This window comes from Staurois parvus, unplaced genomic scaffold, assembly GCF_062004578.1.
Source record: "Staurois parvus isolate SC_StPar_1 unplaced genomic scaffold, SC_StPar_1.0 ptg000122l, whole genome shotgun sequence".
Lineage (NCBI taxonomy): Eukaryota > Metazoa > Chordata > Amphibia > Anura > Ranidae > Staurois > Staurois parvus.
Window position 1 is genome coordinate 6,585,425 of NW_028317918.1, and position 112,260 is coordinate 6,697,684.

General features: G+C 41.7%; 2 protein-coding genes across 4 annotated transcripts; one reads left to right on the top strand and one right to left on the bottom strand.

Annotated features, from left to right (window-relative positions):
* Nucleotides 1–4,520: 4,520 nt before the first annotated feature.
* MFSD8 (major facilitator superfamily domain containing 8) lies at nt 4,521–40,237 on the bottom strand. 2 transcript variants are annotated; one of them, XM_089672191.1, is made up of 13 exons: nt 39,801–40,237; nt 38,695–38,827; nt 34,659–34,744; nt 33,033–33,076; nt 32,323–32,563; nt 31,747–31,860; nt 31,515–31,659; nt 29,753–29,811; nt 26,978–27,083; nt 23,823–23,957; nt 11,578–11,681; nt 11,044–11,279; nt 4,521–9,782 (listed from the first exon to the last, which is right to left on the bottom strand). In XM_089672191.1, exons 2-13 carry the CDS (start codon nt 38,757–38,759, stop codon nt 9,582–9,584), a joined length of 1,536 nt encoding a protein of 511 aa, XP_089528317.1. In that variant the 5' UTR covers nt 38,760–38,827; nt 39,801–40,237; the 3' UTR covers nt 4,521–9,581. The 2 variants fall into 2 exon arrangements, with proteins under 2 accessions (XP_089528317.1, XP_089528318.1); XM_089672192.1 differs by lacking the exon at nt 39,801–40,237 and adding an exon at nt 39,119–39,300.
* Nucleotides 40,235–92,110, top strand: ABHD18 (abhydrolase domain containing 18). 2 transcript variants are annotated; one of them, XM_089672194.1, is made up of 13 exons: nt 40,235–40,357; nt 53,615–53,721; nt 54,993–55,077; nt 55,269–55,369; nt 56,915–56,993; nt 58,088–58,155; nt 59,805–59,822; nt 64,000–64,138; nt 66,570–66,659; nt 71,329–71,430; nt 77,711–78,044; nt 84,120–84,282; nt 91,523–92,110. In XM_089672194.1, exons 2-13 carry the CDS (start codon nt 53,630–53,632, stop codon nt 91,572–91,574), a joined length of 1,323 nt encoding a protein of 440 aa, XP_089528320.1. In that variant the 5' UTR covers nt 40,235–40,357; nt 53,615–53,629; the 3' UTR covers nt 91,575–92,110. The 2 variants fall into 2 exon arrangements, with proteins under 2 accessions (XP_089528320.1, XP_089528319.1); XM_089672193.1 differs by lacking the exon at nt 53,615–53,721 and having other exon boundaries at nt 40,245–40,357; nt 58,088–58,172; nt 59,795–59,822.
* The last annotated feature ends 20,150 nt before the right edge of the window (nt 92,111–112,260 follow it).

Genomic DNA, 112,260 nt, shown 5'->3' on the forward strand with positions numbered 1-112,260 from the left:
CATACCTTATTGGTAAGGTTTCCAGAGGAAAATGTGAAGGCTGCAGTTGCTGACTTCTCACTCAATCTCCAATTTTTGTTACCTGACCCTCTGGCTTCAATACTTTGTTACTTACACAAAATACAAATAAGGAATTCAGGGTCTCTCAGCTTTCTGATCTGCTTAGTACCACCAGGTCTGTGATGCAAAGAGCACTGATTCCAGTGGGGGGGAGGGAGGGGGTGCAGATAAATGGCTAAGTTACTGGAATTTTCAGAAGGAAACTACTAAGGGTAGCATCCATAGTTTTCTCTAAATAAAATTTACTTTAAAAGCTATGATTTATTAAAAAAAAAAAAAAAAAAAATTCTACTTGTTTTAAAATCTGCTGCATAGGAGCAGGTTTTGCTGCAGAGCCTTCCATTGGTAACATGATATAGCTTGCCTGAATTAGGCGCAGGCAGTTCTTAGGGAATCTAGTGTCAGAAAAATGTTGCTAGGACTTTATTATATTCCCTGTATATACTTTTATTTGCTATTTGAGCTACCATTCTTCATAAATAACAATCTGCCTGTGGAGATTGATCAAGCCACTGGCGCCGACTAAGGCGGCTCAAACATTGATGGAATTACTGCTCTGTTGTGCTTGTAAAGCCATTATAGAGGGGGAAAAAAAAAGAAACACCCATGCTTTCGTTTTGAAAGTCACTGGCAAACCAAACCTTGCCCCTGTAAGGCAACATGAGAGCAGGGTCTGCCCAGCACAATTCTATAGAAACTGGACAACCTCCTTAGGTTACCTGCAGACAAATTGATTGACAAGTATGGCTTTGCTCTTCCCCCATATTTACCTGCTTCACTTGGTTAGGAGGGTGTGCCAGGGGACCTTGCTCAGACTAGATGGAGCAATGTGAGTTACTGCCAAGCTTGTGGGATTGCATACTCCCTCTTTATGATGGTGGCACGAGAGAGATGTTTTTATTCCCCTTGTACTCCTCTCCCATCTGGTATGGCTCCTATTCTAGTGTTCTTTTAGAAGCTGAAATGTTTTGTGTACTTCTTTGAGCTATATACCTAGTTGTGGATTGAGCTCTCAGATTGCTGGATTGTATGCATAGTTCTACTATTGCTTAACCACCTCCCGTCCGGCCGTTGTATATAAACGGCTGGATGGTGGCAGTGCAGGGTCGGGTGGCTGTTTATAAATGGCCTCCCCGCCCCCAGCTTGTGCGCGCTCCCTGGGAGCACACAGCACCGCAATCCGGTGCCCGCTGTGTCCTCCAGACACAGTGGAACACCGATCGTCGTATGGGAACTCTGTTAGAGAGCCCGATCATGTGATCACTGATTGGCCAATCAGTGATCACATGCAGAGTAGTAAGCAAGATGTCACTTCTGACATCATTGCTTACTATGTGTGAAATCTGTGAATGATCACAGAGGTCACATGGTACAAGGCTATTCACAACTGCCTTGTACCATGTGACAAGCTGTGACCAATCACAGCTCACACAGTAGTTCTCAATGGCTGCAAGAATGCAGCTAGAGAGAAGGAAAAATGATTGCTTTTACAGCCTTTATGGGTGTAAAAGCAATCAGTGGGGAAAAAAGAAATCTTCATCACCCCCCACAAGTAGTACAATGTCACAATGGTGACACTGTACTGCTAGGGTGACAGTATGTAAAAAAACAAAAACATAAATAATAATGTAAAAAAAATGTTTAAAAATTATAATTTTTGGTTATAAACTAATTTGGGTTTTTTTTACTAAAAAGATAACAGAATATATTTTGGCCAAGATTTATGATGAAATATTATTTATTTGCAAAATTTTATAAGAAAAACACTTTTTTTTTCAACATTTTTGGACTATCATTTACATAGCAAAAAAATTAAAAATCCCAGTGGTGAATAAATACCACCACAATAAAGCTTTATCTGTCTCAAACAAATGCTAAAAATTCATATGGGTACAGTGTTGCATGACCGCGCAATTGTCATTGAAAGTGTGATAGCCCTGAAAGATGAAAATTGGCCTGGACAGGAAGGGGGTAAAAGTGTCCGGACTTGAAGTGGTTAAAAAGAAAAAAAAAAACAGTTGCAAATAACACAAATGTGCATAGACAGTTTTTTTTCTAGACTTGAGTACTGACTGGCTTGGTCTATAACTCATAGTTCAGGCTGAAAACATATAAATGCTAGTCTGAACACTTTAGCAAGAATTTACAAAGTGCATAGGAGCACTATACACAAGGGTACTAACCTCTTTTTCACCTGTTTACGTATATGTGCTGCGGTAAAGGAATTGGGCTTTAATGCCCATGGACTGCTGAGGTTTTCCTGCTAAAGTAATGATTAGGAGCCAGCGGGACTAGCTTCTGATCATGTGACCAGTATGACAACCAATTACAATGGCTACATGATTGAGCAGATGTTCCCAGGCTTAAAGACCCAGTTAAAGGGGGACTGGGTGTGAAGGGGTTAATCATAGCTTGTTAACACTTCTGTGAACAGTATTAGATTTTTTTCAATGTGGGCATCAAGCAGCTTTTTTTTTTAAAGCCTTTAAAATATATTAGGCAGTAGGTTAATTGCACCAGTGCTTACACATACTTTATAAATTTATAAACCCAAAATTATATATTCCTGATATGTGCCTGCTGTACTTGTATGAAAAACTATCCTGGTCTCTTTTTATTGCTTCTGTGTGAAATACATGGTGATCTACTCGTCCCTCTGCTTTCCAATAGAAACTGACCACAGTAAGCAGGAGAACATACAGTGGTCAATTTTCTAGCTGTGCTGAGAACTCTGTGCTCTTCTCCAATGATCAAACTTGTCCTGATGTGTGCCCCCAAAATCACCTCCCCTCGCACAGCCTTTCACTGGGAAGATCAGTGTTCTGCTTTCTCCTCCCCTTACCTTTCATTTCAATTTTAAATTGAATGGGTTGTTTTACAAGGTGAGGGTTTACATACACTGTACTTTTAAATGTCTTCTAAGTTGTTCTGGGGCCCCTGAAACACAGGGTATTCCAATATGGAAATTTAGGCATGTCTTAAGAGATATGGAAAGCTTGCCCACACTGTTCCACACATTTTATTACCATCCTATTATGTTGCCTTTATTTTCATACAGATAGTAGAGAATGTTCACCTGTAGGACCTACCTGGCTGCAAAAGCCTTTTATAAGGAAGAGATGATCAGTCAGATGGTGTTTTTTTTTCCTTCAAGGGAAGCTGGTTATATCTGTACACTTATACCATAGGTATAACTAAGCACATTGGCCTGAAGCAAAAGCACACGAGATAAAGCATTCAGCAGATGTATCATGATAGTCTGTTACAAGCTTTACTGGCCAATCTGCATGGGTGGGAGCAGGCCAACACTCACCATCACAAGGAAGTGCTGGATTTCTTAATAGACCACACTTGTTTTGAGGGCATCGAGTAGATGTTTGAGAACAAGTAGATCAGGAGAGCCAACTTTACTTGCTGCATGCTTTTTCCAAATAAGTGACCCCAAAATTATGGCACAGCCATATAAATTGTATTTTCAAAGGAGCTCAGCAATGGCAACCTCCAAATTCACTACTGGTTTCAATTTATTCAAGTTCTATATAATTATCTGATTCCTATAGTCTCTGAAAGCTCTTGTGTCATTTAAAGAGTTACTAAACCCTGCATTCACTATAGCTGGTCTCCTACAGAACACTGAAATGCAATTATTTTAGTAAATCTAAACACTTTTTCTCATCAGCAGTTAGAGCAGTCTTGCGACTTCTATCAGTGTTCAGCAGTGCACTGGTTAAAGCTTGTAGGAGTTTTCATTCTCCGCTGGCTGTCCTATGAGGCTGCAGGACCCCTGACCCCCTTTCTGGACAGCACTGATTTGCCCTATGCTGATCACTTGCACTCTCCCAAGAAAACAAAAAAAACCCACCTCTATAAATACACACTGAATTGAGCATGTGCAGCTAGCTGCCAAGGCTCTGTCCTATTAGCAGATGGATTGGGGAGAGTAAAAGAAGGGGAGGAACAGAGAAGACAAGATCAAACATCCTTTTTGCACAATGCATAGTATTAACCCCTTAGGTTCCACAGTGAGTATACCAAGCATGCTTTACTGTATATACCCACTGGTTTTACTGTTGTGGGTTTAGTAATACTTTAACACTCCAGCACACCTTAGTCAGTGTTCTGTTACAGAATATGGTTCACTTTTGTTTCTTTAACAGTAGGGAAGCTTTACACATGTAGACAAGTTCTTCTATTTGTGCAGTACTAGCCAATTAATATATGCTCAGCATGTCTTCATAAATTAAACTTACTTTACATTGTTTCTCCACCCGCATAAAAAAAAAAAAAAAAAGGCAAAACAAACAAAAAAAACACCATTTGGCTATTCTATGTTGCAATGAATCTGTATAAACAATTACATTTTTTATTTTATGGTGAGACATTTATCTCACCGTCTATGGTGTTATAAAGAAATATTCATTCTACTTTAACCAACAATAATGTTTCAAAAGACTAGTAAATATGGAAAAAATAATTATCTTCTTTATTTCTTAATTTTTTTATTAAATTCAGTTTTAATAAATTAGGGACATTGTCACTTGATAACACAAAAGCAAGGGAAAATCACTTCCGATTTAGAAGAGTGAGTATCTACACAGTGACTATTTAGCCTTCATTCACACTTATGTAAAATAAAATTTCATATTATTTCTATAATATATTTATTTTTTAAATATTGTTCATGATGTGAGCCTTTAATAAAAACATGTAAACATGGCGTTTATTAAAGCAGTACCAAATAAAAGTCTGTTATAAGTCTTTAAAAAATGAAAAATGATTTAGGCAGGGAAATTTAGTCACCGTTACATGAATTCTATTGCTGCTAAATTTAGCCTGGGCATCTAGGCTTCAATTAACTCAGGTTATGAAAGGGTTAAGCCACTTAAAGCGGTATTAAACCCAAAAGCAAACCTATATTGCAGCTTACAAATTCTTCGATGTGGTGGCTGCATTACTTTTATTTTTTAGGCTTCTATTTTTCACCTGGTGATCTGGCCAGTAAGTCTATTGTTTTTCAAAAGAACACACTCGCCTGCAAGATGTATCAGTTACAGGGATAAGACAAACCATTCAACACTGGCAGGGGTGCTAACAGTGATTAGTTTTATTTATGTAAAACCTCTATACCAAAAGGAAAACACTGCTGTAACTGATTATAAGGTTTTAGCTGGAGTTTGGCTACAATTTGTTAATGAATTTAAATTTGCTAGTACCTCTAATACTTCCCTCCACCCAGACTGACAATGCTGCTGTACAAATGTGCCCCTTGTGCTCCATCATGAGTTTAGGCAGTCTAATACATGGGGTGTGTTACTGGTCAGATCACCAGGTGAAAAGTAAAAAAAAAAGCCTAAAAGAAAACAAATGCAGCCATCACATCTAATGATTGAAAAGCTACAATACAGTTAATTTTTGGTTCTGGGTTTAATACCGCTTTAACTCAAGCAAATAATGCTTTAATGAAATAGGGAAATGGAAGCTATAACAGCAGCCAAGAGATTTATTTTTCTTATAACACTGTCAAAAATGAATTGCACAACACCATGACTACTGCCACATTCCAGTGTTCTGGAAAAAGCACTTCACTATTCAGTGGCATTTGTGTTCTCTCTTGCCTTATGTACTGTCTGTACTGGGTGACACAGCTTTTCTCTGTTCCATATAGGTTTTTGGTCATCTATTCCAGCCTTTCTCAACCAGGGTGCCCAGGCAGCCTGGAGTGCCTTGAGGTTTTTTTTCAGGGGTGCCTTGGGAAAATGTCCAAAAATTGCCTAAAACTATTCAAGCCAGCGGGTGGAACAAGCCTGCCTTTTAGTTACACAAAGCCATAGGTTTTCATTTTGCACCATTATGGCCTTCTAGGCACCAGCGTCCTGACAACCAATGACATCCTCAGTTGATGAGGAGGAGGTCAACTGCCTGCACAGCATCCCAGTTTGACCTTCCCCTGCCCCTCTCCATCAGTGCTAGGGTTACATTAGCTCAGTGATTAATAGAAGAGAAACATTGGAATACTAGTCAGTACCAGTGTGCAAAAGTGTATTTGCTTTGGAAGAATAAATCACCTCTAATGTACCCTGACAAAGAGTATCTGGTAAGGGCAGTGAAAGCTGTGGTCAGATGGCATGGGAACTTGGCCCCGTCCACATTCCTGTCCCAGGGAAAAGCCAGTCTCTCAAGCAGTACAGGCTTCCAGAAGGCCACAAAGAAATTGGAGAGGCTATTCAAAAACTATTGAGAGTAAAGATCCATAGACCTGCTGTAAGTCCTTTCTTTGGGTCCAGTGTTTCCAGTAAAGAAACCGAATGGGACAGTTAGAATGACTCTGAATTACAGAGGCCTAAACAAAGTAACAACTCCACTGAAGTCAGCTGTACCTGATATGATCACCACCACTGAGAAAACTGCAAAGGAGGCGGAAAAATATCATGCTGTAACACACCTTAAAAATTAGTTGTGCACCAAAATGAAAATTCTGGTGCCGAAATCGAAACAGAAAATTCAGGATGCACTTGACCGGAAACCAAAATGGACAGTATTTAAAAATGTATATATTTTTCAAACGTAATGTTTTTGAAAAAGAATACACTTTAATGAATAAAAAAAAGCAAAAAAAAAATATACCCCAATTTTTTTGTAAAATATAAAAGATGATGTTATGCTGAGTAAATGGATACCAAAACATGTCATGCTTTAAAATTGTGCAAGCTCGTGGAATGGCACCAAACTACAGTACTTGAAAGTCTCCATGGGTGACGCTTTAAAAATTTCTACAGGTTACCAGTTTAAAATTACAGAGGATGTCTAGTGCTAGAATTATTGCTCTTGCTCTGATGTTCGTGGCGATACCTCACATGTGTGGTTTGAACCGTTTACACCATTTTTTTTTTACACTGTCCCTTTAAAATTGACAGCAGTGACAGGTCCTCTTTTTGGAAAGATCTGGGGTCAATAAGACCCCACATCTCTCCTGTACAATGTAAAGCATTAGATTAAAAAAAAAAAAAGCATTGATCTAGTGCTTTAAAGAAAGAATGGCCTGGTTTACATACAGCCGAAACCGGAAGTGACAAAATGATGTCGCTCCGGTCCTCCAAGGGCACAGAGATGAGAGTGAGATCCTTCACAGATCTCTATGCCCAGCACCAGGATCATTGGATGGGTTCTCAGGATGAGAACCACTGGGCGGCGAGGGTTCGGCCGCCTAAATTTCAGTGCATCCCTATTAAAAAAGTTATTTTCAAATAAAATAAACCCAAATAAATACATTTATTCCCTAATGATTTGTCACTTACTGAGTACCCTAGATCAAGGGTCTCCAAACTATGGCCCTCCAGCTGCTGAAGTACTATAAGTATGAGTCTTGCCTGTGGCTGTCAGAGTCTTGGAAGGCCTCATGGGACTTGCAGTTCCTCAACACCTGCAGGACCATAGTTTGGAGACCCCTGCCCTAGGTTTACGTGACGTTCCAGTGAAAATAAAAAAAATAAAGTCAGCAGCTACAAAAACTGTAGGTGCTGACTTTAAAAAAAGAAGGACACTTACCTGTCCCTCGATGTGGGCACCCTGCAGAGCTTGTGGCCTCATAGCCAGGAGTCCACTGCGCATGCTCGAGTAGCGCTCCTCTTTCTGAATGGTCCCGTAGTCTTCCGCGACTGATCAGGTTTCCCAGAAGACTAGGGGGGGGGTTGTTGACGACACAACTTCCGCTTCTGGAGATCGCAGTGGAAGTGGGAGCAGGTACCTGTCAATTTCGGGTATAAACCCCATACCCCCCCCCCCCCCGCTCCACAAAGGTACCAATTCTTAATGGGGAGTGGGGGACCAGTCCTTAAAGCAGAACTTCCCCTTTTGGGTGGAGCTCCGCTTTAAGTACCCTGAATTTGAAAGTCGCTGTTTTTCACTACATCAATGATCTTTGGGACAAAAGAAAATGTAACTGAAGCACTGCACCTTCTGATTCAGCACTTGGATAACAGACGATGGGCTATAAATAGACACAAAGTCCAAGGACCTGCCACAGAGGTGAAATTCCCAGGAATGATGTGGACTAGGCCACAGAGGAAAATTCCAGAGACAGTTGTGCAAACTAGGAATAAAACACCAATAAATATTGAGTCCTATATACAATAACCTCTATAGCCATCGTTCAAATCTCAACATACTTATCAAATTTAACAAAGAACAACTCTTCACTATTCAAAATGCATACACTCAACAATTGCGTAACCAACAAAATCAATCAATAATAGCCATCTCAGCATCCCAAGCCCATAAATGTGTGCAAAAGTAAAAATCCTCTTCTTAGAACATCACCTGACAATCATGTGCATGAGTGTTTTATGCATATCTCCAGTATTCTGTATGTCTTTTATTGTTTACCTACAAATTTTAAGTAGCTTGTATCTGCTGCATTCATGTTGAATAAAAGCACATTATTTTACTACAGGGGTTTCTGCTTCCTTGCTTTGCCGCAAAGTAACTGAAAAATTACAATAAAAAAAAACAGAGAGGCATGGCTTTTTCTCTGTGTCCCTCTCACACTGACCGTGTGTGCGGTGTTCTGAATGGCTGAACATAGAAGTGCAGTACCGAGTGTTGGTGTGAATGCTGTAGAGAGAGTCGCACAGGACTCCATAGGTCCCGGTAGCACAGGGGCACAGGGTAAGCTGGAATACAGCGGTGGGAAATCCTCAGAGAAGGAAATAAAAATGTATATTAAGATACATGCAAGTTATTTTACGTTTATCTGATTTAAGAAAAAAAAAAATGTTTGACTTAAACCAGGGGCGTCCCTAGGGTTGGTGTCACGTAGTGCAGTAACACGTGGTGTCACCCCTCCAGAGGTGGGCGGTCCCTGTCGTGCACACACAGCCTGGCTCTTCCCCTCCCTGTGTCCCCATTGCACCTCCCGGACCGGTGTTGCAAGATCATTTAACCTCGTATAGGTTGCAAGCTGACGATTTCCGCAAGAAGGATCGGATCTGCGGATTGGGGAGCATAATGGATCGGACTCCAGGGGGTGCAACAGGGACACATGGAGGGGAAGAGCCAGGCTGTGTGTGCACGACAGGGACCGCCCATCTCTGGAGGGGGTGACACCACGTATTACCGCAGATCCGATCCCCGTGAGATAGGTGTCACCCGGTCCGGCACACACCCCCCGGCACCCACCTAGGGACGCCACTGACTTTAACATCACTTAAAGTGGAGAACACGTACAAGGTGAGGCCTGCATGGTGCCCCAGAAGTGATGCAGGGCTGCCCTTTCCACAGTAACAGCAGCAGAGAATTCATCATCCTAAAGAACAGTTTTAAGGCAGTCAAGACAATTGGAACCTGGCCTTCAGCATTTTCTGTAATGCCAGGTATGCAGATGTTATGCTACTTCTCAAAATACCAAATTCCTGGTAGTCTGCGTTTTTTTTTTTTTTGTAAAGATGAACTGCTTTTAAACAATAGTTTTAAATCCAGTGTAGTGCATGTTAACAATTCTTTACTGCTGACTCAGCTAATTACTGCTATATTTTCCTGTATCGAACAGAAAAAGCAATAAGTCTTTTATAAACTGCTATCAAGTGTAGCAGAGATATTGCCACTATTCCACAAATTATACTGAAGGTCCATCGAGGTCCAAGGTGTGTGTAGGTCTCGCTGACAAACACTGGTCCTAAGGTCCGAGCTGCACTGCCAGCTGCAGTCAGCCAGCCCATATATAACCCCTAAAAAAGAGAAAAATATTTTAGAACAGGAATCTTGGTTATATTCAAACCTCAGCTTAGAACAGCATGTCAACAGACACTTCAGAAAGAAGGAATTTGGAAATAGTAAGCTGTAAACCACAATAATTTATGTCAGACCACCAACGCTGATCAAGCTACAGCATATAACTACTCTTTGCACTGCTACAAAAGCTCTAAAGCTGATCAGAATTGGAATTAAAAGGACATGACAGTAGTACAGAAAAAAGAGAAGTTTTATGAAACAGACTAAAAATGTTTAATGTTTTTAGAAAGAAGGCTTTACATACATTTTTTTTTAAATACTTAAAGTAGAACTATGGGCAAAATTTTATTTTTTATTTAATTCATTTTGGATAGAGTAAGGGAAGGTTATAACCCGTCAGATTTTTTTTTTGCCATCTGTGTTCCATTGCCGATATCTCCCTTCACTTCCTGTCACATAGCCAAATAGGAAATGAGAGGAAATCCCTGAAAATTAAGGGCATTTCTTAGGAACCTCCTGGTCACCAGAACTAGTGTTCCTGTTGGAAAATTTCCCCCCTATTACTTTTCTGTGGACAACCTAAAATTTGGGATTTTCTTTCACTTTCAATGATAATGGTATACAGGACAAATAGAGAGGGTGAATCTCCTTAACGGGCGCAGAGACAACAATAAAGACTGCCGTGTTCTAATCAATCCACAGTAAAACTGAAAAAAAAAAAGGTTATGCCTTTAGTTATACTTTAATGATATAAAAGAACCTGTCAGTCTGCTACAATACAATTACTAATGTTTTATATAAATTATTTAGTGGAATACAGCAGCCTGAAAAAAATGGATGTCTTTAGGGACCTTAGATTGTAAGCTCCTTGAGGGTTAGGGATTGATGTGAATGTACAATATATATGAAAAGCACTGCATAAATTGACAGCACTATATAAGTATCTGTAAGAAATTATTAAAAATAAAAGTCTTTATTTATTTTTACTTTTCATTTATGGTGACAATATACATAGTCAACAATTAAAAAAACCATGAAAGGGATACACTCATGGATTAAGACATCAATAGTAAAAACCTTTAAATATTTTTAACTCTCACTAAGGAGGATGACCACAACATCTCCCTTAAAAGGCAACAGACTTACGTAGGAATGAAAGCCTTTCAGTTCTATTTTAAATAACGTTCATATATTCAGACAGACAATGTTAAAATTCATTCTGAATTAAATCATCATTTGGAATATTTATAGACTTACCTGAGGTTTGGGGCCTAGGATTTTTGAGTATAAGGTGTAAGTCATGACATTACAGACTGGATAGCCCAGACCAAGCAAAATATCAGATGTAAGATATTGTGCAAGGTGGATGACAGGCGTATAAAAGCACCATGACTGAGCTGCGGGACATCCAGTTGGCTCTACAGTGTGATTGCTGGACATCACAAAGCTTGAACTCCAGGAGCTTGAGTTATGAATGGTTGTGTTATCAATGTCTGCAAGAGAAGGCAGCAGTCATAAATCAGAAAAGCGGAGAGTGACAATTTACACATTTGGCTAAAACTTGGTTTAAATGTTCAAGTCATTATAGATAGTCAGGCAGGTATTCTGTAGTATCAGCTGTAAGTAAATATTTGGTATTCAGATACACTTTAAAAGTTAATTTATAAAAAAGGCAACTGTTCTTTGTCACCCTGTGCTATGCTGAAGTCTTTGTAGAAATAGGTAGTGTCATTTCTTTAGAGCTTCACTCTAAAATGAGATTATTACTAGGTATATGGCAGGTATACTAACCTGCCCACTGTATCTTTGGGTATTGGTTTCCCCAAGGCAACAAGACAAAGAAGCATGCCCAAATAGTAGCCAGTCCACCGAGAAGCAGAACACGCTCTCCAGTCCTGTAATAGAATGAAGGATACCTGAAATAAACCATTTTTATGACAACCATAGATCTGATTAATTTTATATATGACACAGCAGAGAACACAAGTGAGTAATAGAAACACAAAGGCAAAAACAATGCTTAAAATAAACTTTATTAACCGCTTGCCGACCCGCCGCAGTGTTTTTACTGTGGCAGGGCGGCACCTGTGTTCACAGCGCCGTCTTTTAACAGCACTCTGCAAAACAGGTAGGGGGCGCACGTGAGGCGCGTGCCCACCCTGCCCGTCCCACAGATTGCGACAGCGGGAGTCCATGACCGGATCCCGGCGGGTCATTAGCCGCCGGGTGCTGGCGATTACCAGTAATCACTGACAGATAGCACAGCTGCAGTGTTTACATTGCAGCTCTGCTGTCATTTCAGAGCACGCTGAACCTGAGAGAAGACTTTATCTCTCCTCTCGGGATCAGCCTGTTCCTGTGAAATACACACCCCCCACCCACTAGTAAAACACTCCCCTCACACAGTTAACCCTTTCATTTAATAAAAAAGTTAACCCCCTCCTCCTCAGTGCCATTAGTACAGTGTCAGTGGTTTTTTTTGCACTGATCACAGTATTGGTGTCACTGGGGATGTCAGTGACCCCAAGTCAGTTCCCCCCCAGTGTCAAAATGTCCGCCGCAGTCCCGCCATAAGTCGCTGATCACTGTCATAAATTGCTGATCACCGCCATAAGTCGCTGATCGCCGTCATTATTAGTGTAATTTAAAAAAAAATCCCAGTATCTTTCCCGCCACTTGTAGATGCTATAACTTTCATGTAAACCAATTAATTTACACGTATTGTTTTTTTTTTTTTTTTTAGCAAAGACATGTCGCAGAATACAATTTGGCAGAAATTTATGACTAAATTTGATTTTTACCTTTTTTTACTGGACATGTTTTATAGCAAAAAGTCCAAAATATTGTTTTTTTTTCTCAAAATTGTCAGCCTTTTTTTTTATAGCGCAAAAAATAAAAAACCGAACAGGCGATCAAATACCACCGAAAGAAAGCTCAATTTGTGGGAAAAAAAGGATGTAAATTTAATTTGGGTGCAGTGTTGCATGACTGCGCAATTGTCAGTTAAAGTAACGCAGCGACGTAACACAAACCACTTCTGTGACCTCCCTATAGCAGAAATACTGCTACAGGGCGGCATGGGTGTGCAAAATCATATATATATATATATATATATATATATATATATATACACACACATACATACATACATATATAGATACATATATATACATATACACACATGATTCTCGCTCCTGTGGTTTTCACGCCCCTCCCAGATAGCGTCAGATTGCCTGTCAGTACACCAGTCATCACATTTAACCCCTTGATTGCCAGGAGCACGCTCATGTACAATAAACCTCCATTGCTAGTATAGTGTCTGAACAGGTCAATATCTTTGATCAGATCAGCACTATACCAGCGTTCACATTAGTATAGCGTCCCCAAAAACGCAGCGTTAGCGGGATCAGCCCCGGGACCTGCGTTTAGCCCCTACACTTACCCCCCCCCCCTTCTCCCCCAGCAAGTGCAGTGTCAGTAGGTCACTGTCACTTGATACATTGCACACAAAACCGCAGTGTTCGCAGAATCAGGCCAGATCTCTGTTAGCACTTGCCGGTAAATTTTGATGACTCTCATATGCAGCAGAGGGCCAGTACTAGTGCCGCTCTACCTTTTGGTGAACTGGCGAGTACCAGCGGTCTAGTACATCATGGTCTTTCACATACCTCCTTGATTTTTGGAGCTGTTTTTCACAAAATATCTGTATGCGTTGATTGTGGATCAAAGCAATTTATATGCACAACAATTTATTGCCGCCGACCCAAATTCAAACCTTGCCAGACCAGTCGCATTACAACCCATTACGGTTTTTGAATTTACATTTTTTTTGGGCCTAACCCTCAACATGGGCATTACTAAAAGAAATGAATTGCGGTTGTATTGGTGCGCAGACCCGATTCATCATATGCCATGTTCTCTGCTGCCATGGCCAGGCATAGATATGAGAGTATAATGTGTTTTATGCATTTCAATGACAATACACTCTGTCACCCTCGGGGTAACCCTGAATTTGACCGGCTCCACAAAATTCAGCCCCTCGTAAATCACCTTAACCAAAAATTTGCAGATGTCTATACTCCCCAGCAAAACATCTGCGTTGATGAGTCCCTCATTAATTTTTCTGGCCGCCTTGCATTCAAACAATTTCTCCTATGCAAGCGTGCCAGATATGGGGTCAAGATGTAGAAGACCTGTGAGAGGGCAACAGGCTATACTTATAAGTTTTGGATTTACGAGGGAAAAGATAGTCACGTGGAGCCCCCTGGATGCCCAGACTACATGGGGAGCAGTGGCAAGATAGTTTGGGACTTGGTGTCATCCTTTTTCCATATGGGGTACCACTTATACGTGGACAATTTTTATTCAAGCGTGCCACTATTTAGACATTTATTCAATCTTGGAACTGGCGCTTGTGGCAAAGTGTGACTTAATGTGTGCCCACCATTAGAAGTGGGTGGATGCAGGGTGGTATATTCTAATGGTGGGCATACCACACACTTTTTCTGGCAGAGATTTCTTCTCATTTTCTCATTCAGTCCATAGGCTGCATACAAAAAAAAAAAAAAAGGACATAGTATATATAACCAACAAGGATCAGCAATGTCCTGGTACATCACTGGACTCCTAGTATCGTTTGTTTCAGCCGGCGATCGGCTTTCATGTAAAAGCAAACCTAGTGGCTAATTAGCTGCAGGATTGCTTTTACAAGCAGCGGGAGATGATGCCCCCCCTCCCCCGCTGCCTTCCACAGCCTTCTCGGGCAGTTTCGTGCCATCGGCGGAACCTGAGAATGCAGCCGGTGTTTCTGCCAGCTGACCATAGAGCTGATGGGAGACCAGAGTGGTGCCAATCATCTCTATAGTCTAAGAATTCGGAAGCTACAAGCATTTCATCACTTCAGTTTCGCAGGATATAAACAGCGCCATTTGTAAATTGGGAAAGCATCTGATCACACCGATTTTGGTTTGACTAGATAATGTAAGGGCAGAGGAGATATTCAGAGTCTGATAGACCCCAGATTTCTCAAAAAAGAATATATGACAATGTCCATTGAAGTTATAGGGGATATTTGCATTCCCTGTTATAGCATTAAAAGTGATATAAAAAAAAAAAAAATGAAAGGTACAATGTGCACAAGCCTTGACCCTGTGCCTGTGTATGTAAACAGCGGTTGCACCATGTATGTGAGGTATTGCTGTGAACGTCAGATCAAGGGCAGTAATTCTAACACTAGGTCTCCTCTGTAAATCTAAAATGGTAGCTTTTAAAGGCTTTTAAAGCGTTGCCTATGGATATTAAAAATGTCTGCAGTTTGTCGCCATTGCATGGGTCATGAGCAGTTTTAAAGCATATCATGTTTGGTATCTATATACTCAGCTTACCATTATCTTTTATATTTTACCAAATAATTGGCCAATATATTGTGTTTTTGTGCATTAAAAGTAAAAAAAGTGTATTTTTTTTTTTAATTTGCTTTTGAAAAATTGCTGCGCGAGTACTATGTGCCATGAAAAATTGTAGTACCCGCCATTTTATTCACTAGGGTATCTGCTTTAAAAAAATATATAATGTTTGGGGGTTTAAATTAATTTCCTACCAAAAAATACAGATTTTTTTCATGTGAACAAAAAGGGGTTCATTTACTAAAGCTGGAGAGTGCAAAATCAGACTCACTTCTGCATAGAAACCAATCAGCTTCCAGGTTTCATTGCTAAAGCTTCATTGAACAAGCTGAGGTTAGCAGCTGATTGGTTTCTCTGCAGAAGGGAGTCTGATTTTGGACTCTCCAGCTTTAGTAAATAAACCCCAAAGTGTCAGAAAAGGCTTGGTCTTCAGGTGGTTAGAAGAGTGAGTGATGTGTGGCATAAACGTCTAATGCTGGGCATAAAATGCCCCCACCCCCCAAAACGACCCCTTTTTGTAAAGTAGACACCCCAAACTTTTTGCTGAGTGGCATGTTGAATCAATAGAAGAATTTATTTTTTTACCACAAGTTTTTGGAAAATGACAAAAAATTGTCACTTTAATTATTTACTGCTCACACATGCCATGGGTATATGTGGAATTACTCCCCAAAATACATTCTGCTACTTCTCCCAAGTATGGGGGTACCACATGTGAGAGACGTTTTGGCAGTTTAGCCAAGTACAGGACCCCAAAATCCAATAAGCACCTTCAGGCTTTTAAAGGGCTTTATTTCCTCATTACACTTCCAGACTACCTATCACAGTTTCGGAGGCCCTGAAATGCTAGGATAGCACCTAACACCCCCAAATGACCCCTTTTTGGAAAGTAGACACCCCAAGGAATTTGATAAAAAGCACGGTAAGTATTTTGCAGATCTCATTTGTTGCCGCAAGTTTTTGGAAAATGAAGAAAAAAAACAAAAACATTTTTTCTATTCTTTTTTTATATTTCAAAACATTGTGAGAAAAAATGAGATCTGCAAAATACTCATCATGCCTCTTTTTAAATTCCTTGGGGTGTCTACTTTACAGAAAGGGGTCATTTGGGGGGGTTTGGTGCTATCCTGGCATGTCAGGGTCTTCGAAACTGTGATAGGTAGTGAGGAAGTGAAATTAAGAAGTTACGCACCTTCAGGCTTTCAAAGTGGTCATTGCAATTCAGGCTCCTGTATGTGGCTGGGCTCCCAAAAAGTCTCACACACATAGTATCTCCATACTTGGTAGAAGTAGCAGAATATATTTTGGGGTGTAATTCCACATATACCCATGGCTTGTGCGAGAAATAAATCATTTAAATGACAACTTCGTGTAAACAAAAAAATGTTTTTGTCCTTTTCCAGAAACTTGCGGAAAAAAAATAAATCTTCCATGGACTCAATATGCCTCTCAGCAGATAGCTTAGGGTGTCTACTTTCTGAAAAGGGGTCATTTGAGGGTGTTTGTACTATCCTGGTTTTTTAGCACCTCAAGAAATGTGATGGGCAGTCAGAAAGTAAAAGCTGTGTAAATTCCATTATCTATACCATATTTTGTAGACGCTTTATCTTTCACACAAAGCAATCAATATACACTTATTGGGATTTTTTTAACCAAAAACATGTAGCAGAATACATTTTGGCCTAAATTTATAACTAACTTTGAGTTTACTATATATTTTTTATAGCTGAAAGTAAAAAACATCGTTTTTCTTCAAAATTTTTGGTCTTTTTTATGGAGAGCTAGATCTCCGTCTCCCCGTCGGATGTAGAGGCAATCCGCCCACGGATCCCGGCCGACACGGTACCTTCTGAGGTACCCACCTCCACTGTGACACCCCCCACATCCGATCCAGCACGGTAAACACGGCCGACGATCGGCGGCATATATATAAGGAGCCGCCGCTCCGTCCCCCCTATAGGCCGCACGGAGACCCGCCCACAACGAGGCAAATCACATAACCGCGCACAGACCAGGGGGGGCCACAATCTGAGGGGGCACACTCACCTGACAGCACCATGGTGAAAGGGGCACCCCGCCACCAGGCTCCACCACAGCAGAAGCCCATTAAGGAGGCATTAGCAAGGGCCTCATCCAAACTGGCCAGAGCTGCATCACAAAGCAGCAAGCAGGCTGCAGGATCCTTTGCAGCTCTGAGGGACACACTGCCTGGCAACCCCAGCGCATCCGAGGGCGAGTCAGATGTTGATCCAGACACCCCTACATACGCCCCGACACCTGACCTTACACCCCCTGATCTCCTAGCACGATTTGAAAAGATGCTGCATAAAGCCCTGAAACAAACCTCCGACCGCATCACCGCTACACTGACCAGAGAGATCCGTGAACTAGGACAACGCACGGCGGCCCTGGAACAGAAAGTAGACGATATCGACGCCTCACTTCAGACACATGCGGACGAGCTCGACCTCTTGCGTGATGAAAACACAACGTTACTAGCATGCCTTGAGGACTTTGAAAATCGGGCAAGGCGTTCAAACCTGCGTATCCGTGGCCTCCCTGAGTCGATTGTCGATGTCCAGTCTACTGTAACAGCGCTGTTTCAGGAGCTCGCCCCATCCATTCCAATGGACCGTTTGGAAATGGACAGGGTCCACAGGGCATTAACCCCGCGGCGCCCTGATGGCCCACCACGCGATATCATAGCCAAGCTCCATTTCTTTCGTACTAAAGAGCAACTCCTGCAGGCAGCCCGCAACATGGAATCCAAGGCCCAAGGCCACACTTCCAAGGCCACACCTACCAGTTGTTCCAGGATCTCTGCCCAACAACCATCGCTAAACGTAGAGCCATGAAACCGCATCTGCAAGCGCTTCAACATCATGCGATACCATATAAATGGAGCTTCCCCTTCGCAGTACGTTTCCGTTATCAAACCCGGGACTACTCTTGCAAAACCCCTGAAGACCTGCTGGATACCCTACAGAACCTCCAACTACATTCCCCCTCGAGCCAGTCAGAAGGCACCAAACGCAGATCTACATCCTGCTCACCACGGAAATACTATCCTCCACGCTCGGCCGATGGTCAACTCAGTGTCCACAAACGTGGGCGCTTCTCATCACCGGGCCCACCCCCACAGGATACCATGCATTGAACTGCATCCTTCACCTCTTTTCTTGACACCCGTTTTGGACCAATCACCGCTAGATCAGCGGCAAGGTTACCACCTATGGTTCCTATTTTTCCTGTTTCGCGCTTCAATGCAGACGTTGTGTAACCTCATACTAGCCATCGGGGCCTGTTGGCCCTCTAGTTTCTTTCTTTTTTGAAGGCTGCCTTTTGTTTTGGAGAAAAATTCTTATCGGGGGGTTTTTCTTGCATGTTGATGGTTAAGTTATCTCTTTGCCTCCCCTGTATCCCTTGGAGCCTGTTGCTCATTGAAAGTTACTGTTGACATCACTACCCCTTAATTGTGTCTTAGATTGTTTATGGGGGCCTCAGCTCCGGCGGCCTAGAAGGATACTTCTCATTCTTGTTGTTCAGTTTTCGCGCTAGAAGCCGCCTGAGCTCGGGACCTCTTTAGCTGCTTGAGAACTGATTTGTCTATTCTTTTCCGGGATCTCCTTATCATGCATTTTTTTTTCCCTCTTTTTTACAAACCTCTATCATCCCCACGGTCCGCACACCTGCACACTCCCCTTTAGCCCCTGCGCTATTGCTTATTTAATAGCGCTTGGGCTACTACAGCTCCCCGAACCACCCTGTTTTTAGGTGGTTCTGGGGACCGCCACTTGGGCCTGGCATGGCCCCGCACCACCTCTCCCTGGTCTCTATCCCTTATCTTATCCCCTTACTTTTCACCTCATATGACTCCATGACCCCATTTAGTTTCTTATACACTCAGACTATCTTACATAGTGGTTCCCAGCCTTGTACATGTCTGATAATACTCTCTCAACTGATGCACCATACACGCTCTTTATGGGCCCATTAAACATTCTCACCCTGAAGGTTCAGGGCCTCAACACGCCACAGAAACGCAACAAAGCCTTCCGCTCCTTTGCATCACTTAAAGCCCATGTAGTTTGCCTGCAAGAAACGCACTACACCCCTAACTCTACCCCCAAGTTTTTTGGCCCCCGTTACCCGCAGGTCTACACAGCCTCTGCCACAGCAAAATGCAGGGGAGTACTCATCGCCTTCCATCGTACAACCCCCTTTACGCTAAGCAATGAAGTTAAGGATCCTGAAGGCCGTTACCTCCTACTAATAGGGCAACTCCTAGATGTAGACGTAACCATAGCCACATATCAAAGGCCCATACCATTTCTTTCCCACCTACTAACGGTTATAGACCATCATACGCAAGGTACTTTGCTTGTCTGCGGAGATTCTAACTGTACTTTATATCCTTTTCTTGACAAATCTCCCCAACCTGCCCACCTCCCTACTTCTAAGCACTCTTTCCAAGCCGCATTGCACCTTCATTCCATGATAGACACCTGGAGGGAACTTAATCCAACTAAGCGTCAATACACTTTTTATTCACACCCTCATAAGTCCTTCTCTAGGATAGATCACATTTTCGTAACCGCTGGCTCTTCATCCCGGCTCCTGGCCTCTGACATACTTCCTATCCCCTGGTCAGTCCATAGCGCTGTATTCACCTCCATGACCTCCCTAGCCCCATACCCGTCTGACCCCTCCTGGATCATTAATGACAATCTATTAGCGAATCCTTCTCACTGCCAAGAAATTGAGACAGCTCTCAAAGATTATTTAACTTTCAATCAAACACCCGATATATCCACTCTCCTTCTCTGGGAAGCACATAAACCAGTCCTACGGGGATTTTGCATTAGTAAAGCATCCTACTTAAATAAAGCGAAACGACAGAGGCGCCTCTCCCTTGAGCGAACGTACAACCAATCCCATCAAGCCTTCCAAGCAACCCCTACACCAGCCAACAGTGAAGCTCTTGAGCGAGCCCGATTAGCTCTGGACCTATTCCTCACGGACCAGGCGGAGCTCTCACTCCGAACAGCCAGACACAAATATTATACAAAAGCAAATAAACCCAACACCTTTCTAGCCCTTTCGCTTCGTAGGCTTGACCAGATAACTAGACCTATTCGAATACGTACCTCTTCTGGCAACCTCACCAATAACCCGGAACGCATCCTGCAAACCTTTCACAAGCATCTCTCACGACTCTACTCTTTCTCCACACCCTTTGACCTCACCCAGGCTGATGCTCTCCTGGCGCCCATCTCCTTCCCGACACTCTCTGAGCACCACCTAGCAGCTTTAGAACAACCCATCACCCCAACTGAAACCTTAAGCGCAATTAATAATTTAAAGCTTCGTAAACGTCCAGGGCCAGATGGGTTTTCTGCCACATATTACAAAAAATTTGCCCACCTTCTAACGCCCATCCTTACCAGTGCTCTTAACGCCATACTTCTGGGCCATACCTTTAATTCAGAATCAGTACAAGCTACCATCTCAATGATTCCAAAACCTAATTCAGACGATACGCAATGGTCCAATTACAGGCCGATCTCCCTCCTCAATATAGACATTAAACTACTTGCCAAAATTCTTGCCACACGCCTTAATATGTGTATAGGTTCCTTAATCGATAATGACCAGGTGGGATTCATTCCATCTCGGCAGGCCGGAGACAACGTCAGACGCGCAACTCTTCTGGCGCATATTGCTAAATCCCGTGATATTCCTACCTGTTTCCTGTCCCTGGACATAAGGAAGGCATTTGACACGGTTTCATGGCCCTATTTACGCTACATTCTGAACCGCTGGGGTTTTGGCCCGCATTTTTTAACCTGGGTTTTCTCTTTGTACCGAGAGCCATCGGCTAGCATTAGATACCTGGGGCATAGATCTGCTCACTTTCCAATCTCCCAGGGCACAAGGCAAGGTTGCCCTCTCTCCCCTTTACTCTGTGCTTTGGCCATAGAACCACTTGCCCTCCTAATCAGAGCTAACCTGGATGTCCGAGGACTTGAAATAGGTGGCTCCCACTATAAATTATGCCTCTTTGCAGATGACGTTCTGCTTTTTCTCACTTCTCCTTTGACCTCCTCACCTCCCCTCCTCCGGCTTCTCGAGAGGTTCGGAGCACTCTCTGGCCTTATAATAAACCCCCACAAATCCACGGCACTTAATATTTCCCTCCCCGCTAAGGAGCTGGCACATTTGAAGCGTATACTTCCATTTCCCTGGTCTCGGAATCATATTCCTTTCTTGGGAATCAAACTAACCCCTATTTTATCAGACCTTTATACAGCTAATTATACTCTTATGTTAACACATCTTACCGCTCTTATGACTAAGTGGTCCTCCTTACCTCTCGCATGGCTTAGCAGAATAACGGTCATAAAGATGTCAATACTTCCAAAAATTTTGTATCTTTTCAGAGTTCTCCCAATCCCAGTACCTCCCCACTATCTTAGCGTTCTACAGCGTCGCATTTCATCCTATGTGTGGGGCACTATCCGCCCCCGCGTACCCCGCTCCACCTTTTATCGCTCCAAACTTAACGGAGGTCTTGGTCTACCAAACATTGGTAAATATTATCAGGCAGCACACCTGGCTCAGTTGCCAAAATACCATGCGACCTATGAAATACCTCAGTGGGTTGCTCTTGAATCTATAGATTGTGATCCCCTTTCTATGGCTAACTTACTTTGGCTCAGACCAAGTGACCGCCGCTCAATAACAAACCCCATTACCTCTCACTTTCTATCATTATGGGACAAATTCAGGACTCGCTACCTTCTCCAATCCTTGCATAACCCGTTACTCTCACATCTAAAGAATCCAGCTTTTCCCCCGGCCTGCTCTTCGTCACTCTCATTTAAATTATGGACCTCAGCTAACCTACTCTGCACTCATCACTTCTTGCAGAGAAATAAATTCAAATCCTTCGCCTCACTACAGGAGGCGTATAGCCTCCCGGCCTCTGAAATATTCCAGAATCTACAGCTGCAACACTTTTATGCCCCCTATACTAAAATACCCAACCAAACTAATACCATGTCTCCCTTTGAACGTGTTTGTTATAAAGACCTCCATAGGCGCGGCCTCATTTCCTATCTATACTCCCTCATTACAACTTCGGCCACCGCACCCTTCCCTTCATATACCTGTAGGTGGGAAACAGACTTGGATAGGCATTTAACTCAATCTGACTGGGATTACATATGGGCCAATACGAAATCATCTTCACAGAACGTTACGGCCTTGGAAACCAACTATAAAGTTTTGACCCGCTGGTACATGGTTCCAGCGAGAATCGCCAAATATACTCCTAGCTACTCCCCCAACTGTTTTAGAGGCTGTGTAGACCCGGGAACATACTACCACATCTGGTGGGATTGCCCGGTAGCCAAGTCTTTTTGGACGGATGTCTTCACTATGATATCCAGACTTAGTACAAACATACTCCAACCCACCCCGACAACAGCTCTTCTCAACCTACGCCCTCCCAATGTGACGTCGTCACAATTCAACCTTATCATGCAAGTTACCACAGCAGCCAAGCAGGTCATAGCGAAATCTTGGAAAGCCCCCGCCTTAAGCACTGCTGCTGTTAAAACCAGAGTAACACAAGCTATGATACACGCAAAAGTTGAAGCCACAATTCTTGATACAATTCCTAAGTTCTTGAATGTCTGGACTCCCTGGGTCGAAAATTTCCTTCCGCAAAACTTTGACGAATCCCTCCTTCTTCCTTGATCCAAATTAGATTAAAAAAATTTTTTTCCTACACAATGCTGGTACCACTTCTAACCGGTCTCACATATTATGTATATTCTTTCTCACTGGTCCTGGAGTCATTCCCGCCACCTTCCTCCCCCCCTCCACTCTTCCTTGGTCCCCCTCGGCCTCTCCCCAACCCCTTAAGTATCTCTGGAGAGTCTCTAACCCCAATGAACGAACTCTCTTTAGCACATCGTTACCTTTTCCTAAAATAATCTCTGTATGCCTAGAGTCACAAGCTTTTTGTTTGACGTTTTCTCTCCCTATTTGTTTAAAGACATGTCTGCTGTGTACATTTTTCTCTGTATTTCACAGCCTGTACAATGTCTAATGCCAATTGTCTATGCCTTCCCCCCTATGTTTCAAAATTAATAAAATGTTTGAACAAGAAAATTTTTGGTCTTTTTTTGTTTATAGCGTGAAAAATAAAAAGCGCACAGGTGATCAAATACCACCGAAAGAAAGCTCTATTTGTGTGTAAAAAAGGACTTAAAGTTCGTTTGGGTGCAGGATTGCATGACCGCACAATTATCAGTTAAATTAGTGCAGCGCCGAGTAGCAAAAAGAGGCCTGGTCAGGAAGGGGGGTAAATCCTCAGGAGGGCAAGTGGTTAACTATGAGTATGAAACAACTAGCATTTGTTCGAAAACCTGTATCCCTTTTCAACAATGGCATCCAGTATGCTGAAAATTAAATACTTGAATTTACTGACATTATTTTATAAACAACAGTCATCTGAAATGATAAAACAGTCTATAGCCTGAAGAAACAACTGTAAATCATGATATTAACATACATTTTAAGAAGAGTAATTATTTAAATGATTGTATTATTTAAGAAACTTACTTTTTAGAAAGCAATTTAACTGTAATGAATACAAATACTGATTCCACACCAATAGCAGCCAAGATAATTCCATTATAAAACACTGCCTGTGTTCTTCTCCATGCATACATGTCCATTGTTAGTGGAGTTGCAATTCTGGAGAAACAGAAGTGGCAAGAAAGTCTTACATTTAAAACAAATAATATACATACAGGTATATTACATGAAACACACAAAAGTACTCTATCTATATTTTATAGTCAGGGTACTGGAATGACATGGATAGGATGCTCTCCCCAGTTCCCCAATTCGAACATTGTCCCCAGTGTCAATTTCCAAGTTTGTAAGTTTAGAGAAATCCTGTGAATCTCACAGGATGAAAACTGAAGGGGTAATTTATATTGGGGAACAGATATTACTATCTAAACTCTTTCATACCCCTCAGGGTTGCACTATACTGTGGCTGCATTTTGCAGCCCATTCATAAAATGCAGTATGGGGTATGGAGCCTGTGGTGTCCCATGAAGTTCTTGCTGCTTAGCACAAATCACATGACCCAGACTTTCCCTGTTTTTTTTCCTCTAATTTTTATTGCCCTCCACTAGCTTCAGAGTCCCAAAGCCAGGTGAGAGCAATGCACATTTGTACAGACACTGCTGTTTATTTCAAAGCACTTGTATTGCCATGGTAAGGTTATACCACTTACATTATAAATAGATCTGCAAGAAGTCAGTGCATTCTTTCTTCATAGAGATACGTCCTTTCAGAGCACCCTCTCAGATTTCCCCCTTATTGGTATTAAATGCTTGCCCCCTCCTATAAAGTATTGGCCAGGCCTAGGCAAACAATCAGTAAGCCAGGGCCTGAAATATGTGTAAAGAGCAACTTTAAGAAAATTGCTTTTAGCTTCAGACACTTTAGCTGGCTGAAGGCTGCTAAAAGGGGTTATTGCTAATGGTAAGGTACTAGCTGGCAGCTTTAAGCAACAATTAGACATATTCTCCATTTTTCTTCTTGTTCTTAAAGTTAAACCCTCATGTATATTTTGATGTTTTCTTACCTTTAAAGAATATGCTCCTCTGTCCAAACAAAAAATAGTGGCAACAAAACTCTTTTTTGCAGCGACATGCCTCAGCCTCTTCACATCTATTTTATAAGACCAGTGGCCATAGTGGCCCTCTATCCCTCCAGTCACGTCACTTTCCCAATGCAGTAGTCAGTAAGCAGTGATGACATTATGCTCCCTCTCACTGTAAAGAGCGAACTTGGAAGTCTCAGACTCCTGGTCTGAACCACCCACTGTAACAGCCCGATTTTGGTTGTTAGGCCAAGAGACTCCTGATCTGCCCTACCTCCAATAATCTCACACTGTAACTGACAGGCCTACATGTAATGAAGACAATGTGGGAAAGCAATGAAAATGATGTGGGCAAGCACACAATCCCGTTCACTGGCTATGTTTATATGTGCCCTGTACCAGCCCACAATCCTGCCCACCTAAAAATGGCCATTCACTACAATTCCCATAGTATTATGAAAATTGTACTTTTTCACAGTGCTGCAGTAATTTGTATTGCTGCATTATGCCTACTCCAAGTGCCTGGCCACACTGGAAACATAGTGTATTACTACTTGTTATTAGCCAGAAAACCCTTCTCTCTAAGATTTAATTTCACTGTTACTAAGGACTACCCATTTCAGACTTCTGAGCTACAGCTCACCTACCTACCTGCCCCTTATGCAAGAAGAGCATGCTTAATAGCCACTGATGTGGTCCCAATAAACAATACAACAAAATAGGGCTTAGCCCAGATGTAAGGCCCTTTTAACAAGGTGAAACGGAATCAGAGAGACACAAAAACAAGGTATCCCTCTGTAATCAGGATAATAGAAGGCAGCTTGCCTGTCTGATCTTAGACAAAACTGTTACTAAAAATGGCTAATAGGTTAACTTTAAGTAAGAAAAGCAAATTCTCTGAAAATGTGCATTTTAATAAATGTATCACCACACCAGAGGTAAATCTGAAAACTATCATGCTAGCTGCAGAGGGAGACCTCTGTGGGACACCCTTCTTCCCGCCCCTTGTACTGCTCCCTTCTTATACCCAACAGATCCCAGCCCTTCACCTATTGCCTCTATATCTCTGTTCCTCCTTCCTTCACAGCCACCTTTCCCCAAGCACACTTTCTGCCCACCTATTTTCTTTATTTGCTCTTGTTTATTCTCCAGTTACATCATTAGTATAGGGAGGTAGGAGACTTTCCTGCTACACTTATGGATCCCTAGGACACCATGTGAGCTACAGGCCAGGCTGCCAAAAGCCTGAAGTCTTGTATCCAGCAAATATAAACAGACATCTAACCAGTGAGTTTTTGGCTTTGCTATTACACCTTTTCCTTGGCTAACCTGTATAACTTGCCCAGACAAGCCTAAGGCTTGGTTCACATATGTGCGGGTGGTGCTGCTGCAGATCCGCATGAAAATCCACCCGCACAGAGGAATACGGACCTGCGGGCAGGTACCATTACTTCTAAAGGCACGCCGCCCACATTGGAAAACGCAGCCGTAGTGGCTGGGAATGGAGGTTTCTGTGCTGACTGCGTTTTCAGAAGAAGTGCAGGGACTTCTTCCATGCGTTTCAAGGGGCACAGAAGTCCATTCAAATGAATGGGCTCTCGTGCCCGCGCAAAACGCGGCCCGCAAAGCCATGCATATGTGAACCAGGGGTTAAATAGAACCAGCTATCTGCCTATCAGTTGCTGAACCCACAAACAATGGTAGCAACAACCCAAACACCTGCTGTAAGGGATTCGCTCACCCATTAAACTGCTTGACCTTTACCAGGGAACCCTGCCTTTCCCTTAGTTGATTACATGTTAATACAGTATGTGCACATGGATCTTATTCCAGCAAACACCCTTACTGTGTAGGTGTTTCCATACGCACTCTCAGTGTTTGTGACTAACATACAGTTCGATAAAATCTTTATGGGGAAAAACTAAGGACAAAGTTTAAGCATTCACAGTGGAAAGATCCATCAGATCTTGCTATAGAAAGAAGGCTGAATTCAGCTTTGCTTTTGCTGTCAGCATGTACATGTTTCATCCACAAACACTTGCATATACAGTAATTAGTTTTTTAAATATGCTAATAACATAAAAAAAGGTATACATACGTTTCAAAAATGGCAAATACAAACAAAATTACAAAGAACAAAATATTTGATGAGACAACTGCCACTTGGTCAACAGCCTCTTCACTCTCTGCCTGTGAATTCAGCTCTGAAAACAAACAAACAAAAACAAACAATAAACTCACTCCAGACATTAGTTAATCTAGTGAAAGAAACTGAACAAGGCATAGTGAGGGAAAAGTGTTTAATAGTGGAAAGGACTAAACATATATGTGAAAAATTAACCGAGAAAATACTTCTATGGCTTAATCACTTGGCCTCTGGAAGGTTTTACCACATTCATAACCAGGGCATATTTTTTGCTATTCAGCACTGTGCTACTTTAACTGGTAATTGCTTGGTGATGCACCACTCTACCCAGATTAAATTGACAAAACTTTTTTCATATAAATAGAGCTTTCTTTTGGTGGTATTTAATCACCAGTTTATTTTAGCTATATATACACACACAAACAAAAATTACAGAAAATAAAAAAAAAAGGCACCACGTTTTTCTTAAGTTTTGGGGAGGGGGGAGAGAGAGGGGAAGAGAGAGAGAGGGGGGGAGACAGAGAGAGAGGGGGGGGAGAGAGGGGGGAGGAGGGAGAGAGAGAGGGGGAAGGAGGGAGAGAGAGGGGGGAAGGAGGGAGAGAGAGAGGGGGAAGGAGGGAGAGAGGAAGAGGGAGAGGGGAGAGAGAGTGCGAGTGAGGGGTGGGGAGAGCGAGAGAGAGGGGAGAGGAAGAGCGAGAGAGGGGAAGGGGGAGAGAGGGGGGAGAGGAAGAGCGAGAGAGGGGAAGGGGGAGAGAGAGGGGAGGGAGAGAGAGGGAAAGAAGAGAGGGAGAGATAGAGGGGGGGGGGGAGAGTGAGAGAGCAAGAGAGGGGGGAGAGAGCGAGAGAGAGAGAGGCGGTAAAGAGAGCGAGTGAGGGGGGAAGAGAGAGCGAGAGAGATATAAAAAGTCTACACACCCCTCTAAAAGTTAAAGTGTCAGGTTTCTGTGATGTAAAAAAATGAGACAAGGAATGCCACAATAGTAAGCATTCAGTCATGAATGAAAACCACTCATTACAGTTTTGCTTACATGTTATCATGTAATCACTATGACTTTTCATAGTGATCACATGATACCGCTGTGAGAGGCCAAGTACCGAGCACTTGGGTCACAGGATCACACTGCTGCATTCCCCAGGGGACACACCAGTGCCCTTGTATGGGTATGTTGTAGTGCGTGTGGATGCCGCACCCCAGGAGTAAATGTACTAATGTAATGTGACCAAATCATGGTTAGTAGGAGGGGTCAGAAAAGCTTCCTGAAAATATTTATAGCACTCTGTCTTAGAACACCTATCAAGAGCCTTCAGCCCTAATGCATGCAGCTGGTTGGTTCTTAGGAGGAGATATTAGAATATTAAAGTGCTTAATGTGTGAATGACAGCCTGGAGGAATAGGCAGTCATAGGCAGGCTGAATTTACTTGTAGACTACCATAGGTAATGCCCATATGTTATACTGAACCTCCATGGCTAAAAACTAAAATCCAATTAATGAAATGGACCAGTCAGGGACAGTCAGGCTGGGGAGGATGATGATGGACATCCTTTTTTTACATTCTGAAACTTTTACTCATACAAACTCAAATGAAGAAAAGGGTTGAACAGCACAAGGCAACCCAGTAAGAGGCCACACTTACACAATTAAAATTTATAGTACTTGTGGAAAGTAATGCATCAATAACAAACTTTACTTTTAAATTTTTTTTAAATCGATCTGGTGTGATACTGTAACTTTTAGAAAGATTTCCCTAATAAAGCCCTGCCCTAGTTGATTATTCCGTGAAGATATTCAGTAAACCTAAACCACTTCACTATAGTCAGCCCTCATATACAGGATGCACAACTTCTGTATAAAATGAACTACGGAGTTTTGACTACAAGAACACTTGTAAGCCTAGGGGCAGACAGTAACATGCACATTTAGGACATTCCTGTATGCCTTTTTTTGCACGTTTACTAGGGTCTTCAATTGTTTATGTTATGTTTTTGTATTATTATTATACAGTATTTATATTGCGCCAACAGTTCGCTCAGCGTTGTACATTACAATGGGGGACAATACATGAGACAGTACAATAACAATACAGTGCGATACACGAGGGGTTCAAGGGCCATGCTCCTTGGAGCTTACAATCTAGGAATATATAATAAATAAATAAATAATTATTGTATAATAAAGAATGAAGAACATTCAAGAACTCAAAATTTCCTCAGTGCAGAGAAACTAAACAAAAAAAGTACAATTATACTTATTTCAGGGTCTATGTTGATGGGCTTTCATTTGCATCAGAAGTGCCTCTCTCCCCATACAGGTCAACAGGAAAACAAAAGCAGATTGATGCATGTCAGAAAGTGGTTGACTGCAGGTCAAATGGATCTGTCTCTAAATCCTGAATTATCTCAGAAACCCAATGCCTAATAACACAGGCACTTCATGATTTTACCATTCATTTAAGTGGGTCACCTTAATAGATTAAAAAAAATGCCAATCTGCAGATTGGTCGCCTAGAAATAAATCAAATTTCTTAAGTGAGACTTGTATATACAGCCCCAGTCTGAAGGGTGGCCTCTGCAAATTATCCATGCACTCTTCTCTTCAGTGAATGTCAATGTATGTGGAGATTATCCACAAAAATTAAAGCAACAGAAACATTTGTGATGGGCAGATGCAGAATTAGTAGATGGTCAATATACAGTAAGTATGTGTGAAATCTTAAAAGTACATTACCTTCAGGCTCATAGTTTATATTTCCTATGTGCCTTCCCAGGTCATCCACTCTGTGTTCTCTGCAGGAAGAAGATACTGATTTACTCCAATATTGATAAACCACAGAGCCATTGCAAAAATATATTATATAAAAATAGATAATAACCAGGCAACTAATAACAAATCATACAATATGTGCCAAGTAAAACAAAAGACAACAAAGCAAAATAACGTTACATGCCAATTTCCCTAAACAATTCCATTAATCAATGAGGGCTGCATGCTCCTTATTAGGCAGACACAAATGAGAAGAGCTTGAAACTAAGTACGGAGATGAAATCTTCCCTTTAAGTCCTCAGTAGATCGCAAGCAAATTTTAGCTGATGCCCTTTCTTTGAAAAACTGCAAAATAGCATAGTGCCTGTTATTTATCAAGCCAGAAGATTTGAAGATTAACTATTAACTGCCTATTTATCAGCTCAACATTCAATAATTACTGTACATTTGTAGAGGTGGTAAGGACTGCTTATTGCCTGTGTGAAAGTAGTAAACAAGGGCTTCCAGGAGTGTAGTCATAGAAGCCTTAACTAACATTAAAATGTTACTAAACCCACAACAGTAAAATCAGTCTGTATATGCAGTAAAGCATGCTTGCTATACTCACTGTGGAACCTAAGGGGTTAAATATCTGCATTGTGTAAAAACAATGTTTGATCCTGACTTCTCTGATCCTCCCCTTCTTCTAGTGTCTCCCTCATATCACCCGATAAGATATATTGTGTGGAGACACTGCGCATGCTCAGTTTGGTGTGTATTGCTGAAGGGGTTTTTGGTTTTTTTGGGGAGTGCATGTGATCAGCACAGGGCCAATCAGCAATGTCCAGACAGAGGTCAGGGGTTGTGCATCCGCCAAGAGCAGAAAAAAAACTCCTCCTACAAGATTTAAGCAGTGCTCAGATGAACACTGATAGATGTCACAAGACTGCTCTAACTGCTGGTGAAAAAGGTATTTAGCAATTTATATTTACTAAAATAATTGCACTTCCATGTTCTGTGTACTGTGGCAGACCAGAGTGAATGCAGGGTCCTGAGTTTAGTAACACTTTAAATGTAAACAAGGCAGAATCACATGAAAGCAGTACACAGTACACAGAGAAAGTGTCATTCATGGCATTATTCATTGTTCTTTGTGCTGCTGTCTCTGGGAATCATTCTGCACACTGGACACTTGCATCTGCTTTTACAGTTTTTCAGCCATGCTGATAAAACATGGATGAGCCTCAATTCAACTCTTCTTTGCATGGTGCCTGTTTACATGTTAAATAATTAAAGTATAACGAAAAGGCACATTTTTTTCTTAATTTTGGATAGAGTAGAGGAGGGTTAAAGCCACCTTTTTGCAATCTTTGTCTCATTAATATTTCCCTTCACTTCCTGTCCTAAAGATTCAACAGGAAATGAGAGGATATTTTTCCAAAGTGAGGGATATCATAGACAGCTACCAGGGGAACATGTGTACCCATTAAAACCTTTCTCTTCTATTTCTGTTCTGGTAGCAACTCAAACTTTTGGATTTACCCTCACTTTCATTTGCAGTAACATTGGTGGTCAGGATAATTAGAGAAAGTGAATTTTCCTAACAAGGAAACCCAGCAATAAAAAAAACATGATAGTGGTTCTAACCCCTCACCATAGGATTATTTACATTTCCCTACTAAAATAGATAGTATTAAAAAAAAAACAAACAAAACTTGAAACAGGTTTAGGAAAACAAAGTTAATACCTGAATATAATAAAGATTAGAATGATGTTCACAATGCCAAGGATTGCACCCATGAGTGATGGGGTGGTATACATGTTCAGCTGGAGATCAATAGCAGCGAAGGTTACACCCTGTTCTCCAATCAGAGTAAAGGCAGCCTGGAATGCTAGCAGAGAGAATGTCTACTAAGTTTATTTATCCCACAATAAAAGGACTGTCCACAATCCCATGTCACCTCCAATAACCTACCTACCAGGGCCCAAGATAAATCCTAGAGCTTGGAAAGCACTTATGTTTGCCATTGCACCGGTCCTTTCTGAAATGGAAGTTGCACCAGCAACATACGATCTAACAACAGCAACATTTCCTAGGATTTAAACAAAATGTAAGATGATAATAATTCTGATGGCTTTAAAAAAGGAAATAATGATAGATGGAGTTAAAGTGATACTAAATGTTTATTTTTTTTTCTTTTAAATAAATAACAGGCATGTCATACTTACCTGCTCTGTGCAAGGGTTTAGCACTGAGCAGCCCCAATCCTCCTCTTCTAGGGTCCCCCACCAGAGCTCTGGGCTCCTTGTGCATGCTTGCTCTCGATCACTGCTGCTGTCTCTGAACCAATGAGGAGGCAGAGAGCTGGGACAGCAGCCGCTCTCGTGAACATCGCTGAATTGAGATCGGGCTCCAGTAATATATATAATTCATGATCGTAAAAAAAATCTTCAGGCATTACAACCACTTTAAGAGCCTAGTTCTGTTCCCTTAGTGTATTCAACAGATCAAGCCTCTATATCACAAGGTTTTACCTATTTGCTTAGCAACACACCTGATCCAAAGCCAACCAGGGCACGTGCGGCAAGCATGTAATACTTGTTGTGACTGGAAGGAACATGTACATAAGCATAAAGACAGCTGGCTGCCACCAGTATGGAGATGGAGACAACTAGAGGTTCTCTTCTTGGCCTATGATTAGACCATACACCAAACAAGGGTGAGGCAATCATCTGACCCAAACTGTAGGACGCTATCACCCAGCCGAGGAAACTTCCATCAGCACTTGAGTCAATCTGAAAAAAATTAACAACAGTGAAGATGGATTAAACACTTTATACTGAGCTTTATATTCAGCAAGAATATCCTCCTCCCAATGTATATAACCTCACTAAACTGCACACCACTCAATAGGAAACATAGAAACTACCAGACTAGTAGTAGTCACAATACCATTATTACAATATCATTTTAGGCTGGTCTTAGGTAAAACATTATATTTTTTAGAAATAGACAGCACTAAGTCTATAAGCAATCTGTTTTATCAAATAGAAGTGATCTGTCCAGGCAGAATTTTTTTCAATTCAGCCAATTAAATGTTTCCCAATATTTTGTCCAATAAAATATTTTCAAACTAAAGATCATTTGAAACAACCAATCTGTTGTGTGTGGTTATGTGCATGGTCAGACAAGGCATAACTTACTAATCACCCCCAAAGATAATAGCAAATAGACCATTGGGCAAGTGACAAAGAAATAGCTAACCTTTTGCAGATATGGCCAAACTGAGGTCATCACAATAGAAAATCCTTAAAAAAACAAAAAACAAAACACACACATATCATGACTTAAGTAAAACCAATTTAAAGGTACACTATGTCTACAGTCACATATGAGTTTATATCCATAATATAAAAGGAATATTTTTGTTAATGGTGTCTCAAGATGTATAAGTAGTAGCATAAATACTAGGTGGATCCCTGAAGACAGAGCTATACATTAATTCTGAATTCCAGGCATTACAGTGAGGAACAGAAGTATTTGAACACCCTGCGATTTTTCAAGTTCTCCCACTTAGAAATCATGGCGGGGTCTGAAATTTTGAGCAACAACCTCCTTCCCTCAGTCAGAGCATTGAAGATGGGTCGTGGCTGGGTCTTCCAACATGACAACAACCCGAAGCACACAGCCAGGATAACCAAGGAGTGGCTCCATAAGAAGCATATCAAGGTTCTGGAGTGGCCTAGCCAGTCTCCAGACCTAAATCCAATAGAACATCTTTGGAGGGAGCTGAAACTCTGTGTTGCTCAGCGACAGCCCCGAAACCTGACAGATCTAGAGGAGATCTGTATGGAGGAGTGGGCCAAATCCCTGTTGCAGTGTGTGCAAACCTGGTCAAGAACTACAGGAAACGTTTGACCTCTGTAATTGCAAACAAAGGTTTCTGTACCAAATATTAACACTGATTTTCTCAGGTGTTCAAATACTTATGTTCAGCAGTGCAAGACAAATAAATTCTTTAAAAATCATACAATGTGATTTCCTGGATTTTTTTTTTAATTCTGTCTCTCAGAGTGGGAATGCACCTACAATGTGAATTTCAGACCCCTCCATGATTTCTAAGTGGGAGAACTTGCAAAATCGCAGGGTGTTCAAATACTTCTGTTCCTCGCTGTATATATTTTTCCATAGATTCACCCAGCTTGGACCAATGTAACTATGTATATACCATATCTGTCTGACATTTCACTTGAATAATTTGGATATAAAAGGATTTAAAAATACATTTTGCCAGCTGTATCTAAACCTGTGTTGGTCAGAAAATAAAAAAATAGCTTGGCCACAAATACCTTATAACTTTGCAGACTCATATCTTGGTTATTTTTGCTCAGTGTACAAACAAGGCCACATGGCAAAACATACTTATTCAACAAGACATATCAAATCCCTAAAACACTCTGAAATAATGTTCAGCATCATATGTCTATTAAAGCAGAACTAAAGGCAAACATACTTACCTTAGCATCAATTGTTCAACGCTAGCAAGGTACCTCGCCAGCACTAGCATCTTCTCCCCAGGTTCTTCTGGGTGTCAGTCTTCAGATGTTTTGATTGCCCAATGCAATAGTGCAGTCATCCTGATGCAAAATGAGCTGCACATGCGCAGCTCGATGAACATTCCGCAGGGGATTGCAAATAGGCAGGTAAGTGTTCTTTATTGCAGAAAAGACATTGCATGTTTCTTCCACAATAAAAAGCTTGCCTGTTCATCATTTTTTAGTTTTAACATTTAGTTCCACTTTAAACACAGCCACTCAAAATGCAGCATGACATTATGTGACAGTTACAATCCAAGGTTCAACGAGTCTTACTGGGCTAATAAATACTCACCTACACTGCTGAGAAACATGGTAAGGTACATAATCCTGATGGACCACCATCTGCTTTTGTGCTGATCTTGAGTTTCAATGACAATGCTAAAAACAACACAAAACAATTTTAATAAAACAGATGATCTTTTAGACTAGCAAATAAGCTGGAAAATCAAAGTATGTCAAGAGTTGAACTGCAACAGTTGTAACGTTCACATTAATGGCCAGTTTACACTGCTAAGCTTTAATGAACATGTCCCAACTGACTAAAACACGTGTCATAGTTTCCCATAATAAAGAAAGTGTCTGTTCCCATCTTAGTGCTGCAGTGCATTTGGAAAAATAAAACATTTTAGTTTGTTTCGGCATTTTATTGAGTTGGGGGGCCCATAGAAGACAACAAGGCACAAAACTGCTCCACCAGGTTGATGCTTGCAACTGCAAGCATCAACCCCGGTATATGATTCCAAATTGGCAACTTACGTGTCCGTTAGAAACTTAAACAGTGCTGCGTTGCCCCTTAGTAAACCAAAAAAACAACTCAGCTGTTGCATGTAATCAAGTATAAAAATAAATGAATGCCCTCCTGAGCTTCTAACCCACAGAGTGATATAAATAAAACAGAAAAATAAACTTGAACAATTCCCACAAAAAACAAAGGCTGAAAGACCAGTGCAATAAAGTAAACAAATCAGCATTACAGGTGGCTCAGAAAGAAGAGCTACTGCCAGATGCAGCAAAGGCTGCAGGTTCCACTCCCAGTCCTCATATGTTCCTAAAATGTTCTGGAGTAAATGGGTGCTGCAGTGATTACCAGCTGGATACCAGTGTCAACATGAATACAAACATATATCACCAGCAAACTATGGATTTTTAAAATAAAGTTCAAAAATGTTTGTGGCTCAGCCAGATGTTTATTGCACTGGACTTCCAACCTTCGTTTTTTCTGGGAATTGTTCAAGTTTATTTTTCAGTTTTATTTATTGATATCACTTCATGGGCTGGAGGCTAAGGAGGGCGTTTACTTTTATACTTGATTATATGCAATAGCCAAGTTGTATTTCGGTCTAAAAAGGGGTAGCGCAGCACTATTTTCTTTTCTTTGGTTTATTGTTGTGGGAACACATTTAGCCGTTTTCAGCAGCTCATCATTTATTTGAGTCAGCGCGTGAGTATTGCATCTTTAGTACATGTACGTTAGCCAGTCTGGAAATAGTTAAAGCTGAACTCCGGGATTAGCACATATTTTCATAAATACAAAAAGCATATGCATTCATACTTGAATCTTGGTGTGCTTTGTGTATTCCTTCCAAATTTGTGCAGTAATCCACTGTGAAATATTCCCGTTGTGCAGGAGATTCCTGTAATAAAGACCAACCACAGCTGCTCTCTCTCTCAATGCAGGGTGGCTGGTCTTCTGTCCACCTCCTTCTGTAGTGGATAGAACTTCTGGGCCCCTCCCACAGCTTTGCTCTCAGAACAGTGATGATATCACTGTTACTTTTACAAAGTAATATCTGGGTTTTAAAAGTCATTTGGTGCATACAATGAGCATTTACACCTATTTTTTGGCCATGGAGGAATCCAGTGCATCCAGAAAGTATTCACAGCGCTTAACTTTTGCTACATTTTGTTATGTTACAGCCTTATTCCAAAATGGATTAAATTCATTTTTTCCTCAACATTCTACAAACAATAACCCATAATGACAACATGAAAGAAGTTTGTTTTTAAATCTTTGCAATTTATTAAAAATTATTAAAAAAAAAACACATGTAAATAAATATCCACAGCCTTTGCCATGACGCTCAAAATTGAGCTCTGGTGCATCCTGTTCCCACTGATCATCCTTGAGATGATTCTACAACTTGATTGGAGTCTACCTGTGGGGAATTCAGTTGATTGGACATGATTAGGAAAGGCATAAACCTGTCTATATAAGGTCCCACAGTTAACCGTGCATGTCAGAGCACAAACCAAGCCATGAAGTCCAAGGAATTGTCCATAGACCTCCGAGACAGGATGGTATCAAGACACAGATCTGGGGAAGGGTACAGAAAATTTTCTGCAGCATTGAAGGTCCCAATGAGTGGCATCCATCATTCGTAAATGGAAGACGTTTTGAACCAACAGGAATCTTCCTAGAGTGGGCCGCCCAGCCAAAATGAGTGACTGAGGGAGAAGGGCCTTAGCCAGGGAGGTAATCAAGCACCCGATGGTCACTCTGAAAGAGCTCCAGTGTTTCTCTGTGGAGGGAGAACCTTCCAGAAGAACAACCATCTCTGCAGCACTCCATCAACCAGGCCTGTATGGTAGGGTGGCCAGATGGAAGCCACTGCTAAGTAAAAGGCAAACGGCTGCCTGTCTGGAGTTTGCCAAAAAGCACCCAAGGAACTCTCAGACCATGAGAAACAAAATTCTCTGGTCTGATGAAACAAAGATTGAACTCTTTGGCCCGAATGCCAAGCGTCATGTCTGGAGGAAACCAGGCACCGCTCACCACCTGGCCAATACCATCCCTACAGTGAAGCATGGTGGTGGAAGCATCATGCTGTGGGGATGTTTTTCAGTGGCAGGAACTGGGAGACTAGTCAGGATCGAATGAAAGATGAATGCAGCAATGTACAGACACATCCTTCATGAAAACCTGTTCCAGAGCGATCTGGACCTTAGACTAGGGCAACGGTTCATCTTTCAACAGGACAACAACCCTAAGCATGCAGCCCACATAAAAATGGAGTGGCTACGGGCCAACTCTGTGAATGTCCTGGAGTGGCCCATCCAGAGCCCAGACTTGAACCCAATTGAACATCTCTGGAGAGATCTGAAAATGGCTGTGCATCGACGCTCCCCATCCAACCTGAGCTTGAGAGGTACTGCAAAGAAGAATGGGAGAAATTGCCCAAAAATAGGTGTGCCAAGCTTGTAGCATCGTACTCAAAGCAACTTGAGGCTGTAATTGGTGCTAAAGGTGCTTCAACAAAGTATTGAGCAAAGGCTGTGAATACTTATGTAAATGTGGTTTTTTTTTCGTTTTTTATTTTGAATAAATTGCAAAGATTTCAAAACTAACTTCTTTCACGTTGTCATTATGTGGTATTGTTTGTAGAATGTTGAGGAAAAAATAATTTAGTCCAATTTGGAATAAGGCTGTAACATAACAAAATGTGGCAAAAGTTTATTCACGTACTTATATAGCACCGTCAATTTACAAAGCGCTTTACACATATATATTGTACATTGACATCAGTCCCTAACCCTAAAGGGGTGTACAATCTAAGGTCCCTAACTCACATTCATACATACACATATTAGGGCCAATTTAGACAGGATCCAATTAACCTACCAGCATGTCTTTGGAGTGTAGGAGGAAACCGGAGTACCCAGAGGAAACCCACGCAGGCACAGGGAGAACAAGCAAACTCCAGGCAGGTAGTGCCGTGGCTGGGATTCGAACCAACGACCCTAGTACTGCCAGGCAAAAGTGCTAACCATTTTTATTGTTCTGATCCCCAATGCCATCAGAGAAGGAAATGAGGACACTTCTTCCCACAACTGTAGGCGGAAAAATATCACCTGACGCTGCACTCGCACCTGAGCAAAGTGCATTCCTAAGCATTTTTTCCTGGAGTTTTATAAGATTTCAGGCATTTTACAGGCTTTCTCTAAGTGTTTTTAAACATATATCAAATTTAAGATCTTTGTTTCTTGGGTTGGACAAGGGGAGGAGAACAGTTCTATCTAGAGGGGGAGAGGAGTTTTTCAGGTGCAAAACAGATGTATCCCATGTTTACAGGTATACTAATTGAAGGCTGTGGGGTCAAAAACATCTGAATATGCTCAAAATAAAGCCCATGGACTTTTTTTAAGTGTAGGGTGAAAAGGGACAATCAGAAAGAATGGGGTTCTGTATGCTGTGCTTTTAACTTTCCCATATTCATTAAATGAAAAATAAAAAGTTTGGGCTTTAGATATACTTTACACCCTATCTGCAAGATGTCAGGTGTTACTATTTATGGTGGTCAATTCCTTTTGATGAACATTTGCTGCATTACCCTGGGTCTGATGCTGATGACTGCAGTAGCGGCGAACCCTCATCATCGTCACTCATTGAAGCCATGATGTATGTCAGTAGTCACACGTCTTCACAACATACATATCAGAAGACGGGGGCAGAAGTCTGGACTCCTAAGGTGACAAAACCATACCTCAGTTAGTAATAAGATACGAGCACAAACATAGCTAAACAGGTCACTTCTTCCTATTGGGTATAGGTAAGATGCTCACTGACAGATCGTACAACAAATACGATGATGACACGCTACAAAAAACACATTTTCTAACATGCGCAAATAGAAACATAAGCATGAAGGACTTTAAAGGTGCATAAATACCCTCAGCATGAAAACAACTTTGACACACTATATATATATAAAAATATACGTTTTTATTACACATAATAAACTGGAACATACACACCGTCCCATAAAATCAGGTAAGAGAATGAGTCCTTCAGTATAATGAATCCCATATCACACTATCCCTATGTTAAGAGTACCAGACCATGGTCTAAATGTCACCAATATAACAAGCATAAATCAGGGATGGTGATGGTAATTTCCAACGCGTTTTGCCGAATTGGCTTCTTCAGGGGTTCAGGGAATACTGTGGATACATAAGGGATCATAACACAGTATATTCCAACACTGGTTCATTTATTTCCCATCAAAAACTAGATAACAACATACATTACCCTATTATAACTGACACAAATCTATATAAATATAATTATGATAATGTGAATTACCAATACTGACGATTGCTCGGACCAAAAGACTTGACTGAGAGAGAGAGGCGGGTACAATGGGACAGGATAAATCCCTGCATTATTTTTGAAATCGCAGCCCGGGTGCAATTTCCAGTGCAGGCAGCATGCCATTAGGGTACATGGCATCCCAACTTCTCTTCAGGGTTTTGTCTTTAGTTTTACTTTAAAAATACTAATTGAAAACTAAATCAAACATGCAGGAAATATGACTTTATTGTTCAGGAGGCAAAGCTTGGCCATGTCCTGGAACTACTAATGTTAGGTGTAAACTAGAACCTTCATTAAAGTGCCAATTCAAAATATTCAATGCAGCCAAAGGGACGGTTTTCTTACCTTCCGAAGTCAGCCCGAGCTACATTACTACCAGATTCACTAAGCTTCAATATGCGGCGCAAAGGACTGTCACCTGATCGGGTCCCACTCTTCCGCCAATTGTCGCCATATTAATTGTGGGCAAAAGTAGCTAACTCCAGGGAGAGTGGGTTTTTCATTTTCGTTGGTGTTTAATACACCTATATAAATCTAGACTGTATTATTCGAAGCTCCAGCTTTGCACTGTAATCATATAAGACTAGTGCACTTTTCCGCCATTTTGTCGTAGCCTCCGCCGCGCCTTTTCTAGATAAATTGTTATTTTGTATACAATATTTATCTGTATACGGGCTAAAAGTTATGTGACTCCCTTTGTAGTACAATAATCTGCGTCTGCTGTGGTCTGTGTTCGGGTCTGTTCCCCCTACATTCCGCTCACAGGACAGGACGCCCATTGAGAGAACCTTCGCGGGTGAGATCATGGCTCCGCCCCGTGTCTTCTCTATCCCGGGCTGTGTTCTGCACAGCAGCAGCCAAGCGGAGGCGCCTCCTGGCGGTACAGCGGTTGATGTCACCCCGTGAGTAGAGTGGTCCCCTAAGTGTACCCGGGAGAGGGGCGGGGCGTGTCCTTGCAATGGCTTCATGCATGGAGGACTAGTGGGGACATGACCTCCCTCTTCTGGATGGGCTCTTGTCAGGAAACTAGAGAGACATTAATGAGCAGTGCACATGACTGGCCTCGTTTATTGGGTGTACTTTGCTGTTGAAAACTCCACCATCTCAGCAAGGTAAGTTAGGTCCTCCAGTGTCCTGAGTGGGGACACCAATGGTTCTATAAAGTGGAACTTCACCCTAAAATGACTGAGCAACCATATAACGCATGTCCTGTGCGCCATGTTTGACCTCAGTCCGCTCTCTGCTTGTCAACTGGCATAAACTTGGGCGTCCTCCGAATACCAAATGTACGCTCTTCTTTTACACCAATGAACTGTGAGTTGGGTCGGCTCATTCCCACCCTAAACAACATGGTGGACTGCGGGGTGGGAATGACCTGGCCTTCAGCCAAAGAAAAGCGTACGTTTGTCTAGAGAAGAATTCAGAGGACGCCCAAGTTCACCTCTGTTATTCAGCAATAAGCCTTGGAAACTGCAAGCTAGGATCAGTGACACCATGCAACTTATGGTGTCACTTGGACCCCCCTCTTGATTGGCAGCATCATTGCACAAAAGATGTGCGCTCATGGACTAAGCTGCACATGTCTGTTATTAGTGTTGGGTTCAGGGAGAGCCACTGATGTCATGTGCCCTCCTCATGCTTTGTGGGCAAAAAGATGAGGGCAGACTCATGCACACTGGATGGTTTGGTAACATTAGCTGTGCAGTCACATTAAAAACATGAGTTTTTTAGTGTTTTTGCATTAGTGTTTAGTGGCATTTTCCCGCGTTTTTCCACGTGCATTTTTTTATGGTTTTTTTTTTTTTTTTCTACAAAAAAAAATTTTTTTTTGGTAAAAAAAACAGTTTGCTGTGTTTTACTGGTTTAGATCATTTTTACAGCTAAAAAAACTCCTCTAGAAACCCACTACGCCTGTTTTTTTTTTTTTTTTTTGTCCAGCCAGAAAAACGTTGATTGCAGTCTATATGTACATGGACACATAGGATAACATGCTGGGGAGTTTACTGGCTGTAGAAAAAAACATCAAAAGCCAAAACCAGCAGCTGTAAAAACGTCCAGTGTGCATGAGGACTAACCCTCGGTTCCTGTGCGGGCCGCATTTTGCATGGGCATGAGAGTCCATTGATTTGAATGGACTCCTGTGCTCGTGACACGCAGGGAAGAAGTCCCTCCACTTCTTTTGAAAACGCAGCCCGCACAGAACCTCGTTTCCCAGTATGGTTGCGTTTTCTAGTGCAGGCGGCGTGCCATTAGAACTAATGGCACCCGCCCGCGGGTCTGCATTTCTCTGTGCGGGTGGTGCGGTTGCACCCGCACAGATGTGAACCTAGGGTAAAGCTGCATTCACACTTAAGCAATTTGTAGCTCAGAGCTCCTAAAACGCTCAAACTTAAAATCAATTGTTCTCTATGGTGCCTGTTCACATTTGATCACGTGAACAGGCACCATAGGGAACAATTGAGTTTTTAAGTTTTAATGTTTTTCGAGCTTCAAGCTACAAATCACTGAAGTGTGACTGCAGTCAGAGGCTAGCCATACACATGTACTGTGGGGAAAATAATTATTTGATCCCCTGTAGATTCTGCAAGTTTGCCCGCTTACAAGAAATGAAGGGGCTATTGTTTTTATCATAGGTGTATTTTAAATGATAGAGACAGAATATCAACCAACAATCCAGAAAAAATACGATACAAATGTTATAGATTGAGTTGCAGTTCTGTGAGTAAAAATAATTATTTGATCCCCAAGCAAAATATGACTTAGTACTTTGTAGAGAAACCATTGGGGGGGGGCTGCAGTATTATGGAAGGGACAGACCTGCTGCGCCTCAAATGATGTGCCCTTCCTTGAGGATAATAGCGGCAGTGGCAGGCAGGGCCGCCGACGCCGGGGAGAGGATATTCAGGCTACTATTTGGTGAGGCTGCAGTCCAGAAAGGAATGTTTCTGGGTCCGGTTCTGGACCGCGGTCCGCCATTTAGTGATGCATGATGTAGGCTGTGCCTGCTTCTACTACAGTGGGGTAGGAAGATGTTGCAGAGGGTGTGGTTGTCAGCATTATCACTGCTGCTGATTCATGAGCCTGTAGTTTGTCAGAACCTGGCCACACCCCTTTTCTCTACTTATTATTATACAGGTTTTATATAGTGCCAACAGTGTGCTCAACACTTTACAATATAACAGGAGACAATACAGCAACAATACAGTTCAATACAAGAGGGTTAGGAGGGCCCTGCTCCTTGGAGCTTACACTCTAAGAGGGAGGGGCTAACTTCTTTCTAGATTGACAGCAGTGCCTCTGTTGTTGAAACCCTCCCACTGTGAGCTGTAGTGTCTGGAAGGGGGAGAATGTAATATAAAAATGAAGGAGTATTTGGCCAACTCAAGGGAGGTGAAAGAAGCTTCAAGAGGCACAAGTGACATCACTGTACCTTACCGATGACTTTGTGGGCATTCAAAATACAGCAGCCCACTGCAGGAATACAGTCTTGTGGGATTTCAAGGTGTTTGACCTGGCTGTATTGCTGAACTGCATTGCTGTCTGCAGAGAGATCCAGAACCTGGTTGTGCTGTTTGGCAGGGGTGCCCAGATCGCAAGGGCTGGCTACATAGACTTACAAATCCTTTGGCAGGTAAAACAGTTTATACAGTCTATGGATACAACTGTGATGCTGGTATTGCCTGGGGATCAGATTTTTCCATTTTACTTAAAGGAGAAGTACAGCCGAAGCTCTTTTGGCTGTACTTCTCCTGTGGATCACAGGAGTGCAGATTGTTCTGCACTCTTGTGACCCCTTTTCTGCTGATAGCAGGCTGAAGCTCGCTGTCAGCTGATGTCACTCAGCCAGTCCAGGCTGGGGAAACATCCCGACTTTAAAGTCGGGATCCACCTCAGAATCTGGAGAGACACTTGGCTCAGACTCTCAACGAGCCACTAAGAGCCTGAGGCAGCCGCTCTCTCCCCCTCCACAGCCCAGCACTCCAGTGGCTGTGAGAGCCAGGGGCGGACTGACCATTTGGAAACTTGGGCACTGCCCGGGGTCAGTAGGGGGCCCCATGAGATGCCCCTGGTACCTTTTTCATAGGCTTTTTTGAGTTTGGGCAAGGACACAGGGGCCCCATGATCCCCTATTGCCCGGGGGCCCCATGAGTTGTCAGTCCACCCCTGGTGAGAGCTCAGAGATCAGCGGTCATGTGATCATTGAGTTCTTACACTTCGAGCCGTAGGGAGACTGATACAGCATCAGATGATGCTGCATCCACCTGCGTAAGTATAATTTTGAGGGAAAAAAAGCCTATACAAGTGTGGTAGAATAGATCTGTTGTGAATTTAAAATATTCATACCCTGCCTGCGTGGAGAGAATGTTAGGCATTCTTGCTGTTGTTGACATTCCTCAGAGATATTAAGCTGTCAATGCAGATTACCTGCTGAAAAGCAATTTATCGGATCACTCTTCAGAGAGACAATGAACTAGCTCTAAGAGCTGCGTCAGTGCATATATGCAGCTCTTTAATGACCATTTTTGTTGTCTTTTAAACAACATGAATGACCAATATTTGTTGCATCTCTGTGGATAACCAGAGCTATTGCATATGAGGCTGGCTAATGCTTACAAGGACAAAGCTCAGTTGGCCTGATCTATGCATGGGCAGCTTTAATTCCCAGACTCTGGTCTGTCCACATTTTACAAAGCCCTGATAACATGACATGTCACAGCACTCCACTGGAATGATGATAGGGCTGTATGGTGGGCGGAGATAACAATGTGGGTGAAATGTGAAGGGCAGGACTTTCCTGCATGTCTATGTAGTAAATGTGTACACCACTAGACAACGTGCAGTATTTGTTACATATGGATGTCCTCTGATTTCACCCAGCCAACCATAAATAGCTGAGTGAGGAGCTGATACATTGTCACAGATGTCAATATTGTAGTGTTGCATTTTAGAACAGAGCAGTCATGTTTACTGTCACGTGTCAACATTCAAGAAAACCAAGAAGTGTTGTTAGGGCTCAGTTACGCCAGCATGCTGGAATGGTATATACTGGGTGAACATGCTGCAGAAAAACAATATACAGCAATTTTCTGTGATGTGAGCATCCTTTGTTACTTTTGTATGTACATTTGTATTTGTGGGCTACATGTTTAAAGCAGTGAAAGTAACATTCACCAAAACTTCACTATAGGTGTATCGTCCTGGTACAAGTTTTTTTTATTTACCTACAGTAAATGTTTGAATGTCACAATCACTGCTTAAAGCACTAAAGGAAAATTTTTTGGGGGGTTTTTTTCAGTTTTGGATAGAGGGGAGAGAAAATCACAAATGTTGGGCTGTCCCCATAAAGGTAATAGAGGGGACATTTTCCATTGGGGACACTAGTTCTGGTGACCTGGGGATCCCCAAGGAATTCGCTTGATTTGCAGGAATTTTCTGTTTTTGGCTATGGGACAGGGAATGAAGGGAAATCTCCCTAAGCCGTGGTTCACATTTGTGCGGTCATGTGGGCCACAATTTGCGTGATGCACGAAAGCCCATTCATTTAAATGGACTCCTGTGCCCCGGGACAGGCAGGTAAGAAGTCCCTGCGCTACTTCAGAAATTCGTTCTCCGCGCGGAAACCGAGGTTCCCAGTACGGCTGTGATTTCCAGTGCAGACGGCGTGCCATTAGAATTAATGGCACATGCCCGTGGGTCCTGCATTCCTCTGTATGGGTAGTGCGGCTGCAGGCATTTGTGCGGGTCCCGCAGCAGTACCACTCGCACAGATGTGAACCGAGGGTAATGGTCCGCAGATGACAAAAATAAACCTGACAGGTGTTATAAACACTCCATTATTCTATCCAAAATGAAACAAAAAAAGTTTTTCCTTTAGGGCCCTTTCACATGGGCGGACCGATTGTCTGTTTTTTTTCAGAAGGATCCGATCGGACCACCTACTGTTCTCTATGGGGAGGCGGATGTAAAGCGACATGTGTCCGTTTACTCTCACCTGCATCCAATCCAATTTGCTTAAAACAGACAGATGGGGAATCCACTCCCCATCCATCTAGGAGATCGGATCAGATGACAGTTGGATGTAAATGGACAGGAGGTCTGTTTACATTCGACTGCCCCATGGAGAACAGCGGCTGCGCAGAGTGGACATGGGCCTGTCATCCACCTTCTCAGTGGGGATCAGCGGACAGATCCCCCGCTGAGCAGGTGGATCTACTTAACAAAGTCCGCCCGTGTGAAATAGCCCTTAGTTCGATATAATAATAAAGCGCCCCCCTTTTACTTACCTGAGCCTGACTTCAATCCCATGCTGTGCACAAGAACAACAGCTCTCTCATCTCTCTCTTTACTGGAGAGAGAGACAGCAATGAGACCCACTGACTCCTGCTGTTATCAGTCACAGCCAGTGAGGAGGGAGCGGGGACACGGGGTCAGTGGACACACAGAGCTGGCTTGAGAGCGAGCATGCGGCATGCTATGGGGCACTTGCAGTGGGAGGAGAGGACAGTGGCAGCGAAGGACCCAAGAAGAGGGGCATCTAGGCTGCTGTGTGCTAAACCATTACACAAAACAGGTAAGTATGACATGTTTGTTATTTAAAAAAAAAAAAATGCAAAGCTTTACAATCACTTCAATAAATATGCTCCTTATCTTATGACGTATGTCATTGCTTTGTGTATTTTTATGTAGAGTTCTAAAAGTTCAGTCATCCTTTAATAATAGTTTGTCACACCAGTAGTTACCATATTTTTTGCTCCATAAGATGCACCTGACCATAAGACGCACCTAGGTTTTAGAGGAGGAAAACAAGAAAAAAAATATTCTGAACCAATGGACTGCAGACATAGTACAGGAAATGACCAGAGACTGCACACAAAGTATAGGAGATGACCGGAGACTGCGGACACAGTACAGGGGATGACCAGAGACTGCGGACACAGTACAGGAGATGACCAGAGACTGCGGACACAGTCAGGAGATGACCAGAGACTGCGGACACAGTACAGGGGATGACCAGAGACTGCGGACACAGTACAGGAGATGACCAGAGACTGCGGACACAGTCAGGAGATGACCAGAGACTGCGGACACAGTACAGGAGATGACCGGAGACTGCGGACCCAGTACAGGGGATGACCGGAGACTGCGGACCCAGTACAGGGGATGACCGGAGACTGCGGACCCAGTACAGGGGATGACCGGAGACTGCGGACCCAGTACAGGGGATGACCGGAGACTGCGGACCCAGTACAGGGGATGACCGGAGACTGCGGACCCAGTACAGGGGATGACCGGAGACTGCGGACCTTTGGAGAGGGAGGGAGAGCAGGTACCCGAATTTGACAGGTACCCGCTCCCACTTCTGCAGAGTTTTCCTCCCTCCCCGTCCTCTGGGACATGTGAGAGGTCCCAGAAGACTGCCGGACCATTCATAAAGTGCAGCATTTCTCGCGCATGCGCAGTGGGCACCCGTCTGTCACAGCCGGGTGCCCACACTAAAGAAGCTGGCTCCGGGAGAGAAGACTATACAGCGCTGGACCGAGGAACAGGTAAGGCTCTGCTGCAGAGAAAAGCCAAGCGGCTGGCCCGGTATTCTGACACGGTGGGAATACCGGACCGGCCACTCCATATTCGCTCCATAAGATGCACAGACATTTTCCCCCATTTTTGGGGGGAAAAAAGTGCGTCTTATGGAGCAAACAATATGGTACATTGAATATATATTTTAAAGGAGTTCTATGGTCACAGCAGACACTTTCACTTTAGAACATCAGCACTGTAATAACAATACAAACAATAGTTTATATTCGACAATCCAATATACTGTAAGCTTACTGGAAAAATATCCTTTCATGTTGTGAATTCTGCATGTCAGCTGGTCATGTCTTTCCACAACTTCCAGGGTTCCCTGCATGGTTTGCAGCTTCTCATCTGCTGTTTACTTTCATTTTTTAAGGAATACATATCCCATGGTACCTTGCTGTCTGTGATTCCTGTACTGACTCCGCCTCCTAAAACTCCTCCTCTCAGCACCTCTGTAGTTCAGAAGTTAGGCTCTGTGAAATGTGTGACACACCAGTTCCTACTCACAGGTCATAATGACTACGTGTTACAGAATTCAAGGAAGTAAATGTGTGCGGATATTTACGTAGCGAATTTACAAATGCCAAGATTATTCGGATTAAAGAAGAACTATTGTTAATTTTTTTTTTTTTTTTTACATTTTACTTAATTCTTCTGAGACCAGGTAAATATAGCACTTGGTTAAAGATAGTTATTTAGAGGTTGTAAAATAAATTACCATATCACCCAGTAGATGGCCTCCATTCAGTAGCCAAAAAAGACATGCATAAAAAGGGGGAGGTTGTGAAAAGAGATTCACAAAAAAGTGGCTACATAGTGAACAGAATGTGATACTCAGAAAAATTTCCAAAAATTATGCTTTATTACATATACAAATTTGACATATGGGCAGTCGCCCTGGTTTACCATCACCTCAGTATGAGACAATACACACAGACCTAAAACCATATAAAATGACACCAAGACCGGTCTAAATACCGTATTTGCCGGCGTATAAGACGACTTTTTACCCCTTGAAAATCTTCTCAAAAGTCGGGGGTCGTCTTATACGCCGGTATACGGCATACTGACACTTTTTAGGGGGGCGGCGCGTTGCCGCCGCCGCCCCCCCCCTTCCCCCAATGGAAGGGACACTAAGTACAGGGGTGGGCAGCGGCTGTTTCTTACCTGGTTCCGGTCCCACGACGATCCGGTCCAGGAAGCGCGGCTGCGCCTTCAGTTTGGCCACTGGATGTTCGTGCGGCTGCTCGGCTCCGCCTCCTCACCAGTGATTGGCCGCCAGAACTGTAGCCCAGGAAAGGCACACAGGCGGCCAATCACCGGCGAGGGGGTGGAGCCGAGCGGCCCCGCGAAAATCGAATGCAGGACCAGCAGGTAAGTGGTCAGTGTAGAGGTGCTGCTGCAACCACATATGCTGGCTGCAGCAGCACCATACGAGAACAGGGTCAGCAAGTGTCAGTGGGAGGAATAGTGCCCCATCATTGGTGTCACTGATACCAATGATGGAGCACTATTCCTCCCACTGATACCAATGATGGGGCACTATTCCTCCCACTGACACCAACGATGGGGCACTATTCCTCCCCCCCACTGACACCAACGTTGGGGCACTATTCCTCCCCCCCACTGACACCAACGTTGGGGCACTATTCCTCCCCCCCACTGACACCAACGTTGGGGCACTATTCCTCCCCCCCACTGACACCAACGTTGGGGCACTATTCCTCCCCCCCACTGACACCAACGATGGGGCACTATTCCTCCCCCCCACTGACACCAACGATGGGGCACTATTCCTCCCCCCCACTGACACCAACGATGGGGCACTATTCCTCCCCCCCACTGACATCAACGATGGGGCACTATTCCCCCCCCCCCACTGACACCAATGATGGGGCACTATTCCACCCCCCACTGACACCAATGATGGGACACCATTCCTCCCACTGACACCAATGTTGGGACACCATTCCTCCCACTGACACCAATGATGGGGCACTATTCCCCCCACTGATACCAATGATGGGGCACTATTCCTCCCACTAATACCAATGATGGGGCACTATTCCTCCCACTGACACCAATGATGGGGCACTATTCCTCCCACTGATACCAATGATGGGGCACTATTCCTGCCACTGATACCAATGATGGGGCACTATTCCTGCCACTGATACCAATGATGGGGCACTATTCCTGCCACTGGTGTGCATTGGAAGAGGGGTAGTCTTATACGGCGAGTATAGCTCAAACACTAAATTTTAGCAGGAAAAGTAGGGGGGTCGTCTTATACGCCCAGTCGTCTTATACGCCGGCAAATACGGTACATGTGCAACAAAGACAGTGACTACTAGAGTCTAAAGTCTTTGTAGCACTAGCGCACAGGTGAACACTTCCCAAAGGAGGTGTATGCAAAAATTATACCATAGGTATACCATGTAACATGTTGTAAATATGTAGACATGTGCTACTACCAAAACGGTTATATCCCAGGCAGGGAGTTTCAAAAAATTATACTATAGATATCAAATATCACATGTATGCAATGCAGCAAGCACAGTATGCGTCAATTAGAGAAACATGCCTCTAGGCCTATACGAGACAAAAAATGAATGTCATATATAAAATGCAGTACATTCCTAAGCCGGCACATGTGGTTGGGGCCCATTCATCTGTAATATAGGCGACTGTTTCCTAGGGCTCTTAAATGAGAATAAGCCCCATTTGTTACCAGGATGGAAGGATAGATGCAAATAGCAAAATACTGCTTGAAATGGTTTCTTCACCACTGTATGTGGACTACACACCACTTTCTGTAAGGAAAACAAGACAAATCCCAATAGATCTTCTGCCTGTTGAGATACACGTGGTATATCCTGTTTCCTATATAAAGCACCATGATGTCCCCATCCTGTAGTGAAACAGACAATATGTGGAAAGTCACTGGAAGAGCTTTCACTCTATATGAGATATATAGGTCATATCGATCATATAGGACCATATAACTAGTGTCCTGTAACAGTCCACTCACCACCTGTGCAATGGATAAAAGGAGAGGAAGAGATGTCCTTCATAAGTACTGCCTTACAAGGCCAAAGAGGCCAAGGAACCACCGCTGACATCTGCCGACATACCGCGGGTTCCGACCTCTTCTCGGCGCCTGTGCTGCTTAAGCTTGCCTCATGGCATGTGAAGATGGCTTCCTCCTTGTAGGTCAGCGTGCGTTCCACCTAGTGCGCATGACCGGAAGTGACGTATATGACGTATTTATATGGTTTTAGGTCTGTGTGTATTGTCTCATACTGAGGTGATGGTAAACCAGGGCGACTGCCCATATGTCAAATTTGTATATGTAATAAATATAGCACTTGGCCCTGTTCTGATTGGTGGCCCCACGTTGTCCCCTAAATACACCTATAGCTGTAGCCCTGCCCCATTTTGCAGCCCAAATTGTGGGTGTTTCCCTTGGGGTGATGTACAGCCAGCACAGCCACACCCACTCTCTCAGCAGAGTGATCTGTCACTATTATGAATGATTAGTCTGTGCTGATTGTTCATTTACAATAGTAAAAGATCGCTCAGAGATGCTCTGTGTAAAATATTTGCCCTATAAGCAGCCGTAAATAGAATATATAGAATTGTAACTGCAAGGGATCTTTTATTATTGTGAATGAACAAGCAGCACTGATTGTTCATAATAGTAGTGACAGATCACTAAGCACTACGACTTTCTGTGTGTCACTCAGTGGCTATTTGTACACATACACAGCCCTGCCAATTGGATTGTTCATTCATAAAACTAAAATATCACACAGTACCCCAACCCTCACAATTTTCTGGGGTTAATAGAACTAAGGGGCCATCACAGGCTGTCATCGAGGTAGCCCTGCTATGCCTGTCCTTTTTTCCCTTGCTGTTCTATTCATAGAAACCAGACTACAGCTCTTATAAATAAAACAGGATCTATGAATGGAGGAAGAGTATATGATAGCCACTCCCCCTCCTTTCATAAAGTGCTCTCCTTTCATAGGTGTAGTACAACTTCTATGAAAATGGTGGGCATAATCAGGCTGTCATGATGAGTGCCTGTGACAGCCCCTTTGTTGTATTAATGCCCACTGCACTAGAAGATTTAAACAGTGGGGGGCTTGGCTTGATCATGGATGAAAGAGGATTTCCGCTATAAGAGGCATTATCACAAGGGACACCTCCTATTTGTCTGTAAGTTATATCCCTTGTGCTGAGTTTTCTGTTTTTTGGTTTTTTTTTTTATTTTGGCTGCACTTTAAAGTGTACACAACAGTAAAATCAGTCAGTATATGCAGTGAAGCATACTTGTTATACTCACTGTGGAACCTTAGGGGTTAATCCTCTGCATTGTGTAAAAATGTTGCTTAATCCTGACTTCTCTGATCCTCCCCTTCTTCCAGTGTCCCTTTTGTCTCCTGATAAGACATCGTGTGGAGACACTGCACATGCTCAGTTTGGTGTGTATTGCTTTTTTGTTTTTTTTTTAATATTCCTTGTGGGGAGTGCATGTGATCAGCACAGAACCAATCAGCACTGTGCAGACAGAGGTCAGGGGTTCTACATCCTCCTAGAGCAGAAAGAAAACTCCTCCCACAAGCTTTAACCAGTGCTCTGCTGAACACTGATAGAAGTCACAAGACTGCTCTAACTGCTGATGGGAAAATGTATTTGGCAGTTAATATTTACTAAAATAATTGCATTTTGATGTAGTGTGTACTGTAGGAGATCAGATAGAGTGAATGCAGGGTCCTGGGTTTAGTAATACTTTAATGATAGATCTTATATAATAGGAGTAGGCTAGTAATTGAAAAGCAGTGTGGAAATACATATGATTTTACATTTTGACCATAGATTTGCAGAAGACCTGCAAACTCGACTATCAACAGACAGAGCCCTAAAAGCCCGTTCTATTCGGTACAGTGTTCAGCTCTGTCCAGCTGCAGCCTTCCTGTCCTTCATGAGTGCACTAAAGAGCTGGGAGGGATGTACTACTACTATTGAACATGTACAAGGGGCCTAAAGGAGTTCTTTGGTCACAGCATACACTTTCATTTCAAAAGCAGCCACTGCTAGAGGGAAAAAGTTTATCAGGACCAAGTGCTATATTCACCTGGCTCCTTAGGGAGTTAATGATAGAATGTCTTCTTGAGTCAGATATTTGAAGGGTTACAGTAAAGTGACCCTTATCACTTTAACAACAAATAAAGCTGATGGCAGCTAGAGGTAGTGTTGATGTTTCCCTTCCCCCTCCCACTTTAAATGTAAAGAGTCTGTGCCAGGGGCGGACTGACAACTCATGGGACCCCCGGGCAATAGGGGATCATGGGGCCCCTGTGTCCTTGCCCACACTCAGAAAAAGCCTATAAAAGGTACCAGGTGCATTTCATGGGGACCCTACTGACCCTGGGCCCCCGGGCAGTGCTCAAATGGTCAGTTCTCCCCTGGTCTGTGCAGATACAAATACATTGCATTTGTACAAAAGTCCTATTTCTAATAGAATAGAAATAGGAGAACTGCTATTGCTGACTTGTTTTTGATGGTGCAGCGCTGGAACTGTCATCCTAGATCTCCCTTCACTACGAGGTGAGTCAGTGACCTTGGATAGGCGTGTTCCTGTCAAGTTCTTGGATACCTGACATGCATGTGGTTGTTGTGTAGCATGGACAAGAATGGCCACCCCGAAGAATGTACCTTCAAAATAAGACAGCAGTAGCAGCACTCCTAGTTCATTACTGACAAAGTTAGAGCTCTGAATCCGAGGGCATTTGTATAAAAATGCCAACACTTCCTGGCAGTGCCAATCATTGGTTACCTCCAGCACCATCTTGTTTCCCCACTGCTATCATGGGCAGCCTTATTGTTCAATAGCAAGTAGTAGTATATGCATATCAGCATGTCCTGGGATTCAGTGGGTATTAAGTACGTTGGCCTTGTATAGTGTTGCATAGAAGCACTGTGGTTATGGATTTTATGTGACAATATACGTTTTATTGTTCTATCCAATATCCGAAAACATATTGGTATGCAGGGGCATATTTACCACAAGGCAAACAAGGCATTTGCCTAGGGCAGCATTTTTCAAGGGGGCAACACCGCCTCCCTGGAAGAAGGGGCGGAAGAAGGGACACATGTGGCTTGGGGACCAGATGGGATCTGAGAGAGGCTGCGGGCTGCTTGACTCTTGTTCCCGGGGATGTGCAGATCTGTGAAGGTGAGTGTCTTTCTCTCTCTCGCTAGGAGGGGAGTGGCCAGTGTATAGGGTTGATGGTAGTGGAAGGCTGTCTCAGGTGGGGGCAGGGGTGTTGTTGGTCAATGTCAGGCTCTCTTTGGTTGGGGGGGGGGGGCAACTTTTGTGTTGACTAGGGCAACACAAACCCTAAATACACCACTGTTGGTATGTATGTATTTACCTTCTGCTGTCATAACCACTACAGTGTTTGTGACTATAAATGGGGCAGACACATTAGCAGCTTGAGCGAAAAGACTACTGTGAATCTTAGATTATATCACTTTACTATGTAACATTTGTATGGGGTTTCTATTTCCAGGTGTGACATACCCAAATGGGTTTGAGTAAACTAGATGTACTGTACAGACGGCTGCTTCTAACAAAGTTTTTCATCCGCGGATGGGGAAAACCTGAAGATTTAAAGCGGTATGATTACAGATCTAAAATAGAATTCATGGGGGATATTGCATTATTGATAGGTAAAGTTCATTATCTTCTGTATTTCTCTGTGGTAATCGTTCTACCTGCAACATTCATTTAAAGCGGAACTAAACCCTTCCTATCCTTTCCAGCCAAGAAAGCTGCCATCTTAGTCTCTGTTTGATCTGCAACTGCCATGGTGCTGCACATGTGATCCGTTATGACACCAGCCATTTACTGGTTTGACAGTTTGGTTGACAGCACAAGCAAATGTGACAGCTGACATTCTCAGTATGCCTTCAGTGGAACTGTTTTTTGAAATCGTTAAATTGATAGGTTTAGTTCCTTTTAAAATCTATTGGCATATAAAAGATATAAAACTGACAGTGCATTTTTAATATTTATATAATTCAACATGTAGTATTTAAAGTGGTTGTAAACCCTTACATATACCCAGTGAAGTTACAGGACTCAGGTACAACACAGGTATGAAACAAATTCTCATACATAGGTTGAACCTCTGCTAATTTTATAACGCTTGTCTGAGAGTTTCAACAAAAAAGGGAGTGGAGAGCTGATAATACACTCTGCATAGCTTAGTGATAAGAGCATTAAATGCTGATTGGATGGAAGAGACACCCCCCCCCCCCCCTGCACACAGGAACAGAGCTGAGGTTGTCAATCTGCTGGAGGTCCCTCCCCTGTCACTGTTTATCTCTTCCTGTCAAGAAAACTTGTCAGAAGTGATTCATTCTGACAGCAGAGCAATGAAGCAGCACACAGAAAGGAGACTTAGGGGTTGATTTACTAAAGCTGGTGCATTCAGGGTCTGATGCAGCTGTGCATAGTAACCAATCAGTTTCTGCAGCTTGTTCAATTAAGCTTTGGCAATAAAACCTGGAAGCTGATTGGTTTCTATGCAGAGCTGCACCAGATTTTGCACTCTCCGGTTTTAGTAAAGAACACCCTTAGTGCTTTTAACTGAGACACATACAAACTATAGAAGGATATGCTTTGTTTATATTTCATGTTCGAGGTTTACAACCACTTTAAAGCGGAGCTCCACTGAAGAGCGGAAGTTCAACTTTAAGGCTTCCTCCCCTGCTCCTCTTGTATAAATGACTTTTTTTTTTTTTGGTGGGGGGGGGGAGAGCAGGTTTTTACAGGTACCCACTTGGACCCCCTATGCGTTCCGAGTGGAAGTTTATATGGATCAAAAAATGCATAAAATATATATGTTCATATTGATATTTAATCTATATTTGTTTTTTTTCCAGAATATTTGAATTTCGCAAGATTATTGGAAATCGAGAAAAATGTCAGCATCTGGTTCCGAAAGATTACCCAGTGTATGTAGACACGGTAAGGCTTCCATTTACACAGTATATGACTGCTGGTTTCATCTTGGTTCTACTGCTGTATGATATGGATCAGTAAAACCTGGACTGTTAATCTTCTGTGTGGCCAGATAAGAAATAGATCCTATGATATTTTCTTTTCCTTTTTTACGTAATGACCTATTACTTGTGGTTATGTTTTGTGCTCTAATTTAGGTTGAAGAACAAACAGATTGCAAGATTCTCGATGGACATTTTACCTCACCTTTGGTTCACTATGTGCCAGATGTTATGCCCAATGAAACAGTTGTAGCACGGTAAATTTGGCTGGTGACCTTTGTAAAAAAGCAAGGGGTTTTTGTAGATGTCACAGGAAAAATACAGGCAGTATGACGTCTACCCTTTTTGGAATTGGTTGCTTTGGTGCTGGGAATCACTGCAGACCCTTCAGCAACTCTCCAAAAAATGCAATAGGACTTGGTTTGCATGGCTGCAGATTCAATGCAGAGAAGATCTCTATTATTCAGAGATGCATCAGCTGAAGTGACATTTGGTCAATGTGTGTTAGTGGCATAAAAGCAGTGATACTCTCGTTATTTATTCTCCATTGAAAAGGGAAGAGTTGCTGGCTGTACAGAGATTTTGCTGATCATAACTAGAGGCCATAAGTGTTCATTAATATTTTATAGAAAAGACCTACCTAGCTCAGCTGTCAAAAGTGATGCTTTCTTCTGGAGCAGTACCTGTATGGGTCTGAATGAATGAATAGCCACGCCATGTTTATTATTGCTTATTAAGGCTAGGTTCATACTAGTGCTGCTGCACAATCGTGCATTTTTTCATTGCGTTCTTGTGCATTTATGCATGTTTTTCTTGCTTAATGCATTTTTATTTTTGCATGTCAACTGGAAGCAAAGAGACAGCAGTACACTGATCTTCCCAGTGAAGTGCTGTGCAGGGGGGGCATGTCAGCAGGAGCCAGAAAAAATAGCAGTACACTGATCTTCCCAGTAAGGCTTGGTTCACACTAGTGCAATCCAAAGTCACATGATTTCCAGTGCGACTTTGATGCACTCTCTGGCACTTGAGTCGCATCAAAGTAGTACAGGAGCCTTTTTAAAATCGCTGCGACTTTGTCGCATAGAACGGAACAGGTGCCGTTGGAACCAATGGGCTGCGACTTGTCTTGCGACTTTGTGTACAAAGTCACATGACAAGTCACACACGTGTGAAATAGGTGTGCAAGGAGATGTGTCAGCAGGCATCAGAGAGATTGCAGTAGACTCCTCTTCCCAATAAAGAGCTGTGCAGGGAGACATGGCAGCAGAGAAATTGCAGTAGACTCCTCTTCCCAATAAAGAGCTGTACAGGGAGGGGGGATGCATGTCAGCACAAGTCTGACCATTGGAGTACAGGCAGATTGTTCTCCTAAGTAGAGTAAAAGAAGCAAACTTGACCACAACTGGGATGGATGTGCTTCCATTCCCTGCCATGGTTAGTTTGAAATAGGATCACCATGTAGTTCACACAAAGTAAGCAATGCAAAGAGAATAGGATACTTTTTAATACAAGTGCATAGTGCAAGAGACAGAAATCAGAAATATGAAATGTTGTAACATACACTAGTAGATTATGAACTCAGGATGTTACCTTCGTCTGCTTGTATTATGAAATTCTGTTTTTTTCACTGATATACATTTAAGGCCTCTGATGTGTTTCCAAAAGCCAATGGTATTTCATGATGAATACAAATTTTATCTTCCTTGTCAATGAAATAAAAAATGATACATTGTCATATCCATGCAAAGTGATATATCTGGTATATGTTTATTGTTATGTTAGAGCAGTGTTGTGTTTTATAGGTTTCAGTTCATAGTGCCTAAAGAATGGAAAAGCAAGTACAGGCCTGTGTGCATTCATCTTGCTGGTACGGGTGACCATGTAAGTGTGTCTTTTCTGTACGGAACATCTTTTATATATGGCCTCGCATGAGGGCAGGACACACTCTTCATGCAGTTGGAATGGCATTTGCATGTGCCTGCGGGGGGGTTCCTCAGGGTACTCTGGTTTGGCTCCTCATTAAATTGGCCCTAGTATGTGTTTGCATGTAAAATCGGGACCATAGGTTGTAAGCTCTAAAAGGGCATGGATTGATGTGAATGTATGGTATACTAAAGTTATGCCTAAATTGTGAGTGCTACATAAATACTAAATAAAGAAAAATATGTGACAAATGGTTATCTCCAAATCTGTTAATTCCTACTTGTGACTAGGCCAGGATCCCCCCCCCCATTTATTTAGAATGAATTAATTTTCAAAGAGGATTTCTCCATTAAATTTAACAAGATGCACCCATCAGCACTTTCCAATAATAAAGAGATTCCAATGATGAAAAAAATTTGTCTATGAGCTAAGCCTCATTTGAAACGATGGGCAAATAGGACTAATCCTCTTTGAGAATGATGGCTGAATCTTGATTAGTATTCAAATTCTCTCTTTATGTTGTGTGTTTGTTCTTGGAATATCTCTATCATGTTTGTCACTGCTGCTGGGTAAATCTTAGTGAATAGGACAAATCTTCTGAAAATGATGTACTATTTCCACAAAATACAGATGGACATAGTCCAGCAAATGTTCAGTGTGTGAACCACAAAGGGTATCCTTTTATAAACAGACCCCCCCCCCAAATTTTACAACAAAAACCATGCAAAAACTATCAAAAAGAAACAGGACTAGGTGCTGCCATATTTTTAAAGACTCCCAAGTAACTGGATATTGCTTGCAGGTTTTTTTTCAATGTTCTGACTATTGTTCAGAATAAATGAAGGCACAACTATAACTGACAGAGACGTAGTGTATGTGACTATGCTCTTATACTTTAGCACTGTTCAGATGTTCTTCAGTGTTTGGAACTAAACAAAGCTAAGTACATCTGGAATCTCACCTGTTTGTTTCATATGTCAGCATGTACATAAGAAGGCTAGTAAAAACATTGGTATATATGAATGTAATGTACTGTATTTCTTGTGCTATAGTATTACTGGAGGAGAAGAACCTTAATGGCCCGCCCTATGCTTAAAGAGGCTGGAATCGCTTCCCTGTTGTTAGAAAATCCTTACTATATCCTTTAAAAAAATTATTTGCTATATAGTATGAGGTGAGTCCCTTCTTTATGGCACCTTTTTCCTACTAGAAAGCTAGAATTTTCAGAAGGAGAGTTTTGAAATGGTTATGTACTTATTTTTCCAGCACAGTTGGAAAGCAGAACTAAACCCATCAGTTTAGTGGCTTAAAAAATGTCGGGAATGCTGTCACATTTGCTTGTGCTTTCGACCAAACTGAGAGATCATCAAATGGCTGGTGTCACAACTGATCACATGGGCAGCATCATAGCAGTTGCAGATGAGACACTAAGGGGTTTATTTACTAAAGCTGGAGAGTCCAAAATCAGACTCCCTTCTGCATAGAAACCAATCAGCTTCTAACCTCAGCTTGTTCAATGAAGCTTTGGCAATGAAACCTGGAAGCTGATTGGTTTCTATGCAGAAGGGAGTCTGATTTTGCACTCTCCAGCTTTAGTAAATAAACCCTGCAGGGTTCGTTCACACCATGGTACTGTGTTTCTGCACGCGTTCTACAGGGGCAAAATTAAAACAATTGCCGTGTTCACACCACAACATTATTATCATATGCAGATTTCTTTCTGCGCAGGAATCTGCAACACGTATAAAGCTCATTGAAGCGTGCATGAAAACTGATGTAAACTGATATCTCTGCAAGTGAAATCTGCACATCAGTTTCCGTCAGTTTTTCTGCACGTATGATGTGAATGAGGCCTTAGATGGCAGCTTTCTTGGCTGAAAAGGATAGGAGGGTTTAGTTCTGCTTTAAAGTCTGATAGTAATTATATCACTAGAAAAGACTCGTGAAAAGACTTGTATTACTGTATGTCAATTGTTTTCAGATTCTCACTGACCATCTTCTTACTCCTACAGAGATTCAGGCTCTAAAGTGCAGATCTCAACTACAACTGGCACATCTGTTGTCTAGCTGGAAAACTGTCCATTGTCCACCTTCTTTCCTTGGTGCGTTGGTTTTCTGCCTCTGACTTTTTTCTTCTGCCCCTTGAATTTACTGCACAAATCACCTTTGTCACATGTGCTATACACTTATCCACTCTGCAAAATAAAATTTTGTCCCAGGTGAATTTTGTGCTGTTATAGTAAGAAATACCATCACAGCAGTTCTAATGTGTACTGTTGTGTTGAAAAATGTAATGCTAATTTTTTAGCACCAAAATCCGTGATTTAAAATGAGATGATCTTTGTTTTTTTAATATACTGGGTTTTTTTTTTGTTTTTTAGTTCATGTGGTAGTACTCTTATCTCCCTTGTATGATTGTTATTGATACTTTTTCTATACAACTGTGCAAACGTGCCACTAGAAAATTTTTATTTAGTACCCATCCTTTGACTTTTTTGCAGTGCCATGAAATATGATGGTGCCATATACATAAAAATAGCCAGAATAGTTTTGTTTTTGTATATCAGAATAGCAGATCATTTTTTCATTCTAATTGCAGCTTTTATAATCAGGAGGTTTGACCTTCACATTGTGTACTAGTAGTGATAAAACTCATGTTTTTTGGTAAAGTGCCACACTGCTTGACTTTACTGTTTTATCTGTTTTTTTTTACAAAAATGACACTAACATTACTACTTTTTCCTTGACCAAAATCTTACATGGCTGCAGAAAACCTAAGGACCAACTGTAAGTTATTGGTTTTTTTTTTCTAATTATATTTTTTTCTTAAATACTGTAGATGTAAATAATAAACATTAACAAACAATAATTGTATACCAGAAGCCATTTTTGTGACTTATTTTAAAAAATGTTTACTCTGTTGATTGACACCTTGTGCTTATAAATAATGGACTTCACTCACTCCCTGTGTTTTAATGATAAATTGCTTTCAAGTAGTCTTCATTTCTCTAATCATCCTCCCAGGGTGGTTAACTGCAGGTTTCACTTGCAGAATTTAAAGGCTCCCAGAAGGCATTGCCTTCAGTTTGTGTTTCTTGCCTCCTGCAAATAATCCATGTACCAGCTCTTGGTTTTGTTTCCGTTCTCTGTGTGTCAACTGCAGAGGTCAGAGCCAACCTCCCCCACTCTTCCCATGACAGCTGAAGGTTATGTTTGCGGGCCATTGGGACTTGGCAAGCCTAAGACAGAGGGGCCAAAAAGAAGGGTGTCTGGCAGGCATCATTCACCACACACTTCTTCCCTTACAGCCCTCTTCAGGCTCTGCCTGTGGCGGCATCTACCATTTCCCTCACATGGGGGGCAGCTGCTGAGTTCCCACAGAGCATGGGCCAATTACTTACTTTTGGTGCATCCTGAGCTAAGTAAAAATGGTGACCTGAAGTGAGGTTGCACAGAACTGGTGAGCTTGCAGCTGATACACATCCGGTGCATTGCAGACTGGACAGGTGCCCACGAAACACTGGATAAAGTAGTGGACATTTGAGGGGTCTCCACTTGTGGGCCCTCAGGATAACAGTCAGAACTTGGGAGACATCTTTTCAATTAGAGAAGGCTCTGTGGATCAGTGGACCCTTGATAGTTCACATCTTCACTCCTGCATCATGAAACTCTGCTATGGAGGAACCTAAGGGAAAATTAAAAAGGAAATTCTGGACAGGTCTCGCTAGATGACCAGGAGAGTGAAAGATTTCCTTAAATGGTGGTACACATCAGCACAGATGCCAGTGCCTGGGGCAGATGGCTACCTCACTTTGCTTTATGGTTATCAAATACAGAACTTCAGGTGGATGGGGAAGGGCTACAACAATTCAAACCCAAGATTTTAACAAAATGTACTGGTGCTGTCAGACATCACGTTTTTCTGTCTAAGTCATCAGGAGGCACCAGGTCCAGGACACTACAAAAGAAACCCTATCCCAAAGAGAAGAAACAGGCATCAATTTCAACTATCCTTATTGGGGAGGAAAGCAAAAATCAAGTTTATTGAACTGGAAACAACTTAGACAAGCAGACCCTGCATCTGGTGGTGTTTCAATACCTTTAAAAAAAAAAAAAAGTGGGGACCTCCTTAAGTTAGCGTAATCACTGGCACAGCGATCCTGTAGTCAAGGAGGGCCTGGTTCTCGTTCCTCCAGCAGAAGAACCACCAGTGTTACTCCCAAGCAGAGGGAATTCCTATCATTAGACCTCCCTCATCTGTGGGAGTTGCTACTGACAGCTTAGATCCTAAATAGAGGAGACCTAAGAACAAGGTTTTTCCAGCATCACTGCTCCAAAGCAGAAAACTGGCCATCTACCTGGAGATATAGAAAACATACCTGTCCTGGGCCAACAGTAACAGTACTATCTACAAGAAAATTGCCTCAGTACTGGATTTCCTACAAAGTGGGGTGGACAAGGGCCTAGTCTTCAGCACTCCTAAAATTCATGTAACAGCCCTGCAGTATTTCTTGAGAAAAAAACAGCCAAAATCCCCCGGTCAAGTTCCTAATAGACTCAAACTTCCAGAAGTCCTCCTTGGGACCTACAGATAGTACTGGATGGACTTAACCAGGTTCCCCTTTGAGGCAATTACTAATGCTCCGATCAAACACCTTACCATTAAATTTCTGTTTTCTAGTCGCTATTACATCTGCTCTTAGTAAAAGCAAAATTCAAGCCCTTTTGGTGAATGTACCATTTTTTACTTTACTTGAGGACAGAATCATTATGACCGCAGTCCGTGCTTTCTTGTTCAAGGTATTCACAAGTTCTCACAGGAATCAGGATTTGGTTCTACCATCTTTCTGTCAGTAAGCATAATCCCCAAAGAAGCCGTCATTGCCTTTTTGGATATCACAAGATGCTTATAACAATAAATTGATAGCACCAGAGCATTAAGAAAAATGAATGCCATCTTTATTCTCTTCAACAGACCCAAGAAATAAAGCATCCCTTGGGAGATGGATCTGTTTAGCTTTTATAACTTGCACAGCAGCTTGGAAACCTGGCCCCCTACTTTTCACAGCTCATTCCACGCGCTCTCTCCCAATGGGCTAAATGAGTCCGTGCCTCTGTTGAGCAGATTTAAAAAGCTGTCACAAGGACCAGCATTAATACATTTGTGAAGCACTATTGGACTGACCTCCTATCCAGCCAGGATTAAGCCTTCAGCAGAGAAGTGCTTCAGGCAATGGTCCCACCTTAGGTAATGCTGTACTTTTACATGTCCCTCGAGTGTCCTGGAGGATGATTTAGGAAAACCTAACCTATTACTTGATAACTCCTTTTCCCCATGATGGTGAGCTCCCTCCCTTTTTTTTCCAACTTTGTTTTATGAATGGTTAAGGTTTGCCAGTCATCTTGCATTTAATGTAAAGGCAACAGCTCCTGAGAGGGTGGGTGGAGCCATTATTCTAGTGAACCATTCTGGAATATAGAAAGGAACGATCAGTTTTTTTTTTTTACTCTGCTTTGGTTTGACCTTCCACAGAACAGATATCCATTAATCATGTATTAGCTAGGAGTGGCTCTTTCATATAGTTTAGATCTCAGTGTAGCCTAAGATAGTTTTTCGGTATGGTATATATTGTTCACAAATAATGCAGTGTATGCTGCAATTAAACTTTTGTTCGTTTACATTGTTGCTTTTATGCTGTCCTGGTTTTATTGTTATTATTTTTGTTTTTATTCTTGTGTTGCTATTTCACACAGATAGTTGAGTCAAATGTGCAATATCTGACATTTTTTTTTTTCTTTAAGAGCTGGCTCACACCATAGAAATGCAGTGTGGATGCGTTTCTGCATGCGCATTTTGTTGCAGCTTTTTCCACTTTTTTGGGGGTACTTTTACTGCATTCGAGTACAGTTCTGTGCAGGAAAAATGCAGCATGTTCTACTTTTTTTTCTGGAACTGGAAAGCACTGGAACTGCAAGCACTGGTTTGAACCATGCCATTGACAACCATGTAGTGTGCGTTTTGAATGCAGAAAAAAAAAACCCAGCCCTTAGGCTAAACATACCATACAAATACCCATTACAAATGTGTGTTACATACTCTTAACATAAGGTAAGATTGCCTGTAACATATGGTAAGTTAGTTATCTTGCTGTCAGTAGTGTCCCACAACAGGGTGATGTGTTTGTTTCCTAGGTTTGAATACTCAAACTTCTTGATACAGTCAATTCTACACTGATTTTTAAGTGGAGCTGTGGTTTAAAACTATACATAAATCCCTTATGCAACATAAGTTCAGTAACAGAGTGGTGTTCTTTTTTAACATATTTTCCTTGTTGCATAAAAGGGTACCTTTGATGGGTACATTGGCCAGTTCCTTAACTCATTTTCTGTAAGCAAGTGACGAAATTGCAGCTCGGTCACACATGCAGTATATACCCATTGTTGCGCATTGCATCAGCTGTGGATACTAGAACAAAGCACAACACAGTGACATAACCTGGGGCTGGACTATCTCTGCAGTCAACGATGCCATTTGGTTGTCAATCAGCATAAAATCATGCCTGGTCCTGCCCCTTGCCCAGGAAAATGTAGGGTTAGATGACCATAGTATGCAGAGCTGTTGAAATGATGATAGCTGCCTATCCGCTTAGCAAACGCTGAGCAGCCAGACTATTGTTACTTTTTGTATTTTTAATTTGTTTGCATCTGGATGTGTATGGTAAACGGGTCAAACGCTTTTATTAAAGAAAGAATAGTCAAATTCTTAGTTGTAGAACTTTTCTATACATTTAGAATGTCATTGCTGCTGCACTGTCTTTTTGTTTTTTATACAGCGCTCATTGAAAACTGTCAGTCCTTACATTGCATTTCTAGTAGCATAACTCAAATAGTACACAGTCTGCAAACAAACCTGGAATGTAATTTTTGCATGAACTACTAAACTATTTTTTTCTCTGTACTTAAGGAGATCAAGCCTTAAGAATGTCTCCGATTTGTTTGTTATGGGTGGAGCTCTGGTGTTAGAGACTGCTGCCCTCCTCTACTGGCTGGAGAGAGAAGGATATGGGCCTCTGGGCATGACTGGGATTTCAATGGGAGGACATGTAAGTTTCCATGTGTTTCGATTGGTGTTCCTAAAAATGGGTAAGGAAAGGGGGGAGGGGTGAAATTCCTGCTGTAAAAATCCATTAGGGGGATTTTGCTGACTGATCATCCTGGCCTGATCAGTGGATTACAGGTTATTTAACCTTTCTCTCCATCAGCGCTACTGCATGTGCATGCCTAGATTTAAAGTGCCTTGAAAAAGTATTCATACCCCTTGAAATTCTCCACATTTTTGTCATCTTACAACCAAAAATGTAAATGTATTTTCTTGGCTTTTTATGTGATAGACCAACACAAAGTGGCACATAATTGTGAAGTGGAAGGAAAATGATAAATGGTTTTCAACATTTTTTACAAATAAATGTCTGAAAAGTGTGAGCTTGAGCTATTTTGCAAAGAATGGGCAAAAAAATCACTCTCTAGATGTGCAAAGCTGGTAGGTATATACCCAAAAAGACTTGCAGCTGTAATTGCAGCGAAAGGTGGTTCTACAAAGTATTGACTCCGTGGGGGCTGAATACAGATGCATGCCACACTTTCAGATATTTATTTGTACAAAATTTTAACAACCATTTTCATTCCACTTTACACAGGATGTACGAGGAAGCAGAACTGACAGGTCAGAGGGAGACCTACATGGCACCAGCGATCTGCTGATCGCTGGTGCAATGCTTTAGAGCAGGGATATTGAATTAAAATTCACGGAGGTCCAGTCACTAACATTTTCTTCCAGCTAAGGTCCGAAATGCATGGTTGATTCTTAATGGCACCTTGAAACATCGGCAAATTCCGCACATGCAGTGCAATTTAAAAAAAAAAAGAGTCAGGGACTTTTTTGTTTGCATTTCTGCATGCAAGACAGCCCATTGAAATTAATAGGTTGCCTACACGCAGAACATAAGTAACAATATTGTAAACCTAGCCTCAGATCCTCCAAGTCACAATCCTGTTATTACAACAGTGGTCTCAGACCCCTACTGGGTACATCACAACCCCCCCCCACTTTACATCAAGATCACCCCTTCACATCACTCCCCCCATTAATATCGCCTCACCTTCACATTCCTGTCCTCTGCCTCCTTTATATCAGCCCCCTCCTCCTTCACATGACTGGCCTCAGCCCTGCTTCATATCAACCCCTTCACATCCCTTTCGTCAACCCCCACCCCCATTGTATCACCCCCTGCTCCTTCAGATTTCTGTTCTCTGCCCCCCTTTATTTCAGCCTCCTCCTTTGAATTCCTGTCCTCACTTGCCCCCATTCCTATCCTCAGCTCCTCCCCTTTATATCACCCCTCCTCCTCCAGATTCCTGTCCTCTGCTCCCTTTCACATCATCCTCGGCTTCCCCCAAGTCCTTCACAGCAGTGACTGTAATTCCCTTTCATCTCCTACCTACAAAGATTGAAAGGTGGGAGGCACATCAGTATACAGCTGACATCGGAGGTAGGACAGCTCCGGATTGATGTCGGGAGGCACATCAGTATACAGCTAACATCTGAGGCATCACAGCTCCAGATGGTTGGTGAGTGCTGCACAACTTTTCCTGGTAACCAGCAGGTGATTGGTTGCTTGCAACCAATTATCTGCTGTTTAACTCGAAATGTTAACGTGACAGTTCCCTCCCTCCATCTGGAGCCTCCAATGTCCGTTCTAAACTGATGTGATTCCCACTGTCCATCTGAAGATGTTCTGCTTCCGATGTCAGCTGTATACTGATGTGCCTCCCGCCATCCATCCGGAGCTGTCCTGCCTCCGATGTCAGCTGGATGAGGATGACAGAAGTGACGGCAGCTGAGCGGAGGAGCCAGCTCTTAAATTGCTGGACTGCGGCCAGTCAGGATGTGACAGTAACCCGATCTGGACTGTGGTCCACCATTTAGTGATGTCTGCTTTAGAGGCTCCAGAAACAAAAAATTGTTAAATGCCCATTTTTTACTTGCAAAAAAAGTGTATTTATTGTTTTTTTGTTGAAAGGTGAACTTATCTAAAGGCAGAAGGTGTTTTTTGTTTTTTATTGACTTAATGTTTCTCTGCATTAAGTCTGCATTAAAAAAAAAAAATAAAATAAAAACCTTCCACTGTCTTTGCCCCTTTAGGAGATAACCCAACCCTGGTAGGTGGACTATCTACTTTAAAAATCCTATTTTAACAAACTACGTATAACGCAATGTTTTTCTTATAGCAAACTGGTAGGACAGTTTTTAGATTAAATTCTTGTTTTTACTAAAGCAATTTAGGAACTTTCTTTTTTGTTATTTTTACTGTGTGCACATTACTTGTGCTGCAATCTCTGATAAAAAAAGTTATAAAGTGCTTTTTAATTGTCGAGAGTAACCATTATTTTTTGGGTAATTTGCCAGTGCTTCAGTTTTAGGCTAAATATTCGGTAAAAAAACTATTATTTTGAAATGGATCTGTATATTTTCAGATGGCATCACTGGCAGTGACCAATTGGCCAAAACCAATTCCTCTGGTCCCTTGTCTTTCCTGGTCAACCGCCTCTGGGGTCTTCACAACAGTGAGTTAACATCTGCTGCTTGTATTGTAAATGTTTTCCATTTTCAGTAAAAAGGTTGAAAACCTCTTCAGTTAGGCAGTGGTCCAGTGGCAGAGTCCCCTTCCATTAATCAGTTGCTTGGATCCAACTACTGTAATTGCTGGCATCCTAGGATCTTTTGACTTAAATAATGCTAACACAGATCTCACCTGTGAAGCCTGTTAAAATATGTGGGCTTCTGTTGTGTCAGATTAATTCTGCACCATGCTTAAGGGCATTACCTTTTAATTGAAGGGCTTTTCTGTGTTTTGTGTACCTTTTGGGTGATTGTTGCACGCCCTTGGAACTGTAATTTACAGTTATGCTTGAAATGTTTTAATAGGCTATACTTTATTAACTAGTTGCCGACCGCAGATAGCCGAATGACGGCTTCACTGCAGCCGGCCAGTTCTGGGTGGACGTCATATGACACAGCTGATCACGAGATGTGGTAAAAGGCCGATCATACTGGCCTTTTACCACGTGATCAGCGGTGTCCAATGACACGCTGATCACAGGGAAATGCAAGTGCCGGTTCTCGGCTGCACTTTCCTCACGCTGTCAGATCGTGAGGAAAGTACTGCCGAGAATCGGCAGTTGTCAGAGCGAGGATCGGCACCGATCATCAGGGCCACTGATGATCTGTGCCCTGATGATCGGTGCCCAGCAGTGCCACCCACAAGTTCCGCCCACCTGTGCCCAGCAGTGCGCCCACTAGCTCCACCCACCTGTGCCCAGCAGTGCACCCACCTGTGCCACTCTGCAGTGCCACCTACCTGTGCCCAGAAGTGCCACCTACCTGTGCCCAGCAGTGCCACCCACCTGTGCCCACCCACCTGTGCCCACCAGTGCCACCCACCTGTGCCCACCAGTGCCACTCACCTGTGCCCACCCACCAGTGCTGCCCACCAGTGCCACCCACCAGTGCAGCCCAGCAGTGCTGCCAGTCAGTGCCACCAGTCAGTGCCCAGCAGTGATGCCAGTCAGTGCCATCTATCAGTACCCATCATCAGTGTCACCTATCAGTGCCGCCTATCAGTGCTGCATATTAGTGCCGCCTATCCGTGACACCTCATTAGTGCTGCCTATCAGTGCCGCCTATCCGTGCCACCTCATTAGTACTGCCTATCAGTGCCCTTTAGTGCTGCCTATCAGTGCCCATCAGTGCCGCCTATCAGTGCCCATCAGTGCTGCCTCATCAACGCACATCAGTGAAGGAGAAAAAATACCTGTTGGAAAAATTTTATAATAGAAACAAAGAAACTTTTTTTTTTTTTTTTTCAAATTTTTTGCACTTTTTTAAATTTATAGCGCAAAAAGTAAAGCGCCCAGTGGCGATTAAATACCACCAAAAGAAAGCTCTATTTGTGAGAAAAAAATGATCAAAATTTCATATGGGTACAATGTTGCATGACCGCGCAATTGTCAATCAAAGTGCGGCAGCGCTGAAAGCTGAAAATTGGCCTGGTAAGGAAGGGGGTATAAGTGCCTGGTAGGCAAGTGGTTAAAAAAAATAGTGTATGTAACTCTAACTCTATTAATGATTTTCTCTTCTTTGCCCCCTTTGGTCTGTTTTAAATAGATCATTGGATGTTTTTTGTTATATCTCTGATAAGTAAAAAAAAAAAAAGGAATGGGTATGCTGGAATCATTTCAAATCCACTTTTACCTATCATCTAATAGTAAATGATCAATCTATATCCCCTGACTGAATTTCCTAATACAATTCTGTATCGGGAAATACCCAGATCACCGGGGACACTTTTATCACATGTAAGGATGGGCTGTAGGTCTAGATCATGACATGCCTTACGGGGTTTTTGATCCACGGGTTACCCCACTGACTGATCTTGCACGTACCATATTCTAAGCTTTATTACTACCTTTCTGGCTTGGCTAATACTTAGGGAAGTGATCCAATTTAACTTTTTATTACCTATAGTTGCAAGAAAAAGTATGTGAACCCCTTGGGATTACGTGGAGTTTTGCATGAATTTGGCATAAAATGTGCTCTGAACGTCATCTAAGTCACAACAATAGAAGAACACAGTCTGCTGAACATAATACTAGACAAACATTAGATGTTGCCATGGTTTAATTGCACATAACATGTAAACATTCACAGTGCAGGGAGGAAAAAGTATGTGAGGCCCTAGCTTAATGACTTCTCCCAGAGCTAATTGGAGCCAGGAGTGAGCCAACCTTGACTCCAATCAGTGTGATGATATTGGATGTGTTGCTGACAGCTGTCCTGCCCTTAAAAAACACACCTGTTTTGGGTTTACTGGTTTCAAGAAGCACTGTCTGATGTGAACCATGCCTCGCAGAAAAGAGCTCTCAGAAGACCTACGATCAAGAATTGTTGACTTGCATGAAGCTGGAAAGGGTTACAAAAGTATCTCCAAAAGCCTTGATGTTCATGTGTCCACGGTAAGACAGACTGTCTACAAATGGAGAAAGTTTAGCACTGTTGCTACTCTCCCAAGGCGTGGTCGTCCTGTAAAAATGACTGCAAGAGCACAGCGCAGAATGCTGCATGAGGTAAATAAGAATCCCAGAGTGTCAGCTAAAGACCTACAGAAATCTCTGGCACATGCTAACATTTTTGTTGACACATCTACAATAAGGAAAACATTAAAAAAGAATGGAGTACATGGGAGGACACCACGGAGGAAGCCATTGCTGTCCAAAAAGAATATTGCAGCACGTTTGAAGTTTGCAAAGAGCACCTGGATGTTCCACAGCACTACTGGCAAAATATACTGTGGACAGATGAAACCAAGATTGAGTTGTTTGGGAAGAACACACAACACTATGTGTGGAGAAAAAAAGGCACAGCACACCAACATCAAAACCTCATCCCCACTGTAAAACATGGCGGAGGGAGCATCATGGTTTGGGGCTGCTTTGCTGCCTTAGGGTCTGGACGGATTGTTGTCATTGATTGGAAAATGAATTCCAGAGTTTATCAAGACATTTTGCAGGAAAACGTACAACCATCTGTCCGCCAACTGAAGCTCCGCAGAGGATGGGTGATGCAACAGGACAATGACCCAAAGCATACAAGTAATTCAACAAAACAATGGCTGCAACAGCACAGAATACACCTTCTGGAGTGGCCCAGGCAGAGTCCTGACCTCAACCCGATTGAAATGCTGTGGCATGACCTTAAAAGAGCGATTCACACCAGACATCCCAAGAATATTGCTACACTGAAACAGTTTTGTGAAGAGGAGTGGTCCAAAATTACTCCAGATTGTTGTGCAGGTCTGATCTGCAACTACAGGAAACATTTGGTTGAGGTTATTCCTGCCAAAGGAGGGTCAACCAGTTAAGTCCAAAGGTTCACATACTTTTTCCTCCCTGCACTGTGAATGTTTACATGTTATGTGCTATTAAACCATGGCAACATCTAATGTTTGTGTAGTATTATGTTCAGCAGACTGTGTTCTTCTATTGTTGTGACTTAGATGACGTTCAGAGCACATTTTTTGCCCAATTCATGCAAAACTCCACGTAATCCCAAGGGGTTCACATACTTTTTCTTGCAACTGTATACATTCTACTGTCACTTAAACCCTTACTCCCCCCCAAATTATTATTTATTTATTTTTTTTTTACCCCCATATTCCCCCCACCATCTCATCCTACATTTCTTTTTCATACTGTTCTTCTTTCCGACCTCCCTTTTTTTTTTTCACACCTGTTATACAACCTTATCATTCATTCTTCACCAACCAAATAGTCATATCTGTGTGGAAGTAAATGCTCTAACTGCAACTATATCATTCACTCAAGTTATAAATACGTAAACCATGACTTTCACAGCATCCAATGCTTTCCCTACCCTAATCTTCATATCACCTCATCATTAAAAATTGCTGATATTCAAGACGTGACAACATACACCTACATCGATGTATCTGCTTTCCTCTGCGTATCCACTGCTTTACATTATTTGCCTGATGTAATGTTCTACCCCATTTTGACTTGTATTACAGTTTACAATATGTCCCGTCTGCGAAACGGAGGCAACATGTCATGTCTATGTTCTGACTGTGATCTATAGCTGTATATGCTCTATATGCTATTTTGTTTCTTCTTATATTAAAGTATTTTTGGAACAAAACAAAAAAAAGGAAAACCTGTTAACCATGGTACAGATTCAGAGCCATCTAGTTACTGTGCCTGCTTTTCTGTTTTCTAAAGGGAAGTAAGGGTCATGTACTACTTTGGTGGGATTTAAATGCAGTAGGCAGCCCATTCAAATGAATGGGCTGCCCTACTGCAATACACAGTAATGTGGGAAAAACACACTGCAACGCATGTGCGCTGCCACATTGCATAAATGTGAATCTAGCCTTATTAGCTCTCCTAGTCCTTATTTAGGGACTACAAAGTGATTATTCTTTATGTTGAGTAAGTGTGTCTGAGTAGTTTGGCAAGATAAAACTGGACAGAGCTGACAACTCTGAAACAAAAACACCACAAAATGTAAACCTACCACAGGAACTAGGAGCAGACTGCATTTCTGGTAGATCAATTTTTTCTGTACTTGCAGAGTCTTTAAAAGGATAAATAATGGGAAAGTGTACATGCATTGCACAGGTGCAAATGTTTTTTAATTTGCTTCGACTTATTTTCTTTCTAGGGTGTTCTAAGCAAAGCTGTAAACTGGAGAGAGCTGGAGAAACAGTACTTTACACAGACAGTTTATGAGGATGAGATCTTGCATTTGCTTGAATATTGTGGGGTACGTAAACAACCTGAACAGTTCCACAGGTGCATCACAGTGAATGTGGTCTTACTTATCGAAAAACTACAAATACCAATGACATACATTATTTAGATAAATGTAACTAAAGCTATGACCACAGATATAATGCTATTTCTCAATAGTGCTGTAACTGAGGTGTACACTTAAGTGTCAAGAACTCAGTATTTATGAGATTATTCAGTGTAGAAAGACAATCTGGGCTCTACCATTACCTGCATTTTTTTTAACCTCCCCTTCTTTGTTCATCATGCAAGTGCTTTTCCTGGATATAAAAGATCACAACTCATGGACAACTTTGCAGGAGGATATGCCCAGAATGGAACCTATGATGGTTGCATCATCCAGGGGTCGAAGACTCCAAGGGGTTTATTTACTAAAGCTGGAGAGTCCAAAATCAGACTCCCTTCTGCATAGAAACCAATCAGCTTCCAGGTTTCATTGCCAAAGCTTCATTGAACAAGCTGAGGTTAGAAGCTGATTGGTTTCTATGCAGAAGGGAGTCTGATTTTGGACTCTCCAGCTTTAGTAAATAAACCCCCAAGAGTCTTGACTCTCCAAGAGTCAATTAAAAAAAATATGTGACTAATTAAGCGAACATAGTGCATACCGTGAGCATACGCTGCTTTTTAAAAAAAAAAAAAAGGTCGAAGCTAGCAGCATGAGAGTGGAGTAAAGAAAAACAAAGCGAATGCATTAAGGTTAAAAAAATAAAAAAAAATGCCTTTAGAACCACTTTAAGTAAGGACCATAAAATGCGGGCCACAGTATGTTTACTCGTAAGACCATTTCTTCTTAATGCTGCTAAAAGCCTTATCCCAAAATATTGGAAGCAATCAATCGCACACCTACGAATGTAATAGCTACTAAGGGTCAACCAATATTGAATCATGGAAGAGTTTATACAAAACAAGCAAAAAGCTATACCAAATTCTGTGAGATCTTGGCCAGTTGTCTGGCATTTAAAATAACGGACTGATATCTGACTGAATTATTCTAATAGTCCATAATTTCAAAACTTACAAAGATGCTATCAAAACACTTCTCCACTAAACACATTGATAGTGGTGAAGATTTATTTTTTTTTTTCCTTTCTCTTATTTTCTCTGATCTTAGACTTTTATGCAAGCTAACGTTTATCCAGAAGTATAGATGGTCTCATACTATTTTTCCCCCTCTTCCTATTAATCTACACGCCTCCTCCCATAGATTAACTCCCTAGCACACCAACACAAACTTCAATATACTTCATTAGCTTCATAAAATCACTGTTAGGCAATTTTACCCCTTAAATGTTTGGAGTCGTGGAAGCTAATCTTCTTAATGTACTGTAATACTACACTGTGAGCCTGCACCCTCTAACCTTGTGTCTTCATGGTACACTTGTATTATTTGCTGTGCCAAGCATTTTGAAATCAATACAAATGTTAAGGAAAAAAGCTACATCCTTATTAATATCTTTTTCTTTTCTTTTTTTTTTTATCATCTTTTTTTCGAAAATTAATTAAAACACCACCCAAGTTTACCCCTACTTATTCTATAAAACAAATTACATATATATATATATAGAAAAAAAAGTTTATATAAAAGAGTTTAAAACTTAGAAACCTTTGAAAAAGCTAACATTGACCTAAACCTTTTAAAATATTTTTATAAAAAATTTGCTAGAACTGACATAGTATGTTTATTAAATCACAAGTATTTAATCTGTATATAAGCACAAAGCAAAATAGTGTAATGCCTAGTACACACAATGAGAAATATGGACAGAAAGAAACAGTCAGAGCAATCATCCGATGCTCTGTTTGTTAGTACACAGCTTTCAAGAGCTGATCATGACAGGTCATGTGAAAATATCTGAAGGGACAAGAATGAAAAATTTTCTCATAAGATAACGGAACGAACAATTTTTGGGTAATTAGTATTTGTACGAAGAAAATCAACTGACCAAGACCACAAAATGAAAGAATACATTACAATACAATCACTTCCTAAGTTGTATTCTGTCCTTCGAGAATATATGAAATAAATGTACAATCATTCGTCCGATATTCTCATCGTGTGTACTAGGCATAAGAATGATGTTGCAATGTATTATAAGTGAAGTTGCAAACATTGTTTGAAGGCTTCATTTACATAAGAACACTGCTACACTGCTCCTGAGACCCAGAGTGTCACGTGCACATCAGAAAGAAGTCTTGACTGCATACAGCACGCTCAGTCTATAGATACAATATTTTATATATATATACAGTTGTGTTCAAAATAATAGCAGTCAGACATCACTAACCTGATCAATCACTGTTTTTGGTAGAAATGATATTTCTACATGGCAATTAATATATTAGCAGGTGTAGTAGAGTAATAGAAATCCAACAGACCCAACAGTCATGACATGCATGCTGCTGATTCTGTGTAATTGAATCACTAATTTGAAAAGGGCATGTTCAAAATAATAGCAGTGGGGAGTTCTATTAGTGACGTCATTTATTCTTTGAAAAACAGGTGGCAATTATTGCCCTTATTTAAGGAAGGAAGGCAGCAAATGTTGTACATGCTGGTTACAGTGCATTTCTCTCTGAAATTCTGAGGAAAATGGGTTGTTCCAGATGTTTTTCCCAGGACTGGATTGCACCAAGTCAGGCTGGAGGCAGGTTTGTCTCGTCTGACACTTGCTGCCATGAGGGCCTCAGGTGGCCAAGTCCGAGAGAGTGACCCTGGTTCTACAGTAAGCTGACTGAGGCGCGTTGTCTGGCAAAGATCCATCTGGTATCACTGGAGGGTTTTGATTGGAAGGAAGCTATCATTCTGTCCTTGGGCCTTGGAGAAAAGTTGATTGGAGAGGGGAAAACATATAAAGAAGTGCAGAAAATGGTAGGCTGCTCAGCTAAAATGATTACAAATGCTTTAAAATGGCAACCAAAACCTGAAAGACGTGGAAGAAAGCGAAAAACTACCATTCGAATGGATAGAAGAATAGCCAAAATGGCAAGGACTCAGCCAACAATCAGCTCCAGGAAGATGAAAGAAGGTCTGAAGTTACCTGTGAGTACTGTTACAATTAGAAGACGCCTATGTGAAGCCAAGCTATCTGCAAGAAGCCCCCGCAAAGTCCCACTGTTGGAACACCCATTTCAAGGGCATTTCCTCTTCAGCATAAGGCAGCATGACCTCTTCAAGTATTCTGATGTATTCAAACTGATCCATGATCCCTGGTATGCGATAAATAGGCCCAACACCGTAGTATGAGAAACATCCCCATATCATGATGCTTGCGCAACCATGCTTCACTGTCTTCACAGTGTACTGTGGCTTGAATTCAGAGTTTGGGGGTCGTCTGACAAACTGTCTCCGGCCACTAGACCCAAAAAGAACAATCTTACTTTCATCAGTCCACAAAACGTTGCGCCATTTCTCTTTAGGCCAGTCAATGTGTTGTTTGGCAAATTGTAACCTCTTCAGCACGTCCTTTTTTTCAACAGTGGGACTTTGCGGGGGCTTCTTGCAGATAGCTTGGCTTCACATAGGCGTCTTCTAATTGTAACAGTACTCACAGGTAACTTTAGACCTTCTTTGATCTTCCTGGAGCTGATTGTTGGCTGAGTCCTTGCCATTTTGGCTATTCTATCCATTCCAATGGTAGTTTTTTGCTTTCTTCCACGTCTTTCAGGTTTTGGTTGCCATTTTAAAGCATTTGCGATCATTCTAGCTGAGCAGCCTATCATTTTCTGCACTTCTTTATATGTTTTCCCCTCTCCAATCAACTTTTTAATCAAGGTACGCTGTTCCTTGTTAGGTTAGTGATATCTGACTGCTATTATTTTGAACATAACTGTATGTGTGTGTGTGTGTGTGTGTGTGTGTGTGTGTATATATAATATATATATATATATATATATATATATATATATATATATATATATATATACAGTCATAGTCAAAAATCAAAAATATTGGCACCCCTGCATCTCTGTCAGATAATGCACTACCTCGCCTAGAAAATTGTTGCAATTCCAAAAGTTTAGACATTCTCATGTTTTTTTTCTCTTTTGTTTGTATTGATATGACACAAAAAATTGGAGAAACAGAAAGCCAAAACTTATAGGCAAAACACAAGGGGGTGCCAACCTAAGTGCAGTATGTATTAAAAGTTTATTTGGAATATAGTCAAATAGCTACTCACAAGTAAAAAAGGGTCGGTTGTATCTAGTAATGCCTGTATCCCGGGAGTGGGATGTGGAGTAAGGAGGTCTGAATAAGAAGCATAAGCTTTGAAACGCGTCACCTTACTCATCACCTGACCTGTCCACATCCCCATTGGTTTCCCTCCTGGTGCGGACTCCCGTGCGTTCTACGCTGGTTACGGCACTGGTCACGGTGTCCTTCGCTGACAGCTTACTCCACATCCCACTCCCGGGACCCGGGCATTACCAGATACAACTGCCCCTTGCACGGGCCCTCTCGAGGACATGATTCAACGCTTGTATACCCTTTTGTACTTGTGAGTAGCTATTTGGCTATATTCCAAATAAACTTTTAATACATATGAACTTAGGTTGGCTCCCCCTTGTGTTTTCTTATATTTCTACAGAGCCTGCTTTACTCCATGGGCAGCTGCTACTGTTAGTGCTCTGGACTATATGGACTTGCTTTTAAATGTTTTTACTTCATTTTTTTAACCATTTACATTTGTGTTTTGGTGTCTCTGTGCCATTGTCTTCTCTCAGCACCCATTATTTACATTGTTTTACAAAATTATAGGCACCATCTCAAAATTGTAAGAAATAATTGCATTCCAAGTTTGTGATGTAATTTGTAAGTAAACTCACCTGTATCAATTAACGGGTGCTGTCAATATAGAAATCACACCGGCAACCAGTTAAAATGGTAAAAAAATTGGCTCAACCTTTCTGTTTTGTGTCTCTGTATGCTGCATGAAGAAGAGAAAGAGCAGCAAACATCTGAGGATTTGAGAACAAAAATTGTGGAGAAGCATGGACAATCTCAAGGTTACAAGTCCATCTCGAGAGATCTTAATGTTCCTGTGTGCAACATTGTCAAGAAGTTTACAGCCCATGGCACTGTAGCTAATCTTCCTGGACGAAAGAAAAAAATTGATCAAAGATTGCAACAAAGAATTGTTCAAATGGTGGATAAAGAACCTCGATCTACTTTCAAATTCAAGGTGATCTTCAGGCACAGTGTACAACTGTGTCAGCTCGCACTATACGTCACAATCTGAATAAAAAGGGATGCTGTGGTTGGAAACCCAGGAAGTCCCCACTGCTGACCGAAACATAAAAAATCTAGACTGGAGTTTACCGAAATTTACCTGAGGAAGCCAAAATCCTTTTGGGAGATTGTGCTGTGGACAGACAAAACAAATTACAGCTTTTTGGTAAAACCCATCATTCTACTGTTTTCAGAAAAATAAATTAGACCTTTAAAAAAAAAAAAGAATACAGTCCGTACAGTCAAACATGGAGGAGGTTCACTGATGTTTTTGGGGTTGCTTTGTTGCTTCAGGCACTGGGTGTCTTGACCATATGCATGGCATTCTGAAATCTGAAGACTATCAAAGAATTCTTGGGGGGCAATGTAGGGTCCAATGTCAGAAGGTTATATCTCATTCAGAGGTCATGGGTCTGGACAATGACCCAAAGCACACATCAGAAAGCTGCCAGAAATGGTTTCAGACAAAGCATTTGAGAGTACTGAACTGGCCAGCAATGAGTCCAGATCTCAATCCCACAGAGCACCTGTGGAGAGATCTCAAAACAGCAGCTGGGAAAAGGAATGCTTCTAATCTGAGAGACCTGGAGCAGTTGGTGAAAGAAAAGTGGTCCAAAATTCTAGTATAGAGCTGTAGGAAACCCATTGATGGCTACAGGAAGCAATTGATTTCAGTTATTTTTTCCAAGGGGTATGCTAACAAATATTAAATTGAGGGTGCCAATAATTTTGTCCAGTCCATTTTTGGGGTTTTGTGTGGAATGTTTCAGATTAGGCTTTTTGTTTCTCCACTTTTTTTGTGTCCTACCAATACAAACAAAAGAAATAAACATAAGAATGCCTAAACATTTGTAATTGCAACAATTTTCTGGGCGAAGTGGTGCATTATCTTACAGAAATGCTGGGGTACCAATATTTTTGGCCATGACTGTGCATACTTTTGTATACCAAAGATCTTTAACTAACTGGTATTCTCTACAGTATATGTATGTTCCTATTAGTTCTTAGAATTCCTTCTTCATTTTAGGCAGATTCGTTCAAGATGGGACAGGACTTTGTGAAAAACTCCCCAAGAAGTGTTGACAGTCTGACCCATTTAAAACTAGCTGCCAGTCTTTTCCGCCTTAACAGCACGCAGGATCAATTATCGCCTGATCCTCTCCAAACAGCAAGTAGCAGTGACAATAGCTTTATGTTCCACGGTGACTCTAAAGTGCCCTATATTGGACAAGCAATGACTGCTGGAGTCAGCAATCACCAAAAGAGAGAGGACACAAAGAAGACTGAAGCTCTGCAAATGGAGTCTTGGCTATTTATGAAAGGTGTCATGGATGAGTGCACACATGTAGGAAACTTCTCAGGTATGAGCTTTGTCCTCCCACATTGTCCTGAAAATTCTCACTTTCATCCCCTGTCTAGTACTGGGCCCAAAAGTAACTAGATAAAAAGGTGATTTTCATTTATCACTGACATACATGCCACAGAATGGTAAATCAGCTTACCATTAGCATGCAAAAAAAAACAAAAAACAGTTAAAATGTATTGTGCTGGAATGGACATGTTATGCACATAATACTGCTTGTGCTTGGAATATATTATGACGCTCTATAAGTGCTGTGGTAGATATGTTTATTTGTTTAGTGGCACAAATTATAAACTCTTCAATAAAAATGTTATTATAAATACAGAAAATTGTGTGCTTAGTGCAAAAGAGGTAACGCAGCGACCGATATTCCGGACACAAGAAAATCCAAAAATAATGAATCTGAAAAGTGTACAAAACCAATATCTCTGTAGTGATCCAATACAAAGTTATATGTGTGAAAAAATAAAATTAATTTATATTAAACCTTAATAAACAATGTGCATCACATAAATTGTGAAATAACATAAATATTTACCTTGTGCATAACAAAAGGGGGAAACTTCAAAGAAAAAGATATAAAAGTCCAAATTTGCAACCTTGAAAATGATGAAAATCCTCTTGTAAGAATCCAAAACCACCTCACAAACAAGTGTTTCAGTTCCCTTACCAAACACAGAAGTCACCCAATTAGGCGGACAACACTTAGGGTACCATTGACTCCACCACCTACACGGTCCTTCACTAGTTATCCAAAGGCAGCACTTCAGAGTAATAATGGGTAGGAAAATGAACAAAGGACCATAGAGTAATATGCTAAAAGCCCATGACTTAATAAAAGCAGATGTATCACAAATGTTACAAAAGGCAACACCGTAACACAAGCAAAACACTTCACATCAGGGATCAACAGTGGGTGTACAAAATCATATGCCACTGGGCTCTCCCTCTTCGTGTTTTGTCTGGTGCAACAGACATCTTTATCCCCTGAAGACGTCTGTTGCCCCAGATGAAACACACGTAGGGCGTAACCTTTATGGGTATATCTGCTTTTTAGCCACTTGAACTCTGGAAAGTTTGACCCCCTTTATGACCAGGCCATTTTTTGCTATTTAGCACTGCGCTACTATAACTAGTAATTGCGTAAATACGCAAAATTGTACCCAAATAAAATTATATATATTTTTTCCACACAAATAGAGCTTTCTTTTGGTGGTATTTGAATGCCAATGGTTTTTGTATTTATTTATTTTTTTATTATATAAATTAAAAAAGACCAAAAATTTTGAGAAAAAAAAATATTTTTTACTTTCTGCTATAAAGCATGTTCAATAAAAAAAATTTAATTTCTTCATAAATTTTGGCCAAAATGTATTCTGCCACATGTCTTTGGTAAAAAAAAAACCAAATCCCAGTATTGTGTTATTTGTCTCAGGTTTGGATTGGACAGCACACGTCTGTTGTCACCTGCAATTTATTTTGTATTGAATATGTCCTATGTTGCTTGTAATTCATTCTTATGTAAATAAACAAAAATGACAATAAAACAGATTAAACATAAAGAATACTTATAGCATCTACAAACTAAGGTGTGTATGTATGGGTGTGTGTGTATGTATGTATGTGTATATGTGTGTATATATATATATATATATATATATATATATGTGTATGTATGTATATATTGTGACAGTGTGACGATCTGTCACCCAGGATTCTCAACTAGGCAGGTTGAGGGGCTCCAGGGTAAGTGTTTGATACGGAGGAAAGTGGCTTTTCACTTTCCTCCTTTGTTTGTAAGGTCTGTTTTGGGATCTGGAGCCTGGAGATTTCAAAGAGATCTGGGAGGGATGAAATCTCCAATCCTGGGACCAGGTTTTGGGATAGGCCAGGAGACTGATTTCACAGGTGTGTGCAGGCCTTTAGAGAGAGTCAGGACCAGGGTTCTGGGCTCCACCCCGGCAGATAGGAGTCAGCAGGGCTCCACCCCGGCAGATAGGAGTCAGGAGGTCACTGCCTGGAAGTCAGGTGGGCTCCACCTAGGAGAGGTGGAAGGCAAAAGCAGCAAGGGGCTGCTAGAGTCTAGCTGTGTGCTAGTGGCCAGCTGTGTGCACGAGCCATAAGTCTTGAAGAAGTCTGCAGGAGACAGACAGGAAGATTGTATATCTGAGAGAGCCAGGAGGCTGAATTTTGTTTTGTGGATGATCGATACCCCTGTGTGGGAAACTTCTGTTTGAACTTTCGTTTAAATAAAAGTGGGCAAAAAGGCCTTTAAAGAAAGCGAGTAGCTGTGTGCATTTAAAAGCTCTACCACTTTGAAGCGAGTTCCCACTATATATATATATATATATATATATATATATATATATATATATACACACACACGCACTGGAATTTATATTTATTTATTTTTTTATACTTGTAATGGCGGAGATCAGCAGCTTATAGTGGGACTGTGATAGTGACACTGGGTGGGAGGTATACTAACTGACACTAATGCGGTGACTGTAATAATTACACTGGGTGGGGAGGGGTTAACATCTAGGGGTGATCAAAGGGTTAACTGTGTTTTTGCTTTTACCAAATATCTGTATGTTCCTTCTCCCAGCTTTGCAGGGAGAACAAACAGATCCTTCCCTCTGCACAGATCCCTGTGTTTATCAACACAGGGCTCGGAGCTGTGATTGGACACAGCTGATCAGATGGTATTGGCCATGAATCATTGGCAAAATCCTGCTGTGTCTAATCACAGAAGGAATCAGCTGGGAATAGTAGTGGTGGTGGAGGGGGGGGGCGCTCCCTGAACCTGAAAGCCAGTGCCATGATTGTGCCTGTACAAGCTAGTCAGCAAGTGGTTAATAGATTGTGTGGTTTTAGTATACTACTCTATGGTCCTTTGTTCTTTCTCCTACCCATAAATAGTTGCTGCCTTTGAATAACCGGTGAAGGATGATCAGGTCAGTGATAGCCTGATTGTTGTCCCCCCAATTGGATGATTTCTGTGCTGTTGATCTCTTATCAATTGGGGATCATTACCATTTGGTAAGGGAACTGGCACACTTATCTGTGAGGTGGTTGGGGATTCTTACATGTGGATTCTCATCATTTTCAAGATTTCACATTTGGACTTTTATTTTTTCCTTGAAATTTACCCTTTTTATTATGCACAAGTTAGTTATTTGTTATTGATATTTCTCCATTTATGTGATGAACATTGTTTATTAAGGTTTAATATGAATTAATTTTATTATAAAATTAATTTTATTTTATCACGCATATAACTGTATTGATTACTACAGAGATGTTGGTTTTGTGCACCTTTTTAAATTAATAAATAAAAATGTATTGAAAATACAAAAAACAGTTAAAGGAACTTAAAACCAGCTGACTAATTTATATGAACTATGTGAAAGAGAAATATTTATAACACCATAAAAGTACTCACAAACCTGAAATTAATAACATTTTTGACATTTATATATCTTTGCTGTGCTGCCAGTTGTTATTTTTGAAGGAAAGAAGGCAACAAAAGGACTAATATTTTTTTTCTGTGGGATCACGAACACAAGTTTATCTGGTGTCTAATAGTAACTTTAAGCAGACCTGTGGGGTAGTTCCAGGTTCATAAACTGGCTCTTCTGGTGCTAAGTTACTCCAAGTGCCTAGGCTTGTATTTAGGATTTAAAAAGCACCCCAGGAGGCTGGACACTGTATGCTGGAAGCTGCAACTGCTAATGATACATTGTCTAGAAGAAATATTGACACATGACTAACAGTGATCACACAGAATTTCACAGCTGCCATCTAGCTATTGCTGTATAGCTGCTACAGGGGAAACAAAGAGGTTTACAGCCTCTCTTTCTATGCACAGGCACTGTGAGATGGAAAAGAAGGATTAGCAAGGGTCTCTTTAACCGTTTCAATACCGGGCAATTTTACACCTTCCTGCCCAGGCCATTTTTCACGTTTCAACGCTCTCACACTTTAAATGACAATTGCGCGGTCATACAACATTGTACCCAAACTAAAATTTTATCATTTTCTTCACACAACTAGAGCTTTCTTTTGGTGGTATTTAATCACCGCTGGGGTTTTTATTTTTTTCTAAATTAACAAAAAAAGACCAAAAATTTTGAAAAAAAACACGTTTTTCTTTGTTTCTGTTATAAAAGTTTACAAATAAATAATTGTTCTTCATAAATTTAGGCCGAGATGTATTCTGCTACATGTCTTTGGTGAAAAAAACCCAAATTAGGATGTATTATTTAGTCTGTAGGAAAGGTATAGCGTTTACAAACTATGGTATAGATCTGAAAATTGATCAATCCTGAAGTACGGACGGCCAATCTAATTTCTTGAGGTCCAAGAATGTCAGAATAGTACAGATATCCCCCAAATGACCCCTTTTTGCAGAGTAGACAGTCCGACGTACTTCATAAGAGGAATGGCGAGTTTTTTGAAGTTGTATTTTTTTGTCATAATTTTTCGGAAAATGAAAAAATTAAAAAAATTATTTTCACTATTTTTTTTTTACATACTGTCACCAGTGCAGTACAGCGTCATCATATAACTGGCATGGCGGTGAACAGGGACACTGACTGGTGACAGTATGAAAAAAAAAATATATATATATTTTTTTATTATTATTATTTTTAATTTATTACATTTTTTTTTTTTTTTTTTTTAAGATTTTTTTTCATATTTTACTATGACCAAAGTAGTACAATGTTACCATAGTAACATTGTACTACTTTGGGGAAGTGATCAGTATTTTTTTTTTTTTTTTTTTACAATTTGCTTATAGCAAAGAATTACTTTGCTATAAGCAAGCATTTACCTGAATGAAATCGATTCATTCAGGTTTTTTTTTTTTTTGTGCTTAGCTGTGATTTGGTCACAGCTAATCACATGACGTGCATGTGATTAGCTGTGACCATTCACAGCTAAGCACTAGTATACAATGGATGGCATGAATGAAGCCATCCATTGTTTACAACTGTCATGTGACCTGCTGTGATTGGTCACAGCAGGTCACATGGTACCAGCAACGGGGGCCGGTACTCAGATCTGTCATCGGCCGTGTCCGAGGTACACGGCGGGTGACAGATCGCGCCGCTGCGAGGCTCTGCATTACCGCAAACTGCGCATGTGTGGGTGCACGCCAAATGGCGTGCACCCGGAATGCCGATGCACTTTTGAAGCTGCCAAACGGCCATTGGCCAGGCGGCTAATGGGTAAAGGATAAGTTCAGTTTTAGACAAAAAGAATAAATGCACTTTTTTTGCAAAAACAATGTGCATTTATTATTTTTGTCTACAGGAACGTGGAAAGCATAGCACCAGCGATCAGTAGATCGCTGATGCCATGCAGGTCTCCTGCAGACCTGTAAGAATATCTGCTAAATGTTCCTTCTCCCAGCTTTGCAGATATTCTGACAGGATGCTTCAATGAACTACCACGGTGCTCCACAGCGCCGTGGTAGTTCAATGAAAACTACAAGCCAACAGCTGCTAAGGCTGTTGGGACTTGCAGTTCATTAATTTATGGATGTCCGTGAATGAATGATGTGACTGTGTGGGCGGAGCCCCGCACGGACACGCTGTTTTCAAATTTGACAGCACAGGGAGAAGCTACATGTTCCACCCTAAAAATGGGTGGAACATGTTACATGTTCCCAAAGGTGAACTTATCCTTTTAGGTCCAATATTCTACAGAAATTTTTAATTTACAGTTGAACTTCAGGTAGATAAGACAGTTAATGCAGTTACAACTTTTAAAATAATCAAATGCAACTGGTTTAGGTGGGCAAATTTGTCTTTATGTGAGTTCAATATAGTCCCCCATATGGAAGAACACAAACCAGTAGGATGGCAGCACAAAGGAAACAGTCAAACTTGGTTTTAATTCTGCACTTTTGTGATGAGCTCATAAGCGTGTTTCTGCTTCTTAAAGATAAACTCCAGGCACAAGAACTTTCATTTAAACATGTTCCTGTTCTATATATTTTTATTTTTTCATGTGTTTCAATCTTGAGATTTGGGTAATAAAGAATATATTATTTCATCTTATTTAGTTCCGGTGGACCCCAGTTTAATTATAGTTGTGCAAGCCAAGGAGGATGCATATGTCCCAAGGGTTGGTGTACGCAGCCTTCAAGAAATCTGGCCTGGTTGTGAGATCCGATATATAGAAGGCGGTCATGTCAGTGCCTACCTCTTCAAACAAGGGCTTTTCAGGTATTCATGTTCATGAACATCTCTTTTGGTTTCCTGTTGTCTTTATCTCACTCAGCTTGGCTAATACACTGTAATAGCATAGAAGCAATTTACTGTTTCCTTCTGTCTTCTTAATGACAAGAGGGAAAAATTGGCCATCAAGTTGGAACATGGGCTTCAGAAGGTTAGTTGTCAAATTGTGGCAAGGATCACCCTGTTTAAAGTGGTTGTAAACCTCATGACATTTGAACAAAGCATATGCCTCTATAGTGTGTACTTAAGAGCACTAAGGGGTTGATTTACTAAAGGCAAATATACTGTGAACTGCAAGTGCAGTTACTCTACATCTGAGTGGAAGCTATGCTGAGTCTATTATCCAGTCATGTGCAAGAAAAAATGCTGTTTATTTTCCTTGCATGTGTTTGGGTATTCTTTGCAAAGTGAAGCTTTATCTCATTTACTAAGCTCTGGAGCAAGTGCACTTGCAGTGCACAATATATTTGCCTTTAGTAAATCAACCCCTAAGTGTATTTCTGTCCACTGCCTCCTTCCTCTATCCGCATAAGTCACTTCTGATTAATTTTCCTGACACCAAGAGAAAAATGGTGACAGGGGAGGGAGCTCCAGCTGATTGACAGCCTCAGCTTTGTTCCTGTGAGCTGTATGGAGAGGGGGGGGGGCTCCCTTCCCTCCAATCAGCTCTCAGACCTCTCATCACTTATGTAACTTCAGCTCTCCACCCCCTGCTTTTCTCAGTTGAGAGATCCTGTGTAAATTCTGCACTTTGAATGAATGTAGGGGAAATATTGCTGCCGACTAAACAGGAACGTGTTATGTAGGAAGATTTATTTTCATCTCTATGTATTACCTGAGGCCAGTCACTTCCCTGGGTATATGGAAGGGTTTACAACCACTTTAAAGCCACACTAAAGCTGGCCACAAATGCATCTATTTTTTTTTTGATCAGCCACCTGGCTGATCAAAATAATTTGTGTTATCTTGCTGGTTTATTGTCGAGCTGTAAGCAAAAAGTTATGACATTAGTAACCATATAATTATTAAGAGACAAATGAAAATTTTTTGACAATCCTTAGGGAAATTTCTAAGTAATATAGTCTACATGCTTCAAACACACAGATATGAACTGTGTATTGTCAGAGGCCTTGCATGGCTCCAGTGTGGTGACTTTTCACTCTCTCCCAATTCCCCCCATGTCAAAAAGAAGTTTGGAATGGCACTTGATAGATGTGCTTGAATATTACGTTAAAACTATATTGTTCTCAATGGAAGAAACTCACACAAATTATATTGGGGTGATATTCTTTAACCACTGGGTTTAAACAATATGTAAATTAATGTCCCCCCGCATGGGACCCTGTGCCAAGAGAATGTTGTCCTACACTGCACATCTGTCAGCTAGAAAAAGTATGCTGCTATCAAACTAAGCTGACAGTGTCAGCCCCCACCAATGACCAATTAGTGTGGGTTCCAATCTTATGATCACCATGACAGCTGTGACACCTATTACTGATAATACTTCTATTAACAGAGCACAAAGTACATACAGCCTGCTGGTGATGCGGGACAAGCACATCTGCCAAAATGCAGATTGAGATTGCCATTATTCTCTATGGTAATTCACAGTTTCCATGTGCTTGGAAATTCTTTAAAAGTAGCACATACCATACCTCAAAGAAACAAACTAAAAAAAACCCACATATGACTGTGTATTCATATGTACAGTATGTATTGAAAAGAATCACCCCCTTTTTAAAATCACGTTTTGTTCCTTTGCAGCCTGAAATGAAGACACACATTTTTTTTTTGTTTTATCCTGCTATATTTACGCAGTACACCTTATAACATCCAAGTGAACGATATAACACCAACATGTCAGAAAAAAAATTCAAAAACAGAATCACTGAGTTGGAAAAAGGATCACCCCCTTATGTCAGTATTTTTGTTAACCACCTTTTGCTTTAATTACAGCCTTTAGTCTGTTGGGATATGTCTCTACTAACTTTGCAATATTTGCCCACTCTTCTTTGCAGAAATGCTCAAGTTCAGTTAAATTTGATGGTGATGGTTTGTGGACTGCAGTCTTCAAGTCATTCCACAGATTTAAATGGGGTCTGGGCTTTGACTAGGCCCTGTAAGGACATTTACCTTTTTCTCCTTCAACCATTGTGTGGTAATTTTTGCTGTGTGCTTTGGGTCATTGTCATGTTGAACGGTAAACCTTCTTCTCATTGACAACTTTCTGGAAGAGGGCAGCAGATTTTCCTCAAGAATTGGATGGTATTTTGCCACATCCATTTTTCCTTCTATCCTGACAAATGCTTCAGTGTCCGCTGTACAGAAACACCCCCAGAACAGGATATTACCACCTCCATGCTTTACTGTAGGAATGGTGGTATTTGGAAGGTGAGCTGTATTGGATTTCCATCACACGTATTGTTTAGTGTTGAAGCCAAATAATTCAATTCTCATCTGACCAGAACACCTTTTTCCATGTAGTTTTAGAATCTTCAAGGTGCGTTTTGGCAAAGCTCAGTCGTGACTGCATGTGGCCTTTCTTAAGGGGTGGCTTTTTTCTTGCAGCCATTCCATACAAGCCACATTTGTGGAAAATTTGTTATATTGTTGTCACTTTCACACAATGACCACTCTGTCATAAATTCCTGCAACTGCTTCAGAGTTGCTGTAGGCCTCTTGGTAGCTTTTCTGACAAGTTTCCTCCTGGCTCTTTCATCCAGTTTGGAGTGATGTCCTGATCCAGGGAGAGTGGCTGTGTTGCACCAAATACCTTCCACTTCTTAATAATAGACTTCACTTTTATTACAGGCATTGATAAAACCTTTGAAAGTTTTTTTTTTTTTTTATCTATCTCCTGACTTCTGGCTGTCCACAACTTTATCCTGGAGATCTTTTGGCAGTGCCTTGCCACCCATAGTTCATTGTTTGCTTAAGTTGCACTACCAGGAACTGAAATGCTCCAGGAAAGCTCTTTCATGCTGAGTGAATCAAAATGACCACAGCTGATCACAGCTAAAAGTCAAATGGCTTTGTGTGCCTTTTATTGGCTGCACCTGATTGAGTTTACAAGTCATTTTTAGAAGGGGGTAATCCTTTTTCCAACTTGGTGATTCTTTTTTTGTTTTTTTTTTTAAATGTTTTTCTGACATGTTGGTGTTATATCTTTCACATGAATGTTCTAAGATGCACCTAGTAAATACGGCTGAGTAAAACAAAAACTATGTATTTATTCCAGGCTGCAAAGCAACAAAACGTGATTATTTTAAAGGGGGGTGGTTCTTTTCTATACCCACTGTATGCCTAGGTTTTCTAAGTCCAAATGTACCCAGTGTTTCAGCATAATTTGCTGGATTTGTCTGTCTAGAGAAGGGACCTCAGAGTTTAGGAACCTTGGTACAATGTTACGTCTATGGGACAGGAGGGAAAGGGGAATCTCTAGTGAATCACAGACAGCAAAAAAATACATTATTATTATACAGTATTTATATAGCGCCAAAAAGTTTGCTCAGCGCTGTACATTATAGTGGGGGACAGTACATGAGACAATACAGTAACAATACAATACACAATGGGTTTGATGGCCCTGCTCCTTGGAGTTTACAATCTAGGGGGGAGGGGATAGCGGTACAGGAGGAAGTGGCTGTGGGGGATGGAGTGGTAGGAGGAGTGGAGGAGATCGGCTGTTAGGTGAGGGCAGGGTAGGCTTCCCTGAAGAGATGGGTTTTCAGGGTGCGCCTAAAGGTGAGGACATAACATTTGTTTTAACCGCCCCATAAACTATATTATAATAAACAAAACAATGTGCGCTATCAGACAAATGTGTATCAATTAATAAACTCAATGAGCTTGCTGCAATAGCACTTAAAAGTCATCCCACACTCAATACAACCAAATGAAAACAATAGTGTTGCGCTAACTTATATAACCATTATTATTATTATACAGTATTTATAAAGCACCAATGGTTCGCTCAGCGCTGTACATTACAAAGGGGGACAGAACATGTGACAGAACAATACCAATACAATGCAAAACATGAGGGGATTGAGGGCCCTGCTCTTTCGAGCTTACAATCTAGGAGGGAGGGGATGGTAGCACAGGAGGAGATAGCTGTGGGGAATGGAGTGGTAGGAAGTGTGGAGATGGTCGGCAAGTTAGCAGGGGGTGGGGTAGGCTTCCCTGAAGAGATGGGTTTTCAGGGTGCGCCTAAAGGAGAGTAGGTGATAATCTGATGGGTTGGGGCAGGGAGTTCCAGAGGATGGGTGACACCCTGGAGAAGTCCTGGAGGCGGGCATGGGAGGAGGAGACCAGGGAACTAGAGAGAAGGAGGTCTTGTGAGGAGCGGAGTGTGCATGCTGGGCAGTACTTGGATATTAGGTCAGTGATGTCGTTCGGGGCAGTATGGTGGACAGCTTTGTACGTCAGTGTTAGGATTTTGAATTTGATCCGTTGCGAATCGGAAGCCAGTGGAGGGATTGGCAGAGGGGGGTGGCGGAAATGGAGCAGTTGGAAAGGTGAATGAGTCTGGCAGCCGTATTCAGGATCGAATGAAGCGGGGATAGCCAGTGGTGAGGCAGGCCAGTGAGGAGGGAGTTGCAGTAGTCGAGTCGTGATATGATGAGGGAGTGGATGAGATGTTTAGTGGTTTCTGGGGTTAGGAACGTGCGTATTTTGGTGATGTTGTGGAGGTGGAGTCTGCACGAGTTTGTTAAAGATTGGACTTGGGGCTGGAAGGATAGGTTGGAGTCCAGAATGACACCAAGTACTCTGGCCTGCGGGGCGGGTTTGATGGTGTCGTTGTTGGATGTGATGGAGAAGTCAACGGGGGGTGGTGTGCGGGCTGGGGGGAAGACAAGAAACTCGGTTTTGGAGAGGTTTAGTTTAAGGAAGTGGAGCGACATCCAGTCTGATATGTCGCTCAGTAGGTGTGTGATTCAGGCGTTACCATAACACATAAAGTGTCCAAAGTGAAAAATATATACAAAGTATTGCATGCAAAGTCCTTTTTGACTGTGATGACTCCAACTCTTTAAAGTGCTTGAATATATTGTGCTTGAATGAGATTCAACAACCCCAAACTACTCTGCTCCAGCGCAAATATGTGCACCTCCACCAACAAGTAAGGATGGTCGCTCACCTCATGAAGTGGACCTATATATTAGTATAGGTCAGTCGAACATATTAATTTAATCCATGGTTTACAGATGGCAGCATAAAGCTGATAATGGCAATACCAAGAAATGCAATATACCAGGATCTCTTCACCACTCAGTTCCCACATGTAGAAAGAAAAAACACGCTCCCATAGCATAATACCATTTATTGGATAAAATCAAGAAGCAGAGTAACACTCACAATAATTGAGATATTCAAGATCGATATACAGCAAACTCCTTCCGGTCCGTGAGCCTGGAACCGGAACTGACGTCACTAAGCTCCGCCCCACTCGTTACGCCACTAACCACGTGGCTTCATCAGGGATAGGCCGCCCAGTGACGTTCACAGGAAATTTATACACCTCAGTTACTATAACAATCGGATCAATATTAACTCCTAAAGAGCCCAGGACAAGTTGAATGTTAACTTATATTGGTATATTTACAATAGTGGTGGAGTATAAACATTGATAAATAATACAAAAATCATATAAAAATACATTCTTTTATACTTCTCATAGAAAAAACTACCTTTTTAACCACTTGCCGACTGCAGATAGCCGAATGATGGCTTCATTGCGGCTGGCCAGTTCTGGGAGGACGGCATATGACGTCGTCCCAGAAAGCGCTCTCCTACGGACACAGCTGATCACGTGATATGGTAAAAAGCAAATCACCGCGGCCTTTTGCCACGAGATCAGCCGTGTCTAGTGACACACTGATCACCGGGAAACTCAATTGCCAAGAACCGGCAGTTGTCAGAGGAGGGATCGGCACCGATCATCAGGACACTGATGATCAGTGCCCTGATGATTGGTTCCCAGCAGTACCGCCCACCTTTGCCCAGCTGTTCCGCCAGTCAAGGGCCATCAGTGCCGCATATCCGTGCCACCTCATCAGTGCTGCCTATCCGTGCCACCTCATCAGTGCAGCCTCATCAACGCACATCAGTGAAGGAGAAAAATTACCTGTTTGCAAAATTTTATAATAGAACCGAAGAAAAACTTTTTTTTTTTTTTAATTTTTTTGCATTTTTTTGTTTATAGTGCAAAAAATAAAACGCCCAGTTGCAAGTAACTACCACCAAAAGAAATCTCTATTTGTGTGAAGAAAATTATAAAAATTTCATATGGGTACAATGTTGCATGAACGCGCAATTGCCATTCAAAGTGCGACAGCACTGAAAGCTGAAAATTGGCCTGGTAAGGAAGGTGGGTATAAGTGCCCTGTAGGCAAGCGGTTAATCAATAACAGCCCCATCTACTGGTAGAATAATATATAACATCCCCAAAAAATTATTGAAATAAAAAATAAATAATAAATTAAATATAAATGAATGATGCATATCATCGCCAAAATATAATATAAACCTACTCCAATCCTAACTTCGAACTTCATATATTAATATATTATCACATTTTTTAAATTCTATTATTATATTTGATAAAAAAATGTAAATAAATATAAATTATAATAGAAAAAATCTAGGAAAAAAAGGAAGCCACATGGTTGGTGGCGTAACGTGTGGGGCGGAGCTTAGTGGCATTTCCAGTTAGGGACTCGCGGACCGGAAGGAGTTTGCTGTATATCTATCTTGAATATCTCAATTATTGTGAGTGTTACTCTGCTTCTTGATTTTATCCAATAAATGGTGTTATGCTATGGGAGCGTGTTTTTTCTTTCTACATGTGGGAACGGAGTGGTGAAGAGATCCTGGTATATTGCATTTCTTGGTATTGCCATTATCAGCTTTATGTTGCCATCTGGAGTCCATGGATTGAATTAATATTCTTGATTGACCTATACTAATATATAGGTCCACTTCATGAGGTGAGCGACCATCCTTACTTGTTGGTGGAGGTGCGCATATTTGCTGTGGAGCACAGTAGTTTGGAGTTGTTGAATCTCATTCAAGCACAATATATTCAAGCACTTTAAAGAGTTGGAGTCTTCACAGTCAAAAAGGACTTTGCATGCCATACTTTGTATATAAACTAGTATAGTTTTTGCTTTAGATACACTTTTATCTGTTGTGAATATAGCTAATGCTTATTTTCTTTTCTTTCTAGGCAAGCCATCTATGATGCCTTTAATAGGTTTCTTCAAAAGTATCCTATGTGAATATGTGTGTAGACTTTTTTTGGCGTGTCCATGTCCATTCCGTTCTTAATAAATTGCTTACCTACTATACTAAACAATTTTCCAGAACTTACGGGAAAGTATCGCCACAGTCTACAGTATGGTGCTGCTTATCTTAGCATTACAGTGAGGAAAACACAAAGCAGCTGCCTCTGTAATGGTCTTTATGCTTACTGAAGGACATGTGGAAGTTTTTCTATTGTCAGTAATGATTAGTTTTTTGATCGATAAGAATTTTGGAAATAACAATTAGATTTTTTTTTTCTTCTTGACCCCATTATGTGTGAAGACATGAAATGCTTTGAAGATTTGTACTTTAATCATTTTTAGCATTTTATACCCCTTTTTTAACAGCTTTCAGTGTTTAATGATTTAAAATTATGCAAGATCAAATGTACCAGTTTTGCACTGTAACTTGAATGTAAATTATTTGCTTGTCAGGAGGATACTTCAAACCAATATCATGTCAACATGCCTTTAGGTACTTTATTAAATCAGTAAACAATCTTGAAGAATAATTATGTGTATGTCTGGTTATGTGTCTTTGTAAAGTTAGACTGTGTGTGCTATCCATTGAGTTGTATTTGACTGTAGGTGATTACTCCATGTTTTCTCATCTTGTGCTGCTTCTTTTAGTTGTTTCATTTTGTCAGGTATCAACTTTTATGGTGTCTAATGATCATGTTCATTAGTGGCCTAGGTGCCTTTTTGCACTAAGCAATCCGAGCGTAATTGCCTTCTCTTACCAGTCCTCATTATTTATTTTTTTTTTTTTTTTAATAAAAGGAGAACTGTCACAAAGTTTACCACCTGTTTCAGAAGCCTGTGATAGAAGAATCATTAACTTCTGAAACAGTATTGGGAGCCTGATAGCCTGCGAATGGATGCTGTATTAGAGGCTTCTGAGACAAGCATTTAGCCTTGCCCCAGCTTTTTGTGACAGATTGTTAAATTCAGCTTCATAAAATGCTAGTTGGCTGTCACATGAACCCTTTTGCTTCAGTACTTTAAGTCAATGACCTGAAACAAGTATGCAAATAAGCGCTAACTTTTCTCTGACTTTCCTGATCTCTATACCAGTTCCACATCAGTAACTCAGGCAGTACTGAAACCTGTAGGTTGGTATAACCCTGAGGGAACTATCATTTTCAGCCCCTATTTCTGTCATTACATGTTTCCTTTACATTTATGTGACAGCATTGTTCCATTGATTATCACAGCTGTCATATCTTGACAAGTAACATCCAGACGCCATTAAACCAAAGGCTGGTGGGAACATCTCAGGAACACAAGCCCTCCTTCGGCCTTGACTTTCTGTTTGCTTCCCCAGGGTCCCAGCTGGACAGCCATGCAAACAAAAATCTGTGATGGTTTTTTGTACATTAACTAAAAAGGCATGTACTAGTTTAATACTAAAAGGTAATAACATTAAAGAAAAGTAAATTAACACTGGTGATGCCTGGCTTGTCATTACTGCCTGCCTACCCAGTATCTCACTGGATCTACTGAAATACTGGAACACCTTGTTTCCTGTAGTGCTTGGTACCTGAGGCACACATTGCCATGATATATAGGGAGCATGTCTAAGCCTGTGCAAATACTAATTCATAGGGGGCTTCTGTGGTTCATTGGTGACACAAGGAACATTTCCTAGACAGGAGCAGGCTCCTAAAGGAGTTTGTTCTACAAAATTATACATCTCTAAACTCAAAAACGTATTATATTGCTTCTTATCCTGAATAAAAACACACATCCATGCACTACTAAGAAAATTTTTAGCAAGTAAAAAATACATGCTTCTTTATTTATTACAGGTATTTATATAGCACCAACAATTTACAGTGTATACACCGATTAGCTAATATTGAGTAGGTCACCCTTTTGCCACCAAAACAGCCCTGACTCTTCAAGGCATGGACTCCACTAGACCTCTTAAGGTACAGTATGCTATAGTATTGGGCACCAAGCTGTCAGTAGAAGAGCCACTAAGACATGTAAGTTGTGAGGTGGGGCCTCCATGGATCAAACTGGTTTTTCACAACATCCCACAGATGCTCAATTGGATTGCGATTTGGAGACTAAGTCAGCACCTCAAACTTGTTATGTTTCTCAAACTATTCTTGCAGTGTGGGAGGGGGCATTATCCTGCTGAAAGAGGCCAATGCCATTAAGAAGTACAGTTTCCATGAAGGGGTGTACCTGGTCAGCAAAAGGGTTTAGGCAGGTGGTGTCAAAGTAATATGCACATGAATGGCAGGACCTAAGGTTTCCTAGCAGAACATGGCCCAAAGCATCACACTGCATCCATTAGCTTGCCTTCTACCCACACTGCATCCTGGTGCCAGCTCTGGTGCCCCAGGTAAGCTATGCATGTGCACCGGCCAGCCACAGGATGTCAAAGAAAACATGATTTATTAGACCACCTTCTGCCATTGCTGCGTGCTTCTGTTGCTCATTGTAAGCACTTTGGGCTGTGGACACTGGCCAGTATGGGCAAACTGATCTCTCTGTAGCTACGCAACTCCATACACCACAGACTACAATACCCATTTTCTCTGCTTTTTAATGCACCAACTTCAGTGACAATGCTTACTTACTGCCTAGTATATTCCACCGACTTTCAGATGCCATTGTAACAAAATAATAATTGTTATTCACTTAACGTGTCAGTGGTCATTATGAAAGATTGGTGTATTGTTCATTCACCTCAGTCCCTGCCCTCAAGGAACTTACAGTCTAATGTCGCTTACTTTCATTCATACATACACGTACTAGGGCCAATGTAGACAGGCGCAAACTAGGGCCAATTCAACAGGAAATGGAAAAAATTCAGTCGGTGTATGGCCAGTTTTAAACTTATCAGAAATACAGTGTCCTTGTTATTTCCCCTGAGCTGAAAGGAAAGCATAAATCTTCTCTTTCTTGTGTAAACTACTAGTCCCATCAGTCCAACATGTAATAGATGAACAAAGGCAGACATGTTTGAAGTGCAGGCTGTGTGACAACCATGGCTCCTTTCATAGATAAAACAGTGAAGACATAGGGAACAGGAAGTGTGTTATTCATAATATTAGCAGGTGGAAATAAATGAAAAAAAAAAAACAGAAAAAGGAAACTAATATGACCATTATATCTAAAGACTTGTAAACTGTAATATACACTGCTCAAAAAAATTAAAGGAACATTTTTTATTCAGAGTAAAGCATCAAGTCAACTAAACTCCTGGGATATTGATCTGGTCAGTTAAGTAGTTGTTGATCAGTTTCAGGTGCTTTGGTGTTAATGAAATTTTCACTGGTTTTGCATTTGGCTAGGGTCAGTGTCACTACTAGTAGCATGAGGCGATACCTGGACCCTACAGAGGTTGCACAGGCAGTCCAACTCCTCCAGGATTGCACATCAATATGTGCCATTGCCAGAAGGTTTGGTGTGTCTCCCTGCACAGTCTCAAGAGCATGGAGGAGATTCCAGGAGACAGGCAGTTACTTTAGGAGAGCTGGACAGGGCTGTAAGAGGTCCTTAACCCATCAGCAGGACCGGTATCTGCTCCTTTGTGCAAGGAGGAACAGGATGAGCACTGCCAGAGCCCTACAAAATGACCTCCAGCAGGCCACTGGTGTGAATGTCTCTGACCAAACAATCAGAAACAGACTTCATGAGGATGGCCTGAGGGCCCGCCGTCCTGTAGTAGGCCCTGTGCTCACTGCCTGGCACCATAGAGCTCGATTGGCATTTGCCATTAAACACCAGAATTGGCAGGTCCACCACTGGTTCCTTGTGCTTTTCACAGATGAGAGCAGGTTCACCCTGAGCACATGTGACAGATGTGAAAGGGTCTGGAGAAGCCATGGAGAACGTTATGCTGCCCGTAACATTGTTCAGCATGACCGTTTTGGTGGTGGGTCAATGATGGTCTGGGGAAGCATATCCATGGATGGACACAGACCTCTACAGCCTAGACAATGGCATCCTGACTGCCATTAGGTATAGAGATGAAATCCTTGGACCCATTGTCAGACCCTACTCTGGTGCAGTGGGCCCTGGGTTCCTCCTGGTGCACGACAATGTCCGGCCTCATGTGGAGAGAGTATGCAGGCAGTTCCTGGAGAATGAAGGAACTGATACCATTGAATGGCCCCCATGCTTGCCTGACCTAAATCCAATAGAACAGCTCTGGGATATCATGTTTTGGTCCATCCGACACTGCCAGGTTGCACCTCAGACTGTAAAGGAGCTCAGTAATGCCCTGGTCCAGATCTGGGAGGAAATACCCCAGGACACCATCCGTCATCTCATTAGGAGCATGTCCCGATGGTGTCAGGCATGCATACAAGCACGTGAGGGCCATACAAACTACTGAGTACCATTTTGAGTTGCTGTAATGAAATTTCAGTTAAGTGGACTAACCTGCTAAATCATTTTTTCACTTTGATTTTCGGTGTGTCTTTGAATTCAGTCCTCTGTAGGTTGATAATTGTAATTTGCATCAAATGACGGAGCATCCTTACATTCCTAACACATTACCCAGTCCATATCAGTATAGATATCCAGTGTGATATTTTTCCCCATTGAGATCTCATGTGTTTTCAAAGTGTTCCTTTAACCGCTTGCCGCCCTGCCACTGTGTATATACGTGTGCAGGGCGGCAGTGGAGCGCAAAACCACGTTTAAAAACGGGTTCCGCGCTCCCGACACTTTCGCCGGCAGGGGGAGCGCGCGCGCGCTCCCGCCGACCCGCGGGTGATCCGACTCGATCCAGGAGGGATCAATCATTAGATTTCAGCCAGTGATTTCTGGCTGAAATCACATGATCGGTCCCTGTCCTATCCTGTCCTGTGTTGACAAATACACAGGGCAGGATATGATGTCATTCTTCTCTGCCTGGACACATTCCGTTCCAGACAGAGAAGAAGACATCCAAAAAGTGAGTACACAAGCACTACACTACAGTTAGAACACTCTAGGACACATTTAACCCCCTGATCGCCCCCCCCCCAGTTAACCCTTCACTGCCCTGTCACCAGTGTCACTGATCAGTGAAGCGATTTTTACTGATCAGTGTTGCTGGCGACTTCCGATAGAGTTAGCGCCCCTCCCAGATAGCGCCAGATTGCCCGCCAGTACACCAGTAATCCCGTTTAACCCCTTGATCGCCCCCCCCAGTTAACCCCTTCACTGCCCTGTCACCAGTGTCACTGATCAGTGAACCAATTTTTACTGATCACTGTATCAGTGTCGCTGGCGACTTCCGATAGTATTAGCGCCCCTCCCAGATAGGGCCAGTTTGCCCGCCAATACACCAGTAATCCCGTTTAACCCCTTGATCGCCCCCCCCAGTTAACCCCTTCACTGCCCTGTCACCAGTGTCACTGATCAGTGAACCAATTTTTATTGATCACTGTATCAGTGTCGCTGGCGACTTCCGATAGAGTTAGCGCCCCTCCCAGATAGCGCCAGTTTGCCCGCCAGTACACCAGTAATCCCGTTTAACCCCTTGATCGCCCCCCCAGTTAATCCCTTCACTGCCCTGTCACCAGTGTCACTGATCAGTGTCGCTGGCGACTTCCGATAGTGTTAGCGCCCCTCCCAGATAGCACCAGATTGCCCGCTAGTGCACCAGTAATCCCATTTAACCGCTTAATCTCCCCCCCCCAGTTAACCCCTTCACTGCGCTGTCACCAGTGTCACTGATCAGTGAACCGATTTTTACTGATCACTGTATCAGTGTCGCTGGCGACTTCCGATAGTGTTAGCGCCCCTCCCAGATAGCGCCAGATTGCCCGCTAATACACCAATAATCCTGTCTAACCCCTTGATCGCCCCCCCCCGAGTTGACCCCTTCACTGCCCTGTCACCAGTGTCATTGATCAGTGAACAGATTTTTACTGATCACTGTATCAGTGTCGCTGGCGACTTCCGATAGTGTTAGTGCCCCTCCCAGATAGCGCCAGTTTGCCCGCTAGTGCACCAGAAATCCCATTTAACCCCTTGATCGCCCCCTCCCCCCCCCCCCCCCAGTTAACCCCTTCACTGCCCTGTCACCAGTGTCATTGATTACAGTGAACAGATTTTTACTGATCACTGTATTAGTGTCACTGGTGACTTCCGATAGTGTTAGCGCCCCTCCTAGATAGCGCCAGTTTGCCCGCTAATGCACGGGATTTTTTTTACCAAAAACATGTAGCAGAATACATTTTGGCTTAAATTTATGACTAACTTTGAGTTTACGATATATTTTTTATAGCTGAAAGTAGAAAATATTGTTTTTTTTCAAAATTTTTGTGATTTTTTTGTTTATAGCGCAAAAAATAAAAAGCGCACAGGTGATCAAATACCACCAAAAGAAAGCTCTATTTGTGTGAAAAAAAGGACGTAATTTTCGTTTGGGTGCAGCATTGCATGACCGCGCAATTATCATTTGAGTTAGTGCAGCGCTGTATAGCAAAAAAAGGCATAAATTACAGTATCTATACCATAGTTTGTAGACGCTATAACTTTCACACAAAGCAATCAATATACACTTATTGGGATTTTTTTTACCAAAAACATGTAGCAGAATACATTTTGGCTTAAATTTATGACTAACTTTGAGTTTACGATATATTTTTTATAGCTGAAAGTAGAAAATATTGTTTTTTTTCTAAATTTTTGTGGTTTTTTTGTTTATAGCGCAAAAAATAAAAAGCGCACAGGTGATCAAATACCACAAAAAGAAAGCTCTATTTGTGTGAAAAAAAGGACGTAAATTTCCTTTGGGTACAGCATTGCATGACCGCGCAATTATCATTTGAATTAGTGCAGCGCCAAACAGCAAAAAAAGGCCTGGTCATTAAGGGGGGTAAATCCTCTGGGGCTCAAGTGGTTAATTTTTTTGAACAGTGTAGATTGCACAGCACATGGAATTGAATAGTTTGTAGTACAGATTATAAAGCACAGTACACAGAGTGGATTATTTGTAGGATCAAATATGACCACAGCACCACCTGCCTGGAGTTTGCATGTTCTCCCTGTGCTTGCATGGGCTTCCTTCGGTTACTCCAGTTTCCTCCCACACTCCAAAGGCATGCTGGTAGGTTGATTGGCTCCTATCTAAATTGGCCCTAGTATGTGCATGTATGAATGTAAGTTAGGGACCTTAGATTGTACACCCCTTGAGGGTTAGGGACTGATGTAAATGTACAATATATATGTGTAAAGCGCTGCGTAAATTGACAGCACTATATAAGTACCTAAAATAAATAAATGATGCTAGGTTCACACCTATGTAGTTTGCATTTGATCCGTTTCTGCAGTGCTTTTTGTGGTGCATTTTAGATTTTTGCATGCATGTTTTTGAGTTTTTTTATGAATTTTTATGGGGTTTTTTTTGGCCAACTTATTTCTGGGCAGAATAAAAACACAAAACGCATCAAACACACACCACATGCATTTCTGCAGCATCTCCATTGAAGTCTATTGAACCAAAACGCATCGTTTTGCTTTTAATAAAGTCCCTGATCCTTTACAAAAATTACACTGTTTGAAAATGCGGAGATGTTAAATAGACTGCAGTGCGCTTCTACATAACGCAGAACACTTAGGTGTGAAGGTAGCCTAAAGCACTGTACAGAATGAAATAATTATAGTATAGAACAGAAAGCACCGTGGGTTAGTTTGAGCTGCTTGGATAGAGTATAGACTAGAGGATAGTATGTAGAATGGAGTGGTATAAATAAATGTAAAGTTGGGCCTGGTACATTATGAAATTAGGTTCTCCATTCCCGTTTCTTGCTATTAATCTGTTTGTTAAAGTGTCCCGTTTCTGGTGATAGCATTTGCAGAGGGTGTGGAGCTGCTGACAGGTAAGCATCACATCGGTATAGGACAGTAGGAGGATGTAATTAAAAAAACTGGGCAGATTAACATTATTGCTTTGTGGAAAGATGAAGATCCCAAATCTCATGAGACTGTATTCCTGCACTGAACATGAGTGGATCTCACCAGAAGAGTTAGGGCTTGTTCACACTTCACTACATTTCTTAACTCTTCAAAAACGCCCCTATAGCGTTAGTATGGGCATTAGACAGGCATTAATGAGCTTTAGTATGGGCGTTTTAGAAGCGTTAAAAACGATCTCCAAATGCCCTATGCGCAGTTTTGAGGAGTTTTATAGGCTTTTTAAAGTGTTAAAACCGCACCACAAATGCCTATAGTAAACTCTAATGGTATTAACGCTCTGAAAACGCCCCGCAAAAGCTTGCCAGGGCGTTTGAGGAGCATAACCATAGACTTGAATGGGAGGCGTTGAAAGGCTTCAACTCCTCCTGGCTCGACACAAGGCTTCAATTTTGAAGCAACTCAATAACTAAATCAAAATTAAGCAGACTTGATTTCAATAAACCTAATCCCTGTTGAAAAAGTCCGGACGTGACGAAACGCGTCCGGGGCACGTGACGTGGTGACGTAGTGACGCTCTTCCGGAAGTGCCGTGGCGGCCATCTTAGATCCTGGAACACGCGGTTGTGTTTGTCCTGGAATCCTCTACATATGGTTGTGTCTGTCTTGGAATCCTCCACCGATGATTTGTCTCTCCTCCAGAGTGGTATGGTGATGATACCTAGGTGCCACTGAAGAGGGGCGCTATTGTGGAACCATTTTCACTGTATGGAAGCTGATCTCATCATATTTTAATGTAAGTTGCTACAACAAAGTGTAATTATTATCTACAGTATTATATACACTGATCCCTGCTTTGTTTATGAGGTCTGTGGGAAGTGGCTGGAAAAGTTGATGAAAAAAGGTTGGAAATAATCTCATCTATATGATGGATCCTATGATACTATCTTTAGGGTAATTATGCACTCCTGATATTTGTGTGGATTGATAATTAAGGCATAGAAATTTTTTGTTATTTCACGGTTGCTGTGGCACTGTAGTTTGCTTGCATGTAACACGTGTGGCACTTTATGATAATATTTGGGATAACACACTATGTTCAGTATTTTTTTTTGAGGTATATGAAGATTTTTTTTGACTATACCACTAATATTGTTTGGAGACACGAAGAATTGTTAAATCACCGGCAAAGATTATCTTTTTGGGACTTTCATTTGGGACTTTATTTGGGACCTTCAACACTATATTTAGGTTTATTGAAATCAAGTCTGCTTAATTTTGATTTATTTATGTATGTACTTCAGGGGAAGGATTGCTAAAGTGACTTGGTGGGGTGTTTTAAGTAAGGAAGGATAGTGCTGTTATTTATAAACTCGATGATAACGCTTCATGTTTTGATAATGTGAACAGCACTGTGTGCTGCCCATAGTATCATTTCCATCTCCAAAAGGCTATCCACAGGCAGTTTTGTTCCTGGTTCCCCTGGCTTTCCTTTGGCATTTGATCCCTGGATTGCTGGAGAGTTTATTCTGTTATTTCCATAGGCGTTTGAGGAGCGTTAAAAATGCCCAGCACAGCCATCCAAAGCAGTGTGATTAGAGTGAAGCACAATGACAGGCCCCATAGTAAAACACTCCCAAGCACACAGTTAACTCTTTGATCACCCCTCATGTTAACCCCTTCATGCCCAGTGCCATTAGTTCATTGTCAGTGCTTTTTTTTTAGCACTGATCACTGTATTGGTGTCACTGGGGATGTCAGTGACAACAAGTCAGTTCCCCCCAGTGTCAGAATGCCCGTTGCAGACCGCTTTAAGTCGCTGATTGCCGCCATTACTAGTAAAAATAAAAAAAAATCCCAGTATATATACTGCCATTTGTAAACACTAACATTCACGTAAACCAATTAATTTATACATATTGGGATTTTTTTTAGCAAAGACATGTAGCAGAATACATTTTGGCTTAAATTTATAATGAAATTTGATTTTATCAAATTTTATTACTGGACATGTTTAATAGCAAAATGTTGAAAATTGTCGTTTTTTTTAAAAAAAACACAAAAAAAATGCACAGATGATCAAATACCACCGAAAAAAAGCTCAATTCATTTGTGTTAAAAAAAGGACGTAAATTTCATTTGGGTGCAGCGTTGCATGACTGCGCAATTGTTAAAGTAATTCAGCGCCGTAGCGCAAAAAGGAAGGGGGGTGAATCCTCAGGAAGGCAAGTGGTTAAAGGGGATATGTTTTTGTTGCTGGACAGAATAAAAATTCAAAACATGGCACACTACATGCATTTCAGCAGCATCTCCACTAAACGCTATTGCTGCAAAAACAATGCTTTTTGCATTAAAAAAAGAAGTCCCTGACCCTCTCCAAAAACACAGCTGATCAAAAAAGCATGTGAATGTGCCAAAAAACGTTGATTACAAAGACATGCAGCAGGCACAATTACTGTAGCTAAAATATAGTCTTCAATAGCCACAGAGGATATAAAACTATTTTATGTTTTTATTTTCTTTCATGCCTTTGAAAACCCAGACATTACCTTGTAAAAGTTGCAGAGATATCACCACTGTGCCGTATATTGCCTGAGCAGAGCTGTGGATGGGATTCAACAGGCTCCACTACAGGCTGCCTGCACAAAACTACAGGAGGGGGCGGGGACAAGACCAGTCACCCTGCACAAGGAGAGACAGCACCAGTGACCGGTCATTACTACAGGAAGTTCCTGCACAAAGACAGTTTCACACTGAATTATTGCCCAGGTCTAGAAGAAATACACAAAGCACACCAAGATTCAGGTCAGAATACATATTTCAATTGTATTTAGGCAACATTACCTTATCAGCCTTAAGGGTAGCCCTTTGCTTCCCTGCAGTGAGGAAGTGTTACACCACAAAACTGCAGCCTTGTCCAGGAGTTCCCCAGCTTTATAGGAAAAACAGAATTGCACTCCTTGATGGCCATGAAGGCTTCCTAGCAACCCATGGGTAGACTTCTTCATAAAGGGGAACTTAGGGATTGGACAAGGGCAAAACCAGGGTGAACAGTGACATCCAGTGGTTGCTGCAGGAACTACAACAGGCATTCTACCAAATGTTAGTCAATAGTGTCCTGACACCCTGTTACACACAACTCTGCTGTTTAGCCTGCCTGCCACATAGGGCTCTCACAGAGGTCTGTGTGGTATGGTTTGATGAACATCTGATTTGTATTTCTGCCTGTCCCTGTTGCAGATTTCCCTCACCTCCTGTCTGCAGACACCATTGTCATCAGAACAGCCAGTAACAGTAAATATCTGATGCCCTAGAAAACAGTAATAATGGCCCATGACTTCTAATCCTTCCTCACACTACTCAAAACTAGAAAAAGTTACACAGAAGTCATGTACATGTGCATCATAAAATTCCCTGCATTGTCCTGCGCCTGAGGACCTGCGACTCTTACATCGGTCATAGACATGAATGGATGTACACTCTGGTACTCATGTAAAAGCCAATGCTCTATTACAAGTTTTGAATGATGCAACTTTTTCATTTGGGTAATAAGCCACAGAGCTGTAGGAAGAGTCTGCAGGAGCCTGCCATTGCACCCATAATCTACTAATCGAGGGTGCAATGCTTTGCAAGCTCCTGCACAAAAAATAATAAATGCACTTTTTTTCACCTGCAAAATCATATGTATTTATTACTATTTTTTTTTTTGCAAATGTGAACTCATCCCTAAAGGGCTGCTTCACACTACATGAGGTGGGACAGCACAACACCTTGTCTTCTATGTGCCTTATTCACACCACTGCTTTGTGATGGTGTGCTGAAATAAGTACTGCATAGCCAGAGATTCACATTATGAGATATTTGTGTGAAGTCCAGGGCCAGCACTACTGCTAGCCAACCTAGGCAATCGCCTAGGGCGCAGCCATGGCCATGACTCACAGACAACTTTGACATTATTATTATACATATTTATATAGCGCTATCAATTTACGCAGCGCATTACATACATATATTGTACATTCACATCAGTCCCTAACCCTCAAGGGGCGTACAATCTAAGGTCCCTAACTCACATACATATCTATACTAGGGCCAAATTAGACAGGAGCCAATTAACCAACCAGCATGTCTTTGGAGTGTGAGAGGAAACTGGAGTACCCGGAGAAAACCCATGCAGGCACAGGGAGAACATGCAAACTCCAGGCAGGTGGTACTGTGGATAGGATTTGAACCAGCGACCCTAGTACTGCCAGGCGAAATGCTAACCATTTAGCCACTGTGCTGCCCGTAAATGCATGACATGTTAAATTAAAATGGTTGCGGCGCCCTGCTAAATCAAAACAGAGACACACAGTCAGAGATTCCTCCCCCTACCTCCTTGGCCTCCAGGAAGTCAGGTGCTGCCCGCCTGTTTGCTGATTGGTCAGTGTTGAGTGAAGGGGCTTGGGTACCCCAGGGAAGGCAGCGCACCATGTGCCGATTCGTTGTGAACCAGTCCTAAGGCTCCATTCAAACTTGTGCGACTCCAAAGTTGTGTGACTTTGGAGTGCAACTTTGATGCAACTTTGGATGGGTCTGACTTGGATGCTACTTTGATCAAAGATAAAGGACAACCGTTACACAACTGTTGCATGTATAGGATTTAGGACCCACTTTCATGCGACATTTGAGGGTTAATATTGAAGTCTGTGGACCTCAAGTCGCATCAGTCAGACCAATGTAGTGCATGAACTACTTTGAAGTCACTGCAATTTTAAGTTGCATAGATACAACTGGTACTCATTGGAAAACATAGGGTGTGACTTGCCATATGACTTTAGTGTCCAAAGTTGCATGACAAGTTGCACAAGTGTGAGTGGGGCCAGTGGCATTTGTAGGTGACCAGGGCAAGGTAGGCAATTTGCGCCCCCTAACAAGAGAAAAAAAAAGAAGGAAGAGGAAGAAAGAAGGCAGAAGAAGAAGAAAGGAAAAAGAAGGAGAAGGAAGGAGAAGGAGGGATAAGGAAGGAGAAGAAGGAAAACGACAGAAAGAAAGAAAGAAGAAAGAAAGAAAGAAGAAAGAAAGAAAAAGGAAGAAAGATGGAAGAATAAAGAATTAAGAAGAAGGAAGGAGAAAGAAGGAGAAGAAGAAGGAAGAAGGAAAAAGAAGAAGAAAGAAGGAAAAGAAGAAGAAAGAAGGAAAAGAAGAAGGAAGAAGGAAAAAGAAGAAGAAAGGAGAAAAGAGGAAGGAAGAAGGAAAAAGGAGAAAGAAAGAAAGCAGGAGAAAGAAGAGGAAAGAAAGAAGGAAGGAAGAAGACGAAAGAAGGAGAAAGAAGAAGGAAGAAGAAGAAAGAAGGAGGAAGGAGAAGAAAGAAGGCACAAGAAGAAGAAGGAGAAGGAAGGAGAAGGTAGGAGAGGGAAGGAGAAGAAACAAGAAGGAAGAAGGAGAAAGAAAGAAAGAAGGAGAAAGAAGAAGAAAGAGGAAAAGAAAAAGAAGAAGAAGAAAGGAGAAGGAAGGAGGAAGAAGAAAGAGGAAAAGAAAAAGAAGAAGAAGAAGAAAGGAGAAGGAAGGAGGAGGAAGAAAGAGGAAAAGAAAAAGAAGAAGAAGAAGAAAGGAGAAGGAAGGAAGAAGAAAGAAAGAAGAAGAAGGAAGGAAGGAGAATGAAGGAGAAGGAAGAGGGAGGAAGAAAGAAGAGGAAAGAAGAAGAAAGAAGAAGAAAGAAAGAAGGAGAAGGAACAAGAAGACGAAAGAAAGAAGAAAGAAGGAAGACGAAATAAAGAAGGAGAAAGAAGAAGGAAGGAGAAAGAATAAGAAAGGAGAAAGAAGGAAGGAGAAAGAAGTAGAAGAAAGAAGGAGAAAGAAGAAGAAGGAAGGAAGGAGAAAGAAGTAGAAGAAAGAAGGAGAAGGAAGAAGAGGAAGAAAGAAGAACAAAGAAGGAGAAAGTAGAAGGAAGAAGAAAGGAAGAAGAAAGGAAGAAGAAAGAAGGAGAAAGAAGGAGAAGGAACAAGAAGACGAAAGAAAGAAGGAGAAAGAATAAGAAGAAGTAGGAAGAAGACAAAAGAAGAAAGAAGGAGAAAGAAGAAGGAAGAAGAAAGGAGAAAGAAGAAGGGAAGAAGAAAAAAGGAAGAAGGAAGAAGAAGAAGGAAGAAGAAGAAGAAAGAAGGAAGAGGCAGGAAGAAGAAGAAGAAAAAAGGAAGAAGAAGAAGGAAGAGAAGAAGAAAGAAGGAAGAAGCAGGAAGGAGAAGAAGAAAGAAGGAAGGAGAAAGAAGGAAGAAGAAGAAGGAAGGAGAAAGAAGGAAGAAGAAGAAGGAAGGAGAAAGAAGGAAGAAGAAGAGGGAAGGAGAAAGAAGGAGGAAGAAGGAAGAAGAAGAAGGAATAAGAAGGAAGGAAGAAGAAGAAGGAAGAAGAAAGAAGGAAGAAGAAGGAAGAGGAAGAAGGAAGAAGAAGGAAGAGGAAGAAGAAAGAAGAAGAAGGGAAGAAGAAGGGAAGAATAAGAAGGAAGAAGAAGAAGAAGAAAAAAGAAGGAGGAAGAAAGGAGGAAGAAGGAAGGAGAAGAAAGGAAGAAGAGGAGGAAGGAGAAGAAGGAAGGAGAAGGAGGAAGAAGAAGAAAGGAGGAAGAAGAAGAAAGAAGGAAGAAGAAGAAGAAGGAAGAAGGAGGAAGAAGAAGGAGAAGGAGGAAGAAGAAGGAGAAGGAGGAAGAAGGAGGAGGAAGGAGGAGGAGGAAGGAGGAAGGAGGAGGAGGAGGAGGAGGAAGGAGGAGGAGGGAGGAGGAGGAGGGAGGAGAAGGAGGGAGGAGGAGGAGGAAGGAGGAGGAAGAAACGGAAAATTGAATGACAGATACTTACCGTAATTTTTCTTTCCTGACGGGCTCCAGGTCAGCACAGCTGGGTAAGGGCCCCATCTCCCCATGCTTTCAGGATCCAACTCATAAATTTGAGCCCACCTGCAGCCTCAGTGTTCCCAGTGTAATCCCAGGGGCGTCCCTAGGCATGTCCGGGGGGTGCGTGCCGCTCTGGGTGACACCTTTTCCATGGGGTGACACTGGACCCGCTCCACCAGGGGCGGACTGACCATTCTGGCACTGCCCGAGGGCCTGGGATCATTACAGGGCCCCATGAGAGGCTCAGTCCGTCCCTGTATGTGCCGCTTCTGAAATAAGCAAGCATTGAGCAGACGGACAGTGAGGCAGGCACTTTGGACACCTCTCCTCTTCGGAGTTTCAGCAGAGGGGTGGGTCCATGTCCCTACCACAGTGCTGAAGTCAGATAGCTGGAGGAGCAGACACGGAGCCCGTCAGGAAAGGAAAATTACGGTAAGTATCTGTTTATTCAATCTTCCGTTTTCCTGACAGCTCCATGTCAGCACAGCTGGGAACTAACTAGCCACACAGGCGAGGGATAATGCTACACACTCCTCAATTCTGGCTACAAAGCAGAAGCCAGGATGCCTCTGCCAAACTCAACTGTCTTTAAGACTGCTTCTATACAGTAATGAGCCATGAACGTATATATTGACCCCCATGTAGCTGCTCTACAGATAGTGTCTGGGCACAATCAGCCTGCTGCCACTCACAAAGTCCAGACCCATTGAGTGGACAGTGAAGTGATGCTTCCTAGCACAGCTAACCCTTTCAATTTTTAGGCCAAGGAGATGAGCTTTGCCAACAAAGAGGCAATAATCTTGTTGGAAGCCATAAAATCATTCCACGCTCCACCTCAACGGATGTCCTATACTCCAACAGGCAATGCTGGCTACAGTAAACATTCACAGGCGACTCCTCTGCCTTCTCTGGGAATGCTGGTCTTTAGAGGGGGTTGGCACAATAGTAAAGCAAACAAACATGAGAAGCCCCCAACAGGTTAATGCCATGTGTGAACAGACAAAGTATTACTTTGTGCATCTGTTATGCAGAGTACTATCTGTGGAGGAGCTCAGGGAATGCACAGCGGCTTCAGGAAGCAAGCCACAACAATAGCCAGCAATGCAGCATTCATTTGGATACAAAGCATTTTTACATTTAGCTCACCCAACCTCCATCATCCGACTGTAAACACTGGCACTGCACGGGTGTTCGTGCCTACAGGAGTCTCTGCTGATACCACTGCCCACTTCACATTTAGTCAGCAGACTCCAGACAAGGCTGATAGCCATGATAAAAGCCGCCCTGAGGACCAGCAATGGGGCTCCCTGGATTATGGCTCATTTAGCCGGTACACCAGGGACCGCGTCCAGCTGAAACCCACACACATGGACAGACAGCCCTTTATACTGGCCAGGTAGAGGAGCACACCTAGGTCCTGCACATGGGAGGAAAAAAGAGGAACACTGAGGCTGCTGGTGGGCTCAAATTTATGAGTTAGGTCCTGGAAGCATGGAGGGCCCTTACCCAGATGTGCTGACATGGAGCTGTCAGGAAAAATAAATATAGAAAAACAGAAAGAGACATAGAGAAAGAGTTTTATATATATATATATATATATATATATATATATATATATATATATATATATACAGTCAGGTCCATAAATATTGGGACATCAACACAATTCTAACATTTTTGGCTCTATACACCACCACAATGGATTTGAAATGAAACAAAAATGTGCTTTAACTGCAGGCTGTCAGCTTTAATTTGAGGGTATTTACATCCAAATCAGGTGAACGGTGTAGGAATTACAACAGTTTGCATATGTGCCTCCCACTTGTTAAGGGACCAAAAGTAATGGGGGAATTGGCTTCTCAGCTGTTCCATGGCCAGGTGTGTGATATTCCCTCATTATCCCAATAACAATGAGCAGATAAAAGGTCCAGAGTTCATTTCAAGTGTGCCATTTGCATTTGGAATCTGTTGCTGTGAACTCTCAAGATGAGATCCAAAGAGCCGTCACTATCAGTGAAGCAAGCCATCATTAGGCTGAAAAAACAAAGCAAACCCATCAGAGAGATAGCAAAAACATTAGGCGTGGCCAAAACAACTGTTTGGAACATTCTTAAAAAGAAAGAACGCACCGGTGAGCTCAGCAACACCAAAAGACCTGGAAGACCACGGAAAACAACTGTGGTGGATGACCGAAGAATTCTTTCCCTGGTGTAGAAAACACCCTTCACCACAGTTGGCCAGATCAAGAACACTCTCCAGGAGGTAGGTGTATGTGTGTCAAAGTCAACAATCAAGAGAAGACTTCACCAGAGTGAATACAGAGGGTTCACCACAAGATGTAAACCATTGGCGAGCCTCAAAAACAGGAAGGCCAGATTAGAGTTTGCCAAACGACATCTAAAAAAGCCTTCACAGTTCTGGAACAACATCTTATGGACAGATGAGACCAAGATCAACTTGTACCAGAGTGATGGGAAGAGAAGAGTATGGAGAAGGAAAGGAACTGCTCATGATCCTAAGCATACCACCTCATCAGTGAAGCATGGTGGTGGTAGTGTCATGGCGTGGGCATGTATGGCTGCCAATGGAACTGGTTCTCTTGTATTTATTGATGATGTGACTGCTGACAAAAGCAGCAGGATGAATTCTGAAGTGTTTCGGGCAATATTATCTGCTCATATTCAGCCAAATGCTTCACAACTCATTGGACGCCGCTTCACAGTGCAGATGGACAATGACCCAAAGCATACTGCAAAAGTAACCAAATAGTTTTTTAAGGGAAAGAAGTGGAATTTTATTCAATGGCCAAGTCAATCACCTGACCTGAATCCGATTGAGCATGCATTTCACTTGCTGAAGACAAAACTGAAGGGAAAATACCCCAAGAACAAGCAGGAACTAAAGACAGTTGCAGTAGAGGTCTGGCAGAGCATCACCAGGGATGAAACCCAGCGTCTGGTGATGTCTATGCGTTCCAGACTTCAGGCTGTAATTGACTGCAAAGAATTTGCAACCAAGTATTAAAAAGTGAAAGTTTGATTTATGATTATTATTCTGTCCCATTACTTTTGGTCCCTTAACAAGTGGGAGGCACATATGCAAACTGTTGAAATTCCTACACCGTTCACCTGATTTGGATGTAAATACCCTCAAATTAAAGCTGACAGTCTGCAGTTAAAGCACATATTGTTTGTTTCATTTCAAATCCATTGTGGTGGTGTATAGAGCCACAAATGTTAGAATTGTGTCGATGTCCCAATATTTATGGACCTGACTGTATATATATATATATATATATATACAATTAGAAAATCAACCGATCGGTCATCCGATGACTGAGAGGCATTCATCCCTTGGTGGAAATTGTGGCCCACATTAACCAATCTAAAAAAATCGTTTGTCGGGCAATACGTAGTGTTGACGTCTTCCGTACAAGTGGAAGTGATGCAGTGTGCGTGTGACCTTGTAGCCACACCCTTCCGGCCAGAACGAGCGATATACACAATAACAGCAATGAGTAAAATATAGTTTATTACATTACCTACATACATAAATAGTGATACATAAAATATAATATGCAGAATTCTGGTTTCATTATCTCATTAGGCCAATCTACTTTTAACATTTGGAATTTTCGTTCGTGTTTATGAAGATTCCTTGGACATAAACATCCGAGTCATCTTCTGTTTCCGCTCATGCGTGATAGCACTTGATAGATTTTTTTCTGTCATACCACCGCATAGAAAATCGGTCGTTCTTATGCAAAATGACAACATTTTTCACTGTTGTTCAACAGGATTTTTTTATTCACAATATTGTTATCAGTTAAAACATCCTGCTCATCGACGAAGAGAAAATCGTTTGATCAGTGGTTCTGCAAAATTTTTCACAGAATTTTCTTATCGTGTGTATGGGGCATTAGAGAGAAAGAGTTAACAAGAAGAGTAAAAGAGAGAGAGAGAGAAAGAAAGAGAAACAGTGTAAAAGACCGAGTAAAAGAGTTAAAGAGAAAAAGAGATACAGAAAAAGAGATACAGAAAAAGAGAAAGAGACAGAGAAAGAGAAAAGGAGATCTAGAAAAAGAGAAAGAGACAGAGAAAGAGAAAAAAAGATATACAAAAAGAGAAAGATACAGAGAAAGAAAAAGAAAAAAAGAGAAAGATACAGAGAAAGAGAAAGAGAAAAAGAGATATAGAAAACAAGAAAGAGACAGAGAAAGAGAAAAAGAAAGAGACAGAGAAAAGGAGACAGAAAAAGAGAGAAAAAGAGATATAGAAAAAGAGAAAGAGAAAAAGAGACAGAGAAAAAGAGATATAGAGAAGGAGAAAAAGAGACAGAGAAAAAGAGATAGAGAAAAAGAGAAAGAGACAGAGAAAGAGAAAAAGAGATATAGAGAAAGAGAAAAAGAGAAAGAGACAGAGAAAGAGAAAAAGAGATATAGAGAAAGAGAAAAAGAAATAGAGAAAGAGAAAAAGAGACATAGAAAAAGAGAAAGAGACAAAGAAAGAGAAAAAAAGACAGAGAAAAAGAGATATAGAAAAAGAGACAGAGAAAGAGAAAAAGAGACAGAGAAAAAGAGAGAGAGACAGAGAAAGAGAAAAGGAGACAGAGAAAAAGAGATATAGAAAAAGAGAAAGAGACAGAGAAAGAGAAAAAGAGACAAAGAAAAAGAGAAAGAGAAAAAGAGACAGAGAAAAAGAGAAAGAGACAAAGAAAGAGAAAAAGAGACAGAGAAAAAGAGATATAGAAAAAGAGAGAGAAAAAGAGACAGAGAAAAAGAGATATAGAAAAAGAGACAGAGAAAAAGAGACAGAGAAAAAGAGATATAGAAAAAGACAGAGAAAAAGAGACAGAGAAAAAGAGATATAGAAAAAGAGAGACAGAGAAAGAGAAAAAGAGATATAGAAAGAGACAGAGAAAGAGAAAAAGAAACAGAGAAAAAGAGACAGAGAAAAAGAGAAAGAGAAAAAGAGACAGAGAAAAAGAGATATAGAAAAAGAGAGAGAAAAAGAGACAGAGAAAAAGAGATATAGAAAAAGAGAAAGAGAAAAAGAGATATAGAAAAAGAGAAAGAGAAAAAGAGATATAGAAAAAGAGAAAGAGAAAAAGAGATATAGAAAAAGAGATATAGAGAAAGAGACAAAGAGAAAAAGAGACAGAGAAAAAGAGATATAGAGAAAGAGACAAAGAGAAAAAGAGACAGAGAAAAAGAGATATAGAAAAAGAGAGAGAAAAAGAGATATAGAAAAAGAGAAAGAGAAAAAGAGATATAGAAAAAGAGAAAGCGACAAAGAGAAAAAGAGACAGAGAAAAAGAGATATAGAAAAAGAGAAAGAGAAAAAGAGATAAAGAGAAAGAGAAAAAGAGATATAGAAAAAGAGAAAGAGACAAAGAGAAAAAGAGACAGAGAAAAAGAGATATAGAAAAAGAGAAAGAGAAAAAGAGATATAGAAAAAGAGACAGAGAAAAAGAGATATAGAAAAAGAGAGAGAAAAAGAGACAGAGAAAAAGAGATATAGAAAAAGAGAGAGACAGAGAAAGAGAAAAAGAGACAGAGAAAAAGAGATATAGAGAAAGAGACAGAGAAAAAGAGAAAGCGACAACAGTGCTCCAATCACATTCCCTGCACACCACCCGATGTTCTCTGAGGACCTGGTTGGGATTGGACTGGTGGGGGGGTCTGGTGTGAGCTGTATGCCTCCTCCAGTGTAAGAGAGTAGCCGGCTCCCCTTCCTACATGTGGGCCGGATGGAGTGGGGAGCAGCACAGGAGCCGGAACTAGGATCGGTGGACTTCCAACTGAAAGGGCTGCGTGGAGTCTGGGCCTGGCCCACATTGGAGAGGGCAGTGGCAGCAGAACAGTGCCGGGTGCCGGGCAGCTGATGCCATGATCGTATGATGGTCAAACACAGTGCGGGACTCTGGACAGCGCTG

Coding starts and splice junctions, on each gene's coding strand:
- MFSD8 (XM_089672191.1), bottom strand. CDS start 38,759: ATGGCTTCAATGAGTGACGATGATGAGGGTTCGCCGCTACTGCAGTCA. Junction 31,861..32,322: donor CCTGGTTGGCTTTGGATCAG/GTGTGTTGCTAA, acceptor TTTAAATCCTAG/GAAATGTTGCTGTTGTTAGA. Junction 29,812..31,514: donor CTAATCTTTATTATATTCAG/GTATTAACTTTG, acceptor TTCTTCCTGCAG/AGAACACAGAGTGGATGACC.
- ABHD18 (XM_089672193.1), top strand. CDS start 40,260: ATGGCTCCGCCCCGTGTCTTCTCTATCCCGGGCTGTGTTCTGCACAGC. Junction 56,994..58,087: donor TTGCTGGTACGGGTGACCAT/GTAAGTGTGTCT, acceptor CTTGTGCTATAG/TATTACTGGAGGAGAAGAAC. Junction 71,431..77,710: donor ATTTGCTTGAATATTGTGGG/GTACGTAAACAA, acceptor TCTTCATTTTAG/GCAGATTCGTTCAAGATGGG.